Raw genomic sequence first — 126,426 nt, 5'->3', positions numbered from 1 at the left:
GTCATGTCCTCCATTATCATTATTATTATTATTACATTTTATTTGTAGAGCACCATATGGCACTGTACAATATTATTAGCCAAAATACTGATAATATCACTTTTCATTTTTCTTGAATGTCCTACATTTTAAGGTGCCTTGTCCAGGTTGACCAGACGTCCTCCTTTTCCAGGATCAGTCCTACAAATCAGCCTTCAGGAGCAGGACTAATTGGTATTTCTAGGAGTGTTTTTACCTTTTATTTCTTTAGTCATATCCTTCATTTTTTTCTTGAATGTCCTACATTTTAAGGCGCCTTGTCCTTTGCACTGAGGACACCGAGTCACTCTGCCTCCTCCATTTTATAAGCCAGATACCTAGCCGGGTGTAGCAGTTTAAGTGTTGGACTTTGACTGTGGAGACCAGGGTTTGATTCCGCCATCTGGCCATTTAAACCCACTGGGTGATTTTGGGTGAGTCACACTCTCACAGCCTCAAAGGGAGGCAAGGGCAAACACTCTCTGAACAAATCTTGCCAAAAACAAAAACAAAAACCATGAGAGGTTTGCCTTAGGGTTGTCATAAGTCAGAAAGGTCCTGAAGGCACACGACAACAACAGCAACAACAACACCCCTTGAAGAGCCTGGGGGAGAAGGACAAGAGTCACAGACACTTTTTGTTTTTGAACTGCAGGTCCCAGAATCCCTGTCCTCTCCTTCCAACCAAAAAGCCCCTTTCTAAATCCTGCAAACTCTCTGCTTGCTTGCATGTGTCTGGGTCAGAAAGAGGGAGAGGGAGTAGTCTGATACCAGGCCAAAGCACCAAGGCTTAATTTTAAATCTATCTCTGCTCTGAGCTAAGTATAGAACTCCAAGAAGGCACTCGGCAGACTTATAATGGTTATTTTTGCCAATAAGGAGGAGGGAAGCCAGCACAGTGTAGTCGCTTAAGCATTGGACTACAACTCTGGACAACAGGGTTTGAATCCCCGCTAGGCAATTGAAACCTTGGGCAAATCACACTCTCTCAGCCTCAAAGGAAAACAAGAGCAAACAAATGTTGTTAACAAAACCCCATTATAGGTTGGCCTTAGAGTCAGAAATTATTTGAGCGCACAGAGCAACAATCCTTGTTGGGTTGTGGGTTTGTTTTGTGGTTTTTTAGGTTTAAAAACATGTCGTCCTTATGACCTAAATCTATTCAATTTAGGCACAAAACTAGAAAGGGAATGGAGCCCTTGCTGCCAGGGCCAGCCTTACAACAAAATAGGAGGCACACACTTTTGGTGGCAAATATGGAGGTAGGGAGCAGCAGCAGTGACAAACTGTCTTTGGCATGGGTTTGCACAGGCAACTTGCTTCTGAATGAGAGGATGCTACACTACTAAAGTATGTAGTGGTTTGAGCATTGGACTCTGGAGACCAGGGTTAGAATGCCAGCTCAGCCATGGAAACTCACTGGGTGACTTTGGGCAAGTCACACTCCCTCAGCCTCAGAGGTTGGCAATGACAAGCCACCTCTGAAGAAACTTGCCAAGAAAACCCTTAGGCTGATTCATCTTAATATGTACTACACATGTAATATGTTGCTTGATGGTGTCATTATAAAGGGATACATTAAAAGCTGCTGTATATACTCATGTATAAGTCTAGAAATTTGAGTCAAAAATTTACCCCAAAAACCCGAGTCGATTTATCCATGGGTCAATTTTAGTGCTGCACCTTAATTCTTATTTTGAAAAAGGAACCAACCCCTGGTGAAAGGCAAGAATGTAATTTATCCTGGAAGCACTGACCTTCCTCTATTTTCTCATCCATCCAGCCTTTAGGGTGAACACAACCTGCTGGGATTTTGTAAGTTCCTTGACATCGTTTTCCTTTGCCCCATCCTTTGTTACATGCCCTTAAGTTTTACCCTCGACTTATCCATAGGTCATATCAAAATCCATAATTCTGGCCCCAAAACCTGCCCTCAACTTATACATGAGGTCGAGGTATAGTCAAGTATATATGGGATTCTGGATAAGGTCCACTTTTTCCTCTCCCCTGTTTGACGAACTGCATCTTTAATGTGGTCTCAGCAACAAGTCACTCAGACTGAGGAACTGCCACAGATCTGACTATAGGGATGCTGGCTGACTTTTCATAGGAGCTACCAATTGTAAAAGGTGGCTGTTATCTGTAAAATAAACTATACACTGAATTCAGAAGGCTTATTCCCCTATTACCTCCTGGGAAATATGCAGATGCAAAAATGCAGTTATAAGGGACCTTTGCACGTGTATAGGATTATGTAGTTGCTCCCTGTCAGCTTGGTAGGAATGGTTTCTAAAGAGCCTATGATACACAGGATCGAAGGATAAGGGACACTGCTATCCTATAGACACTTCAACAGAAGTAAACCCATCTAAAAAATCTATCTGGGATTTACTGCCTGGTAAGTGTACAAAGAATTTCAAATTTCCTCACTTGGGGAATACATTCAAAAGGGTCTTCTTTTAGGGTCTTCCGTTGGTGACAAATTTGCCCTCAAAGTGAACCTTTTGTCCCTATTTACAAATGAATTACAGCTTTCCAAGGTCTAGCCACCTGTGTTGTGATCTTCTACTTTTCCTACTGCCTTCTACGGTGGTGTATGTGTGCTTTCAAGTAGCAATCCCACTAATTCCATAGGGCTTTCTTAGGCAAGCAAAACTCAGAGGTGGTTTTGCCAGTTCCTTCCTCTGAGCATCTGGTCTCCCATCCAAGTAGTAACTAGGACTAAGCTTCCAAGATCAGACAGGATCTGGGGCCTTTAGGGTATGTGGACCTTCCACTTTACCCACCATTGTACTCTTTCCCAAACAACCTTGGTCTGTCCAAAATATTATGGCTACAGTATAGTCATTTTGTCTTCTGGAGAGAGCTCTGGCTTGGTCTGCTGTAGGACCCATGTGTCTTTCTGGTGGTCCATGGTAAACCCTAGAACTGCATTAGAGTTTCAAATGTCGATTCCCTTCATATCAGGTTTCTTCACTGTCCAGCTTCTGTAACCATACATAGAAATTGGAAATGCTATGGCATGAGTGAATTTAATGGTGTATCTTTACACTGGAACCACTTAGGTAGGTTCTTCATAACTTGCTTTTCAAGTCTTCTTTTCTGACTTCCTTACTCCTGCCTGCATACTGATGACAGACAAAGAGCCAAGGGACACAAAAACTTTATGTCTTCATCATAGGACTTTTAAGTTATGTGTTTCCCTAGTCGTTATTTTGGTGCTCTTGAGCTGTAACCCTGCCTTTGCACTTTCTTCCCTAGCTTTCATCAGTCCTCTTCCCAAATCTTTGTTGTTGTTGTTGTTGTTGTTGTTGTTATTATTATTATTATTATTATTATTATTATTATTATTTTACTAGGGACACAATATTTCTGCAGAATTAATTTCATGGGAATAAAACCCTTGGAATATTTTTGTCAGGTGAATCCGTGGGGGTGATGAAGGAGGTTTATAAATCTGATCCGAGCCCCGCTCTGGGGCCACAACAAACTCCAATTTCTGGAGTTCCATAGCATTCAGCCAGGACAGTTAAAGCGCTGTCAAACTTGATTATTTCTGGAGTGTGGATGCAGGAACCAAGAGATCCTGGGGCTCTGGCAAGCGCCTGCACCATGCCATTTTATTACAGCAGGACGACCCACACACACACACTCCAGCTTCGCAATCTTTGGTGGCTCTGGGAAGCTTTGGCCACCGCCTTGTGTAACCTTACTCAGGGTTTGTGGGCCTTGGAAATTTTACACCTTGGAGAGGGGGGGCGGCCGGAGTGTCGTGTGGCGCTGGCAGCTGGAAGGCATCGGTAACGGTGCAAGCCCTGAAGGTCCCCCTCCCTTCCTCCTGGTCCAGCTTTGGGAAGACTTATTTTCTTTGCAGGGAAGGGGAGGGAAAGCTCAGGGAGCGGAGTGCGAGTTCCTCAGGGAGCAAAAAGCATTTGTCTTTCGGCTGAGAGACCACCGAGTGAGGAGGATCGGTAGTGCAAAGTAGCTGCAAAGAAAGGAGCCTGCAAAGGGATGTTGCAACATCTTTGAGACTAAATGAAAGAGAAAAGGTGGTAGCATGAGTTTAGTAAATGCATCTGAGGAAGTAGGTTCAGTTCTACAGAAGTTCCTGCTCAAAGTTGCTGGAAGATCCCTTTGCAGGTGCATTTCTTTGTCTGTCTTTTAAGTGGCTCTACTTTGCAATTGTACATAAAGATATGTGTCCATTCTCCTTTGCAAAAGGTTCATCGCTACAGAAAATCCTAACGTTCAGGTTGGACTGAGAGCTTTTGTTTTTGTTTTTTAAAGAGGAAGTTAATACAAAGGTGCAAATACATTTAAACAGATCAATAACCTAGCAATCTTTCACTATCATGTGTACCACATCCCCCCCCCCAAAAAAAAACCACCACAAAAACCCCTTGTGTAATAATTTATTTATTTATTTACTTATTTACTTACTTACTATTCCGCCTTTCTCTCCCGGAAGGGACCCAAGGCAACTCACCAAAACAATTTTAAAAACATATTGTACTATAAAAAAATTAAAATTAAAATTAAAAAGTTCCCTGGAACTTCTATCATGGTTTAGAAAAACTGGTTAAAACACACAATCGATCTGAGATTGAAGGGGGGAAATCTATTGGAGGATTAGTTTTATTTTTGATTTGCAGTAATTTGAAGCAAGCATTGAAACAGGGGTGGGAAGCACAGTTTTGTGCATCCATATACCACAACAAATTTGTCTTCACTGGGTTTGCAGAAGCCAAGCATTCCTTTAAAAATGTCTTGAGGACGTGAGTCCTTTGAAAGCGAATGGACTGGTAAACAAAGCAGCTTCTCCCATTCGAGGCTATTCAGCCAAACCCAAACCTCCATCTATATGCTGCTTCCACTTTGCAGAAAAAATCCGGTTTGACATCGCTTTAACTGCTCTGGTTCAATGCTATGGGATTCTGGGAATTGTAGTTTGTTGAGGTCCTCCATGACATTCTTGCAAATAAGCTTGTAAAATGTGGGCTAGACAAGGCAACTGTTAAATGGATTAGTAATTGGTTGACTGGCCGAACCCAAAGGGTGCTCAAGAATGGCTCCTTTTCATCCTGGAGAGAAGTGACCAGTGAGGTCCCACTGGGCTCTGTCCTGGGGCCAGTACTGTTCAACTTCTTTATCAATGACTTGGATGACAGAATTGGGGGCATACTTATCAAATTTGCAGATGACACCAAATTAGGAGGAATAGCTAATACTCCAGAGGACAGGATCAAAATTCAAAATGACCTGAATAGACTAGAAAGCTGGGCCAAAGCTAACAAAATGAACTTCAACAGGGAGAAATGTAAGGTACTGCACTTAGGGCGGAAAAATGAAATGCACAGATATAGGATGGGGGACACCTGGCTTAAGGAGACAACATGTGAAAGGGATCTAGGAGTCCAAGTAGACCACAAATTGAACATGAGTCAACAGTGTGATGTGGCAGCTAACAAGGCCAATGCGATTTTAGGCTGCATCAATAGAAGTATAGTGTCTAGATCAAGAGAAGTAATAGTGCCACTCTATTCTGCTTTGGCCAGGACCCACCTGCAATACTGTGTCCAGTTCTGGGCACCACAATTCAGAAAGGACATTGAGAAACTGGAGCGTGTCCAAAGAAGGGTGACTAAAATGGTGAAGGGTCTGGAAACTATGTCCTATGAGAAATGACTTAGGGAGCTGGGGGGTGTTTAGCCTGGAGAAGAGAAGGTTAAGAGGTGATATGATAGCCCTGTTTAAATACTTGAAGGGATGTCATATTGAGGAGAGAGCAAGCTGCTCCAGAGAACAGGACCCGGAACAATGGATGCAAGCTACAGGAAAAGAGATTCCACCTTAACATTAGGAAGAACTTCCTGTCAGTGAGGGCTGTTTGACCGTGGAATACACTCCCTCGGTGTGTAGTGGAGTCTCCTTCCTTAAAGGTCTTTAAACAGAGGCTGGATGGCCATTTGTTGGGGATGCTTTGATTGAGAGTTCCTGCATGGCAAAATAGGGTTGGACTGGGTGGTCCTTGAGGTCTCTTCCAAAAGTCTTCTTCTTCTTCAGATTACCTGGGCGGGGGAATGAGACATGCTTGTCCTGTTCTTTTCCTGTTCTTACAGCATCAGTAAAGTGGAATTGTCCCATCCTTGCTCTTCATTTTGTATTAACGGAAGTAGGTGTTAATGCAGTTCCACTTCACTGGCAGCTTAATGTCAAGATCAGTGTGAGTGTGCGAATGCCTTTTGGGAGATCTCTGACACTGAGGGATAAGGATAAGGACAGGTTTCACTGCCGTGTCCCCTGTGTGATAAAGAGAAAACCAGCATGTGCTTTATAGACTGTACTATAGCAAAGCCTTTGACTGCATAGATCATGAAAGGCTTTGGAATGCCCTCATTATGTAGAGAGATCTGGTAGCACCTTTGAGACTCACTGGAAGAAAGAAGTTGGCAGCATGAGCTTTCATAGACTTCAGTCTACTTCCTCAGATGCGTTTAAATGCATCTGAGGAAGCAGACTCAAGCCTTGGGAAGCTTATCCTGCCAATTTCTTTCTTTCAGTTAGTATCAAAGGTGCTACAAGACTGCTCTCAGTACATATGACAAGAAAAGCCGGCTTGGACAGAGAAGAAGAGGAGGGACTCTCAATGATCTCCGATCTGCGGATGACCCCAGAGTCCTCGCAGAAACAGCCCTGGATTCCCTAGGAAGGAAGATCAGCGAAGAAAGGGCAAAGGCAGGCTTCAGGGGGAACAGAAAGGACACAAAAACAATGACCACCGAGGAGGACCTTCACAAGTTCAACCGAAGAAATGAAGAAAAAGAAAGAGTAACATAATTACAATGGTCAAAGGCTCTCCAGGAGTCGAGATCGACTCGAAGGCAGCTGACACCAGGGACGTAGCTAGGATTTTAGGAAGGGGGGGGGGTCCAGACTAAGTGCCACCATTATAATGGGGCTTGAGTGCGGCGGCGCAGCAGCACACACCATTCATTTTTCTAATGGTAGGGGGGCATCCGGACCCCCAGATCCCCCCCCCCTGGCTACATCCCTGCTGACACCAAAAAGTCTCCTCCTCCTCCTCCTCTGATCTCCGAGGTGTTGCTCCCAAAGGACTAAGGGACCCCCCTCCACTCCTCCCCCCCGCTCGCCTCCTCCTCCTCCTCCGCCTCCTCCTCCTCGTAAGCGGAGGGGTTTGGCCATGGCGGGGCTTCTCTCAGCCGAGAGGGAGCAGCCTCCCAAGCCCTCCTGCTCCAGCTGCCCTTCCTTGGCCAGGCGAGGATGGAGCGCCCTTCTCTGGGCTGCCCCTGGTGCCGCCTTCCCGGTCTTGCCCTTCGGAGAGGAGGAGGAGGAGGAGAGTCCCCACTCCCCCGGGGCCCCCTGCCTGCCCTGGGCTTGCAAGGCCTGCCAGAGGAGGGCCACCACCGGCCCCGGGGAGCGTCGCCAGGTGGCCACTCTGCGGGAGAGACGCCGCCTCCGGAGGGTCAACCGGGCCTTCGAGGCCCTCCGGCGCTGCTCCTCTTCCTCCTCTCCTTCCTCTTCCTCTTCCTCGAAGGGAGCCCCCCGCAGCCAGCGCCTGCCCAAAGTGGAGATCCTCCGCAGCGCCATCCGACGCATCCAGGGCCTCCAGCAGCTCCTCCGCCAGCAGCTCCAGCCCTCCTCCGCCTCCTCCGACGGCCAGGTAAGAGCCAGCAGAGCAAGGAAGGCCACCGCCTCGAGGGGTTGGGTTGGTTTGTCTTGGGGGGGGAGGGATATGTAGTCCTTGGGAGGACTCTTGGCATCATCATCATCATCATCATCATCTGGAGCCCCACTTTCCTCCCCAAATTGTCAAATGGCAATCCTATCCTGGGGTTTTCTTGGCAAGATTGGCTCAGAGGGCGTTTGCCATGGATTCCTCTGAAGCGGAGGGATGGGACTTGCCCAAGGCCACCCAAAGGGGTTGCATGACCCAGCAGGGAACTGAACCCTGCTCTCCAAAGTCCGAATCCAACACTCAAGTCACTGCAACTCCCAGAATCCCCCAGCAACCTATGTTGGTTACTGAGTCTGAAGGTTGTAGGTTAAAAAAAAGGTAACTTTTCCAAGCTTGAAGGGAGTTCCTGGAGGGTCCCTTGGTTTGGACTGGAGGGAGGGGGCACCACTTGCTGTTCCAGCCTCCTCAGAATTGTTATTTGTATGCATTGTGTGTCATTTCTGACTTATGGCAACCCTGAGGCGACCCTATCACAGGGGTTATCTTGGCAAAAGTTGTTCAACAGAGTTTTCCCCTTGCCTTCCCCTGAGGCTGAGAGTGTGTGAATTGCTCCAGGTCACCCAGAGGGAATCCGGCTCAAATGGCTGGTACTTAAAGGCTGCTTTCTGGGTTGTGCCCCTGAACACAAAGCCAAACGCAGGGCTGAAAGAAATTCTGGCTCCAAATCATTCTGGGGATGAACACAGCAAGTAATGAGACAGCCCTAGCTAGACCCCTTTACTAGGGAGGAGGGCTCACTGGACACAAGGCAACTCACCTGTGCTGCACCTCTGTCTATAAGGACACATTGCTGAATCCTATTTTAGTCCTGACTAGAGTAGAGCCATTGACTCCATGAGACTGATCTATGTATTGATTCAACATTTGATTGGCTGGGTCCACTCTAATTGGGACTAAACCAAGAGGATGCCAGTCAGTGGCAGAAACTATAGTCTACTACTAAGGTTACTACTTCTTTTGGCATAGAATTCTGAATGTGCAGGTACACGCTTAACAGCCCACTACTTCAGAACCACTGAGTTCAATGAGCCTCACTCCCAGTGTGTGTTTATGTTGTATACCAAGCATCTTTCCTTTCTCATTTTCATCACAGTCTGGTGAGATCAACTGTTATGTGCCCCATTTGGGATGGAAAATTGAAGCTAACCACCCATGCAGCATGTTTACTCTGGAGCTGCGACTTCTGAGTAAATTCTTATTTTCCAAGTAACAGAGGAGCCCTATTTCTGCCTATTCAGAAGCCACTGAGTTCAGATATCCTTACTCCCAGTTAAATGTATCTCAGATTGTAGCTTCCTAACATTGTATGTTGAGATCTTCTGGGCCAGCAGGTTTTTGAACCCAATGTTTCTGTTCCTCTCTTCTGCCTGGATGCAGAAAGATGAGCAGTGTAGCAGTTCTTGATCTACTACAAGGGTGTATGTGGAGAAGCAGAGGGTGGGAGGAATGACAAGAGGGGAAAAAATAAATGGATCACCCTCTCTGAGGCTTAAAACTGGAACAAATGGCTTTGTACCAGTGCTGTCTGGGAGATTCTGGGAGATGAAGTCCAGAAAAATAACCTTTCTGCATCAATATGGGATATGTACACATTGGCCCTTAGATTTCATTCAGAAGAGTCTTGCAAAATGCCCAACTTCTGATGTGATTTTAGTGCTACAATCCACAGCCTTTTTCCTTGTGTGTAAGAGGAGCTTTAAATTTGGGGGAAACCTACATGCTCTTAACTGCATTGTGTCAGGGACTGCAGGATACTTTTTTGCAGGTGGAAAGTCTGTAAGTTGTGTGATCCAGCCAGATGTACAAAGGAGTAGAGTCAAAATATTGGCTTTGGACTTCAAGGGGTAGCCTCCTTGTCTCTGGCAGCAAAAACAAATCCTTGACTGCAGGCCACTTTGTCAGATACATAATTGATACACCTGACCAGGTGGGCCGCAGTTCACTAAAGCTCTTGCTAAATAAAACATTGCCACGAAACACTTATTTTCTGTGCCAGGGGCAGTGATGCTACTTTCATCCAAGTAAAGGCGCTTTAAAATTCCCTTCTGTGCATACTTGACAAGGAAAGGCCTTTCATGTCAGCTAGTTACTTCTAGTAAATGTGTATAGGATGCTGTTGCTGGGTCAGGAGATTTGCCTGATGGTTAGCCCAGGCCCTTAAGATATATTTCTTTGAAATCGATTGAAATCAACAAGCTTCCACTTTCAGAATCTGGTTGAAGGGCCCTGGGCTGAGTGAAGTCCTCATTGAGTTGCTGTGGCCCTGGGAGCCATATGCTATAGTCATAAACACACTGACTTGGAAGAAAGTGCTTCTGTAGCTGGTAGCTTTCTTCTAACCACCATATTGTATTTAAAGGGGAGGTGGAAGCATGTTTTCTTTGAAAACCATATTAGAAGGTTACTTATCTCCTCAATCCAGAGTTGAGGATTTCCTCAAGCCAATGTTTGGAAAAGTTCTCTTTTAGACTACAACTTCCAGAATCCTCCAGCTACCAAGTGAAATTCAGAAAATTGTAGCCTCAAAAAGGAACTTTCTGAAAATCTGCCTCAGCTATAATTAATTAATTAATTAATTAATTAATCTTTCTGTGTGTTTGCAGTGTGCATGTGAGAGAGGAGATACACACAACCTAAGCTACAGTCCTATGCAGACTATCTTAGGAGTAAGCCCAGCAGAATAGCTTAGAGAGTATGTATAGGTTTTCCATTGTTTGGTTCGCTTGACAAAGAGTTAAAGAGCAAGAATAACAGAAGTGTGGAAAAGCCTGCATTTCTCACCTCTGCCAACTGAGAGGAAACATTTGCTTCTCCCAGGCATTTGTTCACTGCTGATAGAGAAAACATGCTCCTGCTCTCTTGCACCACCCCCCCCCACTTGTTATGGGGTGTTGTTATGGCTACATTCTTTTAGTTCTTCTCCGGACATGCCAGAGCTTTGATGAGCTTGCCTTCAAGCCCTGGGAAAGTGTCCTGTTCCAGGCTTGCTGGCAGGGACTTTCTTGTTCTCCAATCCATTCTTCATGGTCAGTGTAATACCCATTTGAGGGGATACATCAGACTCTGTGGCCTTGCTTTTCTTTCTTTCCTAACACTCCAGGGCAAGGGACAGGGAGGGCAAATAAGCCAAGGGAGGCTTTTAAAAGTCTGAGCTTGCATGCTGAATCCCCAAGAGAGATCATCTGATGGGTCTGAGTTAGCCCACTGGGAAGACACAGAAACATACAGGCACACATCCAGCTGAGAGTATGATCCTAACCTCCATCTGATTTCAGTGAAGCTGCTAGAAATTGTTAGACACCAGATGTAACAGTCTTACTTTTTTTGGGGGGGGGATTTTATATGGTAATGAGTATCAGAGTTTGGAAGTGTTGCTTTGGGGCTTTGTGTTCCCAGAAATTCCCAATCAACATGGCCAACAATGTTTCCAAGTGCTAATGTGCATTACATCATTTATTTCAAAATGTGGTCAGCTGCTGTGTTTGGAACTGCCCTATGCATTCTGCTATGTGGGGTCTTGGCCCTGGTGATGTAATTAAATGCTGTGAAAATGCTACTGTGACTACTAATGAAATACTAATTTAGTTGTAAGCCTGCTGATCTTACTATTAATACTACAAGCAGAGATATTATAGAACCATCTACCATATGACCAAGTTATTGTTATACTAAGTGCATGTCAAACCTATTCAGTATTACTCCTGCTCCACTGCTTTTCTGGAGCACCTTACTACTGTAGCATCACATGATTTAGGAAGATTTTATAGGCAGCCTCTTGTTGGAAAGGAGAATGCCCAAGGTTTAAAACAGAAGTTTAGCACAGCAGGACTCCTGTTATTAATCTTAGATCTTGCATGTGTGACATGATACAGAAGGCCCCAGCATATAACATTCAACTGAATCAGCATATGCTGGGGATAGGAGAAGGCTTTTTAATTGGCTTGCTCAGTAAACTAAAGATAGCCAGAATTCTGGAATCACTTGTTTTGGAAAGTGCCAGAAAACTCCCCAATCCAAATAATCCAGGCTAGTACACCTTCTGCTGAAATATGGTGCTTCAGTCGTAAGGTAGCAGTTAGGCTCATTATTATGAATATCACAAACAAGATTCCCAACCATCCCTGTTGGAAGACTTTAAAACTGAGCAAAACCTCATCCTAGCATTACCACTAGTCACTGGTGGTAGTCACCACAACTTCTACCTTTGGAGGTAAACCCTTCCAATAATAAACATGGCAATGAGTCAGATTATAGATGAAGTCTTATCCTTAACATTCTTTGGTAAATAATGCCATTACTTGGGAAAAAGGGAAGGACCATAACTCAGTAGTAGAACACATGCTTTGCATACCAATGGTCCAGATTTAGTCCTTAACACCCGCAAAACGACTGGTTAAGTTCAGAGCCCTAGAGTACTGCTGCTAATTGGCATATACCAGATACCTTCAACCTGAGGTCCTTATGCTGAATTGAACTTGCAAAAATTATTTTAGGGGATTATCACCCCAGAATGCTCCAAACAGCCTGGAAGATTCTGTGAGATGTATTCTTTAAAAGTAACTTTTCCAAATTCTGATGTTGAGCTGTGGCTACTGGCCATACTGATTAGGGTTTTTTGTGGTGTAAACATTTGAGAGATCCAGTGGTGTGTGTGGGTGTGGGTGGGTGGGTTCTTGAGATGTACAGTCAGCTCTCCATATCCACAGTTTTTTAATCCATGAATTCAAACATCCATGGCTTGAAAATATTTTTACAATATACAGTATACATTCCAAAAATCAAACCTTGATTTTGTTATTTTTCATAAGGCACACTATTTTACTAGCCATTGCATTTAATGGAATGAGCCTACACAGATTTTGGTTTCCATGGGAGTCCTGGAACCAAACCCCAGTGGATACTAAAGGCCCACTGTAGTCTTAATGTCTAAGGATGTCACTCCCGAGTGCAACCCCCCTCCATTGATCCTTCTGTTTTGTGTACGCGTATAAGGAAATAACAGCACCCTGGAGCAAAAAAAAAAACCAAAACAATATAGTATCTTAAAGGGTATAAATACCCCACTGAAAAATCTATAAATGCTATGGGTGAATATATATGATAATAAAATATCCAAAATTCAAAACCAGAGAAACTAAACCCTGGAGAAAAGCTAATAAAACAACAGAAAGGGTAGGGGAAAAAAACCCTTTTTCTTTGGCAATTATAAAAATTATATCAATTCTAATAATAAAAACCAAAGGCCAGACGCGTTTCGACTGATGTCTTCTTCAGTGGCCTGCGACTGTTAAAAATATATAGCAACTCCTTAGCACACAATGTGACTGTACTGAATTCAAAAGCTGCAATCCATGGGAGTCCTGGAACCAAACCCCAGTGGATACTAAAGGCCCACTGTAGTAATGTCTGTCACCCCTGAGTGCAACCCCCCCCCATTGATCCTTCTGTTTTGTGTACACGTATTCCTGCTTTGGGCTCCCAAATGTAACACAAGTGATTGCTGTAGTGGCAGCTACTATGAAAGTCTCCTCTTGTTTTTGTTTTTTCAGGCAGAATGCAACAGCCCCATGTGGTCAAGGAGAAACAGCACTTACAGCAATGTCTACTGCTCTGATCTTCCAAATGGTAATCCTAGCACTGGTCACATCAAAGTGGGGAGGTTCTATCATCTCCATAGAAACATTCCAGGAAAAGCAGCAGCCACTGGGTCTTGGAACACCTAGCAGCTTTTAGTTATTGAATTTTATTTGTATCATTTGTTAAGCATTTTTTTCATAAAAATGCCCAAGGTGCTTTTTCAAAAAGTTCACACACACACACACACACACACACACACACACACACACACACACACCTCTTTCATGGCAGTTCGTAGACTGAATTCTATGGAGTAAGATTGATGACATTATATATTTAGTCCCAGGAAGAGACCAATAGTGAGTGATATGAGACTCATTTCCAAATATATGAAGAACTTTTTTTTCACTGCATGTACATTTCATTTCAGTGGCTCATGAGGGTAAGCCAGAAACTAATGGGTTCAAGTGACAAGAAAGGGGATTTTGAATAAACATTAGGAAGAACTTCTTGAACATACATGTTGTTTGGAAGGCTGCATCAGAAGCAAGGGTGTAGCTAGAGGGAGGACAAAAGTGCCCCTTATAAGTGTTTTGCCCCCTCCCCATGATGTTTTCCTTCAGTCTCCAAATTTCTAACATTACAGACACTAGCACTTAGTTGGTCATTTAGCAGTTAGAAAGAGCATTTAGACATTTAAAGGAAAGGGACAGGCTATGTGAATACAGCAAATAGACAAGTTCTAGGTGTGAATAATTTTCAGTGTCTTGTTCTTTGCAATATTGGAAATTTGGAGAGTGGAGGAAATTGTAATTTGGGGGCAGGATTTTCATTTGGGGGCCAGTGTCCCCTCCATAGAACACTCCACTCTTTCCTTTCTTCGGCCCTGTTTATACTAGCCATTAAGGCATGACACATGCCCTGACCACTCCACATGGCACATGGCATCATCATGGTGCTCCTCTGGTGCTGCATCCACACAATGTATCACCAGAGGAGCATAGCCAAGCTGCAGCAATGCAGCTATGGCACCCTTTCCAGGGTGCAAAAAGGAGCTGCTCTTTGTGGCTCCTTTTTGCGCCCCCAAAAGGCCAGATCGGGCTGCAGCATGTGGTTGCTGCGGCCCCGATCTGGCTGAAACAAGGCAGCTCCATGCTTCTCCTTCAGGGCTGTCTGAACAGTCCCTTAATTAACATCCCACCTTTCTCCTTGTTCAAAATCCAAGACAGTTTACAAGCATTTAAAATAGGGTACAGTTCAAAAATACAGATCCAATTATATAAGAGTTTGGTTAAAACACAAACCTGAAATAATATAAAATGTAATTAAAACATAATTAAAAAGATGAAAATACCACTCCATTAAAGGCCCTTTTTGCCACATAAATTATAAGGCAAATGCCTGCCTGAATAAACAAGGTCTGTGGCTGTCAGCTGAAGGAGAAAGGGAGGGAATTCTGAAATCAGGGAGCAGCCACAAAAAAGGCCCTCTCCTGTGTTCTCACCAAACATAGCTGTGATGATGATGGTGGTGGGGCTGAAATAAAACTTTCCCTTGAAGATCTTCAAACTCATGCAGGGAGGTGTTTTTTTTAAAGAGGGGCTGGTCAGGCCCCACCTGGAATATTGTGTCCAGTTCTGGGCACCACAATTCAAAAGGACATTGAGAAACTGGAGCATGTCCAAAGGAGGGCGACTAAAATGGTGAAGGGTCTGGAAACCATGCCCTATGAGGAAAGACTTAGGTTGCTGGGGATGTTTAGCCTGGAGAAGAGAAGGTTAAGAGGTGACATGATAGCCCTGTTTAAATATATGAAGGGATGTTATATTGAGAAGGGAGTGAGCTTGTTTTCTGCTGCTCCAGAGACTAGAACATGGAACAATAGATGCAAGCTGCAGGAAAAGAGATTCCACCTCAACATTAGGAGGAACTTCCTGACAGTAAGGGCTGTTTGACAGTGGAACAAACTCCCTCAGAGTGTAGTGGAGTCTCCTTCTTTGGAAGTCTTTAAACAGAGGCAGAGCTATCTGTTGGGGATACTTTGATTTAGATTTCCTGCATGGCAGGGGGTTGGTCTGGCTGGCCCTTGTGGTCTCTTCCAACTCTATGATTCTATGATAGCAATATATTGGTGTGCCATGTTAGTCAGGCTGACCAGATGTCACCAAGGCTCCAAAAAATGTAGAATATTGCAAAATAAAAGCTAAAAACATGAATATAAATATAAAATCATGCAATCATTATAAAAATGGCATACATTTTGAAATCCCTGCTGGACAGAAGGTTGAAATATAGGACATGTTCTGAAAAAGGAGGACATCTGGTCACCCTGTATATTAGTAGGGTTTTGGGTTTTTTTGCACTGGTGGGGGGCTGGACTGGATTACACTTGAGGTGCCTTCCAACTTGATGTTTCTGGTATTTCTGTTGAACACTCCTTCTTTGTTCCTCTCCCCTGTGTATCCCCCAGAAGCGAGCACAGCCCTTTCCAGTCTGGACTGTTTATCCAGCATAGTGGATCGAATCTCTTCCTCAGATCAGGCTGGGCTCTCCCTGCAGGACACAGAGGTTTCCCTTTCTCCCAGTGGCAGCCCTCTGTCACAGCCAGGCAGTCCTGAGAGCCTTCGCCCCAAGCTCATCTATCATGTACTGTGAACTGCCTGAGATCTGAAACCAGCTTGGAGAACGCTTGAGCATTTCTAAGAACGCCAGATGCCAATAAGGAGACTCTCCATTAAAATATGAAGCCCTTGGAATTCATGTGGACCAAAACCAAAGTGCCTACAGGAGACACCACTTTAAAAATGTATATATTTGTGTGTATATTTGTCCCATCACCTCATCAAAAAGGAATGACATTATATTTAACCAAACAATTATATTTGAATAGTCTATGCTATAATTATATATTGTGGTTTTTGAATTTGTTGTCAAGAATGGAAGCAGTACAGCTGGAGATGGGCTGGTCATGAAAATGGTCCATGCTTTGGGATGATCAAAAGGATATATGAAATGTGTTAAATTATTTTTTCAGAAGTGTACTTTTCCCATTGGTAAGAAGTGAACTGACTTAACTGTTTTCAATCTGCTGAAGTTAAATGTTGAGCCTGTAAACAGTCTTAACTCAGGGCCAGCTCTAGTATTAAGTAGTATTATTGCTGGAGGCCAATTCTGATCAAACTGTTGTTGTTGTTGTTATTATATTTATTTATTTCTATCTCAGTTTTCCCCTCAAAATTGTCAAATGACAAACTGTAATTTGTTGTTGATGATGATCATATGATGTGTGCCTTCAAATTTCCAACTTATGGTGATCCTAAGGCAAACCTGGGGTCTTCTTGTTCAGAGAAGGTTTGCTGTTACCTTCCCCTGAGGCTGAGAGAGTGTGACTTACCCAAGGTCAACCAGTGAATTTCAATGGCTAAGTGGGGATACAAATTCTGGTCTCTAGGACATTATCTAAATCACTTGGTACTAGGCAGCAACAGCAGTGTCCAGATGAGTCAGAAGAAGGTCTACAGAGTCATAGCTCAATGCTCAAACCACTATAAAATGCTGGCTTTCAAATTGTAATTGTTCACTTAATATTACAGTTTTACTACTAGGAGAAGCTATTTTTTGACACAGACTTGCAGCCTTGTCCTTGCCTTTACCCTGAATGAATATATATATATATAACTACACTTCCTATAATTCTCCAGTGGAATTCTGGAAGTTGTAGTCCACAAAGTTATTTTTCTAGGACCTGCCTCAGAGTTATTGGTTTTTATTTTGTGTTTTACACAAAAGCGTTTTAATACATCTTGATACTCTTTATGTTTTATTTCCAGTTGGGATGCCTCCCAAAGGGAGCTGAGGACTTAAGTGCCTTGATGGGTTTTCTTCAGACTAAATTGGCAGATGAAAACTGGAATGCAAATCAAATTTCGGTTTTACATTTATAGTCATGCTTTCAATAATCATAATAAAAGTTTTATTGTTTTGTTTTTGGAGTTTGTGTTTTTGTTCGAGGTATATCAAGTAGCTTTGGGCACAGTTCTGCATTACGCATAGCTTTAAAATATAAGATACAAATCCAGGAAGTTTGGAAGGCTCATAACACAAATTTTCAAAGCACTTCTTGAGCTCTGCAGAACTCAGTCCTTAGACCACACCAGAGTGACATTTCTGTGATGGGCAGGCATATTAACCTTCATGGTGGTTACAGCTTGATAATGTTGCTTTTGTGAATCAAATAAATTAAGACCGCAGAATCAATGGGACCCTAAACATTTTAGACAAAAAAGGGGGGAAAAACTTTTCCAAGCTCTTGTCAGTTCTACAGAGATCAGTTGAGCTAGGTTGTGCTGAAAATTGGATGGTTCATTGGACTCATATGAAGAAAATATCTCAAGGACACCTTTCAGTTACTATATGCATTTTTTCTAACACTGTGATTGTTCCTGACTTGGATAAGGGGAAGGTTTAAGGATGTCAAGGCATTCCTTATCCCCAGTATCTCTGATAGGCTGCATATGTACTTGTAAACCATGTGCAACAGTAATGATTCAGTTTTACAGTACAATCCTATACATGTCTAGTCTGAAACAAGTCACACTATTTTTCACATGATCTTATGCCATGCCTCCTTACAGGGCAAGCCCTGTTGAGATCAATGAGATCAATTGGGCCTTACCTCTGGCTGTTTATGGCTGCTGGGATTTGTAATCTGCACGGCAGCATGAACTCTACATCTGGACTAGACATGTAGGTTTGTATAAAACAGCCCTATAAATAGCTATTCAGAATCACATTCTATTGAGTTGTGTATTCTTAGGTGGCATGCAAGGTTCCTTGAAGGAAGAGTATGATAGATGCTATAAAATAATATTTTCCCTCATTTAGTAAGTTGAAAACTTGCATGAACTCATTTACAAATGCTTAATGTAGCCATTCCCAACATGGACCCTCCAGATGTTTTAGGCAACAGCTCCCCCAAATCCTGACCTTTGGTCCTGCTGACTGTGGCTTGTGGGAACTATAGGCTGACATATCCCAACCTATGGGATACCAGACATGCAGGCAACAGTGGTTAGCATAGGTGGACAGAAAATCAATCTTCAGACACTTTTTGAGTTAAGATGGCAAAAAAGAGAGAATTAGACACCTTTCAGAGTTTAGTTAATTATGACATATGATACTGAAATGAAATCTTACTTGAAGAGAGGCTAATTACATTTCATTCTTCCAGCACTCCAACTGGCAGTATAATCAATAATGCAGCATAAAGAGTCAAGGAGTGATGAGAGGCTGTTGTTCACTGATAAGACCCCCTTGACAAACCCATCTTAAAGTGTTTGGTGATGGGTGCTGGCATTGAAAACTCATGATCCCACGTGTTCCTCACCCCATCACTTTCAGAGTTGCCTCCCTACTCCTTTTAGGAGGAGAAAGCTGCTCCTGAAGCCAGGGGATAAGCAATCTTTGTTCTCTCCCCTGTTAATCTTGTCCCTCCTGCTGAGGATTTTCTACCTCTCTTCTGAATAAGACTGGTGGTGCCTTTTAGGATGCTTGAGCTTGCTGCTGGTGCTCTAATACCTTGGCAGTTTACCTATTCTTATTTGCTCCTACAGTGAAAGCAGCTAGTAATCCAGGAATCCATTCTTAGCCTAGAAGTGGTGCCAGATGACATCATTATTCCTGTTATAGCATGCAACAAAATTTTTAAATTGTGGAACAAAGATATTTGTGAGTTTATCTGGCAGAGGAAAAAATCTAGAATTAAACTAGCCAATTTGCAAGATCACAAAGAAAGAGGTGGATTAGATCTCCCCAACCTACAACTATATTACTATATGTGCGCTTTTACATGGATTAAAGACTGGATAGAGCTAAACAATGATGACTTAATGGCATTAGAAGGAATAAAACTAGGGAAAGGATGGCATGCATACCTTTGTTATGAAGAGAGAGATCTTAAAGACTGGAATAGACATATAATAAGGAGAATTTTATTTAAAATCTGGAAGAAGTATAAAAAATATTTTCACTCTAAAGTACCAAGATGGACTTTGGTCCAAGAAGCCTTTTATAAAGCAGAAGAACCTATAAAAAAGAAATGGATTACTTACTTAGATATCCTAACTAGTACAGGGAAAAGACAGGAAATAAAAACTCCAGAATAACTAAAAAACTCCAGAATAGAAATAAACTGGCTTCTTTATTATAAATTAAAAGGGAGATACCATAAGGATAAGAAGGAATTTGGTATTGATCCAGAATTAAGTATTTTGGATAAAATATTATTTAGGAGACAAAAATATATGATATCAAGGATGTATAAAATTTTACTGGATATTGCATTCGAAGGTGAATTAGTGAAAGAAACAATGATTAAATGGATGCAGGATATTAAAGAGCCGATTCCATTAGAAAACTGGGAAAAAACATGGAAAAAAGACATAAAATTTATCAAAAGTGCCAATCTAATTGAAAATTACTACAAATTACTATATAGATGGCATGTGTCTCCATTAAAACTAGCTAAAATTCAAAATTCAAAGCAAAGTAATTGTTGGAAATGTGGGGGAAATGAAGCAACATTGTTTCACATGTGGTGGGACTGTACAATTGCAAGACATTTTTGGGGAAAAGTACACAGGAAAATCCAGAATATCTTTCAATTGGAACTAGGATTGAAACCCCAACTATACCTACTGAATATTACAGCTGACCTTAAAGAGAAAATGTATGTCGAGATGAAATAAATGTTATATTGTATTTAGTAACAGCAGCGTGTCTAGTATTTGCTAAGTACTGGAAAGGAGGGAATAACAATTTAATGGACGAATGGTTGTGCAAGGTAATCGATTTGAAGGAGATGGACAGAATAACTATGATGATGCACGAGAAAACAGATAGAAATTTTCAAAAAAAAAAATTGGAAAAAATAAATAAACGTTGGGAATAATAGTAATAAAAAACCCTTATTCTCCCTACTAACTGAAGGAAAACAATAAGAAATCTAATAAGAAAATGACTTTACCACGTGCAAAGAAGTGAATAACGGATGATGACAGAAAGTAATGTCAAATATCCGTGAAAACCATGCCCCAATAGTAGATGTATTTGGCTTACAAATATACATACAAGTGTGTGTGTGTGTGTGTGTGTGTGTGTGTGTGTATGCATATTACCATTTCTTTATGTACAAAATTGTATCGTTCTATATATTTGTATGTGATGCAAAGTTAAAAGAAAAAAAAAGAAAAAAATGCACACAGTGTATAAATTTAACTAATAAGGAGAGCTAATGAAAAGTAGTGGTTTACCTGATCAAGCAAATGAGTAGTTGAGTAATCCTGTTTGATTTGCTTCACAGTATAAATTAAATGTGTAATGAAATGCTGCAATTTATTATCACAGTTATGAATGCGTCACCTAGAATTACACATCTGTAACTGATTCATATTCATGATCCCTACATAATCAATAGTGTAGAGAACGCATAAGGAATTTGCTAGCAAAAGAGATCTGTTCTCCTGTTGCCAGGGACACAGGAAGCTGACATTTCCACCTCTCCTGCAAGCAATCTCCCATGCAAGGTGGAATTGCAACAGTGATCCTGCTTCTGACTTTTACATGGAAATTGTTCATGAGAGGAGTGGAAATGTAGGCTGAGGAGCAGGGTGGAATCAGGACTGGAGATGCTACTTTGCTACACAACTCCAAGAAAGTAAATCACTTCAAGAGAGCAAATCAGACATTCCATAACAACTAGGGACAACTGGGTGATGCTGATGAGGGTAAGTTTCACTACCTAAAACACAGAGACATTAATAAAAGATTTGTATTCAGACTTACAAATTAACAAGAAAAGACGGAGGATTAAGCCAGACTATTCAATAAAACAAGAAGTTGAGAAATTAAAAGAGACTCAAAGAGACGAAATGCTAATAATGTTCACCAATCACTCAAATCCTCACCTTGCAATATTGCAATATTTATTTCCAACTAAATCTAGCAAACATGCTGAAGAAAACTGAGTATGTTACTTTATTGACCTCATACAAGCCCTCCCTATATGGACTGTGTTTGGAGAGTGATGGTGAGATTGTTGCCCCAGACTGCATGTTAAAGCAGTCAAAGAACAAATTTGATCTGATCTAGATTTGCCAGAAATCAGTCTAAACTGATCCACTTCACTTCAAGTTTCATAATCAGTTTCACAGACCTGTTTCACACCCTTCATTTTCTGGATCTATTGTCCAGTTAGCAGAACTGTAAATAAAATGATCACATCTCTCTCATTCTCTTTTTCTGTATGTGTGTGAGAGAGAAAGGTATGGAGTTATATAATGTCATGTAATGAATTTCAGTTGTATATATGTAAAGAGGTAGTAAAGAAATACATAGCTAGTATAAATGTACTCTGGTCCTCAGGGCCAGATGAGCTGCATCCAAGAATAGTAAAGGAACTTGCAATATACTATAATCTCAGAGTCCTGTCAATAATCATTAAGAATTCTTGGAGGACAGGTGAGATCTCAGCAAACTGGAAGAGGGAAAATGTTGTCTCCATCTTGGAGATGTGAAAAAGAGGACCCAAATAACTACCAACTAGTTAGCTTGCCACTGATACCAGGAAGTGTTCTAGAACAGATAAACAGTCTGCCTTGCAGATTTAGGAGATTATCACACGGTTCTTCAATAGAAGAGGGATTTACACAATGGATTTTATTGCTCCACATAATTGTCAGGCAGTAGGTATCCTGTAGTCAATCCATGGTTCTGCCATTGCTTTTTATGAACAGAAAACTCCCATGAATAGCTATCAATCCCACAGTTAGCCCATTATTGAAGAATGCACCATAGGTCATTCAGGAGTAATTCAGAGACAATTTAAAGGGGTTTGACTGCATAGCCCCTTTCCCCATTAAAACCAGAAGTTCTTACTGCTGACAAGGCAACCATTTCACCTGGGGCAGTGCAAACAGGATTAATGGACTTTCACTGCACACACCCCAAAGGCAAGACTACTGATTAATCTCGGATAGTAAATGGAATGGTAGTATGATAAGATTCATAGGAAACCTGTTATCAGTTCCCAGTGGCATGGTAATGTGATAAGAATCATTGCTGTTTTGGGTGTTCAAAAAGCCACAACAGCAAGGGGAGAGAAGCCTTGTGTGATAATCTCCATTGAGAGGAATGGAGTGATTATTAAAAGCCTGCACAGTTTTCTCAATAACAAGTCATGCTATATTTATTGTATCTCCCTTTTTATAGAGAGTTACATGCTTGGTAGATCAGGAGAGTGTTGTGAGTGTAGTATATCTTGATTTCAGTAAGGCTTATAAGAATATCTTCCATGATATTCTTTCAGACAAGATGGTGAAGTGTGGACTAGATAGTGTTAGAGGTAGGTGATATGTAATTGATTGTTGGACCAAGCCCAGAGAGTACTCACCAATCATTGTTCTCCATCTTTCAGAGAAGTGACTAGTGGAATGCTTCAGGATTCTGATCTGGATCTGGTGTTTATCATTTTTGTAAATGACCTAGATAATGGAATAGAAGGCATGCTTATCCAATTTGCAGATGACACCAAATTGCGGTGGAGAGGATAGCTAATACTTCAGATGACAGGATTGGAATTCAAAAATGACCTTGAGAGATTAGAAACTAACAAAAGGAATTTGAACAGTGATAAATATAGTGCACTACATCAAGGCAGACAAAGTGAAGTACACAAATATAAGATGATGGCACTTGGCTTGAAAGTAGTACATGTTAAAAGGATCAAGAGATCTTAGTAGACTACAAACTAGGTATGAGTCAATAGTGTTATGCAACAGCCAAAAAAGCCAATGCAATTCTGGGCTACATCAACAGCATTATAGTGTTCTGACTAAGGGAGGTATTAGTGCCACTCTATTCTGCTTTGGTCATATACCTCACCTGGAATGCTGTGTCCAGTTCTGGGCACCACAGTTCAAGGATACTGACAAGTTGGAACATGTCCAGAGAAGGGTGACCAAGATTATCAAAGGTCTGGAAACAAAGTCCTAAGCGAAATGACTGAGGGAGCTGGATATGTTTAGCCTGGAGAACAGAAGATGAAGAAGTGACATGACAGCTATATTTAAATATCTGAAATTATGTCATGTAAAGATGGAGCAAACTTGTTTTCTGCTGCTCTAGAAACTGATACCAATGGATTCAAATTACAAGAAAAAAGATTCCACCTAAACATCAGGAATAATTTTTTTGTTGTAAGAGTGGTTCAACACCAGAATAAATTGCCTTGGAAGGTGATGGACTCTCCATCTTTGAAGACATTTAAACAGAGGTTCAATGGGTATCTTTCAGAAGTTGTTTAATTGTGTATTTCTGCATGGCAGTGGGTTGGACAAGATGACATGTGTACCCTCTTCTAACCCTGTCATCCTGTGATTCCATTATTTTGAAAATGTACTCTACTTCAGTTTTTCTGGGTGGAAAAAGCTGTGCATGCAAGTTTAGCCATGAATTATAATATGCTAAATTCTTCTAGTGGTGTGTAAGCCCTTGTTTTAGAAGATTTCAAACAGCTGTGAGAACAATTGGTTTTACTGTTGGGAAACTTCTACAGAGCCAGTTAGAACTTTTCAGTCCCATGAAATTTCAACTATTTGTTCTACTCATGCAGTTGTGTGAGTGCCAAAATGCACCACACTTCAACATACAGAATGTGGCAGATCCAAACATATAACAAAATTAACCATCTCTGATTTAGAATGTGCAGGTGGTGTAGTGTGAACAGGCATTTTGGTGTCTGAGGCACATGATGCAAAATGGTGCCCAACATTAATGGAAAATGTATAGACCAATGTCCAGTGACCTCATTCCACAAATACTATTTCTCTTGTAAAGAGAGAAAATCCAATGCAGTTTCCAATCACACGATCCGTTTCATAAGCAGTAGAGTGCCCAGGGACCATGAGAACATTGTTTTTGTGTATCTCAGAAAGGCAATGGAACTCATTTAGCACATATTTTCCTCTGTTAATGTTATGCCAGATTTAGGCTATAAATTATAAACCTAGTAGCTGAGAACTTGTTATCTTTCTGCAGAGCATGCTCTGCTGCCTGAACCCTGTTTAATAATCATGATTGTGGCTGATCATTTTTATTTGGCCCTCTAGATCCAAATGAATTTTTTGCTATAGAACCCCCCCCCCCCCAACAATCTGGAATTTTCTTCCTCTTCTTTGATGGATCTGGCCATTGGAACACATTCCCTAGTACATGTGCATCGGGTTACAAACTCATAAATAAATGGACTCATTTCAGGGTCTGTTTGTAGAAATATTAAATATAAGACTAAGACATATGCACCTCACTTTTAAAATGTATTACTCAAGTTAAATGATTATTCATGGTGACCAAGATCCTGCATCGCAGGCTATGAGTCACAATTTTATGATGATGTATCTTTGCCTCAGACATCCAAGCCTTCTAATGAATTGTGATGATATGTATCAGAAGCATGGTGTCCTGTTGCACAATGGGGGGGGGTATGTTGCACTATGGGACACTGTGCAAGATGCCCTGATACATAGCCCCTCAATTGCACAACAAGATTGGAACAGCCTCAAAAATGTAACTACACCTCTGCTCCTCTGCTAAGAATATGAATATTATGCAACTGTGCAGTGCACCTTCACATGATCATAAGCCAGTTTACAATGACATAACTAGTTAACAGGATGCCAGCTTTTATTTATTTCCCATATTTCCTCCAATCACCACAAGGTGGCAGACACAACTTTCATCCTTTCCCACTTTATCCTCCCAGTATAAACCCAATGTGAAGTAGGTTGGACTGAAACTGACTCAAGATGATGAGCTGAATGTCATGGCTCAGTGGGACTTGAATCTGAACAAATCCCAATCTAACCTTCTGATCATTAGTCCACACTGTCCCTCACACTACAATGGTTCTTTCCAATGAATGGGATAGGAGAAGGAGTTCTGTTTATGGGACCTTTGGTTCCTGCCATGTGCCACCATGTTTCTTGATTAACTCTTCTCTCTGGGGTTGTTTAAATACTGTTGCACTTCACCTTGGAGACAAGTTATTGTAGTATTAATGTAGGATTATTATGAAACTGCAGTCAAAGCTATAGAAGAGAATGCTTGGTGAAAGGTGAATGTATTACAAGGGAGCAGAAAAGCAATGTAGCAGCTATCTATGCCAGCCATGAAGAACAAGAAAAATTGCAAGTAAAACTCCAGCTGGTCTTTCTCTCAATGCCTGAAACGTGCCCGTTCTGCAGTGCAGAAATTTCTCACACATTTATTAGCACAGTTTTTTTTAAAAAGTACTGTCTAAAAGTTTGAAACCTGAGACTACCATGTCAGTAGTTTTTAATAAGTACTTTTAGTTTTACAGTGCAACTGAACAGCACACCTGCAGGCTTTAAAACCAAGCAAAGCACTGCAGGCTCACAAGCAAATATACCACAAATCAGATTGGTTGAAAATACTTGAAAAATTAATAAGCATTACAATTGTAGAATGGATTTTCATCAAAATTATCTACAGTGAACTGAAAATTTCACCTTTGTTCTTGCCTGGTCTCTTTCCATGAACAAAACTAGCTTAAAATACAGGTAAACAATAGAATTTCTCTGGATAACACATAGCTCTGAAAGTACTTTTGTGCAGCCCTATATTCAACTATTTGGGTTTATTTTTAATTTTTTATCTATCAAAATTCCTATTTCTAGCTCTCATTATAAACTTGAAAATGGTTATAGTTGCAGAAATAAGGTGTTTATGTAAAAGAACTCTTGAATAGTTTTTTTTATCAACAATGTCATGCTTTCTAAATCAACACACTTCCCTTCTATTTCCAAACATTAACAGGGAAAAAAAATCAACATTTATTAGATGATTAGGACATCAAAAATTATTAGGGCTGGTGCAAACATGTAAGAGATGGAGAATATTTTTGGGAGAAACCTGCTGAAAGGTCTACTGAAGTGGTGGCAGGTTGTGGACCAGTGCCACATCCCAAAATGGTGGTAGTGGGCATCATCACGTATAATCCACAAGACGGCCCTGTGTTGAAGTATGTGGATTTGGAATATTGTTTCTAGATAGGTATGCTACCATTATCCATCACTTATCCACCCTGGCCTGAGTTGTGGGACACCCAGATCTTTCAGGGTGCCTCTGAGCATCCCAGGAACCAAGAAGATAATTCACTCTCCCTTATCATTTAAGACTCAGACAAAAAAACTTTATTCAATAGCAATTCGCCAAGATGCCAGTAAGGAACAGGATTTTGTAATAATATTTATTGGAATGGTCAAAACACAAAATCTTTTCATTATCATTTTGCGTATCATTTTGCTTCCGTTCTAAATTAATGTAATGGTCCTGTGGTTACTACAATTCCTTGTTGTGCTCTTTCTTGGGGATTGGGGTGTTTATTGAGCATTTCTAATCTGAGGGCCATTCTTTTGTTTTCCATATATGATGACAGATTTTAGTTAGAAATAGAGTAGATTTTGTTTTTGTAGAATGAACCAGTTCTATTGGTATGCCATCTCTTCCTGATTTATTTCTTCTAAGTGCTCTGAATGCAACTTCTACTCCACTTTTTAAAATTGGAGGTTCATCTTCAAATGGTTCTTCCTTGAACCAACCTTTTATCTATTTTATAGTTTTTCCATGTATTGTTTACATTATCTTTTTATTTCTGCTTGGTCATGTAATGTATTCCCCTGCTGGTCATAGGGCACCCCTACTCTTGATTTAAATTTCACTTTGATTTCTTGGATCTTGTGAAAGAGGTTTGTTGTTGTTGTTGTTGTTGTTATCACCTTCTATTTCTCTGCACTGATTATTGTATGTTCTTCTTGTGACTGTGCACAAATCATTGAACAGTTGCATTCAAGGTACTGACTGTATTTCTGTCCCCCTTTACTTTTGCTTTTCATCTGCCCTGATCTCTTTGAAGAATTTCATATCTTACCCACTGAGGTTTCTTTTTCTTTTTGGGTACAGATAGTGTCTTTTTGCATTCCTGTCTAACAGTGTCCCTAGTTTCAATCCAGAGTTCTTCTGTCTCCCAATCAATTAGGCGTAATACTGCAAATCTATTTTTCACATTACCTTTAAATTCTATGGGGATGTTTTTCAGGTTGTATTTTGGCATGGTGGTTGGTTTAGTAATATTAGCAGTTTATAGACAATGCCACAATATCCTTCTGGTCTTGTTTGTTCAGAGAGAATGGAGTGTCTCCTTCTTTGCTTCTAGTTATGTAATCTATTTGATTTTTATATTGATCATCGGGTGATATCAGTCACTTTTTGGGTTGCTTGAAGAATTTGTTTGTGATAAACAAACTGTTGGCCTCACAAAATTCAGTCAGCTGGTCTCCTGGTTCATACTGCCATAGTTACAGGAAAAATGACAGGTTGTCCTGCTGTTCAGGCATCTTGCAAGAGCTGGTACATTTGCACACAGCTGCACTTTATTTTAAATTAAAAAGAGTGTGCTACTACACTGCTACACAAATACACACTGAACATTGGCCTTCAATGAAAAAGAAAATATGTCTCATCAACTTTAATACTGCTGAAGGAAGGAAAACAAAGGACAAACACAGATTCCCTGATTAAAGCATTTCACTACCATCTCAGATCCTATGTGGAAGAAGGTAAATGGTTACCAAACAAATTCTGCAGCAGAGAAGGGAAACCCTCATCCAATGATTTTAATCTACTCTAGTCCAACTCACAACCCAAATCTTGTCAGGAGAGAGATGGGATCAAAGCCAGGAATTTCCACAGCCATGGAGCTGTCGTTGTCCCCTTCATTACTTTTTCATTTGACAAGACAAGTGGGAAGTAAGGACTAGTAGTCATAATTCAGGATCGGGCTATGTTCCAAGGCCCCAAGGCCCTCAGATTTAGCTGACAATCAAAGTGTCTGCTGGGTGCACACAGTCTTCCACTCATCTTTCCTACATGATTCTTAGCTAACATGCCAATATGGTGAAGGGAACTGGTGAAATCAGGAATGAGGTCATCCTCCCACAGTTCCTAGATCAACAAGGCAGTCAATGGGAGGCAACTGGTCCACTGTTCCACACTGGTTCTCCATCTCTCTTCTACAGCTTTTTAGCCATTCCTCTCAGTAAAGGTGAAATTGAATCAGTGGGGAATTTGTCATGTGCTGTGTGGGTAAACCAGGTGTTGCAGTACCAAGAAAAAGAATTCATGTTGATCGGCCCCTGTTCATATGATCCATTTTCAGACAGGGTGTTGGTCATGTGCCTTCAAACCTAAATTCCCATTCTTACAGTACAATTATGGTGCCATGATTCTACTTCAACTGCCATGACAACATCCTATGGATTCCTGGGATTTGCAGTTTAAGGAGGGATATTTAAAATTCTCAGCCAGAGAACAATAGTTCCCCAGCAAACTCCAAACTCCAGGATTCCATAGCTCTGTCTGGCAGTGTGGCTGATGGCCTCGTACTTTTCTCTTTGGGTTTACTGACCTGAGAAGCCCTGAAAATTATTAAGTTAAAAAGCAGCATATAACATGATAAAATAAGGTAAATGACTAAATGCAAAAAGAAAATGTTCTAGATTGTGTTTTGAGATAGTTCAGAAACACATACTTGGCAAATGTTTCCACTGAATCCTTTTTGTTTTTGTTTTAGAACATTTTCAGATTTGGAGGGGGGGAATCTGCTGGCAAGAACTAGCACTATAATTCATTGGAGTGGAAATTGTGGTGTCTTTTTCTTTTACAACTTGCTTGTTTGAGCTGATGTTATACATCTGTTTGCTTGAAGGTGGAACTTCTGTATTTTTATAAAGGGATAGCAGGATTTAACAAGGCCTGATGAACACACAGCAACACTTCTGGGTTGTCGTTTGTATGACTTCAAAGAGAATCAAACGAGGGGCTGCTTCTCATGTTTAATTAGTCAAGAACTGAACGTTATGCTTTATGATGTAATAAAAGTTTCACTGGGTAACTTTACTGTGCCATTTTTATGTGGTGAGACATACTTCCACAGATGGAAAAATCAGTACTTGATCTTTATCAGAACATATGCTTTAATAACTATACAGCACTGGTTTTCCTGAGTGTTAAGTAAATTGCACAAATAATCTGACCACCCAAAATTGGTGTGATAAATTCAGTGTAAAGCAGTGGTGAAGAACATGTGGTCCTCCAGATGTGTTAGACCACAGTTCCCATAATCCCTTACCATTGACTATGCTTGTTAGGGTGGATGAAGCTGTAGTCCAACAACATCTGAAGGATCACACATTCCTGTTTCTGCTATATTCCTAGATTTTCACTTAACTCCTGCCTGAAAACGACTGAATCTAGTATGCAATAGCAATAACTATTTTAAAATCTATAATCTCTGTTTTAAAATTCCAGACATCTAATTCAACATAGTGTCCACTAATAAGATCTGTTTTTTATTTATATAGATATTTAGAAGTTAAGGACAACTGAACTAGTTATCTGTATGCTGATTTGAGCATGCTATGTCTTTTATGAACGCTAGGTGGCTCTCATCATTTGCTTTAACATTGCATCCTTCTCTGGAGTGCTTTTTTACTCTACTCACTGCACTGTAAACTGTGAAGAAAACATAACACCATGTCTTCTACTAGGCGTATTGATAATATATATAGCTGCATTTCACATACTGCTCAACCCACTATTTTTTGAATCCTAGTAGAAGCATTAAACTCCCCAGCTTTAACTACAATTACAAAACATTAACTCCTGCTGCTTGCCCAGTGTTGATGGATACTTTTCAGTATGTTCATCCTGAGGATGTATACAGGATCTTGGAGAGGCAAGAGCCACCACATAATTACTAGACCCTTGCCCTTCCTGGCTTGTTAAACAGGCCAGAGAAGTATTTGCTGAGTAGGTAAAGGAAGTGATTAATGTCTCTTTTCAACAAGGCCAACACATCTGAAGGAATGTGAAAGGAAAAAAAATGTCTCTGGATCCCACTACAGGGATAACTGTAGGCCTGGTTTTAGGCATGGTACTGGAGTGTGTGATGACTTTGCAACTTCAAGAGTTCCTGAAAGAGAAAGATTATCTAGATCCACTCCAGGTCTGGTTATAGGATGGTGATGGCTTTTGTTGTCTTGGTGGATGACCTACACTGAACACTGGACAGGGGGATTGTGTCACTGTTGGTTCTTCTGGACTTCCTGGTTGGCTTTCAATACCACCAACCATGGTATACTTCTGAGTTGCCTACTGAGATGGGGCTTGGAGGTACTTCAGTTGCTCCATCCTTTCCTGGAGGGGCACTCTCAGATGAGAGTGTGATGGTGGGCAATACATAACTACCTGCCAAAAGGTTGGGAATGAAAGGGCACTTCCCTCTGGCGATGACACCTCTTTGTATGAGACATTTGAAATGATTGCCCTGACATTTCCACATACCTCTGGCCATTCTCCCTCCTGGAAAAAAAAAACCACATTCAAATTCCTGAGAAACTGCCTGAGGAGACATTTCCTCCTAGAAATATGCCCATTTGGGGGCAGCCTCAATTTGGTCTTGGTTGAGTTCAGACAGCCACCTTGTCTGTTTCTCCCTTGGCTCTTCAGCATTTGCAGGCCCAACTAGGTCCTAGAATGTGTGCTGAGCCAGACACATTCACCATGTCCTCCAATTGGAGCTCTGTGCCTGAATCCGGTAAAGTATACCCCTCTGCTAAATCCTCTGAAATCGATATCAGTTACCCCCTTTACATTGTTAGTTTTTGTACTTGTGTGTAAGTGAGTGTCTTTGAGTGAAGATTGACTTCTCTTTGCTGTTATAAATACACATTACAAAAAAAATGTGTGTTATCCCTGATGGGATACAATCATGTTTCGGATTACAAACGGGTTTTATCACACTAAAAATGTTGCTGCTGCCACCAGGAGACTGCAGTTGCATGCAGCCCAGCTGATTTTCAAACATGGGAAGCTCCCATCTTTGAAAATCAGCTGGCTAAGGCAGATTGGGACCTGGACTGCATGGGGGTTGCAGTCGCCCAGTGGCAGCAGTGGTGTTTTTGAGTGTAATAAAACCTGCTTGCAAGCTGAAATGTGACTGTATCCCATCAGGGATAAGACACTTTTTTTTTGTAATGCAATAATCGCCTTGGAATCTGCAGTCTGGAGTTCTTTGGTTTAGAACCATCATACATAGGCTAGACCCTGGCTTTTAAAACATTATCTGAAGCCCTCTCACTGACCTCCCAGGACACCAGCATTTTGAGTAACAATGGTGTGTTTTTCATTTTTAAAGCATTATTTCAATTTTTATTTTTTTTTAAAAAAAGACATATTAAGAGCTTCCTTGGTTGTCAGTTCTGGGACAACAAAGGTAGGATGTAAATCAAATGCATGCATAAATAGGCTGCAAAACTATATGGCTCAGTGTAGGGCCACATGTCGACCCACCCTAGGCTGAGCCATGTACCACCCACCTGACTTACTGAACAACCCTTGAAGGTCCCACATCCCATGGCCATTCTATACTTCATGGACAGCAGGCAAGTTTGCAGAAGCATTGGCTACAACCCATAGCCAGACACAGAGTGATGACATCAGCATTGAGATCCATCAGTGTCCTCTGGCCTGACAGTTACCAGTTGTGGGGGACAGGAATGGAAGAGGAAAGAGCAGTGAGTTGCCTGAAGACAATCAGAACCTTTTTTTGAGAGGGGGGTTGAGAGGGGGGTTGTCCTTGCCTTCTTCTGAGGTTGAGAGAATGTGACTTGCCCAGGGTCACCCTGCAAATTTCCATGACCGAGTGAGGATTCAAACCCTGGTCTCCCAGAATCATAGATATTCCTTGAATTTCTTCCAAATGGAACCAGTCTTTGTTGCAGTTTTATCCATACACATGACATGTAACATTATTATTATATTTGAACAGCCATTGCAGTTCCTCGGAAAGAGATTGTTACACTTGGGTGCTGAGTTTTCCTCAACAACGTGTTTTTAAGTTATATTTTTTCATTGTTTCAAACTGTGTTCTATTTTAATCTTTGATGCCGTTTTTTTCATTGTACTTTTATTCAATATTACCCCGAGTCCTGTTTGTGAGAGAAGGCAGGATATAAATCAAATAGAATCACAGAATCATAGCATCATAGTGTTGAAAGGTACAAGCACTGTCTTGTTCAACCCCCAGGAAAGCAGGAATACACAACTATGCAGCCCTGAAAGATGCCCATCCAAGCTCTGTTTAATGATCTCCACAACTGGAAAGTCTACTATCCTCTGAGGCAATCCATTCCATTGTCCAGTTGTTGATCCTCTTGCTGCTTCTACTACAATTTGTACAATGAAATTATTTACAAGTCTAGTGAAGGACTTTTTGGACTCACTCCCTTAAAATAAACAGATATCTCTATTTTGATCTACTACAAACCAAAGTTCTGATTTCTCTCTCTCTCTCATACAAACAAGCACACACACAGACACACAGACGCAGACAAACTTTAACCCAGCAATTTCAAATAATTTATACAGTATAGTGGGCTTTTTAGTACTGCATCAGAACACGTTTTGCAAGAGACTTAGGTCTGCCTGATGAAGAGAATGTAACTGCACTGAATTGTAGCCTATGGGTTTGCCATTATATCTCATCGCATTGAATTATAGCCTATGTTCATATGACATATGCATTCTCTTACATTATAGCTTATTTTCTAGCTATTGTCCAATGCTGCAGTAAGATTATGTCAGTTCTCCACAACCCATTTTTTTTCAGAATCATACATCCATACTGCCTCTTTACATAGGCAATTTAGGAGCATTTACTCATTACAGCATATTCAGGTCACATCAAGAAATAAAGATTGAAGGGTTTTATTCTCTGTCTTCCCTGGTCAAGATATTTTTCTTTTGTTTAACTCTAGATTGACTGCTGCTATTTAAGGATTTCAGAATCACTTAAAATGCATGTCACACACTACTTTTAAGGTTTGATAATTCTTTTAAATGTTTTGTGCACCTTTTAGCTGGCTGTTCCCAGATTCTCAAAGCAGAGTTGGAGAAGTAATTCAATACTGAGCTGGTTTTTCCTTTTCCTACTGGGGAAAAGAATCAGGGGGAATTTCAGTGAAGCTGTGGAAGTCTGAACAGAAAACATAATTTAAGTACAGCAAGGGCATGGACAAAGAAAGGTATGGGGGCGGGAGGGTATGAGAAGAAGAACTGTGCACACTGAATGACTTGGGAGGATGCAAAACATTGTCCATAATACTGACAATTTACAATAGATTTTCAAAACTTAAAGAAAAGGTACACCTAAAATATCTGCAGATGGATAACATTAAATAATGTTTCTCGGGGGGGGGGGGGGGTTGGAAACATACAAGGGGGAAGGAATCTTTGTGCATCAGATTTTAAAACTATTTTAAGTAAAACATTTTGACATTCATGTCACAGGATAACCTGAATGCAATCCTGAGTACATTGAAATATGCAGCAAACCTCATTAAACTCAATTAAGCTTATATCTGAGACACCATCCTGAACTCCTTTCCTAGAATATCCTTCATTAAAAATTACATAGTGATAAGGCAAAGTAGTCTCCATATTTTAAGAGAGAGATATGGAGCAGTTTTAAAAGAGGTTCTGAGCATTCTACCACCAATCCTACAACCTTATAGCATTGGGGGTGCATCTACACTACAGAATTAATGCAGTTAGACATTGCTTTAAATACCATGGCTCAATGCTATGGAATTTTGAAGTTTTATGAGATATTTAGCCTTCTCTGTCAGAGAGCTCTGATGCCACAACAAATTACAAATCCCAGAATTCCATCGGACGAGTCATGACAGTTAAAGTGGTTTTAAAATGCATTCATTGTGCAGTGTAGAGCAGCCTTGTGGCCTTGTATGCTGCACTTTCAGATGTTCAAAGCATTTTACACAGTTATCATTTCAGAACAACAACTTTATAAAATAGGTCAGCATTCTCTCCAGTTTGCATATGTGGGGCTGTGGTTTAAATAATAGTTGTTTGGATAAGGGAGTTTATGAAGTGTGATTTGAATCATCCACTGCCTTTTTCATAGATCAAAATCTTAGCCAGGATCACATACCAATCTGTTTAACGTGTGAAAAGCAGTTCCCACCACCACTGCCTTGTTTCTTGCTTTCACAGAATTTAGCTCTAGTCTCTTCTTCTGGAAGAATGGAGTTTATCACATAGTCCCTTGGGAGGGCATTGGGGCGTGATGAAAAGGAGAGGGATGGGAACCCCATTGCTGGTGGAAGTTCCCATTCCATTCCTGATTCTTCCTAGAGGAGGCGATTTTCAGGAACGCTTCTGAACAGTTCCTGAAAATCGCCTCCTCTGGGACGGATTGGGAATGGAATGAGAACTTATGGTGGTATTGGCAGAGTTCTGGTGTGCAATAAAATGTGTGATAGTCCCCATTCTTTTCCCATCCCACTCCCTTTCATCACGCCCCGATCCCATCCCAAGGGACTGTGCGATAAACTCCAGAGTTGAATCAAAACTCAAAGAGGAGAGTGTGCTAATCACTCTTTCTGGCTCTAGTTCTGTCATTCTCACACCCAGAGCTATGAATCTGAATAGAGCTTCAGCTATATGTTGGGGCTCTCCATGTGACCAGGAGTCTTAAAACAAATCAACATGCTTTAGGAATATCTGAATGGGTCTTCTGTGAGGAAAACATCCACCATGGGGGATGATATCATTTACAGAGATTAGGTGAGATGCTTGTTTTGGATGTTTCGAGTATCAATTGAAAATCAATTTCTTTCCCCAAGTATTTTCCTGGCATTATTTAACTGATTGTTAAGCCTTCTTCTGAGGTTGTCCCAGTTTTGATGAATTGTTTCAAATGGATTTATATCACACTATAATTTTCTAATAATTGGTTTTCTTTCTTTCTTTCTTTCTTTCTTTCTTTCTTTTCTTTCTTTCTTTCTTTTTTTTTTAAAAATTACAGATCACATTTGTGATAATCCATCATCTGTACAGTTGGTTAAAGAATTATGGGAATTTGGGAAAAACATATGAGTACATATGACATTGTTGTTGTCATGGATGGAAACTTCCATTCCTGACAGATGCCTCTGCTTCCATTTCAAATAGTTTACATTGGGATAGGTAATGGGTCCCATTATTTTGGCAGGCCCCAGTTCCTCAGGTCCTCCTCCAATGAATCTGTAAAATGAAAAATAGCTGCAGAAGCTCCTTTGCATGGCAATTCCCCTTTAAAACAAGAATTGACCTCCTGCACACCTTGTTTTGCCCCACAGGGGCTTCTTCAAAATTAGAAACAAATGTGGACAAATGTCCAGTTTTGCTGTTTGAGGGTAGTGTCACCCATAATGGTTTGCACTAGCTCAGCTATGGGCAAAGTGGAGCACATGGTTCACATGTACCCCCAGGACTGTTTTGTGACACCTCTCCCCAGAGCACCCCAGGGGTCAAAATTGGGGAAATTGCTTCCAAATGTCCAAATCCTATCTCTAAGAGCTGTGGAAGGCACAGCTCCCCTTCACCTTCCAGGTCAAAATGAAATTTTTGCAAAGATTTTTCATTCTTGTGCCACAAAATGCTCTGTGGGGCCTAGGAGGGTTCCAAACCATACTTCCATGTCCTCTAGATTGGGGTTGGGAACATCTGGGACATTTTCTTTTTGTTGGAGCAGATGTAGTAGTAGACTTTCCAAGGTCTCCTGAAGAGCTAATGCAACCCCCTGTATTAGCTAGACTCCAGGAGCCTTCTGTCCCAGGTTTCAATGACTGGAAACATCCAGAGTGTCTTGGATTTGCTTCCTTTTTCTCCTCTCTCCTCTTTTATGCCTGTAAGGAGGAGAGTGAAAAATTCTGCTTTCAGATTTTACAGCAAGGCAAGATCAAACCACGTCTCCCTGACTGTACATTATGGGAAACTGTGCTGTAATTTAATATGAAAACATAAGCTTTTGCTTTCATCTTCTCATGCATGAAAGAAAGGGAAGAGGAAATGTGCTAAATTCCAGGGTTGCAACACTTTATTTCTGATAATCTAAACTAGGGATGTGGCCTTCCAGATGTTACTGGACTCCCATCAGCATTATTCAGAATGCTTAATGGTCAGGGATAATGGGAGCTATTGCCCAACATTTGGGAAGGAGCCTAGGTTTTCTACCCTGATCTAAAACATGGCTTTATCTCAGCTGGAGTAATAACAGGTCTGATTGTTTCCTGTGTATTTGTCTCCTCATATAGAAAATAAGATGCAAATAAAAGACAGGTATCCAAGTAAACATGCCAAGAGCCATCATGGTCTAGTGGTTTGAGAGACCATGGTTCAAATCCCTACTCAGCCATGGAAGCCTGCTGGATGACATTGGCAAGTCACATGCTCTCAGTCTCAGAGGACAGTAATGGCACACCTCCTCTGGACAAATCATGCCAAGGGGAAAAAAACAACAAGATAGGTTTGTCTTAGGTTTGCCATAATTCTGTGATGAATTGAAGGCACACAACAACATCTGCTGAAGCTTGCTGCCAGGGCTCCTGCCTCAACTGTTTAAATGTCTTGTAGAAAGCAGTGGTGCACACATTTGGGAGAAGGTGAAATTAGGTCTCAGACTTACACTAAATTTTTGGTCTCAGAACAATTTCAGGTCACAGATCAGCACTAGGTTTGTGCACTAACACATGCTATAATTCTTCCCCTCTGTGTCTTCAGAGTAGAACACAGCTGCAAAGTTTATTGAAGGAACAAGTCCTTGAAGAGTTTTCTGGATCCTGGTCCATTTGCCAAAGCTGTCCAAGACCTTGTATTGGACTGTTGGTCCATCATTCTAAAGTAGGCATAGGTTTCAATTTGTTTCCTTTCATAATTCCCATATGTGGACTTCTAAAAGATTCGAGTCTCCCAGTGCTTTTACTACTCACAAATGGAATAGAGTATTCACTGATTGAGTTTAAATATCCTTATCGGTTTCTTCCAGTAAAGGTTACATAACCAAGTGTATAACTACATGCTAAATTATGCTTCTGGGATATTTGGCACAGTTGAGAGATCTTGATACTCATGAATTGCAGCAGTCTCCCCTTACTTATTATAAGTTAAAAGACAGAAAAAAGCTTTTTAGATCAAACAGCTCTTCTTACTGCTTATGTAGGTTTAAAATATTTGAAGTTGCTCAGGAGGGATTCATTTTGAAACGGAAACTTCTTGGATTAATTCCAGAGGTGCCAATTGAGCCAGAATAAAACATGGCAGGCTCAATATAATCTCTGTATATGTCAAAGCATACATTTATTCAAGTAACTCTGAATAAATTTTGTTTTGAGCTATTTGTGGACCCTATACATTAGGAACGTATATTTCACACGCAGAACTGAACTCTTGTAGGGCTAGGCAAGAAATAGTTTGGGTATCCAACATTTGATGACATTTCCTTCCTCAGCTGTTTAAATGTCTTAGAGAAGCTATTTTCTACACCTTTTGAAAAAGTAACTGTAGCTTTTGTAAGCTGGGGACAATCAAAAGCCTTGTGATCTCCATCTGCTGCCTGGCACACAGACACATTTGGAAAGTAAAGTAAAGAAAGACATTACAAAGAAAAAAGAAAACTGCATTTTGTTCTATTTTTGATCATTTACGCTATTTTGTTACATCATTCAGATGCAACAAAGGAATAACAATATCAGCAGTATCAGCCACAACGAAAACACTCCCCTACGTATTCTTGCGTTTGCTTCTTAGAACATAGTTTTAAAAGGTGTGTTAAAAGGTCAAATTGAGCCTCAACTGATCATGTAAGAAACTTTCTGTATCTTCTGAAATATCTGCAGAACAGGTTGTTTAAAGGAACGTATGAAATATTGGGTCCTGGACTGTAACAAACAAAGGCAAAGCTCCTAAAATAATGGGCCTGGTCAGACATTCATGGCTGGATCCAGGCTTAGTGATGCTTACAGAACATTTGCTGAAATCAGTGAGTCTTTAATTAGTCAAATTAAGCTTAGTCTTAACAGAGTTAGTTATAATAGAGATGAAGCTACTCTATGCATAACAAAGTCTGGCTCCAAGCCACAGTGTGGAAGTGTGCATTGCAGTGATTGTTTATACCACTATAATTACTCTCAGTTAATATGTAGGCTTGTATGCATTTTATTTATAGCCCATTTTGTTTCAAACAAGGAAGCTCACAATATAGAGTGAAGCAAACTATAGCTTAAAAAATATACAATAAAAATATGGTCAGTCTGATATATGGAAATTGTTCTTCTTCGTTTCCAGTATTCCATCTGGTCTGTTAACTTTTATCCAACTTTATTATCTTAAGATTGCCTCTTTGTGAAGATAAAATGGAACGTGCTAGGTTATCAATGCAAGCTAGTTTGACGCCAGTCCAGCTGGCATCAAGAGCCTTTAATACTTCCAATCTCTGTTTCATTAATGTTTTTGCTTTCCTACTTCCTTCCTTTCCTTTCAGTGTAGTCTATTATCCCTAAAGATCTCTTACCATGAGATTCTACAGATCTCTGATGGCCTCCTTCTTATCCCAATAAGCAATGAGAAAAGGAGGGAAACTGTGAAGTTCTACAACCCATCTAGTAAAGACGTATAGTAAAGGTTTGTAAATATATCTGCACCAACTCTTTAAAAATACTTGGGAGACGCATATAGTTCTACAGTTTTTGAAGATCTCCATACAGCACCAGCTCATTATTTTAAGAATAAATGAAACAAGAGACAAATATTCTGTGTAAATAATTTATTAAACTATAAGATTCAACTGTTGATGCTCACCACCGAAACATGAGTGACAATTTACTTGTGCAGTCTATTTTTTGCATTGTAATTTTATCCAAATTTTTTATTTTCTGGTGGAGTTTGACTGCCACATACTCAGCATATGAGCTGTTTTACAGGACAAACTATAAACTGAGGTGGTATTGTTATAACATAATGCAGGAAAGTGGGTTGAAAGTGACTATAGTTTATACACACTGAACACTAACACAGACCCTCAAAAGACATGTTTGGTCTAGGTATAGGTGCACGTAAGACAGTTGGTGGAAACAGATTTCCCTGTCTGTTCCTCTGTAGTTGCTGTTATTCCACAGTGTACACATTCAGCAGTGCAGAGCTGGAAATATTACTTTATTGACCCACAGCTCCCATAATAATCTATCAAGCACAACCGATTAGTTTTCTTTGTCCACATTGGCTAGGGGATATGGCGAGTTGTAGTCCAAAAAAGGTAACTTTTTTGAGTTCTAAATCAAGGTTCAGTAACCTTGGCATAGCATTTTCTGGAGACTGGAGCAGGAGCTGGTGAGAGAGAAGGAGCGGGGAAGCCAATTTCCACCAGACTGAGTTTCAAGTGCCTAAATCTCGATCCAACCTAATACAGTTCAAAAATCAGATACTTCACAAGATACATCACAGCTGAAAAGTAAAGCAAAGCAATGGAAAGCAAAACCTAAAACCAAGATACAATTCCCCACATTTAAGGAGATATATCATAGGAGTACACCTTCACTGTGTCAATTCCAGATGTCACTGAAACAATGTTAAAGCACCATTACACGCTGTTTTCTCTCTCTTGGATATTCTAAAAAACGTGCACTTAAATTTCCTATCTTAATGAGCAGCAAACTAAAGAGTAAAGGGTGTGGCTTTGAACATACCTTTAATGAATAATTTGCAAAAAATGTGCACATGATGCATTACCTGACTTGTATGTTTGTTCATATGCTCTTATGAAAGTGCAATGAACTTTTAAACACGAAGGTTCTAGATTCAACACCTAAAAGTTATTTCTAAAGAAAATAATATATTTATATTTAATAAGTGTGAAACCGCACGTCCATTTTGTTTGACACTTTTCAAGATGTGAGCTTAGAAGATATAAACTTAGTTGGACTGATGGTGATAGGAGTATCCATTTTGTTTGACACTTTTCAAGATGTGAGCTTAGAAGATATAAACTTAGTTGGACTGATGGTGATAGGAGTGTATACATTATTTATATATTTTTCATTATAAACACCAGGAGATGTTGGGACAAATTAGTATATTTTGTGGTCTCAGAGAGGCTTGTCACATTTGAAATCGGTGTTACAGCATCTGTTTTGCATGATCCCGTGTTTCCTTAGTATTTCCAGTTAAAGAATATTTTATATCAAACAAGCCTGGGAAATAACCTTTCATGAAACCGAGACTGATTACTGCTATGATTCACAGAATAGGCAAAGGTGGATTGGCTGGGCCTACCTACCTATAGCAAAAGACTGAGGCCCAGACCACATAGCCAGAAGAATGATGTGTTAAAAGTCAGCCCTGATAAAGTGAATTGTATTGCTCCAGGCTAAAAGTAAGGGATCATTCTTTTGAATACTACCTCATTTAGAAAGAACTCCTTGCAAGGAAACAATCCAAGGAAACAATTCAAATCAGCTATATAGTATTTTCCAATGCTACCCCCAATATATACCTCAAGTGACACACACCTTTCACTATGGACTTCAATGTTGTTGGGAGTGCAGGGGGATCAGTGGAGATACATGTAGCTATTTTTCCTGTAGCAGGACACACTGTAAAAGTAATCTGCTGGGACCTCCTGAGGCTCCTCAGCAGTTGACATTTCTCTTGACAGCTTTTGATACCATGGACAATTGTATTCTTCTGGGCTGCCTCTCTTGAGATGGGACTCAGAGATACTGTTATGCACTGGTTCATGTCTTTCTAGAAGGGGCAGACGGCGGTGTTGGGGGACTCCTGTTCAACTGCCTGGCCATTGACTTGTGGATTCCCACAGGGTTCTGTTTTGTTTCCCATGTTATTTAACACTACACAAAACTAGTGGAAGAAGTCAAGCAGAGTTTGGGAGTGCAAAGCCATCACTATGTGGATGACCACCCAACTCTATCTCTCCTTTCCATCCAATTCCAAGGAAGCTGTCTTAGTACTGAAACAGTGTCTACTGTTAGAATTGTGTAACAAACAAGTTGAAACTTTCCTGGTCAGTTGTATGGCCGATCAGGGAATAGGGACTTTTGCTTGTTCTGGAAGGGGTTACACTGCCCCTGAAATCTGAGGCTTGCAGCTTGCATGTTCTCCTAGACTCAACCCTGAGCCTGGATCACTAGATTTCGGAAATGGCCAGGAGCATACCTGTACAGCTAAAACAAGTGCACCAGCTGTGCCCCTTCCTTGAGACAGCAGATCTGTCTACTGTGATACATGCTTGATTACATCCCATTTTGACTACTTTAATGCTGCCTTTAGCAATTGTTTGAAAACTTCAGCAGGTTCAAAATATGATGGCCAGAATGTTGACTGGGACCAGTTATAGGGAGCATATAATTCTCTTGTTGAAATAACTTCACTAGTTGATTCATTTCTGGGCATAATTCAAAGTGCTGGTCAAGACCTATAAAGTCCTATATGGTTTAGGTCCATCTCCCCATATGAACCTGCAAGAGTCCTAAGATCTACAGAGGAAGGCTTTCTTTTGGTCCCACCACCATGACAAGATCGCTTGGTGAGGACACAAGAGAGAGCCTTTTCAATGGCTGCGCGCACCCTCCATAATGTGCCTCCATGGGAGGCTAGGCTGCTTCCCCTTCCTTTTGCCAGTAGTCAAAGAGATTTTTATGGAAACAGGCTTTTAATATATAATTGTGTCAGGGAGACATTTATGTAGGATGTGTGCTCTAGTTATGTTTTTAAATTTATGTACGTTTAATGTAAATGTATACTGTTTTAATGTAAAGTTTTAAATGATTTTATCTGTGAGCTGATTTGGGTTCCTTTCTGGAAGAAAAGTGGCATAAAAACGAAATAAATAAATAAATAAATAGAGAAGGATACAATTTTTCTTTCAATATATATTAGGATTTAAAATAAACCCACTTGATTACTGGAATAAAAGAGTGCAGTCGATGTTGAGAATTGCCTATAATAGTATAGAACAACAGAAACTTTATTTGGATTAAACAAACAAACAACAAACAAACAGGGAACTAAAGCAAGAAATGGTGCAACCTTTTTGCTCTACCCAGATGCGCCCCATTCCATTTTCTTTTTCTCTTGACACTTTTTCATAAGCTTTGCATAGATGTAACACTCCTTGTTTAAAAATAATTGAATTTATTTGAAATCTGATTTAATTTCAGGACATTTTGTTCACAAGTATAGAATCAAATCAAGGTATCCTTTTTAGTCAAATCCTCCTATTCTAGGATCCCCACTTCATTTTACTGTATGTGTAGATCAGTCTTTTTGTTGCAAATATTCACAGAAAGCCAATTACCTGCACTACCTTATTAGTCATTTGTGCCTCTTTAGGGAAGACCTGCCTCCCATTCTATAAATGAAGTAGACTTGATAATTATAATATATAACATCTATATATTTCTTTAAAGTGTTCAGAGTACTTAATGCTTACTATCTTGTTGTGATCCTTACAATTCTATAAAGTAAGTCATTATCACTGTTCTCTCTTACTAGTGCAAATGAGATGACTGAGGCTAAGAGAGAGAGAGAGAGAGAGAGAGAGAGAGAGAGAGTATGCCTTGCAGCGGGACATCTAGTGAATCCATGGGAAATAGATGTGATTGGAATTGAGGAATCCTAATTTGCATCTCAGTCTCTTAGTCAATATACTATTCTAGTTCTCAGCAAAGCAATTTAGTATATGAAACTTAACAACATAAATAAACTAAATAATATATTTTAAAACTACACAAAATACAGAGATACCTGGTAATATTTGTTGTTCCCACACTAAGTTCTGTCTCATTCACATTATCTGAAAACATACAGTAACTACAGAGCCTACTTCTGGACCAAATACATTCTGACAATATATATGTGTATATATATTTATTTTATATATATATATGTATGTATGTATCTTATAAATATACTGTATATGCAGTTATAGATTTCTGGATAATAATAGCTATAGTAGATATATTAGCAATATCTATATTCAAAAATACAATTCTAGATCTCTACAGTTCTAGTTCTCTACTCTTACGACTAACAAAAGATAGAATTAAACCTGATCAGTAGAACATATGGGTATACCAAGAGTAGAATGGATCATTAAATGAAATACTCTATGAAGCAGGCCTATTGTTTAATTAAAGTAATTTGGTTGTTTAAGCAATCATCTTTAGATGATGCAAATTTGTGGCAGGACAAGGCACCATCTTAAACCACTCCTTTATATTTAAAGAAAGCAAGATGCCTCTACTAAGACAGCCTCCATGCCACCAACAACTTTTAAAGTACTTGTATTATAATTGTTAAATTTTTTTTAACCAGGAGCATTTTTCATCACAGAACATATATTTGTTTGATTAGATCTAATTGAGTAATCAGCTAAATCCTGTGGCCCCAGGATAAATATAGTAACTGTTTCCAAGGGAAATAAACTGGAAAAGTATTACAAACTGAACCTTCACAACTATACAACACTTTGGTAGGATGTTACATAAAATGTATGAGGGATTTTAAAGTGGCAACATTTTTAATTGATGGAATCTTCCCGTTAAATTGTTCATCTCTCGCACAGGCCTTAATCCAGATAAGAAGATGTAAACATGAAATAAGGCTTTATCACATTTATCACTTCTCCATATTTATAAAGAACCGTTTACATAAAAGGGATGGCATCCAAATGTCAATGCAAGGTATCCACACTTCATTACCCTTAAGGGGGATGTACATCCTGATGTGTATTCCCATCTACAGACTGATGCTACTGGTTTCCTGTAAATAGCTTTTACAGGATCAGGGCAATGAATTTTGGACTGTCTCCACTCTTGGCAGTGGTTCATCTTACATCTGTCTGGCAGATTCTCACTGGAGTATCCTTGTAAAGTGTGTAGGATTGGACCAGATATACATATATTCATTCAGAAGTCATTCAGAAGTCATAACTGTTTTTCTTCTTTTTAAAACAACTTTTTATATTAACAACCTTACCATTCAACAGGAGTAGAATCAAAAAAAACCTTTCATCCTAAAACTTCAATACACAGAAAACCCCCACAGAACAGGTTTATTATGTTGTTGGCTTGCCAAACAATTCTTATGGCATTCTTTCACAGTTTGCTGGTGAATGCAGTTGTATTGTCATTGCTGCTGCTTCTTTTACTGGTTGCTGGAATACGAAACACAGCTTTGCTTTCAAGTTCTTGAATTCTTAGAATTTCTTTCTTGAGAACCACCTGCAATTAAACACACCCGTACAAAATCTCAGGCCGTAAGTACTGAGTTACCAACATTTCACCTTCCTTTTATTTCATCACTATCTTTCATATTTTACATTTCTATCTTACAGCTGTTATAGAGCTAGCTCAACCATGTAAACCTAACCAAGGGCAAGTCAACTTTCTCAGCCTCAGAGGCTGGTAATGGCCCTCTAAATGGCAACCCCCCTCTAAGGAAATGTGCCAAGAAAACCCCATAATAGGTTTGCCTTAGGGTCACCATAAGTAGAAAATGACTAGAAGTCACACAACAACAACAACAACAACAACAACCGATGCATTATACATAAGCTTGACCATTGTTAATAAATGAAGCATAGTTCACTTATCAGGAATTTGCATTTTCTTAAGGTGCAGAGGAACAATCCACACAAAATTAGTTATAACCAAGAAGAAAAACCGCTTGATCAGTTGAGGAATAGCCATCTCAGATTATGTAAAATCATTAGGTATATCAGACTGACTGACAGATTTTGTGGGGACACAACAGGCTAACAAGTGACAAGGAGGAGTACAAAGGTAGAATGGAAAGATTTCCTGCCCTTTCTAATGACATATCTGAAGGTGGAACCCTGCATTCCTTGCTGTACATCAGGAATGTCCTATTCCTTTTCCAGCCCTTTCACCAGGCCACTTGTCATATTCTGTCTAATAATTAAGAACTCAGGGTTTTGTTTTTTTAAGTCAGGTTTACTTCAGTTGCATTGAGGAAAGAAATCAAGAAAACTCTGCTGCAACAAGTCAGATTTATTCTCAAATGAATTTGATATTGAATCACCAGCATAAAACTGCTAGAATTTTAAATTTGAGCCCAACAACTTTATTTGGAATTCATACAAAATCTAAATTGTACTCTATTACCAATCAAAGTTTAGCGAGGATTTCATGATTTGGCATATCACACAGATTACAGATTAGCATCTGTATTCCAAATAATTAAAGCAAGGCATATGAAACTAAGTGGAGAGGAGGTGCTTATACAAGAAGTGTAAACAACAAGGGTTATGGTGGATGAGGTTTTGCTTAACTTCAGATATTTCACAGGAAAAATAAGCAGGGACTAGTTCAAAAGGAAAGAATTATAATGCCATTAATGAGGGCTGACTATGACTCATGCTTATTTCTTAAAGTTACATGATAGCTGCATGTTAGGCTGGTTGATATAGAAACATAAAGAAAAGAAGAATGTGGAAATCAGGAGTGCCATGCTATTTAAATTGAAGACAGATAAATACCTGGCAGGTGATAAATTGTATACTTGATGTGTTAAATTGCTGCTGAACTGTACTAGATAAAAGGAGGAAGCAGCACCCTCTTCGTGTCCTTCATACACTAATTCTCTAGGTAAAAATTAGAGCTGGAATTGTGCACATGCTATTTTATCATTGAAAAATGAATTAATGTGAATTCTGAATGTGATTGTTTTCTTCTTCCTTCCACAACTCATTCCTCCTTTTCTATCTTTCTACAGAATTAGATTTGTGTGGGCAGCAGGATATGTAAACATATGCTCCACTCTGGCAAAATGGACAAAAGCTGCAGATGCTACTCAGAGAATGAGGAGAGAATGACTTAATAACTGTTGTGAGATGACCACTACTGTACTACCATCAGTAACATCTGAAGCAGGCATGTACCAAATAACTAATGACCCCATCTTAAGCCCTTTCCAAGGGCAGGGGTCAAAAGCAAGACCAAAGAATGCTCTCACCTACGACATATGATTTTGCTGTGCATTTTGCTGTTGCTGCTGAATTAACAGCTGTTGCTGTTGTCTGCGTCGTGCTGTCCTCAGTTTTTCAAAGCGAGCCTCCATTTCATCCAGTACTTTTGGAGTGTAGCGTACCACCAGCTTGACACTGTCTTTAGCAGCCTTCAGAAGCTCCACAGCTTTTTCATGATGTTCTCCTTCCACACTCTGAGAAAAGAATAATAATATTTTAAAAGTGGCAACAACATGATTTTTTTAGCCCAATGAATAAGAACATGAATTTGCAAGCTGCCTTTGTCTTACCTGTCCTTGGACTGTAGCAATTCTCTGTCTCGAAGTGAATCTGACCAAACACGGCTAGAGCCTATTTGAAGGCCTACTTTGTGGCAATGCGGGCAGCAAAGAAATTATTTTTTGCTGCCAGCATTGCATCTGCATGGACCTGTCCAGCAGAGGCAGAGCTCTTCTGAGTGGCCAGGTGTCTTTTGCACACTCACCTTCAAGTTGAAAATGCAGACAAATTGGCAGCATGCTGTGAGGAATTTGTACTTTGTGCCAGCCTGTGGGCAGAATAAGGGTGCAGCATCTGCACACTAGATGCCCTGTCTGCACCCCCAGGGTGCCATTTTGGGGGACGTCGGTCCACATGGTGTGTGACATCATGACACCCCTCCGATGCCGCATCCACATGATGCAGCACCGAAAGGGTCTCATAAAGCTGTGCTGTCGCAGCTATGCTGCCCCTTGGAGGGCGCAAAAAGAAGCTGCTTTTTTGCAGCTGCTTTTTGCTCTCTCCAGAGGCTGGATCAGGGCTGCAGCGTGTGGTTGCCGTGACCCCAATCTAGCTGAAACAGGGGCGGTACATGGGGCTGTGTGTACATCTGTTCTGACTTGGATACAGTAGTTGATACAGTGCCAGTGGATTTAACCTTGGCACCTGTCTGTCCAGCATTAATGGATACTTTTCAACTTGTGAAGCCTGATGATGTGGAGAGGATCCTTGGAGAGGTGAAAGCCATCACATGTGTCTTAGATCCTTGTCCTTCTGATTTAACAGGCCAGAGGGAAACTGGCTGAGTGGGTGAAGGAGGTAGTCAATGCTTCCCTACAACAATGCAAAGTCCCAACATGCCTAAAAGAGGCAGTTGTGAAACCTTTGTTAAAAAAAACCACCCCTGAATTTCACTAGAATGGATAATTATCGATCAGTGTCCAACCTACTTTTGGGGGGCAAGGTACTGGAATGTGTGGTGGTTTCCTAACTCCAGGTGTTTGTGGATGAAACAGATTATCTAGATCTATTTCAATATGGTTTCAGACTTGGCTATGGAACAGAGACAGCCTTGGCTGCCTCGGGGGATGATCTATAAAAGGAACTTGACAGGGGGAATGTGTCCCTGTTGGTTCTACTGGCCCTCTCAGCGGCTTTCAATACCATCAACCATGGTATCCTTCTGGGCTGCCTCTCTGGGATGGGACTTAGAGGTACTGTTTTACAGTGGCTCTGTTCCTTCCTGGAGGGGCGAACCCAGAAGGTGGTGCTGTGGGACTGCTGCTCGACACCCTGGACATTGGCCTCTGCAGTGACCAGGAGTGCTTTTGCACATTTGAAGCTTGTGCACCAGCTGCGCCCCATTCCTTGAGACACCCGATCTGGCCTCAATGGTATATTCCTTGGTTACATCCCATTTGGATTACTGTGATGGACTCTATGTGTGGCTTCCTTAGAAGAGTGTTTGGAAACTCAGCAGTTTGAAAGAGCTGCAGCTTGCTATCTGGGGCGGGTTACAGAGACCACATAATGCCCCTGTTGAAACAGCTCCATTGGCTACCAGTTTGTTTCTGGGCACAATTCAAAGTGCTGGTGATGACCTATAAAGCCCTATATGGCTCAGGTCCATGCTATTTGGCAGACCGTATCGCCTTGTATGAACTGGCTCAGGCCTCGAGATCCTCTGGATCCATGGTTGGTGGAGAGGTGAGAGATGGCCATCTCAGTGGTTGCCCTTAGACTCTGGAAGTCCCTTCCCAGGAAGACCAGAATGGCTCCCTTTTTGTTGGCCTTCTGCCGGCAGGCTAAGACCTACTGGTTCAGACAGGCTTTTAAAATGGAATAGTTGTAAAGGACCGGCTTGGGATGTTGTTTTAAAGTGTTTTATACAGTAGTATCTTTTTAAAATGTATTTTATTCTTTTAATAGCTATCTATTTTAACATTGTAATAATTTAACTCTTTTTTAATGCATCTCTTTTCTATCTTTTTAATTGTACTGTTTTTTAATATTGTGAAGCCACTCTGAGTCCCAGTTCTGGGAAAAGAGCGGGATACAAATAAATATATTATTACTACTACTAATAATAATAACAATGACTGCAGCATTCAACATGAGAATGAAATAAATTTGTCTCCTAAACAAATGTCAAAGTCAAAAGATAAAATGATAATCCAAAGTTCCTTTTTTAGCAAAGGAAACAAAATGTTTAACAGCAGCCTTATACTGAAATTGTGAATATATCTGGGCCTGTTATAGACAGGCCTAAAAGTGCGTGCTCTGTGCATGCTAGGGTTAGGAAGTGGCGGCACTTCCGCACACCCCTAACCCTAGCACGTGCAGAGCGTGCACAAAATGGCGGCGGCCGTTCCACAAGGCCACCACCATTTTGACGTAGCAGACGCTCTGTGTCCGCACGTCGCAAGTGACGCCACGAGTGCATGACTAGTGCCTCACGGCATCTCTTCCGGGCCCCAAGAAGGAGCGTGATTTTCACGCTCCTTCTTGGCAGCATCCAGGAACCGTGCTGTTTGGCTGCTGCGGTTCCCAGACGCTGCAACCGGTGGCGCCGGCAGACCGCCACTTCTCGGCGGTCTGTAACATGCCCTAGTTAGCAGTAGTTTCCACTTGCTTCAATGGCACTTATTGCTAAGAGATATTCTTCTGAGAACCCCCTTATGAGTACAATGACTGTGTAATGAAGTTGAAGTAAAATAACCATGCCCCATGTCCCTTATACAACGATATGCCCACTGGATGTGCATCCTGTATATATATGAAACGTTCAGGAATTGACATGTTAGGTATTTCGTATGGTTCGTGCCATTGCATAAGGGTGGGCAAAATGCTGGCATATTTTTCCATGACAAATATGCTTGTGGAAAGATATATTTGTATATCTCTATGGATCCAGACATTTCATGAGATCTGGAAACCTGAGTTTCATTTCACAGTGAAAACCTTCTGTGCATGAGTTTCTCAACTCAAATGCCCACTCTCAGTGGTGGGAGTGGGACAAAAGTCAGGAGACTTGGTTTTGGAGGTAGGGCCAGGAGTGTGACTCTGTTGCCTTGTTACATGGACAAAGTCCTCTTCACATACATAATATATGAAGGAAATTGCATGTTTCTTAGCTTTGGTATGCCAATTTAAGTTTTGTTCAGTGAGTGATTAAATTGGGGCTGTAATTCATTCCTAAATAAATAAATTCAATGATACATTTGTGTTCAGAAATTCTTCTGAAGTTCTTTTCAAATAATGGAGACTTTCAGACCAGAAACAGTATTTTGTGAAAATAGAATGTTTTCTGGTTTCTGAATGTTGCAAGATTTGTGTTCTCTTATTCTTTTGTGTGGACACAAATTTGTTTGACTTGTGTAGATAACAGAAGGGCACTGTTGACAGGGAATAGTGAATATCACATTGGAAAATGAGCAATAAGATCTTACAGGAATGACTATAAATAAGAGGACAAAATTAGCACTTGACTTTGTTGCAGGCCCCAGTCTCTGGTCTTTACCTGTATTGAATGACCTATACTTCCCAATCAGTAGATATCGTAGATCAGGGGGTTGTATGTTAGCAAGGGCAAATCTAGTTCTGAAGATCTGAAATGCTATACTAAAACTGAATAGATTATTTTTTTAAAAAAAAATTGTCAGTAGTTGTTGTTTTTTAAAAAACTGGACCACATATTCTGCTGATATAGTATAACAGCAAATTCTTGTAATCCCAGTGATTTCTTTTTAAATGTTTGTAATTCTTTTTGGAATCCAAAAAGACTTGTTGTCATTTGTCATCAAGTCAACTTGAACTTATAGTGACCATATGAATGAGAGATCTCCAAGAGCCCTCGTCATCAACTGCCCTGCTCAGGTTTTCCAAAGTCAGGGCTGTGGCCTCCTTGGTTGAATCAATCTACCTATGATGTGGCTCCCCTCATTTCCTACTGCCATTCACTTTACTAAGAAATCTTGTCTTTTCCTAGGAGTTGTTTTCTCTTGATACCATACAGACTAGAGCAGTGCATATTACCTCCCCCGCCCCAGCTAGGAATTTTTAATTTGCTATATTGGTCCTGAAGCCTTTTGAATAAGCACAATTCAGAAAAATCAAAATCAGTGCAAACTGATTACATACCACTCCATTGACTGAAAGCAGCTGGTCTCCGCGTTTGAGTCCTCCATGCCTCTCAGCTATTCCTCCAGGAATTATGCGAGAAATATAAATAGGAGAATTTTGTTCCTTTCCTCCCATGACATTGAAGCCAAGGCCTTCATCAGTCTTTGGCAGTTCTACCACCCGGGGGTGAGAATGGCCTTCACTGGCTGCAAAAGCCGCAACGGTTGCCTAGAAGATAATGTACCTCTTTAGCAAACAGACCACATCTACACTGCAGGATTAATGCAGTTTCACACTGCTTTAACTGCCATGGCTCATGCTAGGGAATTCATGGATTTGTAATGTTGTGAGATATTTAGCCTTCTCTGTCAGAGAGCTCTGGTGCCACAAGAAACTACAAATCCATTTCACAGGATGAAGCCATTGCAGTTAAAGCAGTGCCAAACTGCATTGATTCGGTAGTGTGGCAACAGCCTTAGAGAAGCAACATGGCTGATTTTGTTTAATGGCTTCATTTCCACAATGCAACATTTTTCATTTCTTTGTACAGATGTGGCCTCAGAACTCTTAATGGAGTGTATCAGTCCTGAGTTTCATATGCATTCAGATACCCAGCTGAAGCTACATCTACCGGAAGTACTCATCCCAACTGGATACACCGGAGCAGTAAGATTTACATTTAACAAATACTGTTGATTGACAAGAAGCCTAGTTTAGCTGAGACCAACAACTGAATTTAGCCTATAGTGTTCCTACTTATGTGAATATTTCATTAATGAAGTCAATGCACAAAAAGGAAACTACAGTGTTCTGCACAGTGCAGCTTCTCTCCACATATGCATTAATGTTTCTGTAGCTTTAAGGAATACTTAAAGTGGAGTAGAAGTTTCTATGATGTGGTCTCCCTATTAAATGTGAGCACTGATGAAACCAAGTTCTACTGACTGCTGTGAAAAAAGGGCCCTAAAAATGTAAATTTTACTAAAGTACATGTTTTCCTTCTATTGGATACACACTATTTTCAAATACATGTTTTAAAATAACTGAAGGGGTTTTATCCGCAACCAAAGCAAGGCAGAGCTGTAGGCCCGTTACAAACGGGCACTTTAGTACTCGCAGAGCGCGTACTAGGGTTAGAAAGGGGCGGTGCTTCTGCACCCCTCTAACCCTAGTGCGCGCTCCGCACGCACAAAATGGCGGCAGCCGTTCCACACGGCTGCCGCCATGAGGACGTCACGGCTGCGCCGCCTCTATACGTGACATCCTCACTCCACGCCAGCTGGCCTGTAGTGATGATAAGGAAGGTCAGTAAAATCATTTCATTACGTCAGTACAATAACTACAGCTGATACACTTTTTGAACTCCTTAAAGTTGAACTCCTTAAAGCTGAAATAATGAACAGCAAGGCACCCAAAGTGTATTTTCCTTTTCACCTTTTTGTCATGGCAGGGGAGTATAAATTCATTTTAAAAAATAAACCAGCGGGTTTACATTATGGAAACAGTAGCATTCTCTGCTAGTAGTTGTTTATTGGCCCTCAACTTTCACAGGGGTTAGGGTAGAATCCCCAGGAAAATTGCAAAAACGTGAATAGAGGACATTATTTTATTTTATTTTTATCCGAGAGAACGTATCTCTAGGCATTTCTGTGTCCTCCAGCATGATTCTATGGTCAACTTCCACTGGTGAAAGTTGACTATAGATTCATGCTGGAGGACACAGAAATGCCTAGAAAGAACGTGTTTTTCAGTTTTGCAAAGAGAAGTAGTGGAGGCAATGGCAAATATAGTAATCTGTGAATACTCAAATCTGCTTAAATCGCAAATATGGAGGGATTACAATATTTATATCTTTTTTTGCCATACTAAAATATAAGGCAGAATCTACCAAATGTTAAGCACTTTATAGTTTCACTAGTTTTATCTGGAGATAATAAGCACATGCTTTTTCACTAAAACAAATAGGACAAGCAGGTGCTTAATGTTGGATGTATTATTCTCATAGGTCCTAAGGCTGATATATATATTAGGTATATTTGTTCAATGATGGAACTAAATAACGTAAGTACAACTTCTTAGTTATATAGGCAAATATTGTCATCATGCAAACATTGTAATCATGCACACGTTCAATGTTAGACATAAATGCACAAGAAAAAAAATGCAAAGCAGACAGCCCAGAAATAACCAGGAAGTATTGTGATACTGAAACATTGCTCTACAGTCCTGCTGTTCTATATGGATAAGAAATGAGAATGGCAGACCTCCTTGAGAGTTTTCAACTTTGATCTATACCATGTAGTAGTAATTTTTGTCTCCATCCACAGCAAAATAATTTAGAAAACATACTAAATAACTTTGGTGTTCACCTAAGATCAAACTCAAGCCACTCTAGAAAAAGGAGTAACATTACTTAAATTTACATTCCATAGCTATTATTAAAAAGTTTTGTATTACTGAAAGTGTTTTCTTTTAAAAACTCTTGTTTGGTAAGATGGCATTTAATGACATTACTAATTAACTTAAAACATGTTTCCCTATATCAAATCTTGATTTAATATCATTTAAAATTAATAGGATTCTGTCACTTGCAATAGGGGGGAAGGAGAATTAGCATGTGTGGCTCTTATTCACAAGTAACAATTCTCAGATTGTATGCAAAGAATTTTGGAGCACCTTTGAGACTAACTGTGCAGAAGATGTTATAGCATAAGCTTTCACAGACCTGGTCCACAAAAGTCTATGAAAGCTTCTGCTACAACGTCTTCCACAAAGTTAGTCTCAAAGGCACTACAAGATCATTTGTATACTGATATTTTAGACTAACATGGCTATCTATATGAATTCTACCCTCTCCGATTGTATGTGTTTGATTTGTAGAATTATTTTTTTTAAAGTTTTCTTTCTCCTTCCTTGCACTGGAAATACATTCATATTTTATCAAAAGCAAAGACTGATGAAGGAAGGAATTTATTCCATAGGGAAATACATATTTACTTTACCAACATTTATTCGTGTACAATAAAAACGCAAAAGTACATTTCAGACTTAGTTACAAAGGCAATATTTCTCTGTGCACAGAACCTCTTACACATTTTCAAAGGAATCTTCATCATAAAAGGAGCTGTCTTTCAGAAGTGATGAAAACACACAACTGTTGTTGGTTTCTGTTCCAATAAATATGTGCTCATCACTTCTGAAAGTAGGACCCCTGTAGTCCCTAGTGTTAAGAAAACTGAGTACAGAAACCCTAATGGTCAATTAGAAAAAGAGCAAAATGGTTTGGAAGCTGACTCCCACGCCACCCCAGCAAGCCACTTATCTCTATAAAGCATTCTCTTTTCTTAAGCTACAGAAGCAGCACAAAGGTTGAATTTGTCATTATGATTGTTACCTGGGAAGTAGTACTGGTTCTAGACTCTGGGCTGCCACTGATGTCTAAATTTTCTTACAGTGTACACACGAATACCTGAAACATACACGTGCACAGTCAATTACTAGGCCACGTTGGGAGCGTATATTCTAAAGCTGAAAGCACCTTACCTTTGCAGTAGCCCTGGCACGGAATTCTGGGCATCCATTAACAGTTATGGTTTCGTGCATATACTGATATACCTAAAATGATTTTAAAAAACAGAAAAAGATATAATAATAATAATAATAATAATAATAATAATAATAATAACAACAACCATTTATTATATACCACTTTTCCTGGAGATCAAAGCGTTTACAGCAATTAAAACTATGACCGAAGCCATAATACAATGTAAAAACAGTTAAAAATACAATTACAATCACAGTTACAATATTAACAATTCAATAAAATCATCTAAGAATAACACAGTTAGATAAAATTACTAGATCGGGGAGTACAGTCTCAGAGAGAATTGGGGGGGGGGGCTTGTTGAAAGAGGTAGGTTTTTAATGCCCTTTTGAAGGCTTCCAATGACCTGCTCAAGAGGATATCTTCTGGGAGACCGTTCCAGAGAATGGGTGCCATAGCTGTATAAGCCCTCTGCTGGGTTGTCACCAGTCTCACCTTAGGGCAGGGGTAGGCAACCTTTTTGAGCCGGGGGCCGGGTTGCTGTCCCTCAGACAACTGGGGGGCCGAAGCCAAAAAATAAATAATTAAATAATTAAAAAATAAATAAATATATAAATAAACCAGGACAAATGTAGGACAAAATTTTCAAATGGAAGACACCTTTTTTTTTTTTTTAAAAAAAAAGGAGGACACGCGAAAAAAATTGCTGATTTTTTAAAAAATGTTAATATAAATGCATGTTTCTGAGGCTTCTATAGACAATTGCCCCCCAAAGGCCCCAGCGGCAGTCGGTGGCAGGACCAGGCCTGGGGCCGGTCCCAAGGCCTTGCCGGGCCGCATCCGGCCTGCGGGCCGCAGGTTACCTACCCCTGCCTTAGGGTGTTCGAGTAATAGTTTACCCGTAGTTCTAAGGGTGCGGGGTGGATTGTGTGGGGAGAGGCGTTCCTTCAAGTAACTCAGGCTCAAGCCATTTAGGGCTTTAAAGGTAATACAGAAACAAACAAACAGTTACAGAAACAAAATTAATAATACAAATTAAGTTAAAACTGGAAGTTAAAATGGTAAGGAGAAGTTAATGCTTGTTGCCTTAGTATTTCTTTTTTAAATTTAGGTTAGATAATTTCGTTTAGTGGTTTATTTATTTAGTTTGGTTTTTTGAGTGTTCAGTATAGTGGTTTGAGAGCTGGACTATGAGTCTAAGAATGGGGGTTGAATCCACACTCAGCCATGAAATCCACTGGGTGACCCTAGGCAAGTCACACTATCTATCTCAGAGGATGGTAATGGCAAATCCCTTCTGAAAATATCTTGCCAAGACAGCCCCATGCTAGGTTCACCTTAGGGTTGTCATAAGTCAGGAATGACTTGAAGGCACACAACAACAATGTAAGATGTTTTGTCTCTCAGTTGCTGCTCAGACAGCTGCTTGGTTGCTGTTTCCAAGGTGAAAGGATACAAAGAGAGAAGTAACCAAGATTGGTTGTTTTAAATTTGCAGTAGAGCAGTAGACACGGGCCTGTTACAGACTGCCAAAATAAAGCTGCTTCGGGTCTCTTTGGAGATATGCTGTTTAAATGATGCATGCATCCTAAGAATCCGGAAGCTGCACCAAAGCTGCACTCCAGTGCTTAGGAATGGAGTGTGGCTTTGGCGTGACCTCCGGACTCTTAGGACCCATGCATAATTTAAATAGCATACCTCCAAAGAGACCCGAAGCAGCTTTATTCTGGCAGTCTGTAACAGGCCACAGTATCATTAAATAGGTGTTGGGGGCATTAGGGTTGCCTCCCAAGAGGAAAGTGAGAGGTAGCCAGAAAAAGTTTGGGGGCCACAGAGCTAGATTTAAGATCTTATAAATTTTGTTGTTCGTATTTATGGTCATAACACCATTGCCATGGCATGAATATCCCCCCCCCCATCTTAAAATCTAGGCAGCCACACCAACCACAAGAATTTTGTGGTGTTGGTGAGCAGGGTGCTCAAGAATATGTCCAGCTCCCTCCCACCTGCAAGCCATGGTGTGGCAAGCAGTTGTGACAGGATTCCACAGGGTATCCCTGTTGCTGCTTGTTGAATCATGGTTTGCTAGTGGGAGGGGGATGAATGCATCATCCTTCAATGATCCACATACCAGTGCCACAAAACTCATTTGGTGTTGGTGCAGCTCCCTGGCTTTTTAGATAGGTTTTAGGGGATCAGATCAGGAGATGGATCACAGTTATATCAGTGTAATTACGAGGCAGTAGAGACTGGCACTTTGTGCCGGTCTGACTGCAGAGTAGGGCTGAAGAAGGGCTGAGCGTGCACATGCTGCAAGCCCTTCTTCCTCTGTCAGGGCACCATCTTGGTGTTTACACGCCGCGTGTCATGATGATGTCCCTCGTGTGCAGCACCCAAACAGCACAGCACACAAGGGGCATCATAACATCATGCCACGGTGGTTATGTCGCCCCTTCTACAGTGCAAAAAGAAGCCATTTGGGGGGCTTCTTTTTGCTCGGTGCGCAGGCCGCAGCATGTGGTTGCCGCAGCTTGCTTCCAGGGCAGAAAGGGGCAGCATCTTGCTGCCCCTTCCTGCCAATCTGTAGAGCCCTACATTTCCTATGCAGGATCTTGACTGAGGGTTTTAGCCACTGAAATTAACTGACAAATTAACTGACAAGTTATTTAACTGACAAGTTAATTTATTCCATAGAGAAATAGTGACTTTAGCAACATTTAGTAATGCTTTACCATGACAAGTGTTGAGGTTGCACAGGCTTCCATGTGTCCTACTTTATAGAAGACTGTTGTCTATTTGAAAGGCAGTCAAAGAATAGTCCTACATTTGTGGATACCTATCTAATAGCAGAACAATTGGTTCTGCTATTAGAGTGCAGCTCCAGGCAGATTACTTTGGGTGTCATGAAAGGACAGTGACTTGCTATCCACTCCATTTTCATTTATTTTTAAATGCCACATTAAAGGAGAGGGACTTTCAGGAGTTTCTTGCTTAGATGTCAAGATAACTTGACCAGCCTTGTGTATTATAAAACTTGACTGGAAGCAGAGTTGCCATTTGTTACTGCATCTTTGCCAGCAAAACATTTTGGGATGGCCCTAGAGCTGTCTAATGCAAGTCCTATTTAAAGATAAAGAACCATATGAAGAGAGAGGAGAGAGAGAGAGAGAGAGAGAATTGCCCATCAATCATTAATATCTGGAGAGAAGAATGAGCAGATGTACAGGCTGCAACAATCTGAAGGAGGAGCCTTGTTGCAGGTCCTTGTCTCAGCTTCTCTCACTGGCAGGAAGGGACTGGAAGCTTCATCCTCTTTGTGTCTTGATCACCAGACTTGGCTGCTGGCTGTTAAGGTGAACTGAGGGGGCATTTATATAGGTTTTTTTTTAAAGTAAGACTGCACAGTCTTCCTGAATGCAGAGCTGTTATATATCCAAACTGCAATACTGAAAGCCATTTTTTTTCTAAATTTTTTCTAAATTTCTAAATTTGCATCTGTACATGTGAGTAAGCATGCATGTATTTTATATCAAAGATTCAAAAATATATAACTTAGCTTCCAGATTCACTGAGGAAGCAGCTCATGCAGGGTTGACAGTGAGATACTAAGGCTGCTGGAAACTAGCTTTGATGGAAGAAATATAAAAGCAGCTGTCCATTTTTTGTGGGTCACTTTAACAGGGGTGAGAGCATATGTTCTGCTATGGATATTTTTAATGGTTTTCATTTTGGATGCAGTCCTGTCTTTTTCTCAAATCACTCTGTTGCTTAAAAGTAAGCAGGGAATAAGAACATAAGAAGAACTCTGCTGGATCAGAGCACAGACCCAACTAGTTCAGCATTATGTTCACATTGTAGCCAAGTGCAAAGGCATCCTTCCATTCAGGGACATTAGGATCCTTTACAAGTTTATCAGGTTAGAATGTTGTTACTTGGCTAAAAGACTAGACCTGCAGTGAAGGGTGCGCTATTGTGTCCAGGTGGATGAAATCTGCTCTGACCTCATGGCCATCTGTTCTTTTTTCTGCTGCACACTGAGGTCTCTAACCTGAATTGCTGCCTCATAAATCAAAGCCTTTTAAAACAGACACAGTTTTAAAATTAAATAGATATATACCAAATTGCCCTCAGCATTCCACCAACCCACATCTGCCATCTCCTGGCATAGTAACCTTGAGAGAAAAATCTGTCACTGTGTGAAAGACTGAAGACTGGAGTAAATGTCCATCTGTGTTTAATTTCTTTATCCATTGACATGTAAAAATCAAATCATTGAAAATGTTTGACTGTAATCTGGGAGTAGTGGATATTATATCTCTACAAATGATACACAATATTAATTTAAGCAACAAAAGGTTTAATATTCTTTTCCTAAAAATCCTACCAGATGTCTCAGAAAGAGCCATTGCCATCTAATAATGGATAAAAACACTTTGCATGCACATGAAATTTTACTTCTGCATCTTACTTTAAAATCAGAGTACAGTATATAAATGCAACATTGTGAAACATTTTATAATGCCTTCCAAAGCTCATTGTTTCCATCTGGTTTCAGACCTGGCTATGGCATGGAGACAACTTTGGTTGCCTTGGTGGATGACCTATGCAGAGAACTGAGCAGGGGGAGTGTGTCCCTGTTGGTCCTGTTAGGTCTCTCAGTGGCTTTTGATACCATTGACCATGGTATGCTTTTGACCTGCCTTTCTGGGATGGGACTTGGGGACAATGTTATGGAGTGATTCTATCTTTCTTGGAGGGGCAGACCCAGAAGGTGGTGTTGGGAGACTCCTGTTTGACTACTTGGCCACTGGCCTGTGGAGTCCCACAGGGTTCTGTGTTGTCTCCCATGTTATTTCACATCTATATGAAACTGCTTGGAGAGGTCATCTGGACCTTTGGGGTGCGGTATCATCAGTGTATGGATGACACCCAACTGTATCTCTCCTTTCCACCTGACTCCAAGGATGCTTTTTCTGTACTAAACTAGTGTCTACTGTCAGTAATGGACTGGATGAGAACAAACAAATTGAAGTTTAATCCAAACAAGGCAGAGATGCTCCTGGTCAGTTGTAAGGAAGGTCAGGGAACAGGGACACTGTCTGTGTTGGATGGGGTTACACTTCCCCTGAAATCTCAGGCTTGCAGCTTGGGTGTCCTCCTGGACTCCAATCTGAGCCATGATGCCCAGGTCTCAGCAGTTTCACAATTTATTTAATGCACCATGACATGCTGGTGTGATAAATAATCAAGTTGTAATTGCTCTCACTTAAATCTTTAGTCCAAGTGAAAAATGTCCATGTTTATATAATGTAAAAGATTACTGTGGAGACTGGCAACAGCTAATGGGAGCTTAGCCAAGAAAAGGTGGGGGCTACTCCCAGGAGCAAGTATAAATAGGAAGAGAGGTGCATGTGTAAGTTAGATAGGGACAGAGTTCTGAGTTGTTTGAGGTTTATTAGATCCTGAGGGGTTTTAATAATAATAATAATAATAATAATAATAATAATAATAATAATAATAATGTATATTTATATACCGCTTTTCCAAATTAGATCAAAGTGGTGTACAACAGGAAGTACAATACAAAGTCAAAATAAAACATAACAGCCAAGATGGCTGAGGTATACTACTGAGAGGTGCAACTGGATAGGGGTTTTGAGTACCCGGGTTAAGGACTAGGAGAGTCCTTGGTAAAGGGTGTCCAGAAAAATCCCAAGGAACTACAGCCAGATAAAGGTGGTGGAAATTACTATAAGTGCTTGAGTCACAGTTGGAACTAAGAGAGTTCAAGTGTGAGAGTTTAATTAAGGTGATTAGGGAAGTCACAGTTTATTGGAAAGGATATAAAGTAATAAGGAAAAAAATTACAAAGACAAGCTAAACGAAATGTCAAACTGTGTAACAAATAAAGTATTTAAACACCGTATCCAATGTGAACACCATCCACTAAAAGAGATACTGTACTCAGTCTGACTTATAAATAAATCTATTACTTTGTTTCAACAAGCAGCTGTCTGGAGTGATTTCAGAAGTACTTTAAAAATGCTACCAACATTAAGTTTTTTAGGTTGGGGACACACTACATAGTGGGTGTGTGGCGGTCAGAGAGTAGTTGGTGCCAAGCTGGGGAAAATTTGTAACTGAAGGATCTGGCATCAAGAGAGCGTTATAATGCAGGATATGAAGGTGTGCACATACAAGATTTTATGTACTCAAAAGCAGCTCTTTGTATTACAGTCATTACTAGGAAAAATAAAGCTGCTTATCGCAGGTGTTGTTGCTTAACATGCACAAGATAATGAAATGTATTATCATGGCCGAGCACATACACTGTATCCAACTTCAGTCCCTGGAATACATACAGTCCGTGAAATACAGTATATATTGTACCATACAGTGAAAGAGTCTGTCCCTTGTAGTTGTTTTCCTTTACTCATTGTTTTGCAGAACTTCAGCTTCTTTTAATCAAAGAAACTAGACATCTGCTAAAGCCGCTTGGGATTAAAAAAGAGCATTACTCATGGCCAGCTACTAGCTACCTTGTTTTAGAAAAGTCATAAGCACATCTAGCACTGGAGTTTACACTTCAAACATCTGAGAAAAGGATACAAGATGAATGACAGAGAAGCAGTACAGCAATCTGTTTAATGCCACACACATCTCTAAAACAGATAGCCAACAATTGCCCAGCAATAATTTCTTAGGGATTATATTTTACCATATCATTAACACGGTCAATTTCACTTTTAGAAATGCTGGTTGAATCTTTGTCTTTGGAAAAAAAAAAAAGTGCTTCATCTAGACAGAGGACTCTTAGTGCTACCAATCAAAAGACATTGTCCATCTGTTCTGTCTTTTCCTTCTTGGGTTTGTTTTGTTTTGATAGGAAAAAAAGAATGGAGGAAATGCTAGGAAAATAACTAATTAATGGACTTAAATAACTAATAGTTAATGAAATTTGTCAACTATGATTAGACTTTTGCAAGTGTACTGTAACAGTTCAGAACTGGGGAAAGTCAAGGCTATAGTCAAAAATATACTTCTGAACTTGTATCAAATTGGGATGTGTTGACAGTGAGTACTCTGAAAATAGTCAGTGTCTAAAATCCAGGAATATGTATTCTCCTTATGGACTTTAGAGAAGGAAAAGCATAAAAGCATAGGATCAGTTCTGTGAGTTCAGATCAATAAATAAACTAGTCCTCCATTCTGTTTCAATAGTGCACAGCTGGATACCTTGGGGAACTTACGCACAGGCTATAAAGACAAGTTTTCATCTACTAGAGTCAGCCCTCTACATTTGTGGCTTTGCAGCTCTCATTATTTGTGAATTTGATTAATATGCTCTATCTAGAAATTGCTTGGTCCTCCAGCACAACTCTATGGTGCCAACATTTGGCAGCTGCTGCACTGGAGGGCCTAGAGATTCCTAGAGAGAACATGTCTAGGCATTTGTTGTTCCTCCAGTGCACTTCTATGGTCAATGACCAGCATATATTGACCAAAGAATTGTGCTGGAGGACCTAAGAATTCCAAAAAATGTGTTATCTCAGGTTAAGAAAAAAATATTGGTGGTTTGTTTTTGTTTTGTTTTTTGCATTTTTTCCCCATTTTCATGGGGGTTCTGTGTCCCTAACCATAGCAAATGTGGAGGGCCCACTTATTTATACCAAAGTCAGATATTTCCAGGTCTATTGCCTGTAAATAAAGAAATTCCATTTTGCTGTCATGACCAAAAGCTGTTGGCAGAATGAGTGGTCATAACTTGTATACTATAAAAGGGGCCCTTGGACATTTGCTGGGGTTTGGTTCCAGGACCCTTTATAGATACCAAAATATGTAGATCAAGTCCCATTAAATACAACAACATAGTAAAATTGTGTCCCTTATATAAAATAGCAAAAACAAGCTTTGCTTTTTGGAATTTTTTTTGGGGGGGAGAGGGAATATTTTCAATTTTGAATGCATGATTCTGATCTGTGTATATGAAGGACCTTTGAGTAATGAGTTCTTGTGGCTCTGTCTGAAGTAGCCGCAGCTATTAAGAATGACAATGGCTGGAATTCTGATGGTATTTTACATGTGCGCAAGTTCCCCATGGAAAAAGTTGGACAGTCAACATTCAGTTCAAGGTTGAGGAAATGGAATTGAACATGTGGTACCATTGTGTCTGCAAATGCACATGCAGATGCACACATGAGGATGCATATGTGTATTTGGTTGCAGATTTTGGCATGCATTTGGGTGCATTCAGTTGCCCAACGCAAGGACTTTGTTGCACAATTAATATGTGGCTTAATATGTGGCGATTTATATTATACAAGTCTGATGTAGGAATTCAGTTTAGATTTGCTCCCTGTATTATTGGCCAGATTATGAAAAACATCCAGATCTTTTTGTGATGCATCCATAGCGCTTTTCAATATGTGCTATTTGCTGAATCCAGAAATGCAGAAAAACTTGATCCTAGACATGACAGATAAGAATGTGCCAATACAAAGATGTACATAACCATTTAGGGTTGTCAACCCCATCAGAATTAAATTGTAGTTTAATAACAGGAATTTTAATGACTTAATTAAGCATTGCAATTATCATACATTATAATTTGCATAATAAAACAATTTCAAAGTCAACGTTTATTTACTAAGACAACATGTGACTCTGTGCATACATGCATGAACACAATGAAAAGAGGCAACAATCATGGGTTCAACTAAGCTGCTTGCTTATTGGCCAAGCTGGAGGCTTACAGGTTGTTCCATGATTTATATAAACTACTGATTCAATATTTACATGTGATTAGAAACAGTCAGCATAACCATTGATTAAATGTGTATCACTGATTAAATACATGCAAATGTGTGTGCAGTGTTTATGTTATTATTTATGCTATAGTTTATGTAGTAATAGAAAATAATGTTACGTTTTTCATAATAAGCACTAGGAGCAACAGCCCTTTTTATAAAATGTAAATGAAAATCCTCTTGTGAGAACAAGAAATTATAGCATAAGGGAAAAGCCGGAAGAAAAAAACCCTGCAGTTCAGTAATAAAGCATATGCTTGGCATGCAAGATAAACCCATCCATCTCCTGGCAACTCCAGTTAAAAAGACCTCTGGCAGAAGGTCTAGGAAAGGTCTCTACCTGAAATAGAGGAATAGATAGCTGGAATAGAACATATGGTAACAGTGGGACCAACAGGCTAAGTATAAGGCATGCTCATAATGCCAGCCAATATGCAGAGAAATTACTCTCCTTCTTACCTAACAGCTTTTATTCAGATATTTGAAATGCACAAAGATGGTATGATGTATGTGCCTAATCTGTATGTTAAAACTTTCTGTTGAAGACCTTCTAGGGGTATTAAGTACTAAGCAGCCTAACCTTCCTCAACATAATACATGTAAGATTTATCAGACTGCAATGCACACTTCACTGTTGATTTTTTGGCAATGTACAACAACTTTTTTGGGTCTTTTGTGGTCTTTTTAGGTCTTTTACTTATCTTTAGCCCTGTCACTTGTTCTTATATAGTTCAAAAAATGGTTGTTTTGTGATTGTTCCAATTGTTCCACGTAAGTCCTAATTTTGTTTATATTTTCTTTTTTTTATGTAACATGTGGTGGAAATTTCTATTTAATAATGGTATACAGATTTCTAAATGCAAATAAAAAATGCCAATCGACCAAACATGAAGAAGACCACTGTTGAAGGATGCACCGCATATACTGCATGCATGCCTGACATCTCCTAAAGGAATCAGATAGTTGCTGATGGGAAAGAAGACTCTATGAGACTCCAGGGAGCTGCTATCAGTCAGGGAAGACAATATTCAACTAACAGGCCAATGTTCAGAATGAAGCAGTTTCTGCTATCAGCTTGAACAAATATAAAACTAGTCATTTTATGCCGCTAAGAGTGTTAAAACGATACTGTTTTATGAATCTGAAAGAAGTCATGCATTTGTACCAGGATAGTGTTAGCAGGTTCCCTGCAAGACAAACATCTGCATCATTGTGCCAGCTGTCAGAACAATTAGAGGCCACGCAGTAAAGCTGTGTGTCATTTTGCCTCATGGAATGGAGGATGATGACTCATTAACAATCCTCATCCTGAAACGAACTCATTTAGCTTGCTGTGAAACTGGCATATTTAATTGCCAAATATATGACAAGAATGTATGAAAAATATAAAAGCCAGGTAACATTTCTTTCAGAAAAAGAAGAAATTAGACTGCTTTTACCACAGTGCAGGGAGAAAATCTAACACATGTCATATTTCATTCTGAATTCTATTTTAGGAGTTATATGTCTTTAAAAAATGGTTGGATTCAACAGAGGTTCCACTAAATAGTTCTAAAAATAGGAACTCTAGTTTAAGATATTTAATTGGCTAGAAACAGAACATCCTCCTATCTACAACAGTCTCAGTGTGTCTCCCATATCAGTGAACCAGTATAGTGGTTAGAAGGCTAGTCTGGGAGATCAATAATCCAAGGTCTAGTCCCTACTGAGTTGTGAAACTCAATGGGTGATCCAGTCACTTTGGATATTATCAGTCGGGGGGAGAAAGCCGGAATGCTCCAGCAACAAGCCATTCATGGGGAATGGTTTGTTGCTGGAGCATTCCTGGATCTTCATGGGATAAGTCCTGAATGAGCATGACGTAATCTGAAAATCTTCAACATGATCACACAATTATGCTGGGAGCATGCCTTTTACACCTGGCTTTCCCCTGTTTGATAATCTCCTTTCTTTTGGGGTTTCTGGGCAGATAAAGTGGAAAAGCAAAAACTGCACATGATCCTTTGAATCACAAATGATGCTCTTGAAGGAAAGTCAAAATACAAATATAACTAATACATAACTAATAATTCCCATGTCAGATATGCAGTTTGCCCTGTGATTTCATTATGCATAAAGGCTACATTATGCATAAGGCTATTCTATAGTTACTTGGAAGCAAAATTCATTCAGCTGTGTGATTAGATGCTAAACAGCCATGCACGGTATGGCACCATAAGTGAGGTAGGAGGAAGACAGATGAGCTTATAGAGACTTTCACATGGAAATCTCTTTAAGTGCTAATTAGTTATGAGGTAAAACAGGTCAGAGCTGATTCAAGGTTCTCCTTCATCAGAGTGTGGCCTGCGGCAAGTCAAGGCTACGTTAGAGACATAAACAACATTTGTAATATTTCTAGTCCTCAATGAGTAATGTTTTCTTGTGACACTGAGACACGCTTTTGGAAACATAGTCAACCACTGCAAGACTGTTAACATTTGGGGACATTTTGTGAATCTTTTATAAGTAGAAAACTTTTTTTAACAAGATAGTTCCAGTCCACTCCCCACCCCACCCCCAAAGGAATCATTATACCATGTGCAAACAGGATCCATAATCTTGTGTCCGGGGTGACTGAAAATTTATGAAATTCTTCATTTTTAATACAAGAGCAAAGTAACAGAAAATGTACATCCATAGTCTTCATTGTTATTGTGTGCCTTCAAAGTTATTTCTAAATTATGCTGACCCTATCACAGGGTTTTCTTGGCAAGATTTCTTCAGAGGGGGTTTGCCTTTGCTTTCCTCTAAGGCTGAGAGAGTGTGACTTGCCCCAAGTCACCCAGTAGGCCTCTATGCTTAAACAGGAATTTAGACCTTGGTTTTCAGAGTCATTTCCTGTATTGCTATGTCTTCCCTCCAGTCCATCTCCCCTGATCCAGGCCTCGGAGGTAGAGAAGAACTGTTAGCCCTCATCCCCTTCCCCTTCTCCTTTTGTGTCGTGTCTTTTTAGATTGTAAGGCTTACGGCAAGGAACCGTCCAAATAAAAAGATTGTATGTACAGCACTGTGTAAATTTACAGCGCTTTATAAATAAAGGTTAATAATAATAATAATAATAATAATAATAATAATAATAATAGTTTAATGCTCAAAACACTACACCACAATGACTCTCAGGCTTCATATTTAGTTCTCAAGTACAAATGATCTACAGTACATATGATTATTTCTTCATGCTATAGGTGCCACAGCAGGTCATACAGTTTGCCAGTATTTCATAGACACTTTACATGACAATAACATATACCACTGAGAATGTGCACAGCTGATCTAAAATTGCTCTGAGAAATGGAAGAACTAAGGCTAGATTAAGACCATGGAGTCCCTGGAGCAGTTCCCCAAATAAGGACCCTTTTCTGCACATGCGTGATAGTGCCAGAAACAAAACACAACAGAAACCTCTTCATATTCCAACCCATTTTTAGCCTTGCAACTTTAATGAAACTTAACAACCTGAATGTATACAGTGTTACTTGGTTACTCAAGTATTTCACAAAATGTGCTGATCACAAAAACACATGGGTGGTGTGTGTATCAAGAAGTGAGTGGGGAAGAAAAAGAAGCAAACTGTGCCTTTCCCCTTTAACACGGGTCCTTATCCTATGAAGGGGCCTGGAGCAATTGCTTCAACTGAACCAGTGATAATCCAGCCCTGGGAAGAATACATTAATGAGCTGTTCTACTTTTTCATATCACCAGGGTGAAGCATTAGCCTTGATATAATCAAAGTTACACATAGCCAACTTATGGGTTTGCTTCTGTGTATGTGGGCCAATAAGCTTAAAAATTACAATTATGATGTATTAATAAGTCATATAAATACATTATTACTGGACATTTCAATGATTAGCAAAACCACTTTCTCTATAGGAAAAAGCAATTTGGGAAGTGTCAGGATATGAGGCAGAGCCCAGCCAGCAGAGGCTCCTATGTTAGCAGACTGGTTCTATACTTTTACTCCAGCCTTTAAAGGAGTTATCTAATGTTCAGACCCTATTTGGAGGGTTGTGTTCACACCTTTGAAGTTCAAATTAAAACCCAGAATGGATTCAATTGCCCAATGACAATTGCTACCACTGATCCCAACTTTCCATGTTACTTTCCATGTTATCATGTTTGTGCTGTTGGGAAATCAGGATTCCAGGTCGCAAAAAGCCTATACTCACTGGCTTTCCTTACTTTAAATATTCACATCTAAGGCATGGACATCAGACACAGGGGTGTCAGAAAAGCCAGTAGTGCAATGGTGTATACCCATTCACACAATAAGACCTGAAGAGGGCTAGAAGACGATAAGCATGTTGGAAAAGCAGAGGTGGGGAGCCCATCCTTAAAGTCTGAATCCAGCCCTCCTGGGATTCTACTCTTCCCCTCTGGGGCTCAAACAGAGAGCCATAACCTCTCCTATGCAAGCACTGCTTGGTAACTTCCTATCTTGTGTATGCATTTTGTCCTTTTCTGAAAGGCTGAAATGCTTCTCCTAAACCTGAATTACTGGCAGCAACAATTTAAAGCTAAAACATGCTTTCTTTTTGATCACAACTTTGTCATTGTCTGTGACTTGCTCAAAGTCACCCAGTAGGTTTTCATAGTCAAGTGGGGAACTGAGTGTAGTTCAACATTCAAACCACTACACTGGGAGTATTACTGGCCATTTGGGGAAAACATTTTTCATCTCACTCAATTCTGGAGGTTGCACAATAAGAATTCTTGAGGCCCTGTAAAAATTACTGACCATATTTTGCCTAGCCCTCTCATGAAGAATTGATGCCAAGTTAAGTGAGCAACATTTAATTCAGATGTACAACTATGGCCCAGTACAGACATGTGGGAAGTGCCGTACTTGGGCCGAAACTAGGGTTTGGGAGCACGCAGCATCTGCATGCTCCCAAACCCTAGTTTGTAATGGTGATGCCATCATGGCGGGCTCCTGTCCACACAGGGGCCACCATGATGACGCAAGTGCCGCTCAGTGTCCAGACATCACTGGCAGGAAGTGGCATCATGGTGGCACTCTTTCCTGTTTGTGGCACCACAAAAAAAAGCTGCTCTAGGCAGCTTCTTTTTGGAAGTGCATCGATGCTGCAGCAGCACCGACTCAGAGCCAAGATGGGTGACCCGGAGCTGCCCGTCTGTTAAGCCCCTATGTTAGCTTTAACTATTTAATATATGTTTGATATCTTTTTATTTTACTTTTTAGTAAATATGAAATCACATAATTACAAAATGAATGGAATGTGAGATTATATATATATATATATATATATATATATATATAGAGAGAGAGAGAGAGAGAGAGAGAGAGAGAGAGTCTGAAATGGCTTCAGTGGCTGATAACAAGAAGGATCCTAATCTTTCCAACAGAAAAGCTGCTGTGTTCACTACACATCTTCATTTTAATTGTCTTTGTTCAGGAGAAGGTTCCCAGTGGACTGTGTCAATGAGCAGGAATGCAAATATGCAGAATGATGGAGGCCATCGTCACAGTAAACTGCAATATCGTGTTTTCCTCAACAGTGGACAAAGATGAACAGCACCAAGTGCTTCTCCCAAAAATTATATAAGACTAACTATATAGTACTGCATGACTAAGCAGAAATGTCTAACTATCTCCAAAACAAGCTGGCAGAGCACATAAACAAACCTTATATAACAAACAACATTTACATAAGGATAACTAATTGTGGGAATATCTAAACTGAAGTATCCTCTCCAAATGGGAATTATTTATTAGAAAGTATTGAGATACAAAGTACCAGGAGTGTATTTAAGGGGCTGACAAGGGAAACATGTCAATATTTTATCATTAGCTAGTCCAGCTTTTTGTACTAGTATTTTCATTAGTTTTCTCCTCTCCCAGGGGTCAGCTAAGCAATCTGAGCACAGCTGAAAGCATGTGCCTGCCTTCCCCTCCCATCTACAATTGATTTTCTTTTGAAATCTTAAAATCAATAATGGAGCTCTGATTAAACATCAGTTTTTTGATGTGACTCTGGATTCTGGGGTGTTACATTTGTGATTATCTCTGAAATCACAAGATAAAATGTAACAGTAGCAGTCATTTTAGAGCTCCTGCAGTGAAGTCATCAGGATGTAGTAACTGAAAATAGGCTTAACAAAGCTTCTCCTTCACTAAATCTTGGGTTGCCTGGCCCACTCATGTAATTTGCAATTAAGGAGAACAGGCTGAGGCATGAAAATGCAATCATTCTTCAAAGTTCTGATTCATGCTATTCAGAGCTTTCTAGTAGCAATGCTGGGCAAGTACCAGTTGCAAAGGAAAATAATACATTTTTTCCCTGAAATTTGTCATAAGGCAGAAATTCTGGTTGGTGGCCCTATTTCCACTATGGAAAATGTATCATACTAAAAGTAGACACAAACCACAATTTCTTCCAGCTGCCAAATACCATTATTATATCCAATGAGGGTAGCACATATTTTGCGATTTTTTCCTTGCTTTTACAGTAGGAGAAGAAAGTACTGTATTTTCTATTGCTTTGGAAGTGAAGCCACAATTGTGGAGATTACCCAGTTGCAACCAGCTTACAAAAATCCACTGGAGAAAAAAAGAAGAAGGGAAAATGTACCGTATTTCACTTTTCGAACCTGGCTGCATGAGGGCACAGTTTATGAAGAGAGAATTCCTCTGCCACAGACTCATTTTCCTTTCAATCCTTTCAAAGGGATTGCTTTGGCAGGTTGCAGTCCTATATCTACTTTCTTGGGAATAAGCCCCTTTGAAATCAATGGGACTGGCTGTCTAACAGACAAGAATAGGATTGCATTGATAATTGCACTTTATTTTCTTGCTACTAACATATAAAGTACTAATCTTTCACTAAATAATACTCCATAAGAGCTTTTCTATGTGTGGCTATTATACCCTATCTTGTCAAATAGCTTTTAGCTCATTCAGGTGATAGAGAATCAGAGTCTAAGCAATTTTCTTGTTTCCTGGATTCTGCACCTGCTACAAAGAATTGACTACATGCTGGCTGCTATCCAGAATACTTTTGACAGATGAATATAAAATGTTTCTAACAGTGTTCCAGAGATATTAAAGTGTCTCTTCATGATACAAACACCAATTTGTACCATATAAAGATAAATTAAAAGCCTCCTTCATGAGTACATTCTGCAAAGCATAGTAAGTGCCATTGTTTACAAGATAAGAACAATATTCTATTTAAAATAGAAGGAAAACAGTTGCATGTGAAGCTGCTGAACACTAGGCTTGCTGTTTCTTCTAGTTATCAGCAGATTTCTTCTTTAAATGCAATGTTTTAGTCAATGCACTATTGCCTTTGTACCCCCGAGTTGCTTAAATAAATAAAATTTGCACTAAAGAGTAGCAACACAAAACCAATATTTTCAGGTACAAAGCATTTTCAAATAATTTTTCAGTGTGCCCTTTTTTTACACAGGGGATCTGTTCCGCCCCCCTTCCCTGCGTAAAAGAAAAAGCACATATGCTTGAGCCCCATTACAAGTAATGGAGCTTGTGCTTGTGGCGGTGTGCGGTGGGGCAGCAGTGGCGCGTGCGCCATGGGCACATGCACCATTGTTTCTTCTGGTGTGCACTGCTGCTTCTTTAGTATAATGTGTATGATGCGGGCACACTGTAATTTAGCTTATTATCTAATGTTTAGCTTCAACTGAATTATACAGGTAGATAAACAGATGGACCAATAATAGAGAGATAGCTATATTTGGAAAATAAATAAATTACAATTTGAAAAACATAAATTCATATATTCTGGGTAACCACCTACAAAATTGACAATATAGTACACCCGCATTATACGTGGGCGTGCTTTATGCTCAAGCCACAGGGAGCGCGTGGGGCAACGCGTCCCATTCAATTGAATGGGCGTGCACGCCTGTGGTGCCTCACACACCGCCGTGCTGCTGTGCACGAGCCCCATTGTTTCCAATGGGGCTTGAGCACAGGCGGAATTCGCCTTATGTGGGGGGGGGGGGGGGGGTCCGGAACGGATCTCTTGCATAAGGCGAGGGCCGACTGTATTTAATTCATCAGAAAGTGAAAAAAATGGTTCTCTACCTATTGTGACACAGATATTACTGCATATACTTGACTACAAGTCGATCTCAAGGGCAGGTTTTGGGCCCAAATTATAGATTCTGAAAAGACCCATGGATAAGTTGAGGGGAACATTTAGGGAAATATAACAAAGCATGTAAAGGAAAAATTACCATATATACCCAGCTATAAGTTGAGAAATTTATACTACAATGGTGACTCAAAAAACCTGGGTTGACTTATAGATGAGTCAATGCAGTAGCAGGATGAGGGAGCATTCACATTCCAAGCCTCTTCCCAGCCTGGTTGCTTCCAGAGGAGGCAGATGGGCTGGGAAAACACAAGAAGAGTGACGCTCCCTCCCCCAGACTCTTCCCAGCTCGGTTGTGTCCTGAGGGAGCAGCTGGGCTGGGAAGATGCAGGAGGAGCGAACGCTCTCTCCACAAGCCTCTTCCCAGTCTGGTTGCATCCTGAGGGGGCAGCTGGGCTAGGAAGATGCAGGAGGAGGGAGTGTCTGTTCTCCAAACCTCTTCCCAGCTCCATTACATGCCCTTAAGTTTTACCCTCGACTCATCCATGGGTCGTATTAAAATCTGGGTTATTGGCCCCAAACCCTGCCCTCGACTAATACACGAAGTTGACCTATACACGAGTGTATGTGGTAAAAGAAAACAATATCATAGAACTGACAAAATCCCAGCAGGCATAATGGTTTGTCCTCACCCTAAAGGCTGGATGGATAAGGAGGGAATTACAATAAATGGTGGATATGTGATGTGTGGGGGAGGAAACCAGGCACAAGTGGGGCAGTTTATTTCACATGTCACTTTATTTCATCCCTTTTAGATGAAAGTTTATTCCTTTCAGTGCCCCTAAAAGGAATAAATGCATCTTGCTCTTGCATGGGAGATTTTAGTTTGTAACCTAGGATTTGCTTGTCCTGATTTAGTGCAGATAAATTAGAATAATCTGATACTGTAAATAGTTTTTAGAAATGATTTGGAGAATATATGAACACCTAGTCTTAATGATTTTATTCATCATGCTAAAATAAAACATTCCATAATTGATTTTTTTCCTTTTTAAAAATGTTTTTCCAATTTTTCAGAAAAAAACAAAACAAAAAAGACTTCAGGGTGGAAAATGGGGGGGGGGGGCCTTTTTCCTGAATTTTTTTGCCCCCCCCCCCCCCCGGGTCTTCCCCTCTCTAGGCAGGACACAAGATATGAAAGTGTTTTCTTTTGTTCTCTGCTGCAGGATTCCCCCCTTCCCTGGCCATCAAGATAGGAGTGTTAGAGGAATGGGAAGTTTTGGATTTCATATAGCCACAGTCTCTCCCAGCATGCCCGTAGAACGCTTCCTTTCCTCCTTTTGCCATTAGAGTTCCAACAGCAAAATAATTTCTGATACAGACCTTTCTGAAATCTGTCAGATAGTGAATTCTAAGACCTCTTATGGTCCCTAGCATTGCAGCCATAATTAACAACCCTGTAGGGTACATCTTTTAGCAGAGTTGTCCCTAATATTCTTTATCTGATGGGAATTGCTACAGCATTGAAATTTCTCAAATAATAATCTCCTCTATGCTTCTTAGCATCAACTGACAAATAAATCTCTTGTTGGATGGGTACAGACAGAGTAAGAACAGACCTCATACAGTTCTTGTAGTATTATAGTCTTTTATTTTTCCCTTTACAGTGATGGTTCTGGACACAAGCCAATAGCTCTTACCATAGTGTGATATTCACATATTGTCATGGTACAGAAGGATTTCCAATGACTTGTGCCCTCTATTTGCATTAAAAACAATAGCATCCTTACTACTCCAGAAATATTAGCAGAGGTTCATTTCCATACCTCTCTGATAGCTGTACAAAACTCGCTCTGCAGGACTTTTTTAAGTGACTGTAGTTTGTGTCCGGGTACTTCTCCCGATTCCTGTAGTTTCTCCAGCAATTCAATTGCTCTGGCAACATCTGAATAGATAAAAATGAGGCAAAAGGTCAGGGAGGGACATGTTATGACTTAGTACAATTGGAACAGAAATAATACAAGGAGCATAAGCTATAATTTTAAAATTGCATAATGATATTTTTGCCACCCCACAATTATTTCAATGTATCTATCCATACTAAGCAGATCAGAACTAATTCTGCATTTTCAGTTACCTTAAATAGGTCTGTAGCTTTAGATTACATTTTCTTTAATCCCAGGCTAATATTGGGGCTCAGCCCCAAGTCTTTGTTTCCTTTGTATTGATTGCAAGGATGGGTTCCATTAGTAATAAGGGGAGAAAAGATATGGTTAATAGGGTATAAGGTAAAGGTAGTTCCTTGACATGAATGTCTAGTCATAACCGACTGTAAGGGGCGGTGCAAATCTCTGTTACTAAGCCAAAGAGCCAGCATTGTCCAAGGACTGCTCCAGTGGTCATGTGGCCAGCATGACTGCACCAAACGCTGTTACCTTCCCACTGAAGTGGTACCTATTTATCTACTTGCATTTGCATGCTTTTGAACTTCTAGGTTGGCAAAAGCTGGGACTAGTGACAGGAGCTCACCACATTAAAAATTCAACTACAAATTTTGTTTTGTGGACCTAGGAGATTTAAAGGCCGAGTTTAGAAAAGCTACTTCTCCTGCTACAACTCCCAGAATTCAGTGGTCATGCTGCTGGGGGATTCTGAGCCCAAGTCTGCTCAGAAGCTATATGCAGTCTTGTCCCTTTCCATCCATGGATAACAATCCTCCCCCATGGATAAGAAAAAAAAAGTCAATGTTTCCTATGGTAAGGTGATGTGCACATGGCTACACACACCTCCATTAAAAACAATGGGGTTTGCCATCCACGGAAGCTGAAATCCATGGATGGCAAGCCCGTGAATAAGATGAGCCTACTCTACAGCCTAGGGCAAGATTTTTCATTCATTCTACAGAATTTCTGCCTCTTTCCAAATTAGCCAACTGATTTGATATAACCTACTGATCACACATCATAACAATGTTTGCGGCACTCTGCTTATGACCCATCAAGTCAAATCTAGCTAACCAGCTACTGTTTGTGTTCCATCTAGAACTTGACAACCCAAATGTCCATTTTTTTTTACAACCCTAAGCAGTTAGTACATACAAATTTATTGAGCAGTAGTTGTATCATACATTTTGAAATGGTATGCAGTGCTATACTTTAAAATTCCAGTATACATTCTGCTTAACAAGCCTTGCTATGTTATCCCTTTAACAGGGGAAAAATTGATCTGATTAACCCTACCATTTGTTTTGTTTGTATAGATACTTTATTACCTATACTCTTGTATAACTTTACTCACAGCTGCCTTGACAACCTAAGTCTCAATACCTGTATAAGACTTAACATAAAATTCATTTGTGATGACTTCATAATGACAAATGCTAAAGATGGCCATTTTGAAGTATTTCAAGCACTAATTTAAAAAGTTATTTTTATTTTCTGTTTTACATTTTATTTTATTTTTACTTCACTAGTACACATTCATTTCCTGAATGCTGTTACACTGTAAAAAAAAAAAGAGAATTATAACAAAATCATGAATTGGAAGATTTTTTTCAATTTTAATTCTCATATTTGATTTGCATCTTTACAAGGCTATTATTTTACTGTGAACTAGCAAAGCAATGCAGCAGAAGAGAGATCACAAGAACACAGAGGTTTCATAGTTTCATTCTAGTCTTTTTTAAAAGAGAGAAAATAATCAATATTAAATATGTGCGATGACTGCAGAGACATCTGAATGGCTCTATAAAATTGTGAAAACCAGGTCATCTTCTTTTTAATATTCAGTGTACTTTCTGTGTTTGTTTTGATGTCTGTGAAGCATGGGAATTACAAATCATTTACTTGCACTCTCCATACACAGCACTAGACTTCACGTGATACCTTCTTGTCTATGAGCTTTATCACACTAGTGGGCAAACGGGATTTAAACAAGAGTTAAACTAGAGAAAACCAGGAAATACCTGAAGTTTATCACACAACATTTCCTGGTTTTCTCTAGTTTAATCCTCATTTAAATCCTGTTTGACCGCTAGTGTGATAAAGCTCTAAGTCTAGATCAAGGGAAGTAATAGTACCACTCTATTCTGCTTTGGTCAGACCCTACCTGGAATATTGTGTCCAGTTCTGGGCATCACAGTTCAAAAAGGATGTTGAGAAACTGGAGCACATACAAAGGAGGATGACTAAAATGGTGAAGGGTCTGGAAACCATGCCCTATGAGGAACAACTGTTGTTCTTGCTTTGTGCCTTCAAGTAATTTCCGACTTATGGAGACACTAAGGTGATTCTATCACAGGATTTTCTTGGCAAGATTTGTTCAGAGGGGGCTGGCCCTTGCCTTCCTCAGGCAGAAAGAAAGTGATTTGGCCAAATTCACCCAATGGGTTTCCATGGCTGGGCAGGATTTAAACCATGGTCTCCACAACTGTAGTCCGATGCTCAAACCACTACACCATGTTGACTCTCTAGGGCAGTGGTTCTCAACCTCTGGTCCTTCAGCTGTTTTGGACTTCAGCACCCAGAAGCCTTTGCCATCATGGCCAATGATGAGAGAATCTGGGGGATGAAGTCAAAAACTTCTGGAGGACCAGAGGTTGAGAACCACTGTTCTGGACCTTCTTTACCATGCAAAAGATTCCTGTTCAAAGTAAAGCCTTCCAGGGATTCAAAAGAGAGCATATTATTCTGAAAAAGCTTCCTACAATTTAAATAACTCCTTATCTGAAATCAGAGATTTAAGTTGGAAGAATACCTAATATCAGATGGGGAGGTTCATATAGTGTGAGGTTTTGGTTCTGATGTGCCAAGGGGAAAATAGATAGCTTTAGACAACTTTTTTCTTTCTGGTTTTCTTTCTGTAATAACATAACATAATACCACCAGAGAAGTGTAGTGATTTGAGTGTTGGATTAGAACAATGGGAGACTAGGGTTTGAATACCTGCTCTGGGTAACCTTGGGCAAGTCACTCTCTCACAGACTCAGAGGAAGAGAAGGGCAACCCCCCTCCCCCACAACAAGTTCTGCCAATTAAACTCTCAATAATGTCTCCTTGAAATAGCCATAAGTCAGAAATGACTTGAAGGCACACAACAAGTCTGAAGTATTTTGTACTGGGTAATACTAACAAGAAGGAATGCCCTGTATGTGTTCAAAGAAGCCTTTCCATGCATATACACTTTGTACTCTAGCGGAGCCACCTTTAGTACTTCTACAGCTGTGTATCAAAATCCATTCTCACTTTTGACACATGTGCTGACATGTGTTCAACGCTTCACTCGAGAAAGCAAATCTGGGCTGCATCTGCTCTGAAGAAATAATCCAGTATGATACAGCTTTAACTGTCACAGCTCAATGCTATGGAATTCTGAGAGGTTTAGTTTGTTGTGATACCAGAGAAGGTTAAATGTCTTACAAAACTACAGTTCGCTGAATTCCACAGCATTGAGCTGTAGCAGTTAAAACAGTGTCAAACAAGATTATTTCTGCAGTGCAGATGCAGCCTTAGTAATCTTGGCTTTTGAAAGGTATTTGAAGAAATTTCTATTGGACAGTTTTGTATAGATACTTTATTGCCTATACTCCTGTATAACTTTACTCATAGCTGGGGACATCAGAAGCAGGGACGTAGCCAAGGGGGGTTCCGTGGGGTCCGGACCCCCCTTTCGTTAGATACAATGAATGGTGTGCACTGCTGCACCACCATACCCAAGCCCCATTATAATGGTGGCACTTATTCTGGACCCCCCTCTTCCCAAAATCCTGGCTGTGTCCCTGTCAGAAGGGTGGCCACATTTTCTAGACTATGGAGACATAAATGGATTGTTATGAGCAGAAAAGGGTCTCTATGAACTGGAAAGATGGATATTAAAATGGTAAAAGATATTCAAGGTAAATGTCATGTGATGAATACTAGGGTAAAATTCTTGATTCTCCCCTTCTGGAAATATCAGCTCTGGCATGAGTATTTGTACTAAATCTTCAGCAGTAAAAATGAAAGAATTCATTCAAGCAATCCTAAATTTCACATACAAATTGATGGGATCTGAGATGGCAAGAACTGACCAAGAAAGGGATCTTGGAATTGTGTAAAAGATTCAGTAAAAAGGTAACCTGGTGTATGGCTGCTATATAAAAAAGGGCATAATTATAATGGAATTGTAAAACATAGAATCATAGAGTTGGAAGAGCTACAAGAGCCATCCAGTCCAACTCTCTGGTATCAACAACTTATTTGGCTTATTTAAAATCATGGTACAATCACATATGGAATACTGGTCACTGCACCTGAAAAAGAATATTCTGTAGGTAGAAAGGGGGAAGAAAGGGTCAAGCAAAATGATTATGGGACTGCAACAACTTCCTGTAAGGAATCATATAATTACAGAGTTGGAAGAGACCACAAGGGCCATCCAGTCCAACCCTCTGCTATGCAGGAAATCTCAATCAAAGCATCCCCAACAGATGGCCATCCAGCATCTGTTTAAAGACCTCTAAGGAAGGAGACTCCACTCCACTCCGAGGGAGTTTGTTCCACTGTCGAACAGCCCTTACTGTCAGGACATTCCTCCTAATGTTCAGGTGGAATCTCTTTTCCTGGAGCTTGCATCCATTGTTCTGGGTCCTAGTCTCTGGAGCAGCAGAAAACAAGTTTGCTCCCTTCTCAATATGACATCCCTTCAAATATTTAAACAGGGTTATCATATCACCTCTTAACCTTCTCTTCTCCAGGCTAAACATCCCCAGCTCCCTAAGTCATTCCTCATAGGGCATGGTTTCCAGACCCTTCACCATTTTAGTCGCCCTCCAGTTTCTCCACATCCTTTTTAAATTGTGGTGCCCAGAACTGGACACTATATTCGAAGTGGGGCCTGACTATTTGACTCTGTTCACTTTAGAAAAAGAGGAATTAAAGGAATGCAAAGCAGGATTGTGCAGACTTATGCTTGGTGTGGAGAAAAGAGGAAAAAAAGCTTTTGTCCTTTCCTTGTAATACAGTTGGCCCTTTGTATCCATGGGGGTTCTGTTCCAGACTGCCCCTACCCCATGGATCGCAAATTCTGTGGGTCTTCATATCCTATTCTCCTCAATGGCTGTGTGCATGCATGTGCCACCATTGAGGGGAACAGGGTGGGGGCTATCCACAGATGCTCCAATGGCAAGCCCGCAGAGAGGAAGAACTGACGTCACTAGAATCTAGGGTCACTGAAGCTGATTGGTGGCAAATTCAGGGGAGGTAATAGGGAATATTTTTTCACATGGTATATTCGAACTCCACCAGGCCTGCCTGGAAGAAGCAGAGCCCTCCCTCTGGTCCATCTGCCTTGGTCCAGGCCTCAGAGGGAGAGAAGAATGCTGGACCTGTTCCCCTCCCCCCCACCATTCCCTTCTCCTTTTGTGTCTTGTCTTTTAGATTGTAAGCCTGTGGGCAGGGAACTGTCTGATTAAAAAATAATAAAAAATGTAAGCCGCCTTGAGAGCCATTAGGGCTGAAGGGTGGGATATAAATACCTAAATAATAATAATAATAATAATAATAATAATAATAATAATAATAATTCTTAAAATGTGGAATTCCCTGCCACAGAATGTGGAGATGATTGCCAGTATCTTTAAAAGGAAATTGGATGAATTCATAGAAGTTACTGCCATCAATGGTTATCAGTCAAGTATCCTCCAGTATAAGAGACAGTATGCCTCTGTCAACTGCTGGAGAAAATGAGATAGCAGTTGCACTCCTGTCTTGCTGGGGGGTTTCCCACAGACAATTGTTGGCCACTATAAGAGCACATCATTGGACTGGATAAACTTTTGGTCTGATCAAAAAACCCAAGCCTTTATTAAAGATCTGCACTTGAATTGAGATTCAGCGCTTAAAAGGAAACACATTAAAATAGCCTATTCAAATAGGAAAGAAATATGGACTTCTCAGGGGAAATTTAAAAAAAAGGGGGAAATGTTTGCACTATTATAACTTGCAATATTAACATATTATGAATGTTCAGATTCAGACTTTATTTTAAATACTCTTTTCACATCTTTCTTTCTGTTCTTTATCTCTGATTTTGACACATCCAGCCTTCTCATAAGTTATCTGCATTCACAAGATGAGCTATGTGACTTAGAACTTTGTGCTGAAACGTTGCTCAAATGTCTTATGATAGATATGAGAACTAGATGAATTATTATCAACAAGTCTGTCTTATTCTGATGCCACACTCTTGTGTATTAATGCCTGAATGATTTTAAATTATATCCATCTCAGATTCCCCTCATCCTTGTTTGCAGCTAACAACTCTGACAAGAAATTCATGAACAATGTGGCATTATCTGTATCTGAGACAAAATATTACCATACTTGTTATACACCTAAAGGAAATGCAGTCCACGAATCATGACACACAGGGAATAGATTGGTGCTGTAATTTGCTAGAACTAGGTTTTACATAAGAAAACTTATACAGTGTACAATGTTTCATCCAAATAATATTAAGATGGTTCATGTATTTTTAAGACAGGGAGACAAGCAATCAAGTCTATTGTCCCTTTTAGTAGCTCTGACATTTAAGAGTAGCCTCACCTGTTCCAGCTACCCATGCAAACAACCAAATGCAAAGTCATGTTCTACCTACCTACCCTTCTACCCTCTACTTCTAGTTACTCTTCTTTTCATTGTATCCTTGAGCAAGGACAAAGCCTTGGGAATACTCATCACTATTCCCATCTACTGCTGGGAAAAAGCTACACCCAAGCTCTAACTTTAAGGAGCAAGTCTGCATCCAGGCCAATTAAGGTACACAGTCACCTCCTTTCCCTGGATTCTCCTCCTTATGTTACATATGGACAACTGGTACATTTTGAGATCATGGCCCTGCTCTCTGTGTAGCTATATGTTAATTAATAACAGGGAACAGTCTTATAATGGTTCTCCTCAGGAATCTCAAAATGTTGCACACTAGATCCAGTGAACTCCCAAATGATATCCACATATGTTAAAACCAATGGTAAGAATATGAGAATTTTAGGATGTGATAGTTTAACACTCATGATACAGCCATTAGACTGGTACCATTTGTATGCAGAGTAGAACTGTTGTTGTGTGCCTTCAAGTTGTTGTGACCCTAAAGGTGAACCTATCACAGGATTTTCTGGAAATCAGTGGGTTTCCATGGACAGCAGGGAATTGAACCTGATTTCCAGTCATAGTCCAATGCTCAAACTACTACACAATGCTGTTGTCATGTATGAATGTGTCTTGTTAGAAGATGGAGAATAAAATGAAAGATCTGGCACATGGTAGTGAGAAAAACTGAAACTGTGGAGTTGGAAAGGAATATGTGAAAGGAATTTAAAAGATAAGGACAACGTAATGCAAGGACATGAAACTGAAATGTATCAAAACAAGAATAGAATGTGTACAACACAACCTAATTTAGGGAGTACCAGAACAAGAACAGAATGTGAACAACAAATCAATCATCAAGAAAAATGATGCATTTATTAAAAACTATAAAGGAATCTTCAAAACCATGATGCTAGTGTGCTAGAATCAGATGTAACTTACACCTATTGCTCTTTCAGAAAACTGATCAACCTCTGGGAAGAGTTGTGTGTGAGAGTATTGTATGAATGTGTGTATGAATCAGGCCTCTTGATACGTAATTTATTAGAATAAATATTATAAATGACAGAATAAATGTAATTTATTAGAATAAATGTTACATAAAGGTAAAGATAAAGGTATTCCCAGTTGACAAGGTTGTCAAGTCGTGTCCGACCATAAGGGGTGGTGCCGAAGCCAGCGTAATAAGCCGAAGAGCCAGCATTGTCAAAGACTATTCTGTGATCATGTGGCCAGCATGACTGCACAGAATGCTGTTTACCTTCCAACTGAAGTGGCAACTATTTATCTACTTGCATACAAAGTGTTTAAAACAGGGGTAGGCAACCTTTTTGAGCCGGGGGTCGGGTTGCTGTCCCTCAGACAACTGGGGGGCCGAACTCAAAATGGCGCCTGGAGCGGCACGGAAGCTGTGGCGGGGGAGGCAATCAGCTGCAGGACCTGGCTGGGGCTGGTCCCAAGGCCTCGCCGGGCCGGATCCGGCCCATGGGCCGTAGGTTGCCAACCCCTGGTTTAAAACCAGATCTGGTCTCTTATGTGTCTTATTGAAAGTCCTATAGTCTAATTCTAGTTCTCTAAACAACTAGATTGGTGACACTGTCTCTCTGAGTAGAACTACGGAAATCAATGAGACTTAAATTAATTGCAACTAAATTAAGGGACTAAATAGACTACCACCGCCTCTTTCAATGCCAGATCGGGGCATGGCCCCAATCTGGCCTTTTCCCAATGCGAAAAGGAATGGCAAAGTGCTGCTCCTTTTCACACCAGGGAAAGGCGCATTTGCCGTTGCTGAGGTACTTTCCAGTGCTCCTTTTGGCACGGTGCTAATGGTGCACTCGTGATGTAAGTGACACACAGCAATGTGTATATGCTGCGCGTTGTTAACATCAAGATGGCAGCGCCCATGTGGACGGGACACCACCATGAGGCCGCTGCCATGTCGTGCTAGGGTTAGGGACTGTGCGGTTGGTGCATCGTGCCTAATCTTAGCATCGCTGACGGCACGGCGCTTTTGGACTGTCTGTCCCGTGCCTAGGACTGGCTACAGAAGGCACATAACTACATTCTTGCAATAGCTCCACTGACTACTGATCTGTTTCCAGGCATAATTCAAAGTGATGGTAATGATCTATAAATTCCTAGCTTGGGTTCAGGCTATTTGAATACCATTTCTGTTTTAATGAGCCCATTAATGCTCTAAGATCGTCTGAAGAGGCCCTTCTTTCTGTCCCACCAGCTTGTCAGGCTCATTTGGTGGGGAAAATGATGAACTCCTTTCTGAAGGCTAGGGTGACTCCATCTTTGCTTTCCTTCCACTGGCAAGTCATAACATTCCTATGTTGTCAGGCCCTTAGAAACTGTCTGGGATGCACCTCTGTACAGTCTTTAATGAATGTTAATTTTTTTAAACTTTATTAGTTGTTTAATTATTATTTAAATAACTTTATACAGTATTTATACATTTATTGAATTTTTTGTGTGGTTTTTAATGTGTATGGTGAAAGGCCTGAAAACCATAAGAGAGCTGGGTATGTTTATTCTGGAGAAGATAAGGTTAAGAAGTGATATGATACCCATGCTTAAATATTTGAAGGGATGCCATAGCTTGTTTTCTGCTGCTCCATTGGTCACCGAGCAATGGATTCAAGCTACAGGAAAAGAAATTCGTCCAAAACATTAGGAAGAACTTCCTGACAGTAAGAGCTATTCAACAGTGAAAAGCACTCCTTTAGAGTGGTAGAATCTCCTTCTTTGGAAGTTTTTAAATAGAGGATGGATGATTATCTGTTGGGGCTTCTTTGATTGTGTATTCCTTCATGGTAGTGGGTTGGACTAGATGGCTCTCACAGTCTCTTTCAACTCTGTAATTCTATATATTGTTTATAATATGTTCTTAGGCAAATTAAGTCCCATTATTAGGACCAAGGCAGGTTAGAAATGAATAAAATTATTACTATTAGTATTATGATTATTATTTTTCCACTTGCAGTGACCTGAGTTTAACTATATATTTCATTTCTCTCCTTACCCTCTGCTATGCTTCCCTCAGTTCTGTTTATCTCTTGCTATACTCCCTCATTCAGCCTTAGCTATGATACGCCATGTGATCTTCTGCATTCCAAATCCCTTAAATCCTGGAACATCTGCAATTCAATCTCCTGGTTAGTTGCATTGCTGCACGTTCTTTGCTCTGCCAGAACAGCTCCATGGAAGCTAAATGGCAATGCCTGTGAGATTAAACAGTAAAGTGATTAAAATTCCCATTAATTCAGAAATGTATTCAGTATAACAGGAATTCAAGAAGACAGTTTTGCAGGTAGGAAGACATATGCTGACAGGAATTAAAAGAAGTAATTTCAGATCTTGAAATTCAAGTAATCTCCCACGACTGAAATAGCCTTTAGGCATTTACAATAGTGGGAGGGGGGCATCTTGCTGGCTTTAAATTGCTTAATAAATTTTTTAACAGAGTTTAAATCTTGCTGTTGTGTTCATGAAAATAATAAAGTATGGTTTTATCTCATTATAGTCCTGGGACAGCAAAAGACAACTAGTCAATGAACAAGATATACAGTGCAATATTGGTTCAATGAGGATAGGGCTGCAAGTCCAGCTACAATGACACAGGGACTGCATTAGAACATGGGAACTTTAAGTCGGTATAACTATTGCAGCCGTGTGCAGCTACAGTGGTATGAGGAGAGAAATGGCTAGACTTTGGGGGGTAATAGGCAATGATCAAAAGAGTGTACACTTTAGCTCTTACACTCAGTCATAAAATAATAATAAACAAAACTTTTATTTTTATCCCACTTTTCTGTGGCTCACAACACATTAAAATATTCACATTCAATATTATGTCTCAACCCACCCTTAAAACAAAATTAAACATGATACAATTAAAATTGGAGATTAAAATATCTGTTAATAAAACAATAAAAATATAATGAGGACAGAGTGGTACATGATGCGAGGGGCGATCATTCTGTGGCTGGACACTTTTATTCAGGAAAGGCCTGCTGGAAGAGATCTGCCTTGACAGCTTTTTAAAAGCTGTCTAAGCTGGCAATTTGATGGATCTCGTCCGGCAGACTGTTCCATAGTCTGGGAGCAATTGCAGAAAAGGCCCTCTGGGAGGTAGCATTAGTCTGGTTTTTAAAGGCTGCAATAGATTCCTCCCAGATGACTTGAGTGTGCAGTGCACATTATATGGGAGTAGGTGATCCTTCAAATAGGTTGGACCCAAGACATGTAGGGCTTTAAAGGTTATAACCAACACCTTGTACTGTGCCCGGAAACTAATGGGCAGCCAGTGAAGAGATTTTAGGACAGGTGTTATTCAGCCACTCCTAGTTTTTCCAGTGACCAGCCTGGCTGCCATATTTTGCACTAGTTGAAGTTTCCGGACTAGGTACAAGGATAGCCACATGTAGTGCACACTACAGAAATCGAGTTGTGAAGTTACCAGTGCATGTACTACAGTTTCTAGGTCCTTTACTTCCAGGAAAGGGCGCAGCTGGCCTATCAGCTGGAGCTGATAACAGGCGTTCCTGATCGTCACATTCACTGACAAAATCAGTGAATGTCATGGCAGTCATGACAAAATCCCACACAGAGAAGCCACAGTAGGAAGCAGAGGTTGGATCTTGGCTGACAAATTCACATCACCAATCAGCATGTTGCTCTTGCCTTTTGCTCTTCCCAGACAGGAAAGGCAAGGGGAGAGCAAAGCTGGTTCAAGTCTGAGCCACAGCCTGGAGGACTGCTGCTGCGGCTCAATCTGTTTTTCTTTGCCCTTGACTTTCTTGATTAGGGAAGGTGAAGAGGGAGTAAATCCAATTCTCAACTGAGCTATTAGCCTGACAATTGCCTGTTGAATCTGAAGCTCAGTCAGGAGACTGGATCAGGCCTTCTTCACGCATCAGTTCAGCTTGGCAGATCAAACAAGGCTGGAAGTTCCTATGTCAGAAGTGTAATAAATTTACTCTTTTCCATACTTATCCAAGGTATCAAGTTTTATTCAAAGATTTGGCACAGCACCTTGGATAGCTCTTCATTTTTAAAGTCTGAAATAAAACCCAAGTTAATCATTCCTAACATGCCACTGGAAATCTGGATTTTTACTACTATCATGACATGCTTGGTGGGAAGGCTTAAAATCTTGCCATAGAATATGCTGTGGTGGAGGTGAAGTCTGAGCCCTCCTTGTGCTTAGCTGACCAGTGAAGACCTCTAGAATGTTGAGGAAGCTCCAATTTTCATCCCCAATCATGGTATGCTGAATGGAAAAAATGTATCCTCTCCATCCAGCACACCATGATGGATAAATGTATCCCTTCTTCACTTTGATCAGGAAAGGAAATCTTGCAAGAGTGGGGATATAAATAATAATAATGTGCATGCAGGGATAGTGTGAACTTGTCTGCTGGTTGAATGGAGAGAATCTGTGTAGATGAGGAAGGAACATGACAGCAGTGGTTCTGCTCAGTTTGAAGGGTGCCCCCCCCCCAATTGGTGGCATGAGCTCTTAACATATTGCTTTTGTTTGGCCAGAAACAGCTTTTGGGATGTAGAATGGTTTAGGTGACACCAACAAGATGTTTTCAGCATCTCCATATGCTGATTGTTGCTTTCAATACAGACCTAATGTGGGGATATCTCCAGTTGCAATGCTGTGATTAGTGTATAGCATCTGTGTTACTAGCAACTCAGTGGCTGTAGAGGTTGCTGTTATCCTAGTTCTCCTTTCTACTGTTATTATAGTACAACACTATAGTATTATCATATTGCTGCTGTGAGGGTATGTTAGTTATGCTTATCATCAGCTAGTTACATTGACTGAAAGGGAGGATGCTACCTCACTCATGAAATGAGTTTCTCAGAAGCATCTAGTTGGACACTACAGGAAAAGAATGCTGGACTAGATAGTCCTTTGATTGATCTAGCCTGGCTCTTACATGAACTGGCAATAGCCACCACGTTGGACCACAGTATTGCTTTGCCTGGCTATACTTGTGAGTACATGTACTAGAATTGCAGTTACCCCTTCAGGTTCGCAGACTTTTGAAAATCTGTGGCGGGGTGACCATCATGCATGCACCCAGTCAAGCCTATGGGGCTTGAATATGCTCAAGTTTTGGAACTTGCTGGGGGGGGGGGGGGAGTCCGGAATGGATCCCCCACAAGTTCCAAGGAGTGACTATACATTTAGAAAGAATGCATAAGATTGGCCTCTGCAGCTATTCTTTGCCACTAACTAGTTTCTATAGAAGGAAGGAAATTTGCATGAAAAATTTCTCACCATGCTGACACCTCAAAAATATTCTAAACTTCCATGTTTCCTGATCACTGAGGAAAATGCTAAAAAAAAAGCACCAACTGGTGCTTTTCTGATTTGAATACTTGCCAACATTTTCAGACTTATTACAAGTTTGTTTAAAGTTCTGAGCACTCGGGGAACGTGACACATCCATCCTTCTTGCCACTACCTTGTTTTTCTTTTAGTGATTTATTCTTCCTCTCGCCATTCAGTTATGGTGTTTCACTCACTATCATTCCTCATTGGTGGTATACAGCATGCACTATGAAAGTGCTTTCGTTAGTCCAACATAGGTTCTTCAAACATACTAATAATTATTACTTTGCTATGGATATACAAGGACCATCAACCAGTTTTCCACTGTAAAACTCCAAGCAATGGAAAGTTCAGGTTGTTTGCAAGAATATCAGCATTAATAAAATACTAACTGCACTAAGACTTTTGCCAAATTTGTACTTGCTATTTTGAGGCAAACACAATAAGCATAAGAAGCAGCTGCCTCAGTGTAGTGAGTTGGGTCTCTGCCATCAGGCAGATGGGGTCTGGAGTCAATTGTGGTGAAAGAGTCCAGTGCGGTGAAAGTGTCAATTTGTATTTATGACATAGTCTGATACTTTGGGCATTAGCTTGGCAGTTAGAGGCTGGAAAAGGACATGAAGGCTGGGAATGGACTGGAGAAATGAATCTTCTACTCTTGCTAATCTACTGGTACTGTTCTTTGCTGTATAACTCTTGGGAGTCCATCTTCCATCTGTCTCACTCTGGAGAGGATGCACTCCATTCCAGGGGCCTCGCTTTGTAAGCAATGGGGAATTTGATCAGCGGGCAGGGATAGTATGGGTAGAATTTGTTTTTTGGGAATGCAGTCATACCTTAGATGTCAGGGGATTCTGGAACCCATCCATGAAAAGGATGGGATGCCTCTATGGTGTACACTATCTAGTACATCATTGACCACCAATAAAGCTTTTTTTTATAGCTGTACTAAGTGTCAGTATTCAACACCAAAAGAACACTTGGTGAGGCCTGTAATTACATCCAGGTCTGGCACTGAAGACTCAGCAGATTTTGGGTGTCATGAAGCCTGAACTAGTAGTCATTTAATTTGTTGTAACTATATTTGATTGACAGGGTGGAATAGAAGCGCTTGTGAAATGTTTTGTTTCATTGGCCAAAGTAGGTTGCTTGTTTCTGGGTACTGCATTTCTTGATTTAAATCTCTGTGTGTGATGAGGGAAATATGCCATTTAGAATTCCTAGTCTTATATGTATTTTCTGCTCCTATGTTGGGCCTCCAGTAGGTGATGCAGTTCCAGTTGTAACCTAAATACAGTATACAGAACAGAATGATATTAACATCCCACTCCTATTTAGTCTTTCAAAACAGTAATGACTGGAAATGCAAGGGATAATGATTGCATGATAGCTATGCTTATCTTTGGAAAAAAACAACCCACAGTCCTTCCTAATGGATTGCCATCTGTTCAACCTTTTGCTAGGAAATATTTATCCTGATTAACATAGTCACCACTGGGGTGGAGCTGAAGATTACACATAGTTTCTAAATATTGGGAAGAAACACATACTCTCCTTCCATATCAATGGAATTCCTTTCCTTTTGTTCATATTAAGTTCATCCAAAGAATTCTTTCTTTGGTATGTATTGCATAAATGTAAAATTGCAAAAATTGTTTTAATAAAATATAATTATGAGCATCATAGAACAATTCTGTAGTTTTCAGCAGTATCCTGCAAAGTAAAGGATGTCTAAATTTAAATATTGATCAACAAATTCCTCTTTGTTTTGACTGTACAGCAGGAACTTCTGTCTTGATTTGCAGCCTGTTGTAATCTTCTACAGAGAATATATCTATAACCAAGCTACTGACTTTAATCATGCACAAATCAAGACTTTAAAAATTCTTAGGAAGCTTTTAGTCACATTTTATACAGATTAAAAAAGAAAAGCTTTAAGCCTCTTGGAAGTTGTACATGGACAGATTTTATTTTCATTCTCTTCCAATGCAATGCTGCATTCATTTATGTAGCAACAAACTCAGTGGGATTTACTTCTGAATAAATACATATGAAATTGTGCTGTAAGATGCACAAAAAAGTAGGATGAAAACATACATTAGAAGTAAATTATTTTCCTTATGTGTATAATACCATTAATAAATCAATGTTTTTTGTGGCTGAATGTTTACTGGTGCAGTGAAAATATTCTCAGGATACCTATTTTCTGATAAATTTCTACTCTGCAAAAATAAAGTCTCTTATCTGTTATAGCAGCAAACAAAAATGGCTGAGTGGATTTTCACCAAACTTGGAAGGTATGTTTGGAAAAGGATGCCTTAAAATATAAGCTAAGCTAGTGATGGCGAACCTATGGTACGCGTGCCAGAGGTGGCACTCAGAACCCTCTCTGTGGGCACACATGCTGTTGCCCTAGCACAGAGTTTGCCAGAGTTTCTTACTAGAAAGCCAGAGGGACATGGCACTTTGCAATAAATAAGTGGAGTCTGGGTTGCAGTTTGGGCACTTGGTCTGTAAAAGGTTCACCATCACTGAGCTAAGCAATAGGAACAGGAAGTATAAAAACATATTTTTCACGGGTACAAAAATAATCTTTGATTAAATTTTATGATGCAACCATGCCCCGATACATGGGGAGCATGGAGCACGTCAACTGTTTGAACTGTGGAAAATACTTATTGAAGATTTCCTCCACCACCAACATCCTCAACTGCTACTGCTTTCCCTTTTTCCTTCCCACTGGTGTAAAATGTAGCATTGTCCTGCAGTTAGGTTAAAGGTTAGTTTAGCTTCTCCAGAGGAACTGAAAGTTTGACTGATCTTCCTACCTTGTTTTCTGCCTTATCTCTGAATTTTATTAAAATCATCTTGAGTTCTCCACCTCCATTATTTAAAATCATCTTGGATTCCCCACCTCAACCTCAGTAATTGGAGTTAAATTTTATTCTCATGTACTTAACCAGAACAGTATTCTCATGTATTTAACCACCTCAATAGATATAGCAATATAAAATAAAAGTTTTAACCACTGGGGGAATGTACAATCTTCATAGAAATGGAAAAAAAAATAAGCTAAGCAACATATCCACTGGCCCCCATCCCAGTTATGTCTTCACCAGATTTTCATAGTCTGAAACAAAAATATAGGGAAAGTTGGTGTATACAAAATTCATTTGGAGGTCCAAGGGCATCTCAATCATATTTTTAGTCACACAGAGTAATGCAACATATCATTGGAAAAATTTGGTGAACAGAGTTTTAAAAATTAAGCATTTGATGTTTTGTTCTAGCTACATAAATAAACTCAAGTTGCTATTTTGTTACTGCAGCAAATGCTAATGGATTTGATGGATTTTCACCAAACTTGGAGGGATGTTTGGAAGCACTTGACAACATGGTATGCACAAAATTCACAGGAGAGGGGGGAGCCATTTAATTTTTTCCCATTAATAAAGAGCAGCAAGTTTGGCAACTGACTGGGAGAGGCATGCCCTCCCAAGGTCAAATGAGACTAATGTGCAAGATGATGGACATTTGAGTACCCAAAGAGACAGGCAGTCATTCTCCAGAGCAGTTGAAATGGAACTATTATTAACAAGAGTTACTCATTGCTTCAGACAACACTAGTAACTACTGCTAGTCCCTAATATTACTACGTTAAACATTGAGCCAGTGTCATGAAGTAGTTTGAGTGGTGGACAAGGACACTAGGAGACTAGGGTTTGAAACTGTGCTCAGCCATGGAAACCCACTGGGTGATTTTGGCAAAGTCACACTCTCTCAATATCAGAAGAACGTAAGGGCAAACCCTCTCTAAATATGTTTTGACAAGAAAACCCTGTGATAGGGCCATCTTAAGTTCCCTGTAAGTCAGAAATTACTTGAAAGCCCATGACAACATGAATGGGTCACAACTTGTTGGTGACATATAAAGATGTAAGTTCAATGATATCATCCTCCAGGACCTCTGGATGACTCTAGGGTGCCTTTATCATGTGCCCAGCTGTAGGAACACAGATACTTGTTGGATGCCCTACAATCTCCCTAGACCACTAAAAGGCTGGTGGGGCCTCCACAAGAGACAGGTGAGTCTTCTGTGCAGGAAGAAGCTGATGGGATAGTTCCATCAATGCAGCATTCCAGCCCATATTTAAAAAATAATCACAAGGTCAATGTTTTCAGCCTTTCAAGTCCACTTAGCAATCAAGTGTAAAACAGGATTCTTCAGATTCAGTCTCAAAATATGACCAATTGAGGCCAGAACAAACACCCCCCACACACACTGTCAGTGTAACACAGGGATTATAGCAGAGTTTGAAAAAGTTACTTTTTTGGAATACAACTCCCAGTTACTGACCATAGGATCATGGATTCTAAAAAAGGAACTTTTCCAAGATGTGGATTACAAAATCAAACTAGGAGTAAGAAGACCCATGTTCAAATGTTTGCACCACCATGGAATTCACTAAGTAAGCTTGCCGGTTAGCCCACTGTATGGAGTTGTTTTGAAGATTGATGGGGTAAGAAAATAACTTCATATACTAGCCTTAGCCTTACTCATTTAACAATCTTCTAAATATATTGGACTACAATTCCTGCCAAATCTAGCCAGCACAGAACTGGAGAGTATGGGGGTTCAGATCCAACATATCCAAAGAGTGACAGGGTGGCAATTATTTTGTACACATAACTCTGAACCTAGATAGAATTAGATAAAATTAATACTTAATGCAAAGAAGAAGAAATTGTCTTCAGGAATGCCCTGCGCTCCTAATGCAGTCATAATATCAAAATCACAAAGCAGAACATACAAATCACAATATTTTCCATTATATGCAATTATTTAAGACATAGGATTCATTCCTTATTCACACTAACAATAAAGTCATGGCATCCGGATACCCACATTGGTTCCCATGTTCACACTTCCCAGGACTTTAGCAGCCTCCTTCTCTTCCACCTTTCTTTTTTCTCACTACATTCCTTAATCTGCCCATTTCCCTGCTCTACACCCTTCATAATGTTGGCATCTCCTTCCAGCAAGCTTTCCATTCTTTAGAATACTGCTCCATAAAATATGTATGTAATCTCAACCAAAGTGATAGCTTCCCATTTTCTCTGAGAAGAAACACATTCTGACAGCTTTGGAACGTCACCGGTGCAGCCAAGGAATATCAGAAGCATCTCAAGCACAGTACGGCAGCTTTCAAACCAGTTTTTGGTTTTGTACATGTGAAAATGTGTTCACATCTTGTGAGAGCTTATTTTGTAGAAACTTCTTGAAGAAAGGCAGGGAGGGAAAGGATGAAGAAAAAAGAAGAGCCACCACCAAAAAGCAATTTGTGCCATTACTGTTGATATATTAGAGCAGTCACGGGTAACAAACAACACATTGGGGATGTTTGCTCTGGCAATGCTAGACAGCTAAATAAATATGTAATAATAAAAAATGGTCATTCCAGGTCATGTAAATCAGATTAATAACCCCTTCACATACACTACTATCTGCACTCAGGCATTTACACAGTAATAATAGAGCAAATCCACCCACCCAACCTCTGCTTCCAATGAATGCTTACATGTGGAGTGATGAGTCTCCTCCACACTAAGGATTACTAGCTTGGAAACAAGGGACCTTGTCTGTATTAGCAGTGACAAGTCCCTAACATCTCCAGGCAATAAAGACTGTGCCAAACAACCTTTATTGTATTAAGTTTTCCGCTTTCCAAACCGGCACAGAAGTGTTCTCTGTCTCTCTCTGTCACACATATAAACCCTCTGGTGTTGTAAACACATAAACAATCAAGCTATGTTGGCCCATTAAAACAATACTAAAATCAATGCACTAGCAAAACATGCCTTTATGATGACCAGCCACAACACTCTCAGCAACATAGTGAGATTTCCAGACCTCTTCATCCCAAAAGAGATTGCAAAGTGGAAAGGGGAGGGAGAAGGCTGACTTGATGCTGGAGTCCTGAATTCCTAAGACTAAGATGTCCGAATTTCAAGATCCAATGAACTCCCATTCCTTTGTTTGTTTGTTTGTTTGTTTTATTCCCGCTACCTTTTTTGGTTTTTGCCAGAAGAAGTGACCAGGAGAGCTTAGGGTGGCCAGATGCCATACCTGCAAAGGAGAACAAGGCACTGCAAAATGGTGTACATTCAAGAAAATGTAGGTCATAATGTACTGTATAAGCTAAAAAAAACCACCCAACCTCACTCATCTAAATAATAATTCATGCTTCTTAGTTATGCCCAGAATGGAGGACATTTTGACATTCCACCAGAAGGCGGAAATGTAGGGCATGTCTGGGGAAAAGGCGGATGCCTGGTCACCCTGGGAGAGCTTGAAAGTTTTCTCTTGATTTTAGCATTTCTTGTCCGTCCCAAATATAAATGGCATTGCCCTGAACTATGGGCTAAATTTAGTTTCCCTTCTTCCTTTCTCAGTTAGTTTCTCCTTGCTTCATTCACACAAGCACACCTTCTCATTACATGGCCTCAAATACTCCACTTGCCAGGGAGCAAAAATGGAAAAGAAAAAAGTTTATCTCATCTCAGTACCTATAACAGTAAGAAATAATAATAATAATAATAATAATAATAATTTTTATTTCTTTCCTGCCTCTCCTCAAGGCTCCAGCTATTGAAATACAGCATATTAAAATACAAAACACAATTAAAAATGGAAAATAAAAGAAAATGCATAAAACCAACAGTTAAGATACAGTACTTAAAACCATTAAAATACACCATAGGGGTACATCTTAACATATAATTGTATTGCTTTCTCCCAGAAGGGATCAGGTGTCTCATACATTAAAAACATTAAAACAAACATCACAATAAATTTAAAAAAGTCAAACCATCTAAAAACAGTATTAAAATGGTCTTAAAATGTACAACGGTTAAAAGACATGGCAAAAAACACCACACACTCCATTCTCTGCTGTGATTATATTTATAAATATTTCATCAGAATGGTTTGAGGCTTGGATTTGGGACTCTGGAGACCAGGGTTCGAATCCTGGCCAGGATGAAACCCCTTGGCCAAGTCACACTCTCTCAGCCTCAGAGGATGGCCATGACCAAACAAACCCCCAAACCCCAGTGAAAAAACTTGCCCCATGACAGAATCCTCCAAAATTGGAAAGGACTTGAAGAAGGCAGAAAAACAACAACAAAGTAGATATTATTGAATGTACCAAAGAAAAAGTCCTGCTGTGGAATTGACTGGGAGGGGGGCTGAACCCAAGGCATTTTTCTGCCTTGCTCTGCCAGCGCGCGAACGGCATCACACTGGGGAGAAACCCGGTTTGGCACCGCTTTAACTCTTGTCTGGCTCAAGGCTATGGAATCGGGGGAGTTGGAGTAGGTTGTGGGGCCCACAACATACTCCAACTCCCAGAATTCCCACAGCCTTGAGCCAGACAAAGAGTTAAAGCGGTGCCAAACCGGGTTCTCTCTCCAGTGTGGATGCAGCCGTCCAAGGCAGCCAGGGCGCAAAGGAGAGACTCCCAGGGCGCTTGCTTTTCCCTTTCCCTTTCCCTTTCCAGGTGGTGCTGAAATGGGTGGCGGGGCTGGCATTATGGGGGGCAGAGGAAGGGCCAAGGGGGGGGGGGCAGTGGGGCTGAGGCCCTGGGTTTACCTCTGTCCAGAGAGAGAGGCTGGACGGTGGTCAGCGTGGCTGCTGTCGTCGTCGTCGTCGCCATCTCTGCAGCGCCTCTGAGGCTGGAATGACGCTGGGCTGCTCTCCTCCAGCCTCAGAGATGGAGAGGGGAGGGGGAAAGGGTGGGGCTACCAGGAGGAGGAGGAGGAAGAAGGCCAGGGGAGGGAGGGGGAGGTACTACACACACACACACACACACACACATTTAATGTCCATTCGCAATTCAAAGAAGGCGTTTCCTTGGAATCCAGCACATCTCCTTCCTTTGTGAAGCCAATGTAGGTAGAGAACACTGAGTTTCTTAAGAGGTTTTCAATGTTTTGCATCAGGGAAACTTTAGGGGCTGTAGAGGCAAAGCATGCCATTCCGTCCCAATATGAGAAAAAATGGCTTTACCTTTGTTGGGAGCAGAAGGCTCAGATGGCAAGGTCCCAGTGCACTGGCTCTTTCCATAGGAAACATCTTCTTTGAATTGCTAAGAGACATTAAGTTTCCTTGACTTTGAAACTCTACCAGTGACCGCATGGCCAAAGAGGGAGGTGCCAGCCTGCAGATAGTCCTCCCTGCCATCTGAACTAAGACCAGAAACAGAACATACAGGCCTATGACTAACATCTTCAATTTCTTTCTCCTGTTTACCTGATAAAGAAGCCAGTGTGACTTCAAAAGCTTGCAACATGGAATTGTGCATTTTGGTTGTTCCAATAAAGGTATCATTGTTTGGATGTTACTGGATTTGCTATAAGGGCAACATGGCTACTCCTAGAAGCCTCAGTTTAGTTATCTGAGAGCCTGAACAGGCAGGCCAAAAGAAAGCTGCTTCGGGTAATTTTGGAGGTATGCTGCTTAAATGACACATGCATTTTAGGAGGCCAGAAGCTGTGCCAAAGCTGTGCTCCAGTCCTTAGGACTGTAGCATGGCTTTGGCACGGCTTCCAACCTCTTAGGACACATTCATCTTTTAAACAGCATACCTCCAAAGTGACCCAAAGCAGCTTTATTTTGGCCTGTCCGTCCGGGCCCTGAGTTATCTTCCAGGGGGATTTCTGGCTTGATCTATTCTATGGCCGATTTGTCTTTTAGCTGTCCATAGTATCCTCGGCACTCTTTTCTAGCACCACATCTGAAATGAATGGACTTTCTTCCTATCCAGTTTCTTCACTGTCCAGCTCTCATATCCATTACATGGTAATAGGCAATACAATGGCTTGTGCAATTCCTAACTTTTGTCCTCAGGTGTATATCCTTACATTTTAGGATCTTTTCTACTTCTTTCGTAGCTGCCCTACCCATTCATAATCTTCTTATGATTTCTTGACTGCGGTCTCTGCTCTGATCAATGTTTGATCATAAACTCTCAACATGTATAATGTGCATTTTATTTGGCCCGATAAAGGTATCACTGTTTTGTGGATTTTGGATGATATTATACTTTGTTATATGGCCAATACAGCTACCCCTGGAAATACTTATACATGTGCATACAATGAATTAGATATGCATAAAAGAACCTTGAGTTGTACAATCACATGAAACACTACGGACAGATTTGTAGTCCATATCTCCTTAAAGGAGTGGGAATCATGTGGTCCTTCAACTACAGCTTCACCATTGGATATGCTGGCTTGGGGCTGCTGATTCACACTATCAGCATCTCTAAAGAACTGCACAGTTTCCACTTCTGAGTTAGAACAAGTCAGGAGTAAATCATAATTTTAGATCTTCACTCACACTTTTATCATAGTTTAAACAAAACAGCCAGAGGTCAGAAGATTGTTTTCCTAGGATGGCTTCATTTGTTGTTATAAAAATATTGCCCACCTGTGGATTTTGGATTCCCCCCACCCTGTGGCTTATTTTTAAACTGGAGCACAATGGTTCCTGTTGCCATTCATGTCATAATGCTCTCTGAACACCATCTGCCTTAGGCTCTCAAAATGGCATCATTCTGATTAGCTCAAAGTTCACAGCAGAAGTTGTCATGTTTGCCTTCAAGCTGACCCACATTCTGTTCAGTGCTAGAAAATAAAATTTCAAATGACTCTAGTACTTTTTGATGGGTTTACAATCAAAGGCTTTTCCTCAGAGGATATAAACAGTTCTGGGACTAAGATGTGTTCAAAGGGTGCTTTCATGGTAAAGAGCTGCATCTTTTCTGCCGGTGCTGGGGGAAAATGAGCTAACATTGAACATGTCAATCATAATCAAACATGGCAACATTTAGTTTCTGCTAAAGTCTTGGCTCTATTGCTGCTTTCAAAGTTGAAAATAAATTTAGTAAGATGAAGACAGAAGTTCAAAATACACTTCTGCATTACATGTGGTATGATATGAGGTCTGGATCTGGTGACATTGTCATGACATTCTTGCCATGGTCACACTTGATGGCAAATGTGGGATTCCCTCAGCATCATTGTGAATGTGTGACTGGTAGGTGATAAAAGAGGTGAAGCATACTACCACTTCAATTAAATGTCATATTTACTAGGTAGTTGAACAGGCAAATAGAGGACTGGCTTTCCTGGCCTTTAGGACCGTGGTTGAACATGCCAAACTGTTAATACAGGAAACATGTCAAACAGAAAGGGATTTGTGTATATTCATAAAATCTGACCCCACTTAAAATTCTTTTTGATGTGTTTCGTAGCAGCTGAAGCTTTTTCAAAGACAGTCACACATGGATCCAAATGAATCCAAATGGAAGATCAACAGAGCATGGAGCACTGCAGACCGGATTACAGCTGGGATATCAGCCAAATCTGTGTCAAAGATATTCAATACACCAAGGTCTCTTGAACCTCCTATAATAGTGGTGTACCTCCATAGTCTCCATCAGTACCACCTAGCTATGCACCTGGGCTTTTAGGGAGAGTGCAAACCTTTCAAGAATAGGTAGAAGCCATCCTCTGTTTCTGTATTATCTGGATAAAGTCTCCTTCCATGTGCTAGCCCTCATCTGGTCTACTACACAACCTGGCAGAGGCCTAACATTCCTTAGCTACACCTTGTTCAAAGAAAAAGAGAAACAGACTTATGAGTAATAACATTTTATTGATTTATTGATTTACAGTATATCTCATTTTCTCCGATGACTACCACCCAAGACAATTTACAGCAAGATCAAAAACAGGGTCAGATAAAGACAGACCAAGTACTGGGGAGAGAGGGTGGGGCAGAGAAATAAAGGCGTTGCTAATTTTAAAAAGGCAAAAAGTTGCAATTATATAGGCAATTTCAAATATATATATATTTAAAAGTACAATACCAACCGAAACATCTTCATCTCATCTTCATTAATACCCTACCTTTCCCCAAAAACTGGGATTAAAAGCTTCTTCTTCAGCAAATGAGGTCAGTTGCCAAAGACCTGTGTGATTTTTTAAAATTTTATTTTAAATTGCCTGTCAGTGGAAGGAAAACTAGAGATGAGCCTACTTTTCCTTGGTAGGCAAGCAGTGGCATCAGTAGGGGGTACAATGGTGCAGCCCACACCAGGTGACACCCCAGAAGAGGGATGACACCCAGTCAGGTCCTCCCTTCCATGCTGTCCTGTCCTGTCCTTTTCCTCATGAGAAAGACAGGGTGGCACCGAGGAAGGCTGTGTACTCTCCTTTGCCCCCATGCCATCTGTGTGCGCTCTCCCCATGCCATCCTGTCCTTTTCCTCATAATGAAAAGGATAGGACAGGACTGTGGGAGGTTGCATGCACCATCCCCAGAAGGTTTGCCTCCCCCACACCAAGTGACCCCAGATGCGGGGTTGCAAATGTAGGCAAGTTTTTTTAAAAAAACTGTGCAATCCACATCTTCCAATGATCTGATTGAGCATTTTCATGTTGAAGTTACATATGATGGACGATGAGATAACATCCCGTAGGACCCAAAGCAAAGATGTTTATTGAAGATGGATGCTGTGCCAGGAAAAGGTGTGATAGAAATCAAATCAAAAATAAATCACACATAAATCCCTCAGCCTCACCTTCTGGAAATGCCCATCCAAGTATGAGAGGATCTGCATGCTACTATGTGTGGCATAGTGTTTAGAGTCCTGGACTAGGACCATAAGACTCAGTTTTCAATTCCTACTCAGACACTGGGTGGTCTTAGCCCTATCAATCTTTCTAAGCCACCTTCACAGAACTGATGCAGGGATACCATAAGTTCAGACCATATATTCCACTTTAAGCTCCTTAGAGATAAGATGCAATATAGATATAAGGAATAGCTATAAACAAATGAATAAACTCATTTGCTCCTGAAGGATGGCAGGGTTGATGATATTTAAAAATACCAAGAATTCAAGGAGAACTAACAGAGATTGATTGTCTCTCTCCTAACAGAGGTCATCCCACAGAGCAACCAAGGCTGCTTCAACATTGAAACCAGGCCTGAAATGAACTCAGAAAATTAGTCTTGTCAAATAGAGCTTGTTTTTAGCCACCACACATGGTTCTTGCTTCCTATGATAGATGAACAACCAATCTAGTGCCTACTTCTCAGTCTCAAGAGGATAAATCTGTCACCCAGAATCTATTTTTGTGGGTTCTGTTGTGTAACTTCCACTGCTGTAAAGAAGCACACTTCTTTCAAAAATGCAAGCAACATTTCTTTGACACCAGTACTGATACTGCATTAGTTTGAAACATTTCCTGTCTTACTGAGAAATCCCTGTACAGATTTCCTCCTAATACAAACAAGAGATTCTGTAGAAAAGGTTTGCATTTTGATTTCACCTGGTTGAGTTCCTGCCAATTTCGCTGCTCTGCTTCATGTTCTGTAGCATTTGCCAATTATCAAGAGGATTCAAAGGTACAAAGGGATTGTGTGAAAAAGGAGAACTTGTCTGGCTTCCAAACTGTTTTTAAAAAATTTAATCTTTCATGCTCCCAATATTTCATACACCATACATGTAATCAAAAAGCTAACACTAGGTGTTAGTTATAGATTAAGATGATTGTCTGTGTCTTAATATTGCTATGTCTGCAGATAAATGTACTGAGTTATTTATTGTATTTTGTATACCACTCCTCAGCTTCTGGGGTTAGATTTTTACAACTAATAAAACAAGACAGTCCCTGTTTGGAGGCTTATATCATAAAAATAAACAACATGAAAGGAAAACGGGGAAGAGGAAAGATGGGTAAATCAGCAGGGTTGGTTAGAGCCACACTGCCCATGTCATTTCTTCTGTAACAGATTCCCAGAATGGGTGGGGGTGGTGACATTTGACAGGGAAGCCTTCAGAGAGAGGTAGACCTTCACCAGGGCTTTTGAGACAACTTTACTTTTCATTTCTATAATCTCATAAAGTATAAATGACCCCTTTCATTTTTAAAATGTTTTCTTGGAGGCACACAATATTCATTTACATTTATATCCCACTCCCCACCCCACCCCCAGCACTATGTATACTGTACTTACAATACAATATTATTCCAGTCCACCACCTTTTTTTCATCATTACAACAATTCTGAGAGATGGATTAGGCTGAGACAGTCCTGTAGACTCAGGTCTGTGGCCTCCTTGATTGTGTCTAGCCATATGGTACATGGTCTTCCTCTGTTTCTGCTGCCCTCCATCTTTCCTAGCATTATTGTCTTTTGTTGGATGCTGTGTCTTCTGATTATGTGGCAGAAATATAACAGTCTCAGTTTAGTCATCTTGGCTTCCAGGGAGAGTTCAGGTCTGATCTGTTCTAGAACACATTTGTTTGTCTTTTTGTCCATCCATGGTACCCTCAGCACTCTTCTCCAGCACCACATCTCAAAGGAGTTGATTTTCCTGCTGTCAGCTTGCTTTACTGTCCAGCTCTCATATATGTACATGGTGATGGGGAATACAATGGCTTAGACAATTCTAACTATAGTTAGGGTGACCAGATGTCATCCTTTTCTGGGGACATGTCTACAATTCAACCTTCTGTCCAGGAGGAATTTCAAAATGTCCTCCATTTTGAGCATGACTAAGAAGCATGCAATTATATTTATATGAGTGTTTTTTAGCTTTTACTTGGTAATGTCCTCCATTTTTCTTGAATGGTGCCTTTTCCTCTTTTGGTGCCTTTCATGGTGCCTTTTCTTCTTTTGAAGTTATAACATCTGATCACACTAACCATAGTTCAGTTTCATATCTTTGCATTTTAGGATCTTGTCTAGTTCTTTCATAGCTGCCATTCCCACTCTTTGTCTTTTTTCTGATTTCTTGACTGCAATCTCTGTTCTGTTCAATGACTGATCCAAAGTATGGGAAAACTTTAACTATTTCAATTTCCTCATCATCTAGACTGAATTTATGCAAATCTTCCATTAAAATTAGTTTCTTCTTCTTCTTAATGTTCTTCATTAAGCTTGCTTTCACACTTTCTGCTTTGGCTTTCTTTAGTAACTGTTCCAAGCTGAATTTATGTAAATCTTCCATAGTCATTACTTTTCGTTTCATAATATTCAACATTAGCTTGCCTTGAGACTTTCTTCTTTGGCTTACTTTAGTAATTCTTCTAAGTTTTTGTTGTTTTCTGCTAGTAATATAGTGTCATCAGCATATGTTAAATAACTGATATTTCTTCCCCAGTCTTCACTCTGCCTTCCTCCGAATCGAAACCTATTCTTTGTGTGATATTTTCTGCATTCAAGCTGAACATGTAGGGTGCTAGAATGCAGCCTTGCCTTACTCTTTTGCCAGTTGGAGACCATTCTGTTTCTACATTTTTGGTTCTAAAAGTAGCCTCTTATCCTGAGTGCAGGTTACTCACCAGGTCAGTCAAATGCAGTGGCTCTCCCACTGTCGAGTGGTGAATCCATTCTGGATTTTACTCTGAACTTTTAAAGAGCTATCCAGTAGTTTTGCTGAATTCAAAAAGTGAGATGCATAGCTTTTTGAGAACTGGGTTACTTCATGGACCATAGATCCCTGTAATAATCCAATCCCCTTCCTTGTAAGAAAGACTCAGTGATGGCAAGGACTGATGCTGTGATAACCTGTTAGAAAGAAAATCACTTGAATAAATGGATCAGTGGTCTGACATGGTTGCATATTATTATGAATGCCTCCAATCACAGTTCCCAAAACTATCCTACACAGCATCCAAAGAACAAGAAAACATTAATTTTCTCACCATTGTGGGCTCCAAAACAATTGAAAAATAATGTCTGTGAAAAGCCAGTGTAAATGCTATTTGTGACATCTGAATCTCAGATGAATTAAGATTAAATTGATTTCAAATAGGAATGTAAATATTTCCATTTAATGCAGAGCAGTTTGCAGCTGTCACAAAAGGCAACTGATTTATGCTTTGGTGTGAGAATGCATACAGAACCCCAAGCTAAAAGGTGCCCAGAATTACAGGTCTCTTTCTACATTGTTGAGATTGTTTCAGCAAGAATGTTAAGCAATTTTGATATGTGGCTGTGACAATTTTAGGGGACAATTTAACAAAAAACATTAAAAAATGAGGCATTGCTGTTTGGATCAAGTGCAGATTAGATGTGTATAAAGAGCAGATGGCACAATATTTTATTTGTAGCAAACAGCTTTTTGGATTCTACTGGGCCACACTGGATTTAGTCCAGTGGCATAAAAATAATCATGTTCTTATAATATCTGATTCTGAACCAACTCTCCACATTCATATAAAACAATGGCTTTGAAAGCTTTCGAACTTATTTTCCTCTGCTCATGAGATAATTTTATCTCATGAGCAGAGCCAAAATGAATATCTACAGTGATAAAATCCACAGGAATAAAATATTTAAAATAATAACAACTAAGGCTTCAATCCTTGTTTGTTCATAAGCCCCATTAAACTGAGTAAGTTTTACTTCTGAGTAGGTGTACATAGGATTGATCTATTAAAGGGACTGACTCCAATCCAATATTTGCTTTCCCAGATGTTTGTCCCATGGAGCCCAGTGAAACTTATTTCCCAGTAAATATATTCTAGTTACACTAGAAGTCTTTTATTATTATCTTCATTTACCAAGATGAAAACATTTACTTGAGCATTTCCATGTAGTTGACATTGTCATGAAACAATTGAGAAACCTCTTCTAGAAATCAGCGTTGGTCATGGTGAGAAGCCACAACAAAGACTTGTTCAAACACTGAATGTAAACCTTCCCCAGCCAAGCTACTTAGATGTTTCATACCTCTCCCAACAAGTCTTTTGTTGTGGTTTGTCCCCACTGCCAAATGTGGTTGCAAGCCTCAAAATCAGCAATAATGGAGCTTTTGTATCTGTGGCTGACAGCCTCACACTGCCTAGGTGACAACTGTCTCTTGAAGTTTTACCAAATAATCGACAAGATTCCAACTTCTGCTTCAATAAACCCTCTCCTGCCCAGCCTAAGAAAAAGCTCCTGGGTTTCTTTCCATCACAACCATCCTCTGCAAGGTAGCTCCTCTTAATTTTATAATCAGTATCAATTTAATCTTTAATTAATTTTTAGTGATCTTCAATTCTTGAACATATCTTCTCTTTGATTCTTATTTTGGCTCAATCACAAAACAAAATAATAATCTATTACACTTTATGACTGGGCTAAAATTATACACATGCATTTTTGATTAAGTTATATAATGTTTCTTTAGGAGTTCATTATTAATTAATTTTCTGTGTTTATAGGATGCCTTATAACCAAATTTGCAGGGCTGCTTATAATGAGTAATAAAAGCAGATTAAGATTTGGTGGCAACAATAAATTACGGAGATGTTATTCTTTAGTGGTAGCATCCAAACTAACAGCAGAGGGCCATTAGTTTATTTATTTAGAAAACAGGACATTCAAGAAAGCCCTTCTTGTCTGCAATATGGGTGCCATCACAGTTAACTGCTGCTGTTCTTAGTGACTGGTGGAGCAATCTGTTTGGTCAACTATGGACCAAATTATACCAATTATTCCATCTTTTGCTAAACACCTCCTTATTCTTTTGTTATTCTTTGAGAATGTCCTTAGCAAGTCTATTTTCTCCTCCTGTCTTCTGATCCTAAAGGCAAAGATATCTACCAACTGCTATTTATCACACTTCTTTCATATCCTTCTCCCACCCCCCACTCCAGAGAAACTTTCATAACAGCGTAATACTGTGATGTACAGCAGCAGGTGATAGATGATGATCCACTTGTTACCTAGGCAGTGAAGTGTGTTATCATTTGCTAGAGAGATTAGTCCTTGTAAGTGGAGGATCAGCTGGGCTGAGGCAAACTTGTGTGCAGCAGAAGGGCTGAGGTGGATATTGCAGGCTGAGCCTGGCCTATCAAAGCTACTGCTGAAAGGACACACACATGAAATAAATATTTCTTTTCTTGTGGCAGCCCACCAGATGTTGTTGGAACTGCAGTTCCTAGCATTCTTCATCATGGACTATATTGAGTAGGATTGCTGGCACTTGCAGTTCAGCAACATCTAGAAGCCCTGCCTCAGACTAACATATGTATTTGACCATAAGCTTTTCTGTAAGGCTGAAGTGTTTGTTATCTTTGGTAGAGCTGCATATTTATTAAAATGTAGTCATGTACAAATATTGGCTAGAGACTTAAACAGATCTCATTATGCAGGTGGAATACTATGACTTTCCTGTCAAATTCCAGAAGTAGCGAGAGACATGTTGTTTTTTTAAAGGTCTATTCAGACAAGGTTTATCATGATTGTGTACTGGCGTACTGCATTTATCTGGAAATGTAAAAGCCAGTTGCATGAAAGGACAGATGGAGAGAGAGAATGCATATTGTGTGCAAGGCAGGATGGTTTGATTGACCATTTCTGTGTTAGGCTGCAATCTGGGTCAATTTGTGTTGCAGATAGGACATTGGAAAATACCTCTGCTATGAGTCCAGGATGCATAATTAATTATTGGAATTCTGGTGCATTTATTACACCAGTAGATATTGAATACAACCGCAGAGAGAATCAACACTCACATTTTGCAAGAAGCAATAATACTCAGCTGCTAGTGGTGCACAATATAAGATAATGTCCATCTGCTAGGGCCTGTTTAGAACTTTTGTCTGGCATCTTCTTTTACATGACTGGACTGTGTGCTGTCTGTAACAGGGCAGACACATAGGACAGTGAAAGAGCTCACAAATTGCATACAGGTATTTGTAATCTTGCCTCTCAGTCTTAATTTCTCGATTCTCAAATGGCAGGACAATATTGGACAACTGAAATCAGGAAATAATTCAACAATTTTTATGAAGACTGTGCAAAGTAAGAGGCAGTACAGACCGGCACTTTGTGCTAGCATGACTGCATACTAGGGCTGAAGAAGGGCTGAGCGTTCACATGCCAAGCCCTTGTTCCTTCGCTGGGGTGCCATCTTGGTGTGCACCCATTTACATGGGGTGTGCCATGATGACATCCCTTGTGCATAGTGCCCAAACAGCGCTGTGCACAAGGTGTGTCATAATACCACACCACGGCGCTTATGGTGCCCCTTATATGGTGCTAAAAGAAGCCCCCTTTTGGGGCTTCTTTTTGCTCCATGCACAGGCCACAGTATGTGGTTGCCACAGCCTGCTTCCAGGGCTCAAAGAGGCGGCGTTGAGCTGTGTGCCTGTTGAGCCCCTCAGTTACTGTAATTCTCCATTTCTTTGTAGTGTTAGGAATCTAGCCTCGTAAAATGGACTTTGGAAACAAACTGCAAACTGTAATGCCTGTAAATTGTCACTATTTTATTACTTTTGACCAGTTCCTTAAACTATGCAGCTTCTCAGTTTATGAGTTATCATTCTCTAGTTCTAACAAGTTAATAATAATTTACATATCCCTCATGAGAAACAGTGATGACTGTACCATACACAAATTCCTGAATGAGGCTTTCAGGAGGCTACATACATATTTTTCATAATAAGCTGTTATAGTTTTGCTTCCTTATTTCTAAGGAATTATGAACCTGTGACCTTGCAGATGTTGTTAGACTCCAAATTCCAGAGAACACAATAAGCAAGGATGATAAGAATTGTGGTTGAACAGCCTAATAAGGGCTACAGACCTTCCACCCTGTTCTAAGAACATGTACAAATTATGGGGCTTCAAATGGTCAAGTGCCCTAAACTGGTGTCAATTTAGGCAGCATGGTGTTGTGGTTTGAGCACTGATGGGACCAGGATTCTGGAAAACCAGGTTTCGAATACCTCCTCGGCCATGAAAACATACTGGCTGGCAATGAACAAGTCACATTCTCCTAGTCTTAGAGGCAGGCAAAGGCAAACCCCCTCAGAAAAATCTTGCCAAAAACCACAGTGATAGACTTGCCTAAGGGTCACCATATATTGGAAATGACTTGAAAACACACAACAAATCAATGAGATTTATAAGCAATCCCATTGATAATGACGGATAATCCATATGGACCAGCTGAATCAGTACAGGTACAAATCTCAGAATAGCTGATACTTCTTTGGACACAGGAGTTCTAACACTTGCTGTTTGCTAGGGCTGCCTGCACACAGCCTCACAAAATTATCATCTTTTGCCTGGTTTGTTAGAAGAATGGAGAAGTGTACATAAAGTAGTAAACACTGACCAATCTGAAGTTGAAGGCTTTCATGGCCGGCATCCATAGTTTTTTGTGGGTTTTTCGAGCTATGTGGCCATGTTCTATAAGAGTTTATTCCTGACATTTCACCAGCATCTGTGGCTGGCATCTTCGGTCAATGCTAGAAAGTTGGGCCACAGCTAACAAAATGAACTTCAACAGGGAGAAATATAAGGTACTGCATTTAGGGCAGAAAAATAAAATGCACAGATATAGGATGTGGGACACCTGGCTGAATGAAACTAGATGTGAAAGGGATCTGGAGTCCAAGTAGACCACAAGTTGAACATGACTCAACAGTGCGATGCAGCAGCTAACAAGGCCAATGCAATTTTAGGCTGCATCAATAGAAGTATAGTGTCTAGATCAAGAGAAGTAACAGTGCCACTCTATTCTGCTCTGGTCAGGCCCCACCTGGAATACTGCATCCAGTTCTGGGCACCACAATTTAAAAAGGATGTTGAGAAACTGGAGCGTGCCCAAAGGAGGGCGACTAAAATGGTGAAGGGTCTGGAAACCATGCCCTATGAGGAACAACTTAAGGAGCTGGGGATGTTTAGCCTGGAGAAGAGAAGGTTAAGTGGTGATATGATAACCCTGTTTAAATACTTGAAGGGATGTCATATTGAGGAGGGAGCTGGCTTGTTTTCTGCTGCTCCAGAGACTAGGGCTCGGAGCAATCGATGCAAGCTACAGGAAAAGAGATTCCACCTCAACATTAGGAAGAACCTCCTGACAGTAAGGGCTGTTCAACAGTGGAACAAACTCCCTCAGAGTGTAGTGGAGTCTCCCTCCTTGGAGGTCTTGAAACAGAGGCTGGATGGCCATCTGTCAGGGATGCTTTGACTGAGAGTTCCTGCATGGCAGGGGGTTGGACTGGATGGCCCTTGCAGTCCCTTCCAACTCTGTAATTCTATTATTCTATGATTCTAACCCAGGTTAGCATTCTCTGAAGATGCCAGCCACAGATACTGGTGAAACATGAGGAATAAACTCTTATGGAACATGGCCACATAGTCCGAAAAACCCACAAAAAACTATTGATCAGTCTACTTCTCAGGTATGTGAGATGGGATGCTTTAGAGAAATGAAAACTTTATAAATACTTTGAACTATTAGACTTTGTTGATAAAAGGTTACAGTTTCTTTCATTTTAAAAATGTATGGATGTCATTTTAGTCAGTATCCCCTTCCTACTGCTCAGTTCCTCCAGGGAAATGGATGAGATTTTCTTTTACACCCCGTTTCATGTTTCTCTATTTCATATTTCTATTTTAAGTGGATGCATGGGATCCCCTTATATATGCCTTATCCACAGCATTATCTCCTACTATAAGATCAAAGCTGCACTATCACAGCTCAGAAAAGATGAGCCTTTACATTCTTCCTCACTCATGTATATAAATAAATGAAATAGAATTTGGCAAGAAATAACATTAATCAGAATGTACATAGAATATTGCAGACAGAAAAAAATATGTTGAAATCATGAGTCACAATTTTGAAATGCCTTCCCTTTTAGTAGCATTATTTACCTCAAGGCTTATGCTGCAGTCAACTGAACTGTTTGGAAGCTTTTTGTCAGTCTCCTTTTGTTCTATAAATATACATATACATGCCATGTGAACTAGCTGAGCCTCTGAAAACTTATACAATAAATAAGCCTGAGACGTGTCAGATAAGTTTCTTTTTCTCATTTTTGGAAGCACTGACTTAGTTACTGAGGCTTTGCTTCTCGTGTTCAGTTTCAAAAGATGATGACATATTTGCCATACCAGTTAGTACAGGAAACATTCTTCTTATTGGAAATTCTTTGCAGTTCGGTGTGTGTGTGTCTTCAAGTTACTTGTCAGTTTATGGCAACCCCATCATTTTCATAGTTTTCTTAGACAAAAAGCACTCAGAGATAGTTTTGCCACTTCCTTTCTCTGAAATGTAGCCCACAGCACCTGGAATTCATTGTCAGTCTCCCATCCAAGTACTAACCAGGGCTGAACCAGCTTAGCATCCAAGGTCAGATAGAATCTGGTACCTTTAGGATATTTACATTTTTGTCTAAACTGCCCATAAACACTTGGGATTTTCTGTGGCACAAATCAGTACAGTAAAGGTTGCTGGCTAGGTGGACTGAGCTTTACCATTGTCTTATGTGTACCAAAAGTGCATTCTAAAGCTTACAGTCAATGCTGCAGGGGGATATCCATAGTTCTGGGCTTCTAACTGAAATCATTGGGGCTTAGGCTGGTTTATGACTAATTATAATGGACTAGGAGATAGTTTAAATGACCATTCCCTTACAACCCATATGGTGTTGGATGGCAGCTCCCATCACCAGCACATTCAAGGGTAAGGGTTGATGAGAGTTTGAGTCCAGCATCTATAAAAGGCTCAGGATTACCAGGAGCTCAAAAGTGGTTGGCCAGGTTTGAGAGGATGTCTGGTTGTCCAGCAAATACTCTTTCAACAGCTTCTTCCTCTTCCCTGGAACATGTGTTAATACAGAGGTCTGGGTACAAGCATTGAAACAAATGCTGCATCCATACTGCGAGAAATAAACCAGGTTGAACTACCTTAACTGTCATGGCTTATATTATGGATTCTGGCAACTGAAGTTTGGGGGGCGCACCAGGTTTATGACAGAAGAGCTCAAGGTCTCACCAAACTACAGTTTCCAAATTCTATATCATTGAGCTCAAATGGCTGTCAAAGTGGTGTCAGCTTGGATTATTTCTTCAGTGAGGATGCAGCCAAAGAAGCAGTGGCAGATAGTGGCTTTAGTGTCAGTGAACTGGTGAATATGCTCTGGCTAACACTGCCTGTCTCCAAAATTGTTTGAGCATCTTGAATCATTCCTTAGAAGTTCAGCCTAAAGGCGCATAGCAGATTCACTTCCCCACTGACATGGAAGCCACAAGCTCTCACTGCAAACCTAGAAGAGGGACAGGGTCCTCTGTGAGAATCCTATAGAATGACACTGATAATTCTCCTCATTCACAAATGTTCAGATGCACATTCTGGGACATCTGTTAAACAGCACATGCTCTATCTCTCTAGAAACATAGACCCTAAATTAATGCAGAAATAAATAAATTTGTTCAGAAGTGAACCTCAGTGATTTCAAAAGAACTTTTTCTATTGGAAAAAGGGAGTATGGTACTGCAATCTAAGGTGCAGTACAGACCACCCCAAAGGGGCGGCCTGCCAGTGTCCTAATTCCCTCCAGAGGGAAGCCACAGCCAAACCATGCAGCTTCCCTCTGGAGTAAAAAGAATCAGGAAAAAAACAGGTTCTTTTTGTGCCGCAGGGCAGACATCACAGCATGCGGCACTGTGCAGACGCCACATGGTGCTTACATCATAATGGTCGTGACTGTGTACATGAGACACCACCACTGTTACACTGCCACTCCGTACTAGGGTTAGGGACCATGTGGTTGCTGCACGGTCCGTAACCCTAGTATTGGCGGCGCCATGCCACAAAGGGCCCGTCTGTATTGGGCCCATGTTACACAGTGTTCAAAAATATATAGAACTGTGTTTTAAGAGTTCCAACTTTTGGTGACTCTAAGTCAGCCCTATTGCAGGGTTTTCTGGGGCTAAGAGTGTATTATTTGCCCAAGGTCACCCAGTGGGTTTCCATAGCTGTGTGGGAAATTGAACCCTGGTCTCCAGAGTCATAGTCCAGTGCTCAAACCTCCATGCTGGCTGTCATGTTTTAAGATACAGGTGTGTAATTTAATTCAATGGAGGATTCAACAATGTCAGTTAATGCTGTACATATATTTGTGATGGTTTGTAACAACTAAAGTCCTATAGATATGAGAATCATAATACATGCAAGCAGCTGGAGGAGTCAGTTTTCTGTTTTCTTATTCTCAGAGTTTCACAGGAGTGACTCACCATGATATCTTTAAAAGGTTACATAAAAGGATTCAGTGGCACAGGTATTCACAATGTCTTCATTCAATTATCCCTTGTGTGTGATGCTATCTTAATTGGTTTGAGTCTCTCCTGAAAAGCTCTAGTTAATTCATTAGAGAGTTAAATGTGAAAGAAATCACAGGGATTTATTTCTCAACACACCACAACTTTTGTTTTCCCTTTAGAATACTAGAGAGATTTACATGTGGGAAGGGCCACATTATCTAACATTCTGTAGGTCAAACACAAGCTAGGTATAAAAATAAATTGTTGTTGCTGTGAGCCTTCAAGTCATTTCTGACTTTAGCTGATCATATGGTGAAACCTATCACAGGGTTTTCTTTGTAAGATCTGTTCAAAGAGAAAGTTTGCTTTTGCCTTCCTCTGAAGCTGAGAGAGTGTGATTAGCCCAAGGTCACCTTGTGAGTTTCCATGGCTGAGTGGGATTTGAACCCTGGCATCCAGAATTCTAGTCCAGCACTCAAACCACTACACCATGCTGTCTTTCTACAAACATAAATACCTGCTAGGTAAAGTTAAGTGTCCTTGAGTCTCCACAGTGTTTCCATAATGGAATATAGTACAAACAAGTCCAACCTTTTCAATCTGGGCCCTGAAGTCAACTCCCCACCCAGTTCCATGCCATTTAGGATACAAATCTTCAACTATTTCATCTTTATATGTGGGGATGAATAACTGTAGTAATTTTCTCCCTATTGCAAAAGAAGCTATCATTCCTCCACGTTATTCTCCACATATTGAACATCCTGAAATGTTGCAGGGGAATTATTGTATGTGAAAAAAAAGTGTGTGTTTATGCAAAACACAGTTTTCTGCTCAGGAAAAAAAAAAAGGGTTTCCTGTCAGTGGGATTACTGGGGTGGGTGCTATGGTGCACATTGCACTGGGTGGCACCCTAGATGGTGTCTACCTTCCAGGTCCCATGCGACTATTGGCCACATGGGACTTGGAAGGCCAGGGGAGCTGCTGAGAGGACCAAGCATGCCCCCCCAGCTTGATTGCATGGTGCCATTCTAAGTGTCGCGATATTGAGATGTGCCCTTTTGGCTCCACCCCAGAAGCCCCAGCCCACGCACAGGGTAACACTCTGGGTGGAGACACCTCTGTTTCCTGTGCAAGAAGCAGTGTTTTCTGTACAAAAACCACCCATGCTTTCCTGTGTAGAATAATTGTTCTGCAACGCTACAAGATGTTCAAAGATAATATTGCATTAAATTCTTGTTGGTTTATAATTTTTTCCTGATGGGCTTTCCTGACTGTCCAGTATCCCACTGGGAATGGATAATAGTAAATACTCTTTCCATCCTTACATGACACCACCTCATAAATCTATTCAGGTACATCAGGGGTGAGCAACTTGAGGCCCTTCAGATATCACAGTTTCCATCACTTCTCTCTATTGGCCACAAGTTGTCCAATTGTGAGGTCAATAGTCATCTTCCTATTTCCTCTGTAGAACCAGCCCTGCTATTGGCAGAATGGGACAATGCATAATGGCCAGCTGATTGCAGCTGCTTTAGCGTGGCCAATAGAGCACAGCAGATGATTCGACACAGCTATGTCAGTGCAACAATTTAAGTCAGCAGCTGTTTCAGCATTGCTCTATCACCTAGCCCATTTCAACACAGGCTGATTAACTCCCATCAGTTTTCCCCACTCACCCCCTTTCATCCAATCACTTTCCCCACTCACACTGTTTCATGTGATCATCTTCGGCCATTCTGATGCTTGTGCTGAAATGGACTTAGTTTCAGAACAATGCTGAAACAGCTGCTTGCTTACACTGCCACACTGAAAGAGCAATGTTGAATCATTCCGTCCAATTGGCTTTGAAAAAGCAATGCTCAATCTGTCACGCTGAAAGGGCTGTGATCAAGTGGTCATGCTATACTAGCCATGCAGGATTGGCAGTACTGAAATGGCCACACTGAAGCAACCACAATGAAACAGCCATGATGAATCATCCTGGACCTGCTATTAGACCTGGGATTGGGAGACTTTGAACAACCAGATGTTTTGTACTTCATCTCCCAGATATGCAAGCCAGCATAGCCAGCAGCAAGGGGTTGTGGGAACTGTAATCCAAAACATCTAGAGGTCCAAGGTCCCCCACTCTTGCACTGGGAAGAATGAGGCAAATGGTTCTCACAGTAGATTTGTTTTAGAAAACATGAAAGGGGAACAAATGGTTATTTACTTTTTAAACATTATTATATGTTTACTGCTTGCAATAGGGAAAGTTGCTTATGGGATTTTCACTTTCATGTGCCAAAATAATGTGCCTGGATTTGGCTACTATGCACACTGACATTTGTTGACTCTCCATCTGTATATGTGGGCTGTTGCTTTACTCAGCTCAAAAAGAGGGACTGTCTTTCTATATCATCTCAGCCTATCAGTTTAGCATGAGTTGCCTTGCTGGGTCATTATCAGTTTATGCCATTACCAAAGTAGAGGGGTGAAATTTTTGCTAAGAAGTAATGTTCATGTTATAACAAGTTGTAGATTTTTAAATTCTCACCCAGAAAACAAAAATACACTCGTTTTAAAACATAGGCCAGGAGAAGATATTGATAACAGCACAATACTATATCCATGTCTGCTCAGAAGATCCACTTAGTTCAGTCAGGTTTCCTGTCAGATAAGTGAATATAGGACTGATGTGTCAAGGAGTAAGTATAGCAAAGGCTTCAGAGAGGAAGGAATTAATGGAAGAGTTCCTACTTATTTAGCAGACCTGAATTTACTTACCTCAGTATAAACTGCTAATTTTTAAAAAACTGTCATAAGTCTGAACATCTGAAACTCATCTGAGGCAAAGACCTCCTCAGTAGGCTAGTACCAATCTTGCCCTGCCACATTGGATTTTAAAAGGATATTTTAAATACTGTTTTTAACATGTGTTTTTACCCAGTTTTTATCTTCTTTTATTCTGTATCCCCTTTTTACCTATGCTGGTCTATGACCACAATAAAGATGAACTGAACTAAGGTACCCAATGCCAAACATGTTGTTACTGTTGTTGTTGTCCCCCTCCCCTCCTTCATCTCCCCCTCCTCTTTCCTTCTAAGTAAAAATATATCAAGGTTATTTTTAAAATATAGGCTTGCACCCTGTTCATAGTTATGAGGTCATAATGAGAATATCATTTCTCAGAATCCTGATCTGAAGCACCTCAGAAACCCTTTGGTTAGAATGCTGCCAGACTGAAAATGTGGGCTTTTCGCGAGTAGTATCATGAGATGTAACTATGACAGTGGTACACCATTATTGCAGTTATATCTGATGATGCAGAACTTCAGCCCAGTTAAGGAGTACAAAGCTTTGGAGCACTCACCAAGAAGGTCCTTGCCGTTGTTCCTATCAAATAGACCTGGGAAGGTGGTAGGGCTGAAAAAAGGGCCTCCCCCAAGATGTGCCCAGACAAACTCATATAGGAAGATATGGGTCCTTCATATAGCTTGGATCCAAGCTTTTACTCTAGCCATATAGATGTGAATTGCTACATTCACACCTAAGTTGTCAGGGCCAGAAGCCAATCATAATGAGGTGGCTTGACCCCACATTGTCCTTAATTTGCTACCTGGGAGTTGAGGAAAGTTAAGCCAAAATCCCACCCAGATATACAAGTCCTGCCACAGCTTCTGAGAGTCCAAGAGATTATGACAGTGGAGTGGAACTGCCTCTCTACTGGCTCTTTTGCTTAAGAGGAGGGGTTTGGAACTTTCCTGTCCTGCAAATACTAAAGGTAATGAAAAATCATGAGAAGTAACTGTAATCAATGATTTCAACAATGTACAGTGCAGCTTACTAATTACTCCCAAGGAAAAGAGATAAGGATTGCAGTCTTAGCTCTGAAGGTTTGCTATGATTAATTGAAAATAATATGTTCACACTGACTAGCAAATTCCATTCTTTATCCTATTTTACATCTGCCCACACTCTTCATATCAATCACTATATATGAAAACTGTCTCAAAATTATGTACACACTAATAAAAAAATTTGGCAGCTGTATTATTTCTTGAAGAAGCAATCATCTTTTCCACTATTAACTCTAGGCAAGGAGGCTGAAGCTCTTCTCATTCATTTCATAGCGCAGGTTTGGTTACCCAAATATAAGCTTCATTAAACATCCAATAAAACAGTCATTTAACATTTAGCAAAACACTGAGGCACTGAGGGCAGATGGCTCCATTGTATTTATTCATTTATGCTTACTGTGAATCATGATGTTTACTAGAATTTGGGAATGGAAAACAAGGCTGTGAGGATTGTCACCAAGGAAAGCTTTGCTTTAAATATTGTTTTATCAAATGGACATAGTCAGAGAAATATGGCCACTGACCTATAGATGCTGCACACTGGTTTATGCAGTAGTGCTGTCAGAATACCCATTATCTATCATGAGATTCAAGGGAACTAAGAGATAAAGTTTGGTTAACAACATATGCCAGACCATCAGCCTACCAGATGTTGATCAACTACTACTCTCACCATGCAGGTGAGACTAGAATTCAAAATCTAGTGAGCCACAGCCTTGATATATGTATTTGTGTGTTGTAAGATATTGTTTCAGATATCTGAGGTGGCATGTAAATTTAATGAATGGATAGGTGCTGTGCAGGAGTAGGAATCATATGACTCTCCAGATATTGTGAGATCAGTTTCCAGTTTCATCACCATTAGTTTTGCTGGCTTTGTCTGATGGGAGGATGGAAGGCTGGAGTGTGAGCAAGAATAAGTATATGAATGTATATCATGGAGCAAGAATCTTAGGAGCTCATGCCAGCTTTGGGGTGGCTCCCCATATTTTGGGCTATGGTGCATCTCTCCTCTATCATGCATGTGTTAATCTACATTCAGAAGTTTATTGCACAAGACAAGTAAAGTGGAAGTTTATTTGTATAATAGCACCCTCTGTTTGTCTTACCGCACAACACGTTGCTGTTCTGTTGTTATTGCATGGGAGACTGTTTTAAAAATGATTCTTTCTACTACCAGAAGAATCAATCTGGGGAGGTGAAATATAGGCCTCATTCACACTGGTAGCATTGCTATGGAACGAACTGGTCAAATTCAGGGGGCCCCCTCCCGAATCTCTCCGGAAGCAAGTGCTGACTACCAATCAGGGACATTTTAACACAAATGCCCTCTTGGAGAATTCAGGTTTAAGGTGAAGGTGCCTGGCTGTCAATCAAAGTTAGTTCCGCGATGGTCATAGGTGACGTTTCCAGCACTGATAGGGGCATCAGAAGTGTACTTTCCACTCCTCCTTTTTTTTTTAAAGGACCAGGCACCACTTGTCAAATTTTAAAACATCTGGTGTGTGTGTGTGTGTGTGTGTTGTGGGCATTTGGGTCAATGTTGTAGGTTATGATCTGCCCTTGGCCCCATTTTCAACCCAAAATATAGCCTGTATTCCACTCCCTTGGCACCCCAGAATGCCTCATACACAGGTAATAATAATAATAACAACAACAACAACAATAACAATAAAATTAACTCCTCATGCCAGAAAAGGATGCTTTTTTTTTTTGCTTTCCCTAAGCTACCACTGAATTCCTTAGAGACAGTAGCAAAAGCTGTATCAATTTGCCTAATTGGAAAGAGAGGCATTACATTCAAATTGTAACATTCATTCGCATTGCAGCAGTCATTCCAAAGGAAAGAATATGTGCATAGACAGCCAAAAATAATTAAAAAATAATAAATAAAATCCAAAGGAAAAAGGTCTCTGCCAGATAGCAAAGGCTTCCCTTGCTGTAGCGCCCTGACTTGCTCTGAATTGACCCTTGCTCCTGCTCACGATCTATCTATATATCTATATATCTTTAGCAACAAACATGCACATTTTTTGCCAAAAATAATTAAAAAAAAATCCTAAGGAAAAAGGTCTCTGCCAGATAGCAGAGGCTTCCCTTGCTGTAGTGCCCTGACCTGCCCTGAATTGACCCCGTCAGTCACCCCCTTTTTGCCTCCTGTTACCCTTTGCATCCAGATTCCCCTTTTTCCTTCAGCTCTTTCCGCCTCCCCCTCCCCTCAGATGAGGGGAGGGAATGCTCTGACCGCTGCCCACCCTCTGACCTTAATCCCTCCCTGAATTTGCCCTGATCATGATCAAGGGCAAGTTCATATTTCGTGGAACCCGGGTCTTTTCAGAAAAGACGGGTTTTAGTCCAATTCCTGATAACCCACGGTAAGGAGCATTTCCTTGTGCAAGCCTCAACATGGATTGTGAAAGAATCGGGCCCAATATGAACTTCACGTGGAAGAATCAATTTCAAAACCAGTTTAAAAGGTAGTGTGAATGGCCCCTTAGAAGGAGTGAAGGGCCTCCCTCTGGTGATCAGGGGAAAGGAGAGCAAGGCACTCCTTTCCAAGGCACTCCTTTCCTTATCCAAAGTATTGAAATATGTGATGATCTCCTTATTTTGAGGGGATAGGTTTCATTATCTTTGCAATTTTGGGGGGACATTTTAAAAAAAATACATCTTCTCTCTCTCTCTCTCTCTCTCTCTCTCTCTTAAATTACTCTGCCTTTATGAGAACTGTGTTCCTTATTTTGGTGGGTACATGAAGTGCCAGGGGAGCACGCACAATACCACATTAAACACACACACACACACACACACAGAGGCACTTTGCTTGTGCTCTTAGCTCCTCCCTTCCAAACAATAAAAACGGGTGAGGATAATGTGGAGGTTGGGGGTAGGCAGTCCATAGGAGTGAAAAGGGTTGGGTGCTAACGGATGCTGTAATACCAGGATGGCTACAATGGTGCACAATGAAAAGGAGCAATCCCATTTGAATAATGTTTTTACTGGCAACACAGTTGTAGAGGAAGAAGAGTCATGTGTGGTAAAGCTCTTAGTGAAGGGTGTCTGCAGGAATTTTTCCAGGGAGAGAAAGCTTCAAAGTCACATGAGAGCAAGCAAAATTTGGGTGTACTGGTACAATATAAATGTCCAACTTTTTCTTGAGCATATCTGCACAACTTATTTATATCAGTTTCATACCTCTTTAATTGTTGTGTCTTCATCCTGAGGAATCATAGGATTTGCAATTTGAATAGGTGCTTAAAAGTCAAAGTTCTATGCCTTTCCCCTGAATTACACAGTTGGACCGATGACAATTACACAGTGTAATGTAGGTTTGTTGTTGTTGACATGTGCCTTCAAGTTGACTCCAACTTATGGTGACATTATCATAGGGATTTTGACAGGAGGAGGAGATTCCCTTTGCCTTCCTTTTAGGCTGAGAGAATGTGACATGGCCAAAGTAACACAGTGAATTTCTATGGCTAAGTAGCTATTTGAACCCTGATCTCCTTGAGTCCTAGTCCAACACTCAAGTAACACCATCCTGGTTCTAGCAGAACAACTATGAGTAAGATATAATACTGTAATATAAGCTTGATGCCATTTTAATTATTAGCATCACATTCAGTGACATTTAGAAGCCTCCAGACTGTGCGAGGAAAATTGTCAAACAGCACTAATGCAGAATCCCAGAGGCATCATGAAGTCTAGCAAAAATGTATATGGAGAGAGGAATATTAAAAAATCTTAGGGGAGGTGTGTGTGTGTGTGTGTGTGTGTGTGTGAGAGAGAGAGAGAGAGAGAGAGAGAGAGAGAGTATATGAAACCCAAATTAATTAACACAGCATTTAAAAATGTATTGTATCTCTGCCATTATCATAAAAGTGACAGCTCCATGATCTTTCAAGAATAATTTCTTTTATCTGAAAATTAGGTGGAACTGAATCTTTGTATGGATAGAGAAACTACGTTTGATCAGGCTTGAGGGTTCTATCTGCACTGTTCCATTTTTCCCTTTTACATTATTACCAGACACTTTTTACATCAGTGAACATAAAATAATGTTATAATTACTTTAGTTTTTCCCTACGCAGATATTATTTTGGAACAGCACAATCTGTGTATGGAAAAAGCCCTGATAATTTCAGTGGACAGAACAAGGTGGGTGGACACACTACTGTCCAATAATAGCCTCATTAAACTTTTGGGTTTCTCTTTAAATAAATAAATAAATAAATAGGACAGCAGTCATTTCCTATTTATGAAGACCAAGACAATTAAGTTTTTAAATGAACCAGGAAATTCTTTGACTTGAGAGAAGGCGTGCAAATCATTGCTGCAACTTGATTCATTGGCTAAAAATGTTAATGCCTGTTGCCTTAGGACTGTCAACAGGAGTGGTGTAAGAGATTACAATAAATCTTTTGCTTCTAGTGGACTGTATGTTTGCATGTGTGCAATGCACATTCAAACTAATGTCTGCATCCACACTGCAGAAATAATCTGATTTGACACCACTTTGACTGTCATGGCTCCATCTTATAGAATACTCGGATTTGTAGTTTGTTGTGGCACCAGAGGTCTCTGACGGAGAAGGTGAAATGTTTCACAAAACTACAGTTCCCACAATTCCATAGCATTGAGCCGTGGCAGTTAAAGTGGTGTCAGACTGGATTATTTCTGGAGAGCAAATGCAGCCTCAATCTATTTTTCTCAGGAGGATGCCCCCTACAGACACCCACAGATCTAGTAAGCCAAATAGGTTTTCGTTCCTTATACACAGGAACTACCATTTGGGAGGAAATTTAAGAATCCAACCTGGTATGCTCATCTTCTCCTACAAAATAGGCTTACCAGCCAATTATAGGAATTTACTGTTTTAAAGATTAATTAGCCAATCATGCAAGATTCTGCAATAATTCAATACCTTTAGAAGTCTGAGGGTATTTAATGATGGTAACATTTTTGCTGAGTTAATCAAACAAGAAGAAATAATTATTCCTTTAAGAAATTGTATTATATGTATGCCTTGTGAAAAGACACTCATACATAGTTGATCACAACTCATCTATATTAAACACTCTACTTCAACAGTGAAGGCTTACTTGGTGCATTTAAGCCTGAGGGCAGGGAACCGTCCAATTAAAAAGATTGTATGTACAGCGCTGTGTAAATTTACAGTGCTTTATAAATAAAGGTTAATAATAATAATAATAATAATAATAATAATAATAATAATAATGTCCATTTAATTCACCTGGGGCATACTTCAAGAACACTGAACATAAATTTCAGTCTTAATCTTTGCATTTATATCTTGTTTTTGGTCTGTATTACAGACAACATTTCCCATTAAAACTTGAATTAGAAGTAAACAAAAATATTTTAATGTCCCAGTTTGCTCAGATGGGTTCATTTCTAAGATAACTGCAGATTTAATACTGATGCTTTCAATCATGTTTTATCATACTTTCCTTACTTCAAAAGAGGTAGTATCTTCTCTCCATCTTTAAATTGCATTTCTGGTTGTTCATGCAAAAGTAAATCATGAAGTTCAGTTACATGACACCTACATGGGAAAAGAAAACATTTTCATTATAATAATATTTGCATTTCTTCTGTCTTTGAACACTTTTGGCTTGTTTTGGTTTGACCTGATTCAGTGCTAGAGTGCAATTTTCTTGTCTCAGAGGTATGTTTTGAAATAAAACCCGGTGAATCATTTTTATACTACCTTGGGGGGAAAAGGCTGCAAGCCATTTTAAAATTATAACCTGTTTTTGAAATAACCATACATTCACTGTACAATGCTACTGATGTCTACTCAGAAGTAACATTCATTAGAACCTATAGATTATTTATTTATGTATGTAATTTATGTAAAAGAATTGTAATCTATGGGGTACTCATGGATTTCATACTTTGCATTCATACTAAAAAGATTATAATGCAACCTACTAAATAAGAAGACAAAAACATTAATCTTCTTGCCACCTAGGTGTGTGATGTCTTGAAATAATAGGCATGAAGAAGAAGAAAGCATTATTGTTTTATAGTGTGCTGTAAAACAAAATGGGTTCAGTTTTGACTCTGATCAATGGTTAAAGATACCCATCACTATTTTTCCTCTATATGAGTTTGTGAAATCTATGAATTTACACCTTTGATGTACAGTGAATAGAATGAGGCTGAATAAAAACCACACACTCCATCCAGATCAGAGAGCAGATGATATCAGTGACTCTGTAGACTGGATGCCTAAGGCTACAGCTTTTCAGTTTAGCTATAGTTCTCTGGTTCTAACAAGTTAATAATAATTTACATGAATAAAATACTTTCATCCCACACAAGAGACAGTGGCTGCATCCACATTGCCATGGTTCCATGCTATGGAATTCTGAGAATAGTAGTTTTGTGAGACATTTAGCCTTCTCTGTCAGAGAGCTCTGGTGCCCCACCAAACTACAATTCCAGAATTCCATAGTGTTGAGCCATGGCAGTTAAAGTGATGTCAAACTGGATTATTTCTGAAATGTGGATACAGTTTAAGATTATTCTGAATGGAAGTCACACACAAGTCCCCTGTAAATAATAGGTTTCTACTATTGGACTCAATAGCACTCCTGGATTCCTAGGTGGCAGCATTCACCATAGCATGGATTGTCAACTTTGCCTCACAACTGGTGGTGGAAAAGGAGTCTACTGGATTGAGTTTTCTCAGTCCAAATATCCATTTTACACCTTCCAAAGGTGATAATAGTTCTAAACCAATTTTGCCTGAGAAACCTCTGCATTTCTGAGTGCAGTGAATTTCCGCAAAGGAAAACTGCACACAAAACAATGCATACATTTGAAAGAATGTCCCAGATTGAAACATCTATATTTAGAATATGTGCACAAAGACATTTTTTTTAAAAAAGGAGAAGTCTTGGGGGAAACCCTGTATATTAGGAGAAAATGATTGAAAATGTAACTGTTTGGAAAATGGGGATTGGTACACTTTAATCATAGGGGCAAATGTATAAACATTGTGGGGGAAAGCAGATACAGACAGAATCATAGAATCTGATTTGGAAGTGACCACAAGGTTCATCTAATTCAAAAATCTCCTGTGCAGAAATACACAAAGCATTCCTGAAAGGTGCCCATCTAATCACTGTTTAAAGACCTCCAAAGAAGGGAAGTAGGGAAGTCCACCACTATCTGAGACAATCTATTCCACTACTGAACAGCTCTTACAGTTAAAAAAAAAAAAGTCCTTACTACTGTTTAGGCAGAATCTCTTTTCTTATTATTTGGATCCACTGGTTTATGTACTAATCTCTAGAGCACCATGCAATTTGGGGGGGGGAAACCACACGCAAAGCTACATGCCAATTTCCATTGAGAAAGAGGAAAAAAGTATTGTGACTTGATGGGATCATCATAGAAACATTAGAGTTGGAAGAGACCGCAAGGGCCATTCAGTCCAACCCCCTGCCATGCAAGAAATCCAAATCAAAGCATCCCCGACAGATGGCCATCCAGCCTCTGCTTAAAGACCTCCAAGGAGGGAGACTCCACTACACTCCGAGGGAGTGTGTTCCACCGTCGGACAGCCCTTACTGTCAGGAAGTTCCTTCTAATGTTGAGGTGGAATCTCTTTTCCTGGAGCTTGCATCCATTGCTCCAGGTCCCAGTCTGTGGAGCAACAGAAAACAAGCTTGCTCCCTCCTCAATATGATATCCCTTCAAATATTTAAACAGGGCTGTCATATCACCTCTTAACCTTCCTTTCTCCAGGCTCCCTAAGGCATTCCTCATAGGGCATGGTTTCCAGACCTTTCACCATTTTAGTCTCCCTCCTTTGGACACGCTCCAGTTTCTCAATGTCCTTTTTGAATTGTGGCATCCAGAACTGGACACAATATTCCAGGTGGGGCCTGACCAGAGCAGAATATAGTGGCACTATTACTTCCTTTGATCTAGACACTATACTTCTATTGATGTAGCCTAAAATCGCATTGGCCTTGTTAGCTGCCGCATCGCACTGTTGACTCATGTTCAATTTGTGGTCTACTTGGACTCCTAGATTCCTTTCACATGTTGTCTCCTTAAGCCAGGTACCCCCCCATCCTATATCTGTGCATTTCATTTTTCCACCCTAAGTGCAGTACCTTACATTTCTCCCTGTTGAAGTTCATTTTGTTAGCTGTGGCCCAGCTTTCTAGCCTATTCAGGTCATTTTGAATTTTGATCCTGTCCTCTGGAGTATTAGCTATTCCTCCTAATTTGATGTCATCTGCAAATTTGATAAGTATGCCCCCAATTCTGTCATCTAAGTCATTGATAAAGATGTTGAACAGTACTGGCCCCAGGACAGAGCCCTGTGGGACCTCACTGGTCACTTCTCTCCGGGATGAAAAGGAGCCATTGTTGAGCACCCTTTGGGTTCGGCCAGTCAACCAATTACAAATACATGTAACAGTTGCCTTGTCTAGCCCACATTTTACAAGCTTGTTTGCAAGAATGTCATGGGGAACTTTGTCCAAGGCCTTACTGAAATCAAGATATATTATATCCACAGCATTCCCTTCATCTAACAAGCTGGTAACTTTATCAAAGAACGAGATAAGATTTGTCTGGCATGACTTCTTTCTCTGAAGCCCGTGTTGACTTTTTGTGATTATGGAATTGCCTTCTAGATGTTCACAGACTCTCTGTTTAATGATCTTCTCCAGAATCTTTCCTGGTATAGATGTCAGACTAACTGGACGATAATTGTTGGGATCCTCTTTCTTCCCCTTTTTGAAGATAGGGACAATGTTTGCCCTCCTCCAGTCTGCTTGGGCTCCGATATTATATTTGACAGTTCTTTTAATACCCTTGGATGTAGTTCATCTGGTCCTGGAGACTTAAATTCATTTAGGTTAAACAGGTATTCCTGTACTATCTCTTTACTTATTTTGTCCTGAAATTCCCCTATTCTGTCCTCTGCTCCATTATCCTCAGGTTGAGCACCCTTTGCCTTTTCTGAGAAGACTGAGGCAAAGAAAGTGTTGAGTAATTCTGCCTTTTCTCTGTCTTCTGTTAGCATTTTGCCATCTTCTCCATGCAGTGGCCCTACTATTTCCTTTTTCTTCCTTTTGCTGTGGACATAGCCATAAAAGCCCTTTTTGTTGTTCTTAACCTCTCTAGCAAGCCTGAGTTCATTCTGTGCTTTAGCTTTTCTGACCTTGTCTCTACACATGCTAGCTATTTGTTTGAATTCTTTTTTGGTGATTTCCCCATTTTTCCATTTCTTATACATGTTCCATTTAAATTTAGCTGAGTTGAAAGTTTCTTGGTCATCCATCCTGGGTTCTTGCAACACCTCCCATTTTTCTTCCACACTGGAACTGTTTTAATTTGTGCCTTCAGTATCAACCTTTTGAGAAACTCCCATCCATCCTGAACTCCCTTCTCTTTTAGTATTCCTGACCATGGGATCACCCCCAGTATTTCTCTAAGTTTACTGAAATCAGCTTTCCTAAAGTCTAGAATGTGTGTCTGACTATGCCTGGCTTCTCCTTTCCACTGTATAACAAACTCCAGGATAAACTGGGATGGGATGGGATTATTGGTGGCATTCTGAGAAACAAGGCCAAAACAGCTCACAGCTTCTGCTATATGAGAGTTTGTCACTGTCGTGCATGCTTTGGGCACTTTTATATGTGGCTGCCTCTGAGAACAGTTAAAAAGCTGCACCTAATTTGAAATGAGCCAACCAGTGGTACAACTGTGTGATTTTAACCTGGTGTTAATGCTGTAGGGGATGGCAACCTTTTGACAACCATGTGGAGTACTTCAGTTGTGAAGTAAGATATATTATATGTATTATATTATATTATTCCTATAGGTTTAAGTGACCAGTTGCTACTATACAAGAAGAAACGGCCCCTGCTCCCCCAACCTTTTAAAAGAGGCTTTTGGTAAATAAATAAGCTTGCAAATGGAATAACTTGCAAAGTAAACTATAAAGGGCAGCAGAAACAGGTTGCAACCATTCTGAGAAATCTACAGAGAGAACACCAAATTTTATGTTTTTTATAAGTCTACTTCTTCTAAATCAAGAGTGTCAATAAGTACTTTGCTAGTTTCATTTAGAAATGATGCATGTTGTGTTTCACTGACAATTATTGCAAGCAGCACAAGATTTACTTTCATTGACTTATGGCAAGATCAATAACACTCAATTCCATGAGTGGTGGAGAAACAGCAATTTCAGCAGAGATCATAGGATGGGCAGGAGATGAATGCAAAGGCTCTCCTTTCCCCAATCAACTTCTATGGAGACGGCTAATTTCCTGCAGCAAGGAGAACAATGATCTCTTCACTGGAGGTTGTGAAAAGCTTCCAGCTCTCTTACTCCACCATGATTCTACACACTCAAACTGTTTTAATATGGCAGGAACAGTCATGACTAATGTTGTGTTGTCCCACTTTTCAGTTGCTTTTAAAATGTCCCAGTTTCTCTCTTCTCCTTCCACTTTCCTTCTTTGTCCTGATTCACTTCAGCTGCTGCAAAATGAGATAAAAGTGAGAAAGCAGTTCACACTCAGCTTTTTTTCAAATCTTTTTTATTAAGTTTTGTTTTTTTAAACAAAAAATGTACAGAAATAAAAAGCACACTATATACACATAACACATATCTCCCCAACGGTAGTGCAAACACATGGCCACACCACCATTAAGAACAGCCCCCATTCCCACAGTGACAGCACTTGGCTGCAGCACCATTGACGACAATGAGTCCTGTTATCCCTAATGGCAGTGTCACTGTGTGCATGTGCTGCCACTGGGGACAATGGAGGCTGTCCCTAATACCAGCATAGCCATGTGCATATGCTGCCACTGAAGTCCCATTTTCCCTAATGGCAGCTCAGCCATGTGCATGTGCTGCCATTGGGCACAATGGAACCCGAGCATCCTCAGATTTTGGTATCTGCATGGATCCCCCATGGATACTGTACATATCTTTCTTACCATATAGTAGAAGCTTGTCCCCAAGGCAACTTTTTAACTCACAGCAATCCTTTCCAAATTATACTTAAGAAATGCTCAATTCCTCTTAAATTATATTTTCAGTAGAGATTTCAGGCATTATAGGGTTCTTTTTTTTAAAAAAAAAATGGACGTTATAATTCTACTATTGACTGATGAATTTCAAAGGTTATGCAATTTGATTATGACTATTCATTGAAAATAATGACACTATAACAACAAAATATCAGGGCCCCCTTTCCAAAGTGAAAATATCCAATATGAATTTTAAACTGTAGACATGGGCTTGGTACAAACTGGGGCTTTGTGCCAGCTTGGCATTGATTTTAGGGCTTGGCTGGGCATCCATACGCACCCAGTCCTACCTTTGGTGTCTGTGCACCCTCTTTCTATGCTCCCGTCCACACAGGGCATGTAACAAGGATGTACAGGCATCCGAACACCCAATGGCGCTCATTGGAAGTGCCGTCATCATGGGGCATGAGCGCCATTATGATGCCCTTCAAAAGAAGCTGCCTAGAACGGCTCATTTTTTTGGGATCACATTGGTGCTGCACTGTGTGGATGGCACGGCACCGATGAGGGGCAAAAATGGTCTTGGGAGAGCAAAATATTAGCCTCACTGTGTCACCCCAGATAGATCATGGACTTGTGATGAGTTCTAAATCTGGTTAGGAAGTAAGAAACACACACACAGCATTGGCCAAGGTGTTCCAGTCCCATTCAATCCAACCAAGAGATCCGAGTGGTCAAGCGGGATAACTTTATTCTGAAAACAATAAGCATTTATAGAACCTTTTAGCTTAAGCAAGCAGCTGTAAAACAAATGTCTGATATGAATTCAACCCTCTTCTCCCCCCCTCCTTCTACGCCACCTCTCTGAGAACAGAGTCTGCTTAACTGTTACAGCATGTAGTTCTCGCTTGTTTTGTTCTAATCTCAGTGCTGGGAAAATTATCACTGCTCTTTTGTTTAGCTGAGCCTGGGTACAAACTTACAGCAGAATTTGAAATATCCGCAATGACTAACAAATGTAAGAGGGCAAACAGTTCTTCATCCCTTAGGAAACTAACTGCAATAAAATGAAGCCTACTTAAAATGTAGGATAAAAGACCCTAAACACATATTTAATACTAACAATGGTATCACCAAAATTGTCTGCTTTTTAAATGCAAATAAGCTGAACTCTAATCAATAAGTACATTAAGTAAATTGAAATGTAATTAAACAAACATGGTTTGTTGGCTCTTATATTGGATCTGAACTTTTTATCTTTTGTTTTTCTTTTGAGCAAATAATTTGCCATCTTGATCATGAGTCGTATCAGAAAAAAATAGCAGCAAATTACATATGGCAATCTGTGTAGCATTAGTTAAAAGAAACAGTCATAAAACATACTATAAAATTTTCACTTATTTTATGGCAACCAACTGTATGGGTTTTTAGATAAGACGGATGTAGTTTCACTGCCACAAAAGAAAATACAACACCTCCTTTGGGTAATCATTTGCTGCTGGTGGGCAAAATCTCATTGTCCAGTGAAGCAATAAAATTTATAGCTGCCTTAGCTAGTAGGATTCTCAGAGTATTCCCCCCTCCCAAAAAAAGGCATGGGGTGGGAGACATTTTCAAGCTCTGAGTATAGTGCAGGTAATTTTATACACAATATTTTAAAATAATTTTCTTCATGAAACAAAGTTTGTGTACAAATGGAAACATCAGAAATCTTAGCCACCCATGAAAAAAGTTTTGGTTTTTGGCACCTGATCATCCCTTTGAGTGCAAAGAGAAAATTCTTGCTTGAAAACTTTGTAGTTTGGTCCAAATGTACCTCGGTGCCGGATGTTTAAGTGTTGCTTATTTTCAGACAGAGTTGGTTCCAAAGAAACACCACAACCAACAGCAAATGCCAATTTGAGCTTGAAAGATATAGTACAGCAACAAGATAACACATATCAGAAATACACCAGTTGATTTCCTGCCTACTGATAATCAAGCGGGCACCTACATATAGAAGATGATAAGAACCCGGTATTATTCAGATCCCCAGCAGAATAGAGGGGGTAATTTCCTCTTAGATCTTTCTGGAATGACAACCATCTGACACTTTGCCTGTGCAAGGTGAAAAGGAACAATTCATAGGGGTTACAAAAATAAAATGTGACTCAAGTATCTAATTTTTGTTTATTTTTTAAATGGAACAATAAAACAGAC

The 126,426-nt window shown here is 40.2% G+C and overlaps 2 protein-coding genes across 3 annotated transcripts; one reads left to right on the top strand and one right to left on the bottom strand.

Moving 5' to 3' along the window:
* The first annotated feature begins 7,219 nt into the window (after nt 1-7,219).
* MYF5 (myogenic factor 5) lies at nt 7,220-16,532 on the top strand. Its single transcript, XM_042467979.1, has 3 exons — nt 7,220-7,699; nt 13,324-13,399; nt 15,822-16,532. Exons 1-3 carry the CDS (start codon nt 7,220-7,222, stop codon nt 16,004-16,006), a joined length of 741 nt encoding a protein of 246 aa, XP_042323913.1. The 3' UTR covers nt 16,007-16,532.
* Nucleotides 16,533-42,327: 25,795 nt separating this feature from the next.
* On the bottom strand, nt 42,328-93,983 carry LIN7A (lin-7 homolog A, crumbs cell polarity complex component). Of its 2 annotated transcripts, none has more exons than XM_042470710.1 (6): nt 93,873-93,983; nt 73,066-73,184; nt 54,312-54,383; nt 50,787-50,996; nt 46,376-46,582; nt 42,328-44,622 (listed from the first exon to the last, which is right to left on the bottom strand). In XM_042470710.1, exons 1-5 carry the CDS (start codon nt 93,934-93,936, stop codon nt 46,376-46,378), a joined length of 672 nt encoding a protein of 223 aa, XP_042326644.1. In that variant the 5' UTR covers nt 93,937-93,983; the 3' UTR covers nt 42,328-44,622. The 2 variants fall into 2 exon arrangements, with proteins under 2 accessions (XP_042326644.1, XP_042326643.1); XM_042470709.1 differs by having other exon boundaries at nt 46,380-46,582.
* Between the last annotated feature and the right edge of the window lie 32,443 nt (nt 93,984-126,426).

Source organism: Sceloporus undulatus, chromosome 5 (genome assembly GCF_019175285.1).
Source record: "Sceloporus undulatus isolate JIND9_A2432 ecotype Alabama chromosome 5, SceUnd_v1.1, whole genome shotgun sequence".
Classification (NCBI taxonomy): Eukaryota; Metazoa; Chordata; class Lepidosauria; order Squamata; family Phrynosomatidae; genus Sceloporus; species Sceloporus undulatus.
Note: the sequence above shows the minus strand (reverse complement) of the source record. Positions and strands in the feature narration are given on the sequence as shown.

What these genes read in the sequence shown, in the direction of transcription:
- MYF5 (XM_042467979.1), top strand. Translation starts at nt 7,220, where the DNA reads ATGGCGGGGCTTCTCTCAGCCGAGAGGGAGCAGCCTCCCAAGCCCTCC. An exon ending in CCGCCTCCTCCGACGGCCAG is followed by an intron (nt 7,700 to 13,323) that starts GTAAGAGCCAGC and finishes TTGTTTTTTCAG; the next exon opens with GCAGAATGCAACAGCCCCAT. An exon ending in CTGCTCTGATCTTCCAAATG is followed by an intron (nt 13,400 to 15,821) that starts GTAATCCTAGCA and finishes TGTATCCCCCAG; the next exon opens with AAGCGAGCACAGCCCTTTCC.
- LIN7A (XM_042470709.1), bottom strand. Translation starts at nt 93,936, where the DNA reads ATGGCGACGACGACGACGACAGCAGCCACGCTGACCACCGTCCAGCCT. An exon ending in GTGCCAGGGCTACTGCAAAG is followed by an intron (nt 50,997 to 54,311) that starts GTAAGGTGCTTT and finishes ATTATCTTCTAG; the next exon opens with GCAACCGTTGCGGCTTTTGC. An exon ending in GCACAGCAAAATCATATGTC is followed by an intron (nt 44,623 to 46,379) that starts GTAGGTGAGAGC and finishes GTTTAATTGCAG; the next exon opens with GTGGTTCTCAAGAAAGAAAT.